Genomic DNA, 144,179 nt, shown 5'->3' with positions numbered 1-144,179 from the left:
AGAGCTTTTCTCTCTTTTTGATGAAGAAAAGGCACACATACTTGCTAAAGTTCCCTAAAGTTATTTTTTTTCCCTACAGTATATGTGCAAAATTGGATGTCAGGTAATTGAGAAACAGAAAGGCAGGGGAGCCAGCTGTTGGCAGAAGATGGGGGTGAAGGAATTCACAACAACTTAACTTGCTATTGACTTCTTAAGTGATCAGTTTGAATAGCCAGCGGGCATGGTAACTAAACCGACAACCAGATTCCAGCGGGTGGAGGTTACGACAACATTTGTCTTTCCAGCTGTGCTGTTCTCAGAGTGGTCACAGACGAGGTTCTCCCCCTTTTCGAAGTCAGCCATAACCACATACTGTCTGCTAAAAGTGTCACATAATTCAGACAGAAATATCATTTCTGGAGAAGTCTTAAAGTGTACTTTAAATATGAATTTAGATTTGTTTATTGTAACTAAAATATGCATCTATGGCCCTTGGCTATTGTGGAGAGAAACACACCATGTAAAATAATCCACGAAACAAAAATAGACATACGAAGCCGCTTTGCACTTTAAGCCATTTCATTTTCAAGCCCATAAATTGATTCAAGCTACAAGTTTCGCCTCTAAAATTTCAGCCGCCTCCTCCTCCTCCTCCTCCTCCTCCTCCTCCTCCTCCTCCTCCTCCTCCTCCTCCTCCTCCAAGTGGGGAAGCAAGGCATTGGATTGGGAATACTAGGGGTGACATGATAGCAATGTTCTGATATCTCAGAGGCTGCCACGAAGAAAAGGGCGTCAGCCTATTTTACAAAGCAGCAGAAGGCAAAACAAGAAACAATGGATGGAAACTAATCAAGGAAAGAAGCAACCTAGAACAATTAATTCCTGGCAGTTTTCCTGACAGCTAGAACAATTAATCAGTGGAATAACTTGCCTCCAGAGGTTGTGAATGCTCCAACACTGGAAGTTTTTAAGAAGAGATTGGACAACCATTTGTCTGAAATGGCATATGGTTTCCTGCCTGAGCAGAGAGTTGGACTAGAACACCTCCAAGATCCCTTCCAACTCTTCTTTTGTCTTCTCTCCTCTCCTCTCCTCCTCTCCTCTCCTCGTCCCTTCCCTTCCCTTCCCTTCCATAATATTGATTTTAATCACTAAGTGATGGCTTATTCTCAAAAGTTTGCTAATATTCACAGTTGAATACTGTCAGGAACTCTTCTTTTGTCTTCTCTCCTCTCCTCTCCTCCTCTCCTCTCCTCTCCTCGTCCCTTCCCTTCCCTTCCATAATATTGATTTTAATCACTAAGTGATGGCTTATTCTCAAAAGTTTGCTAATATTCACAGTTGAACCTAGGTATTCCATTTGTTTTACAGATGTATTTGTCACCCACTTGAAAATAGCTTTGGTGACTTACCAAAGTAAAACCACTAAAGCCACAAAGTGAGCAGCATAGTAAATTCCAGAAGTGCAGCTTAGCTACAACACCTGCATATGATGGCATATGCAAGAACCTATGAAGCAAAATGAAAGAAATGAAAGAAGAGGAGAACTTTGAAGACACACTGAGTTTTTCCTTATTTTGGGGTAACCTATATCTTGGGAAGGATCTATACCCGATCTAAGCCTTTCAGTCAATCAATGAAGGTACTCCATTCTCTGCTTTGTTTAAAATGTAAGCACTATTTACAGACATTATACAACAAGGAGAAGGAGGAGTTTAAGAGGGTCCAGTGTAAGTTCCAATTACTTCTACAGAACTTGTTCATTGATTGTCTATAAATGTATAGATTAATCAGTTTTAAAAATAAGCATAAAGTTGTTCAGAAATCTATGAATTTGTATGTGAAAATAGCTTTTTAAAATTTTAATTAAAAAAATACTTAAAAATCCTTCTGTTCAGGACAGTACAAAGCCCAGCCCAATCCCTCTTTTTTCTTTTTTTAAAAAGAATTTAATTCAGCCCTGGTTCTAATCACATTGAATGAAAGTATTTTTTTGCTTCCTTTTTATTTTAGGTTATTATACTCCAACTCCTAGAAATGTAAGCAAGAAGTCTGAATGTCAGGGTTCCAAATAGCATTCAAATTTAAATCAGAGTCCAAGGCAAAGGATTCCACAAAGTTCCAATTTATTAAAAGAGCCATGGTGGGACAGCTGGGAAAACCTGAATCTGAAAGCTTCCAGGTTTTCTCATCCAGTTGAAAGTTCAAGATCCTGCCCCAACACCCAGAAATTCATCACATGGGCCAATCTTCCACTGCCACCAAGGCAGAGTCCACCCATCCAGTTCTGGCCAGGTGCAGAGACAAAGGATGACCTTGAGTTTCTAAGAAGAATGTTATTATGGCTACATAACACCCAACACCATATAATCCCCCCTCCCATTTTCCCACAGTAGAAAATGAATATTAGAAAGTGTGGCAGGACTGAAGCCCAAAAAGAAAAGATGGCTTGCAGACCTGACAGGCAGCCTCCCCTCAGAAGAAAAGCATGTCCTGTAAAGAGAATAATGCAGGGGGTTAACATTTACTAACTAGCCACCTCTTCCCCCTCCCTAAGGGGGACCCTTTGGCTTATCGGGAAATTGACATAGGCTATCCCACTGCCCAACAATGTTGTCAGAAACAACTGGCAAGAGGTTCAATACTGAAATATTGCATAGTTATCTTAAAAGCATATAGAAATTGCAAAAACCCAGAAGTTATAACCATAGTCTTGAAGGTTCAGGAATAGAATATGGAGAGAGAACACTGTCAGGAAGACATGGATGAATGAGTACATCATGTGAAAGAATCAAATGCTACACTGTTAGGATAAAAATGTTATGTAAATTTGACTCCTGCTTGACGTACAGATTTAACAAGTCTGGGAGTGTGGCTGTGAAATGGCCTGGAGCCTGATTATATTTCTCTTTTTTTTTGACAATTAAGCAAGGATAGTTAATTTAAAAAGGAAGCTGTACAATGATATTCTGGCAAAGCATAAACAACCACAGGCAACCACATTGCCAACAGATAGACAAATTAATTTCATACAAGTGTAGAATTGAGTTTGAAACTCTTGAATACTCTTGTTTTTTTAATTGAAAATTTTGAAAAAAAAACTTTTACAAATGTTTACTTCCCTCCCCCTACCCTCCCCACCCACCCACTCCCAACCTCCCCCCCCCCCAATTTTCCAGAACCAATACAGGGTATAAATCTTTAACAAAAATATTCTAAAATAAACTTTAAAAAAAGTTAATATCATCTTTCATTTGAGCTTTAACTCCTCTTTGCTAGGCTAGCTCTAAACAGATTATATCATTCCTTGTTCCTTTAGTCATAAGCTATCTGGAATTTCTTAGTCCCATATTTATTTTGAGGATAGTCAATCCATCTTCTCCACTCCAATTTATATCTCTCATTGGAATGGTCCTTGAGATATGCTGATATTTTAGCCATCTCTGCTAAGTTTGTTACTTTTAATGTCCATTAAAAGGCAAATCTTCCTTCTTCCAGTATTGCACCACTCTTGAATACTCTTGAATGATGGATCTCATGCTGATCTCTAAATGATCTGGGAGATAATATAAAGGTAGTGCTTGATTTATAAATACAACAGGGACTGAAATTTCCATTGTAAGTCAGTGTGAATTGGACCTATTTTTATTACCATTTTAATGAGGTCAATAAATGAATTGATGATTGTTAAGTGAATCCAGCTATCCCCAATTGATGTTGCTTGTCAGAAACTGACTGGAAAGACTGAAAATCACAACCCTATGTCCGCAAGAGTGCTTCAACTGTCACAAATGCAAGTCAGTTTGCAAGAGTGTGAATTGAAATTACATGAGTTCAGGGCTGGTGCAATGATACAACTTTGAGAACAGGTTGAATGTCCCTTTTTCTGAAGTCATCATAACATTGTTAAATGAACATTTGTAAGTTGAGGGCTTACCTGCATTGGGTTATGACATTGGAAGAAGCCCATCATGGGATGTTCACAGGGTGTTTTCTCACAAATATCATAAGAGAATAACAGAGTAACAGAATAACAGAGCTGGAAAGAACCTCGGAGGTCTTCTAGTCCAATCCCCAAATTGACATATCATGTCAAGATCACTTTTTAAAATTTCTCAAAAGTTTCTTTCTTCGTAAACAAGACTGAACATTACTTTTGTAATGGCTTTTACTTTTTAAATAATGTTTAATGAATTTTGTTGTAAAGTTTTGGTTATTTTATTGTATTCTTAAAAACTTTATATGCTGCTCAGAGTCATGGAGGTGAGAAAAGTGGCTAATTTATCAAATTATATTTATAATATAATATAATAAATATATTACCAAGTTGTTCTTAAGAGATGTTTGAAAAATGCCCTTAATAATTTATCGGCATTTATGCCCTGATACAAGGCTCTGGTATGTATTAAATGGGAGGCTACTTTTGTTGTCACCAATGACAACAAAACATTGTAGACTCATACCATCTAGTGCAGATATATGTGACTATAGCACACTTAATTTGAACATAGGACAAAAGAAAGGAACCAGAGGTGGGTTGCGCCCGGTTCGGCCTGGTTTGGCTGAACCAGTAGTGGAATTCAGGCCTGGGTCGCAAAACTGGCATCGAACTAGGCCTGCCACGCCCCCGAACAGGTTCACTTGTTGCCGCCATTTTGGTTTTTAGTGACTGCACGTGCGCAGTTCACTGTAAATTGTTCTGTGCATGCATGCTCACCCGCATGTGCACATTGCGAACCGCAGTGATGTGCATTCAGGGAGGCAGGGGAGCAGGGGAGGCAGGCCTCACCACTGTCATCATGAAAAGAAAAAAAATGTAAAAGGAAAAATGCAAAAGCTGAGGTCAGGCTGAGCTAGTTGCTGCCAGAGTCACAGTGGATGACTCTGCTTAGTGCTTAACTGTTTAAAAAAGCCTCTAAAAAGCGCCCTCTACAGGAGAAGGCAGGAGAATGATGTGCCTCATCTAGTCTGACTTTAGGCATTTTATGATCACTCGAGCAGAGTTAAGCAAGGGTTAAAAGCTGAAAAATTGCTGTCATAGATGAGGCACATCATTCTCTTGCCTCCTCCCGTAGAGGGTGCTTTTTTAGAGGCTTTTTTAAACAGTTAAGCAGAGTCATCCACAGTGACTCTGGCAGCAACTAGCTCAGCCTGATCTCAGCTCTTGCCTTTTTCCTTTTACATTGTTTTTGTTTTCATGATGACAGGCAAGAGCAGAGTTGAAATCCTCTCTGAAACAGCTGGAAAAGATACGTGTGGGTCGGAGGGAGGGGGAGGAATTAAAACTTCATCCTCCTGGTGCGGGGCTTTGGGCAAAGGCTGGAGGAAAGTGCTCTCCCTCCCCAAGTGTAGTTTGATTGTAGGCAGAGCCACGTTGTCTTTTCAAAACTGTAATCAGTGAAGCTGGGCTGGATCCTTCCAAGGCTGAGGGAAAGTGCTCCAGTATAGCTCTTTGACTGGCTTCCTGCCTCCTCCTGTGGTCTTCCTGACTCCCTCCAATCCAACTTTGTGTGTGTGTGTGTGTGTGTGTGTGTGTGTGTTTGAGAGGGGGGAGGGAGGGACAGAGGGATGAAGGAGGGGAAGGGAGAAGAAAAAGAAAAAGAAAGAAGGAAACTTATTTTGCAAAGGAGAAAAACAAATGCTGTCGCTTTAAATTGGAACTGAGCATGCCTGGCTGTGGAATTCTGGGAGTTGAAGTCCACAAGTCTAAAAAAATTTGTGTCAGTGCCTCACCAGCCATAAATCTCACCGCACGTCACTGGCGGACCAGTACTAAAACCAATAGCAACCCACCCCTGAAAGGAACATTTACATACATCTTAAAATTAACGCATAAAATTGTTTATTTTAAATATTCAATATCACTTTAGTGGGAACGTCATAGATTGATTTCCCATAATATATTGTCTTGCACTTTATTGCACATTGTTTATAATATAATAATACAGGCAGTGGATATTGATCTAACACAAATGTTTACTAGAAAAAGCTGAGTAGTGCATAGAAGGATAAAAAAAATAAAAAAATCATTATAATTTTGGCAAAATTCTTAAACACTTAAAAAACCCACAGAAACACTTTGTCTGCATCCTTCTACTCTATTTTTTTTTTAAAAAAAATCAGAGTAAAGGCTTAGTGTAATTTAAAGAAGAACACTAATGCACTGGTAAGCTTGCTAGATATTCATAAAAGCATTTTGATATTGGTACTGAAATTTGGTATTTATCAACCAATTTATGCATCTTCATAATATTTTCATTGCTTAACTGACACTTGTCTTTAATTAAATGCCAAGTTTTAATTGATGGATCAACTACTCTGTTTTGCTTTTGTTATGACTTTGTTATTTTGCTTCTGATTTGCAATGCATTCCTTTTGAATTTGAAATCCTAGTTTCTTTTTGATATTTTGAAAAATTATATAGCAATTTGTTTTTGTTTTGTTTTTTAAAAAAAGAGAAAGCTATTTTAAATTTTTTACTAGTTGGTTGTCATTACTAATCTCACCAGGCCTTGGGAAATGTTTGCAATTGCCCTATTATGTACTTTGCAAATTGCTTCCCTTCTTTTTTTTCCCGTCTGCAATTAATCTGCCAGCTTCTGGTTCAAGACACTCTCTCATAGCGTGAATACAAAAAGATTAAACAAAATTACAACAATGCACTGTAGGAATAGTGGAGATTTTCATGCAGAGGACTGAAAATTGACTTGCCAATCACGAGGCAGACTTTGATTGACGCTCTTCTTAACCTACTGAAAAGAGGAGATTTCTTAGCTCATCCACTTGTGGCTAGCTGGAGCATTTATTTTTTATTTTTTATTTATTCATGGAATTGTGGAGTCAAAAGTGGCTATTTAACCACTGAGTCAATTTCTTGTACAGTACTCTTACCAGATGACTATTCAAACTCTGTTTAAATGTGGCCATGTTAGTAGTTTCTAGTATTTATTAAGGGAAGGTCATCTTTTCCTTCGGTGCTTTATTTCTTTGTAAATTGGTTCTTACCATTGAAACGAGATTTCCCCTGATTCCCAAACTGAGTTGAAATTTTCCTTCTTATAACTGAAATTGAGTCCTCCAGCCCTCTGCAATGATTAAAAAGTGTCCTGGCATTTTATACATGATGTCCTTTCATTCTTCCTTCTCAAGGAAGGGATCATATGTCCTTTCATTCTTCCTTCTCAAGGCTAAATTAAGTAATGTCTTCTAGCTGTGTTCACAGAGCTTAATTTTTTAGACTTTCTGTTCATCCTTGTTCCTCTCGCAGAACCTGTTCTGGGTCTGTTTTAAAATGTGGTATCCAGAACTACTTGACATGGAAACTGGCCAGTGAGAAACTATATTTCTATTGATAGAATATAGAGTAGAGTAGAACAGAGTAGAATAGAATAGAACAGAACAGAACAGAACAGAACAGTCTTTATTGGCCAAGTGTGATTGGACGCACAAGGAATTTGTGTCCGGTGCATAAGCTTTCAGTATATATACAAACAACAAAGTTATAAATCATAAGAAACAATAATAAATCATAAGATACAACCAACAAAGTGATAGTCATAAGATACCAATAAGAGTAGGTAAATAGGAAAGGTGAGAAGGATAACAATAATACAGTCCTACTACATGGTTTAGATATTCTGGGTAGTATGGAATTATATGCTTTCGGAATTATATATTTAGCAGAGTAAAGGCATGGGGAAAATTGTCTTTGTGTCTAGTTGTTTTGGCATGCAATGCTCCATAGTGGTGTCCTGAGGGGAGGACTTGAAACATCTTGAACATTATCTGCTGTTGTGTTTCCCCCCCAATAATTTGGCTAATACACCAATGCTTAGGCTGGGGGGTCAAATTTTATACCCCTCAGATAGGGTCCGCAACTTAGGAGTCCTCCTGGATCCACAGCTGACTTTTGACCACCAGCTGTCAGCTGTGACCAGGGGGGCATTTGCCCAGGTTCGCCTGGTCCGCCAGTTGTGGCCCTACCTAGATCGGGGGGCTCTCACAACAGTCACTCGAGCCCTTGTGATCTCTAGACTGGAATACTGCAATGGGCTCTACATGGGGTTGCCCCTGAAGTGCATCCGGCGACTACAGCTAGTCCAAAATGCAGCCGCGCGAGTGATAGTGGGCGCACCTCGGTTCGCCCACGTTACACCTGCCCTCCGCGAGCTGCACTGGCTACCTGTTGGTCTCCGGGTGCGCTTCAGGATACTGATGACCATCTTTAAAGCACTCCATGGTAGTGGATCTGGGTACTTGAGAGACCGCCTTCTGCCGATTACCTCCCTAAATCGACCAATCAGATCGCACAGACTGGGCCTCCTCCGAATTCCATCTGCCAGTCAATGTCGACTGGCGACCACACGGAGGAGGGCCTTTTCTGTTGCTGCCCCGACCCTATGGAACGAGCTCCCCATGGAGATCCGCACCCTCACCACGATCCAGACCTTCCGCGCAGCCCTCAAGATCTGGCTCTCCCAACAGGCCTGGGGATAGGCTTCCAATTACCCGCCCGAGTGTTTGATTGCTGAATGAAAGTTGTGTTTTATTATTTTTCTTTTGTTCACAAAGTGTTTTGTTTTGACCTTGCACTTCCCCTCCCCTGTGGTTGTAAGCCGCCCTGAGTCCCCTCAGGGAAAAGGGCGGCATATAAATCCCAATAAAACCAAACCAAACCAAAACCAATCTTATGGTTGTGAGACGTATATAGATATTTTCTCAGCACTCTTTCTGGCTCATGCTGTACATACAGGTCCTCAACTGTTGAAATTGTTTTTCTGCAGTCCTACTATCCATTGAAGTCTGTACCTGTCCTGTTTAGTTGTTGTACCAAACCAGACAGTTACTGAGGTGAGCCAAGGTGGCGCAGTGGTTAGGGTGCAGTACTGCAGGCCACTTCAGCTGACTATTATCTGCAATTCAGCTGTTCTAATCTCACCGGCTCAAGGTTGACTCAGCCTTCCATCCTTCCGAGGTGGGTGAAATGAGGACCCAGACTGTGGGGGCGATATGCTGACTCTGTAAACCGCTTAGAGAGGGCTGAAAGCCCTATGAAGCGGTATATAAGTCTAACTGCTATTGCTATTGCTAAATGACAGATTCAATAATTCCTCTGTAGAATTGTATCAGCAGCTCCTTCGGCAGTCTGAATCGGCACAGAAAGAACATTCTTTGTTGTGTGTTTTTCATGACAGTTCTAACGTTAGGTGTCCATTTCAAGTCCTGGAAGATTATAGAACCCAGAAATTTGATACAATGTTGCCTAATATTGTAAGAGGTAGTAGAGTAACAGGACTCCTATGCAGCTCAGTTGTGGTGATATCAGATCAAATTAGGTCTACTTTATATTGGTTATTCCTTTCTATCTCATGATCAGAGAGGAAGTGAAAGTCATCTTCCAGCATGCCACCATTGGCAGAAAATGTTTGGCAACAACAATGTGGCCGACTATGATTTTGGCTTTCACTCAAAAGGCAAATTCTACTATTAGAAAGCCAGCAACCAATGAGACAGCAAAAGGACAGCACTACTGCTTGCTCCTGCTAAGGATTTCCAGATATTTGCTGCTCAAAACCTCCTTCACGTGAAGCTGATCGAAGTTCCTATTGACTCAATTCTTTCTTCTGCAAAGTTGGTTTGTGAGTGCACGGCCATCTGTTTCTACTCAGAAGATGAGCAGAAATATGTAAGGGTTTGAAAATGAGGGATGAGATAATAAATTGTAATAGAAGTAAAACCGAAGCAGGCTTTTGACTGAAACATATCTGGATCTGGAGTTGAAATGTTTTGTTCAGGTTAGATTAGGAGAGAAAGGGTGGAGGTAGGGGTGGGTGGCGCTGGAGAACTTTAAATTGAAGCAATAACAAAGTTACTGCTTGCGTGCCTTTGCTTTCCCGCTTTCTGGCAGAGGCAAGTGACTAGAAAGCCAAAATCCTGCAAGGCAAGCTGTTACTGCATTTCTGGCCTAGCTCTAAAGACTAAAATGTTTTAAAAGGTTGGATAAAGCCTGACAAACACCTAAAAGCTTGGATGGTTATCACAGCCAAACCTTGGAATCTTTTGAAGTCAACAGTTTGGGATGGGGAGACAAATATATTAATGCTGGTATCTACTTTTCCTTATTTTATTTTCTTTAAATGTAGAGTAGGAGTCTATGTTTTAATGGGCCATAGTGGGCACTTACTTGGCACTGTTTTCAGTACTGCTCCTTAAGAAGGTTAACCCTTTGCTTCCTCTCTAAAATGCACTTTTAACTTCGAGGACAAACTTTTATAACCTTTACAAAACAGGAAGAATTTTATTTTGCAATGAATGGAGAGGCCAGCATAGCACCAATATTTAAAGAGGGACAAGATTTGACTTCAATACTAAACTAGAAGCTGGTGTCATTATTGAGTAACAACTTCAAGATATTCACAGTGATTCTAGTTGATAGAGTGAAAATAATTTTGTAAGAATTTAATTCATGGGGATTTAGGTTTTCACCAAAGAGACTGTTAAAAGGACAATATTAGAAATGTGTTGGACATTTTGGAATGCCTATGGAGATTCTCAGTCATCCAGATCATGGTTGTCCCAAAGGTGCTTTTCTCAAGAGGCAACTGGAGTTTTGGGAGTTTTTTTGAAGACATTTTGTTTCTTAACCAAAAAGTTTCTTCGGATGGTGGGGAATGGAAGAATTTATACTCCTTGCAGACAGCTGGTCATTTTCATTCTTTTAGCAGTCATTAAGGTCACCTGGAGGTTTATCTGTGTCATCAGGGTCACCTGAGTGGTGCAAATTTTGGAATCTTTGGAGCAATATAACGAAGAACAATTTTCTTAGATGTAGAGAAGGCCTTTGCCAATTGGGCTTTCTTGTTCAAAGTTTTGGAAGATATGAACTTTGGACAGAATTTTATAAAATGAGTAAGATTGATTTACACTTTACAGAAAGCACAAATAATTGTTAATGGGGATCTAAGAAAACGCTGTGAGATATTTAACAAAAGAGACAAGACTGCTCACTGACTCCCCTCTTGTTTATTTTGGTTCTTGAAATACAGACTAGAGATAATAAGACAGATGAGAGAATAGTGTAGCAACACTGAAGTGGCCACATTTTTCCCCATTTCAATCTGTTGTGAGTAATAGATGCATTCTTTAAGTTAACCCATAACCCAAAAATTGTTGGCTCTGCAATTCACCGTTTCATCCAATTGAAGGTTACTAATAGACTAGCAGGGGAGTTTATTCATATAGATCAGGGGTATCAGATTGGATTTCTTTGCGGGCCAGATCAGCATTGTAGTAGTCCTCTGTGGGCCGGCCAGGGTGGGGTGAAGATGGGATGGAGGGCAGATGGCATGGACGCCTCCTGCAGCACTTTGTTTTGGCTGGCAGAGTGCTTCAGGAGGCCATTGAGGCTGAAAAGAGGCAGATCTGTGCCCCGTTTTCCCTAGGAAAGGCATAGTTTTTGAAAAATACAAATAAGAAATTAACTATATTTGAAAAAGATCATGTGCTATCAATAATAGTGCCACCGATTCCTATCCACCACAGAGACAGAATTTCTCCAGGATGATTGAAAAAACGATGTCAGAGAAATTGATGTATAAAAGAATCAAATTGATAAATAAAATGGTTTTCTGAAACAATTTCTATGAACAACTATGGTCTTTACAGTCATGCATACATAAACAATACAGGTAGTCCTTTCTTAATAATTGGCCTTTATAGCCACCGTTATAAGTTATTGCTGGTCTGAAAAAGTAACTTTATGTTCAGTGATCAATCTCACCATTGTAGTGTCTATCTATTCCTGTAGTGTCTAGTTGTTCTTTTAGACTGGAACGCTGCCTTCCTAATGGAAGCAGTAAATCTAAGCACCGGTAGATATATTCTGACCTGTATATTCCTGTTTCTAAACTGGGAAGAACTTAAAGGATGATAACTCTCCAAAAGCTTTGGTCCAGTTAACAGAGACTCCCACCATTGAATTTCTAGTATTGACCTGAAAAAAGAGAAAGTATTAAATATTTGCAAAATAATTACCTTTATTATATTTAACCTTCTTGTATTTCAAGAAGAATTGGGTACTAAATTAAATTTAGGTTTTAACTGCTGGCACAGGAGAAGCACTGCTTTTAACCTTTTGGAACATTTTAACCTTCAGATTAAGACTTTGAATTGGATCTGGGAAAAAACAGAGAGCAATGCGGTTGCCTGGGGTTGGTGAGGGGAAAAAAAAACCTGAAGAGATCCATGTACCTCTTTAATTAATTTGCTGTTGAGCACTCAGCATTCTATATAGCTTCCCTTCAGTCTCCAGCCATTTGCTCTTGTTGATTCCTCCCTTGCTATAAAGCAGCCCAATAAATATGGTTCTATATTGCTAGATGATAAATAATTAGCCTGAATATTGTTCCTGCAAAACTGACTCATCCTTGATAATGTATTGTTTACATATAAAAATATTTATCATGTGAATCCAGGAGAAAGGGGCCTGGCTACCAGATGTGTTGACACTGCTAAATTGGTTACATATGCGCCCCTCCCCCTTCCAACTCTGATTTACTTAATGGCTTTGTTTTGCTTACTTTTCTCTCTCATCTTGCTTCTATTTTCTCTTTAATCTATGAGGAAAATGCCCCTGGGATTTTGTCATGACACTCTCTAAGTGGACTTGGGTTAATGTATCTATGATAGCATAGGAGACTCCAAAGGGTATTTATGCTTATATGTTTACATGAACTTGCAGCAAAAGATTTACTATATTTAGTTTCCAATAATAAAGGAGAGCAATTAGCTTCCTGTGAGTTCATCTCGGGATGAGGCAAGAATGGATGGAGTGGGTGAGGGAAACCGTGGTGGGATGCCGTTAAAATATAACTTTGGGTATCAGAGTTCATTGAAATCAGCTTGCCACAACTTTTGTCCTACAAATATGTGGGATTTAAATATATACGATTCCAGTTGTAAAACCAGGCAAGGAAAATCTGCCTTAAACTTTTACAAAGACTACTTGAAAACTTTCTTTAAATTTGCTATTTACAAGACACAAAATATTCAAAAAAATATTATGGATGAAGTTAAGGTTAAAAATGTTAGATTTTTATCCAAACTCAGTAATCATAACTATTAAATAATCTATTTGGAATATAGAATAAATTCTACAAAGGAAGAGAACTCATATGTACCTTTCCTGCCATAGAATATCTTCTGAACTTCTCAATCTTTCTCCTTCTAAATTACCAAGTGAGCTTCCAGCGAAATATTGCATAACCGTTTTAATCAGAGGTGGGTTCCTACCGGTTCGCACCGGTTCGTTAGAACAGGTTCATCAAATCTACCCAATCGGTTAGAAGACGTTCCAACAGTGGACCTGGAAGTAAGTTCTGGAATTCCTGCCCCAGCCCTATCGCTCGCTCGCTCTCCCGCACCCATCTGGAAGCCGCTCCATCTCTCGCTCCCCCCTTCCATCCGCACTATCATAGCCCTGCCCACAGCTCACTGATTGGCTGGCTCACCAATCGCCCCACCTGCCTAAACCCACTTACCTTTTTTCCTGCTTGGCTCTCTATTGCTGCCTGCCGACTTCGAGGAGATAAGTAAACTGCAATTAAGCGTGGGGTGGGGGTGGTGGTGGCAGGCCATCTGGAGTGGCCTGCAATGGCCCTGCACTATAAGCGAGTCTGGTGACCTTTTGCGGCCTTGCAAGGATCCTGGGCTGGCTGATAGCACAGGGCTGCATGGCCGTCAGCAAGCACAGGGGTGGGGGTGGGGACAGCGGCAGGAGCTTACAGGGTGCAGCCGGTCTCCTAGTACCTCCTGGTTTCATCTGCAGTTTTTTGGGGGGAGGGATTGTTATTTTTTGGTGTTTTCATGGCACTGTCATAGTTTGTCTGTGTGGGTGTGTAATGTCCTGCAGTTATCTACACATTAATAATGATCAAGTACTAATATTTCCTTATACATTTTAGTGACTTTTCCTTACATAATTGGTGTTTTCTTTCATACTTTTAGATTTCTAATTGCTTTTTCTGTTAGTTAGCAATTGATAAAACAAATCCCACGTGAAAAAGTATTTGAAGCCTTCTTGATTTTAATTGTCAATTTATTCATTCCTACACATTCTAATATTTATTCATTTTCATATCTTTGTTTTTCCACTGTTGTGCAAACACAATTCCAACAGCTGTTAACATGTGCAAAATTAAATATGTATTGTATTCTCTTTGAAATACAAGCAGTAAATAGTAAGCTACTTACCTTCTGTAAGTAGCTCTTTTATTGTTTTGTGTACTTATTTTAATCTTATTTAAGTAGTAAGTGCACAAAATAATAAATTTTATTTTTATATCTTCTTTTCGTAGATCATCCATTGGGGCAAAGAATTCAGTGACATCGCCTTGGCCATTCCCATCACATGACTTCCAAGCCACTCCCACCGGTCACATGACTGCCAAGCCATTCCCACTCAGTCACATGGCCGGCAAGCCACTCCCACAAAGCAGGCCACACCCAGAGAAGAGGTTCCAAAAATTTTTGAAACCCACCACTGGTTTTAATGTTATGTTTACTTTGTTATGTAATGTATTTCCTGCCTGAATCCTCATGGGCTCCAAGTTTTTTATAAATATTAACATCGCAATAAGCATACCATTTACTTTTAAAAACCTTCAATAAGATACATGTACATAAAACTTTATTATTTATCTATCATCTATCCCCAAAGACCTTTTGAAAAGCCAACTTGTACTAGCTTCTGGAAGATCACCCTCACCTCAAGGGTCAAGCTGCTCCACAGGAGGAGACCTGCTATTGAAAACATCCAGCTCTTGAACTCTTTCCATCAAACTTCTTGATAGGTGGTAATGCTTGGACAGTGTTCTTTAGACATCTGGGTTGGATGCATAGAAACTATTTGTCAAATGCAATCTCTGTTACCCAGGCTGTGAGCAATGTTCAACACTTTGAATTGCCCTCAAAAAAACATCAGCAGCCAGATCTTAATTAGGAGATGACAAGGGCAGATAATCCAAACCTAGCTGAATATTTATTATCAAAGAGAAAACTAGCAGAACATTTTCTGTTCTTAACAGTTAGAATATATTTCAAGTCTGATTTCTTTGCTTATTTCCACATTTCAGTAAAAGGTGTTTGCTTGGTTGTGAATTAACCTAGCTAAAAAACTGTTTAAAATGGATTTCACAGCCCAGTGCTAAATAAACTTCATGCACAAACAGGACTGCATTTTCAGAAGAAGCCTAGATGAGAAATATAGAGCTCTGTGTTATGAGGGTTTCAAAATGTCCTTCTGAGGTTGGACTGTTGCTCAATGTCCTAGTACCGATAGGGTTAATAGTACTCTTGCCTGACCAAACATCTGAGTGGCTGGTTGTGGTCACAGCCAAATTGCAGGTTGATTCTGGATTTAAATCATATTCAATCATTTAATGACACGGATTGACTTAAATTAAAAACTTTAATTTAACTAAATTAAAAATAGGCTCTTCTGGATCTTCAGTTTGCCCAGGAAAAAAAAATATATCTATCATTAAAGACAGGAAATATTTTAAAGTTTCTGTGAAGCAAATATCTGGTACTTACAGACTTAATTCAATAAGAAACTATTATTTAAACTTGAAGGCTGAAACACATTGCAAGAATTTGACTTAATTCTGCTGTGCTGAGCACACCAAAAATTAAGTATTTTCTTCTATTATTGTGCTTTCCTTCTTCTAGAAAACAAAGAGCCACAGGCTAAAAATGGGAAACCAATCTGAAAAAAAGATTTAAACTTGATATCTAATTTTGCTAATTTTGAAAAATTGTAGATGGTAAAAGAAGGTTGCATTCCATTTGGAACAAGGCATTATTCAGTGATACCTATTAACAGTCCATAATGTTTGAAAAAGTCAGTTTATTAAAGGCTAATGAGAGCACATTGATGAACATTTTTAAAATTGCAAAGGCATGCCTGAAAAGTGGGACTTTGGTCCCCTGATTTGAGATTATTTCTTTTTACAAATTTTAAAGACATGCACAGTATGTATATGGAGATCTTCAGTTATTTTAGAGTCAGAAGTTGGCCAAATTTATATAACGCACTGAGCCATAGTTACATAGATCATGTTGGATAAGTTATATACTAGCTGGAATTGTTGTTCTAAGCCATAAACCATGACATATAAATGTATCACATAACCTTTAAGCCAAAACGAATAAGAAATTATCCTCATAGCATGATATATGAAGTCAATCATCAATAACTTTAGATTTATACAAATAAAGATCTTTGTACTTTGAAAATCTTTTGTTACAATTTATTTATAGAAAGTATTCAAGTATACCCTCCAAACAGACAGATCCTCTGGGGCATTCCTTGGTTGGCCAGGGGTGGAGATATAAAGCTGATGATACCTCATTTATGTCGCTGGGTGAGGTCATTAATGAAATGATCATAGATCATCATGCAAAGCCTTGTAGGATTCCACAATTCCGCATGGGTTACAGGCTCCAGATATTAAAGGATCTGGTAAGAATTTCACCTGAATGCTCCTCATTTCAGGTGTGAAATTGTAAAAGCTCTTCAAGATAGCCACTAGTTTTACCATTCAAAGTCTCAGAAAGCATCTCTCCCCACTATCTTCTTTGAAATACTTGGTACTTCCAATAAGTTCCATCCAAATGACCAATTGTAAAAGAGGGCCATTAATTAGCATTTAAGGTATTGTGTGTTTCTCTCTACATTGTTGCCTTGTTCTGTTTGGTTTTGCAGAAAGGGGAGAGGGGAAAACACCAGGGAATGCAAAGTTCTTCTTCTAATACAGTGGTTGGCAACCTTAAACATTCAAAGAGTCACAAGGGTCCTAACTGAAATCCCCCTGTTCAATTCTGGAGTCGACCGGAAGTCCGGTTACCCCATCTAGGAGTTTCCTCCTAGCATAGTGTCCTTTTTCCTCTTCGTGTCCTAACCAAAAGCCCTATCAATTGTGGAATCAACTGGGGACAAGGGGCTGCAACAGAGAGATGAAAGAACCACATGTGGCTCCAGAGCCACGGGATGCTGAAGCCTGCTCTAATAACTAAAACCCTGGTGAAGTGGTGGTAAGATGTTTTGCTTTATGTATTTATTAATTTATTTACAATACTTGTATGGCCATCCATCTCAGAGCCAGAACACTGGGTCGCTCACAATCGCGATACAAAAAAGAAATCTCATAGGAAAAATATAAACAATAAAATAAATCTAACAACCAACTCGAATACCTTTCATGCATCTCATAACATTATTCTCCCATTCTAACTTCACCCTATTGCAACACTTGCGCAAAAAACTAGCTCTTCATAGCTTTTATGAAGGTTAAAGGTGTGGAGCTCAGACAAAACCCAGGGGAAAATGATGTTCCATAGAGTCGGGGCTACCACAGAAAAAGAAGGTTTCCCAATTCCTGGAAGATGGCAACATTTAAGAGAACATCTGATGAGTTAACTTTAGGAAGAAGTGGGGCACTGAGCAACCAAGAGGCAACCCAAAGCAAGGAAAACACCCACCTCATCATTTCTGCATTAATTCTGCAAACTTTTCTTTATAGGGTTTGATCCTGCCCTAGAACTGAGCCAACCATTTATTGGTTCAGCTGGAGAACAGCTAACAAGGTCCAATGTCATGAGAACGCTGGGTCATGGCTCCAGTCCCAGACTGGTGCAAACAGAGTATGCAGAAGAGGCCTCAGAAATGCTATGCATCATGATAAAATGTGTTCCATATTTTGAGCTTTTTCTACAACTGCCTATTGGAAGGAAGGAATTGTGGCACTTTTGTACAAATGTGTTCTGTGGTTGATGCTTTGAACAGAAGCATTTATCCTGACTATATATTTATTTTCAAAATGTTTTGAGAAGTGGAACCCATTTAGTTGAATGTGTGTGGGTCTATTTTTAAATTATAGGAATACAAGAAAGCAAACAAAATTGTGTGTGTGTGTTTGTGTGGAAGGAGGAAGTTACTACTTTCAGATGTTCCTCCACACTTCTCTAACTCAAACATTGCTTTGTTTGTTCACAGTGAAATTTTGCAGAAACCCTTTACTATAACATGGAACTTGTGGACCAGTATTTTGGGAGATAAAAATACACAATAGCTGAGAATATGCTTGTAGAACAGTTGAGCAGTAACCCTCTTTGAACTTGACTGCTTGTCGAGAAATAGTGGATGGGTTTTCGTCCATCATCTGGGAGATGTTTTTTGAGATAGATTGGAGGCTATTCCCAAGAAGAATATATTTTTCTGCCAGATGAAGCTGAAGAGTAAGTATGTTAAGCATGACATGAATAAGTATGTTACATAAGAATAAATCTGTTTTGGAGATTCAGTGAGCCAAAAAATGCTCATATCTGAGAGATGTATCTGGAAGTGTTATCCTGTGTCTTGCATTGAGTTTCATATCACATCAAGGGTGGCTCAGGATCTAACAAGAAACAGGTCAATGTTTGTTCATATAGGTCAAACCTTTAACATTCCTTTCTACAACTTTCTCACTTCCATAGAGTGTGGGAATAATGCCATGGTCTTATAAGAAATACAGTCAGCACTCAACAGAAATGGAGCTATGGAAACATCAGGCCTTTGGTTAGTTGCTTGGAGATACAACAGCTCTTCTAATAAGACAATACTCCAGCTAGTGGTTTCTGATTTGTACACTAGAGAGTTTGGCAGCTCCTTGCCACATCGTGACCTTCACTTTATCTGGAATATCTATGTATATTTATCTAAAAAGTATAAATATTCAGCATGATTAACTTAGTCACAGGCACTGTGCATTATGACTATTTACAGGAGAAACTTCTGCTGAAGCATTTCCCCATGTCTTTCCAATAACACTTCTCTGGTGTTGTATGTTCTCCTTATAAAATCCAGGTTGCTTGCGGTGCCACTGGGTGATGGAGCTGCCCCATGCACCCTGCACTGGCTTACCCCAGGGCCTCCTCTTTGGAAAGATGGTTTTTGAAAGAAGCAGAACAAGTGATGTTGGGAAGTTGCTTCTTGACTGCCCCAATTGGCATTATGCTTGTACCTTTCTAAGAAATTGTAATGTTGGAAGGTCCAAACTTTTGTTTAGAACAGGGAATCCAGAATTAAAGGATGAACCATAGGTTTATTGTCATTTTTTCTGAAGACTTTTGGTATGGGGAAAGCATCACTTTTGTCTTAGAAGTAGATTATATTTCATATTACTCTTATTACAAAACATTTCTGCCAATGTTCTATTGAAATCTGTAACTAAATTGTAGGCTAGTTTGATTTAAATCAAAATGACAGCTTGATTCTATAGTAGAGTTGTTTTAATCTTGCCACCTATGCATCCAGTTCTGAAAATGATTTCAAAGAAAAATCTGCTAGTCTTGAAAATATAGTTATAAACTAAAGATATTCTAATTAAGTGCCACTTACTAATATCTTCCTGATTTATGTGCAGTTTAATGTACATATAAACCTTATTATTTTCTATTGTTGGCTTTTTAAAATTAGCCCTTGTCTATGGTAAATGCTACACCCAGCATATAATTTTGTCCAGGAAACACAATAATTGGAACAAAGCATGAAGTTGAAAAAATAGATGGGGGAATGAGAGAGAAAATTCTATTCTCTCTCTCTCTCTCTCTCTCTCTCTCTCTCTCTCTCTCTCTCTCTCTCTCTCTCTGTGTGTGTGTGTGTGTGTGTGTGTGCTTGTGTGTGAGAGGGGCATGTATCTCTTACAAGTGCTGTATAATAACATCTTTATAAAAACAAATTCTACAAAGCAAAATAGGCATTTATTGTTGATGCACACACAAACAACTGCAGACAATTTGATCTAACCATTAATTTTCCCTTCAGCACGTTTAATTCTCAATCAGAAAAAGAAAAGATTTTGCTCCAATAGTTTACAATCATTTACATTCACAGGTTGAAAAGAAGATGGAATTTGCCGCCCCCTTCCACCTATATTGTTAAGTCTTTTAAAAATTATTAGATTTCCCTCCTCTTTTTTGAAAATACAATGGCCATCTGACTCCCCACTTTATTCTCTACTCTATTTTAAACTTTTGGTAAAGATTTGATTTGTGTTTCTGTTCTGATAATAAGGTCAAGAGAAGCTCTCAGAGCTTCTATTTTGTTTAGTGTTTTCTATTTATGACCAGGTTCTGAAAAAGTCGTACATAATCTCATACTTTGGGAATATCCATAAAACTCAATAATAAAGACATGGTTTGACTGAAATTCTTACTTAAGCTGGCCTATCACTCTATGGAAGGATAGCTTAATGGTGGAACATCTGACTTTTATACATAAAATCCTAATCTTTAAAAACTGGAGAGAACTCAATTTTTGAACATTATTTTTTTTAAATCTTTGGAAAAGACTTTAATGCTTGAAAAGGGCTAACAGCAACAGTTACAATGGCAACAAATACACTGTTGGGAGAGCTGAAAGACAGATCATCATGGAGAGAATCTATATGCCATATTTTTCGGAGAATAAGACACACTTGTTTCCACCATAAAAGAGGGTGAAAATTTGGTGCACCTTAAACCCCGAATGTAGCTCCATCCACCTGCCATCCCCCACCTTTAACCTCTGCTTCCCAGCAATTTGCCTCTTTGCAGCAAACAGCAAACAGCCAGTTTCAGCTTCAGCACAATCTGATTAGCACAAGCAGGCCTCCCAACCATCAGCTATTTCAGGCTGCGGGGATTGCCATGGCCTTTTGCCGCCTCCGCACTCCTAAAACAGCTGATCATCATCAGGAGGCCGCTGAAACTGAAATTAAAACTGAAACGGGCTGTTTGCTGTTTGCTGCAAGGAGGTAACTATAAATGATAACTATAAATCAATAACTATAAATCAATAACTATAAATGCCTATAGAATGTTCAAATTATTTGACTTTTTAAAAGACAGCTTTATAATTATTCTAGACAACTTAACAAAATGAAGAAGCCTTTTAAAATAAATATTTGATCTGAAGAGGTCCAGTGCTATTGTATCTTCTTTTAAATAGCAGAGAATAACATATACTTCCAGAAAGCCACATCAATTTTAACAGCATCTGTACTAGTATAGTCTCAAGTGTAACAGGGTCTTGTTGTAGTATTAAGATAAGTCAGCTGAATTATACCCTGACTTAGTCATGTTTGGGGTAGATCTATTTAAATAATTGGGAGGAGTTAGTGTGACTACATTTAAGAAAACTTTCTGGCATTAATATACTGCCATAATGTACATTTCTCCAATTCTTTGCTATTTCTATGGATCAGGCACACATGCATAGAAATACACCACAAACAGTGTATATTGTTTGTACTGTTTGCTGTTTGCTGCAAGGAGGCAAATAGCTGGGAGGCAGAGGCAGATTCTAGTTGCGTCTTATACTTTGGAGCATCTTATACTCTGAAGAATACGGTATGCGGTCTGTAAAAGATGAAAATGACTTGATAGCACAATCACTAAAAATTACAATAGGTAATCTTGATTGTATTCCTATGTGACTCCCAAAAAGATAACTTCTTGGAAGAAATGTCAGTACTGGACAAAAATTTTCTGCCAAGGAAGTCGTGTATCGAACAAGTTAGGTGTTCATATGCACTGACCAAAACTCTCCTTAATAACTCAGTATATTTTTCTGAAGTAACCTAATGATATTAGGTAATTTTATATTTTGGATTTGATCATTTGAGGTTAATAATATATAAGGAAATCTATATTAATTTTATGAAGCAGTAAACCAAGCTTGTTGCTTTTGAGATCCTATTGCTCAGTTTGATCATTAGATTTTTGGATTTAACAGGGGAGAATAATGTGTGCAGTCATTCTGATTTTCAAGAAAGAATATCTTGCACTGCTAATATTCCATGTGACTCATATGTGAATTTTGCTATTGAAAAAAAATTCTCTTAATCAAAAGTTAGAGAAAATTTGAACATTAAACCTCTACAAGGTTTCAGTATCTGTTGCTCTTATCCCATTATGGGGAGGATTTCGCTTCTGAGCAGAATAGTTCACCTCCCTCAGGACCATCACTGAATATTTTCAATGCTCCTTTAGATCTTCAAAGACCATTATTATTTTTAAATCACCCATGGCCAAAATAACCCAACAACCATTTATTGCCCATAAAATAAAGTTACATTAAAGTTTGTACCTTTCCTCCATAATTCAAGCAGATCCTCTTCATTCAAGTTTTATTTAGTCCTTTTTATGCTTTGCCATGTTTCTAAATATTAAAACAAAATAGTAAGAACTGTCATTTGACTTTATCCTGCAAAGATTCTTGGCAGTCAAGTTTCATTAAGACTGTAATTAAACTCACCACATGCTTTAATGAAAGGGCCTTTAACTAAAGTTTTATCATTAGCCATGTATTGTGTTTGGTTTGGACACTCATACAGAAATCTGGAACAGCACAAAGCAGGGACTTCTTTTGGCTTGGAGCTGAATTCGGAAGGTGGGTCCCACATATGATTGCCCAATTCATTTTCAAATTGATTTTAAACGCATAATATGTCATCCATCTTCTGATGTATTTGGACTCACCACATTTTGCATTTATATTATCGCTCCATTTTGGAACTGCTTCTCTAAGTTTGTTTTGACACATCTACTTTAGGGTTCACTTAAGGTTGAAGATTCCCAAATGCCATTCTGCACCCACACCCCAAGAAACAGCTGAGTTCTCATCAGTAGAAGCTTGGCAGTACAAATATTATGACTGATTATGCAAAATATGTCAATTATTGGAAACATAATTGACTTAATAATAATAATTCTGTTTGGGAATTAAGCAAGTGAACTGTTCGGAAGCTATCCTTTCCAGTTAAAATTAATATATTTGTGGCAGTTGCTTTTTGCAAGAAGCTAATTTTACAGGGAAATTCACTATAAAATGTAGCACAAATTGAGGATACGCTTGTTAAAAATGTATCTGACTTATTGTCACTAGTTTCTGTCTCTAATTATAATCTCTACCATTTTTTGTGGTTGCCCCTAATGACTTAGGGATATTGAGTTGAGCATTAACTGGCTGCTGGGTTGGGGGAAGGCATAAATTCCCTACTTCTGTTGTAGGAAAAGCTGCTTTCGTACTTAGATAAGCCACAAATGTAGGCCTTCAGATATGTTAGGCCAGTGTTTCTCAACCTTGGCAACTTGAAGATGTCCGGACTTCAACTCCCAGAATTCCCCAGCCAGCATTCACTGGCTGGGGAATTCTGGGAGTTGAAGTCCAGACATCTTCAAGTTGCCAAGGTTGAGAAACACTGTGTTAGGCCATACCTTCCATAACTGTCTCAAAGCAAGGCAAGGCTGGAAATTATGAGAATATCATAATTGATATCTGGCACCATGTGCTAATATTACAAAAGCATCAGATGAAATGATAAATGAGCTTCCAGTAAGTGAAACCATATATGCATGTTCTTTAAGATCATATGTGGTCTTTTAAACATATGGTTGTATATCAAGTACTTTGAATGATCCTTGAATGTTTTTATAGGTAGAACTCAATGTATAATTGGTCACTTAACCAAACAGTTACGATGGATATCCCCAGACACTTTCTTATGACATCTGAAAACATACCTTCTCACAGTCACATCGTCCCATTTTAGAAGCTTGGCACCTGGCTCATCTTTACAGCTATTTGCAGCATCCTGTGGTCATGTCACCATAATTTGCATTTTTTTAAAGCCAGTTTCCAGAATTTAGTTCTAGTTTCCTACAAAAAATTTCCATTGGGGAAAATGGAATCACTGCCATGTTCACTCAATGACTGCTGTATTTTTTTTTAAAAAACCCATCAAATTGAGTCCAATTACATGATGTCTCAACTTACAACCACATCAATTTATAACCAGAATTCCAGGCTCAAAATTGTCATAAGTTTCAGAGGTGCCTGAATAAAATATAGAGAATTAAAAAATAAATCTTGGTACAATATTTAACCTGCAAAGACACAGTCGATTCAATAGGAATTCCCGATGTATTAGAATATTTAAGGCAAATTTCAATTTCTTGCTCTGTCCAATGAATCATAACTATTGAATGAGGTATCACTAAAATGCTGATGATACCCAGTTATATGTCTCCATCCCATGTGAAGTGGAGACTTTTTTATTGTGCCTGGAGGCAGTAGGGCTCTGGATGGGGAATAGACTTGAACTGAATCCCAGTAAGACAGAGTCATTGTGGGTGGACCTTCTGTGTCCAGTTGTTTATTATCTTTGGTCCTCGATAGAGTTACACTATTATAAGCAGAATCGGGGGTGGATGTTGTAAAATGAAGGTGTTCAGTCTCATGAATTCATTATTTCCAAATATCAACAAAGTCCTTTCGGTATTACTCCAATTCCTCCAATTTATAACAATGGATTTTTCCCATAAATTTTCAATTTTGATCTGCAACTGTGTTCAATTTTGATCTGCAAGTCCTGATAATTTTTCCAATTGTTTCCCCTCAGTCCTAGCATCAGCTGATACAGCAACATCAGTAGACTTTATTCTCTTCCATAACTTTTCTTCAGGTCATGTTATGAACATGATACTTTTCGTTTGGATCACAAGATCCCACAAGATCTTAATCCTGCTCATTTTCCAAAACCTTTTCAGTTTGATGGTCCCAGTAGTTTTTGCTACATTGAAATCCATACTTAAAATGTTATCCTTATGAGCTAGAGTGTATGGGCACTGATTTAGACCAAGTAATTTCTTCTTTGCTTCAGTGAGGGCAAACTAGGCTTGACAAAAGCTGAAGGAGATTTTTTTCCAAGAATTCCAATTTTCCAAGAATCCTGAATGTTATGCAATTATGTGAGCACTGGTTCTGACTCTAGGGAAACAATGGGATATAAGAGCATCCAAGAAATGATGTCATTGATAGTGACCTTTCAACAGGCATAAGATACATGCCACACACATCAGTACATAAAGTGAGGGACCCCCCCCCCCACATCCCTATTGTTGTGCCAATTAGAATTAAGCCAGTAGTTTGTAGTGCAATCACAAAGGAGCAGGTTGCATTGAATCTGCTGTAGCCTCTGCCTGAGCAAATGAAGTTGGGATCATGTTTCAAAAGCCCAGCTGTCCTAAAGTTTCCATGCTGCTTTAATTCTGATAAGCAGGGACAGGGGTTCAATTTTGATTTTGTTTGTTTTAATTAAAAAAACTTCAGCATTGGAAAATGATGGAAATGGAACAAAAATGGAAGAATAGACCCTTGCAAATACACCATTTCTTGGCTGTTGTTGCTTTTTTGAATGATCAGGTCTCATAAAAGATATACCAATATGTGTAACCAAAAAGACTTTTTCTCAAAGTGCAGATGTGATCTATTCTGAACAGCACAGGTGCAGAAAGACACTGGGAACTAAACAGAAGCTCTAAGGGAACTCGATCCTTCGTTCCTGAAGGCAGGGAAGAAAAACTTGAATATTTTGCATTTCTCATTATCTAATGCAAAAAACAGGACAAAGACAGATCTATGGCTTCCTAGGGTAACACTTCTTGATGTCTGTTTAGAGCAGAGGTCTTCAGACTTGGGAACTTTAAGACTCCCAGAATTCTCCAGCCAGCTGGACCCCTGGTTTGTGACTTAGACATCCTAATTTCCCAAAACAGGGAAGCAATGGTGCCATTAAGGATGGAGTTTTGTCTCAGTTTTAGGTCTGTTGGATTTAAAAGTAGGTCAAAATTCAAGCACTTCTCTGAATCTGCTTCTTGCCTTAGGGGATAACTGGAAAAATACAGAGCATCCCAATTTTTTCCTTAAGAAAAAGAAAGGCCATATTTTTTTTTCAAAATAGTAGGTACAACTCGCTGCTTGCCAATGGAGATTCTCAGTCATCCAAGTCATAGTTGTGCCAAAGGTGCTTTTTTCGAGAAGCAACTGGAATTTCTTTGTTTTTCCCTGAAGACGTTTCACTTTTTATCCACTTCAGAGAATTGAAGAAGCTTCTTGATGCAAAGTGAAACGTCTTCAAGGAAAAACAAAGAAAATTCAGTTGTTTCTTGAAAAGAGCACATTTGGGACAAATAGCTGTTTCTCACCTTTGGTTAATGATTGTCTACGCTCTCTACCTTTCTGATAGTCATGTTGGTACAGTGGTTAGAAAGCAGTATTGCAGGCTAACCCTGCCTACAGCCAGGAGTTCAATCCTTACCAGCTCAAGGTGGACTCAGCCAGCCATCCTTCTGAGGACCCAGATTGTTGGGGGCAATAAGCTGACTCTGTAAACTGCAAAATCACTCCCAGAGCATACACAACTATATAGAGTTTTTGCATTATTCATCGATGCATATTTCCTGTGATTTGGCACTCAGGGACAAAGTAAAACAAAACGTTAGTGAACTTTTTATATTTTGTGATAAAGTGGCTAGATAAACAGCAAATGAAGTGTTCAAGAAACCAGAACTGTTAAATACAATGAACAGTCTACCATTATTTCTCCCAATCTTCATAGAATGAATAGAATTCTTAGATGATTTAGTAGATTAAAAAAACCTCTGTGTTAAAAGTGGGAACAGCTATTTTTTCAACATTCTCCTTCAAAGGAGCTTAAAGAAAAACAATCTCAATTAATAAGCTTTAGGGTTCTGATTGTTTTATTGACATTTACATTACCTACTTCTCTCAGCCTGAACTGATTTTTGTGGGCTATTATTAGCACTGACCTATGATTGAAGTAACCTAATTAAATATTTCCCACCATTTTAATCACAATATTTGTTCTTTGAGACTTTATCATATCATCATACCAATCATATCAGCATCATATCATATGTAAAATTTTATAAGTAAAGCAGATATATAGAGATATATAGATATAGATAGATAGATAAAAAGTAGATTATAGAGATATTTGAAAACACAACCAAGGAAATGATCAGAAAAAGAAATAAAAAATAACAGCAGAAAATAGAGATTTATAAGCTATATCCAATTGAATAAGGATCTTTGGAGTAACATTAAATTAATACTACATATAAAATGATCATATATCAATTTGGCATTGCAAGCCCATTACTAAAATCAGATTAGTACAGGTAATACAGGCAATAGAATAACTAATCAGAATGAACCATTAACAAGAGTTTCTATCCAATTTAAAGGGGCAATCAAAATTTATTATTTAAAATCATTTTAAAAGAACCCCATCTTTAGATATGACAAACCTCTATACAGATTATAATCTATAAATGATCTCTGCATTAAATTCAGTTCAATTAAGACTTGCTTTTTAAATATGAAGTTATTTTTGTCACTGATGCCAAAACTATCAGTTTAGTCTCCTATTTTCTAGAGAAAGAATTATGCATGATTTCTAATAGGATACATAAAGCACCTTCAAAGATGTTATCATATATAAAGTCAACTCCATATCCTGCTATAGGGATACAGAATTTTTTTCTTAATCACTGCACCCAGACAGCTGCTGGAGGGGGAGGAGAGTTCAAAAAGTCCAAAAGGCAACTGTGATGATATATATCACATGCATGTACAAAGAACAGAGCTTTGATCATGTGTTCAAGGCTACCATGTTGACATTTGGCCTATTTACTTCAACCTATGGATACCATAGGATGGTTTTCCCAGTTGCAATGTATGCCTGTGAAAGTTGGACCATAAGGAAGGCTGAGTGCCAAATAATTGAAACATTTGAACCATGGTGCTTAAGAAGACTCCTGCGAGTCCATTGGACTGCAAAATGATCAAACTGGTCAGTCCTGGAGGAGATCAACCCTGACTGCCCTTTAGAAGGCCAGATCCTGAAGATGAAACTCAAATACGTGGGCCACCTAACGAGAAGGAAGGACTCACTGGAGAAAAGCCTAATGCTGGGAACAATTGAGGGCAAAAGAAGAAGGGGACGATAGAGAATGAGGTAGGATGGAGTCATTGAAGCAGTCGGCAAGACCTTAAATGAAGTCTGGGGGATGGTAGAGGACAGGAAGGCCTGGAGGAATATTGTTCATGGTGTTGCGATAGCTCGGACACAACTTTACAACTAACAACAACATGGATACCATGGTTGAGAATGTGTTGTTTAAAAAAATTTAAGCACATATTAATTGCCATTTGGGGTGGTAATTATTGAAGGTCCCCTAGACCTCTTCAACCAAATAATTCAGGATGAAGAAAACTGAATGAAGTGTGCAGACCTTTAAAAGATTTTTTTTTTCCAGATTAGGTGAATGGTAACAACATAGTGTTTAATGTGTTCCTATATTTAAGAGATGTATGTGATGGTGAGATCAAAATTAAAGGAGAGTGACAGAAGTGAGGGAGGGGACAGATCCCAAAATAAGTGAAATAAATATTTTTTCTTTTACTTTCAGGAAGTCACTTTCAGACACCCTACAGACGTGTGGACTTCAATTCATTAAATGCTCAACAATGGAGTTAGATATTTCAAGGACATCAATGTTGAGAATTGTGGCCCAGTAATGCCCCAACCCTATTTATGAGAGAATTGAATGCCTAACAAAAATGGGATCTACCATATTTTTCACAGTATAAGACTCACCCTTTTCCCTCAAAAAAAGAGAGTGAAAATCTGAGTGTGTCTTATGCACGGAATACAGCATTTTTGGCCTCCTGAAACCCCACCCACTTTGCAAAAATGGCCATGTATAGCCTTTAGGAGGCTTCCAGATTGCTCCTGGGGGACTGAGAGGGCAAGAATGACCAAAAGACGGGCTGTTTGTTGCTTGTTTTTGGCCTACAAGCTCTCAAAGGCTATGCATTGCCCTTTTTAGACAAAAAATGGGCCCATTTTCACGAAAAAGGGGTCTTTTTGGGAGGGCTGCAGAGTGCAAAAACTTTTTTTTGATTTGCCTCTTCAAAATCTTGGTGTGTCATATACTCTGGTGCGTCTTATACTCAGAAAAATATGGTAAGTTACAGGAGAACCACATTCCCCCGAAAAACTACCTAACAATAAGAACAATACTAAAACTAATTACCTGGAGAAGTGGAAACTTGAATCTTTCAAGTAGAGGCTCAATTTACTGGAGATATTTTAATTTGGATTCCTCACTTGACCCAGGAATTGGACTCAATAGCCTCTGGTCCTGGAAGAAATTCTATGCTGAAGTCTGTTTTGCAATTTCTCAAATATTTTCTTTTCCTGGCAATGAGATTTCTGTTTTTATATCTACTTCTCAAGATCACTGAGAATGTCTTTCTAATTTTTTCTGATGATGTTTTGAGCTTTCTTTATGGCCTGAGGTCTCAGAGGACATGTTACCTCTGGAGTTCTTATTTTCTATTACAACCATTTTCATCCTTCAGAGGCCTCCCCATCTATCCATATGAAATGTGGATTTTCATTCCCTAAAAGGCAAGCAAAGGCCATGAATATGGTGGAATTCGGGAAGTTGGCCACATACCTGGAAGGCATACAGATCAAAGACAGCTGGGTTCTGTTCACTTTCTGTAATTATGTTTTGGACAAGGAAATTTTCTGATACTGTTAGACCTCAGTGGGGTCTCTTGTCAGGTGGATGACCTTTGGTAGCATGAAAGTTATAGTGTAATCTTTACATACATTCCATGAACTCAATACTTTGCACATGAGAAACATAAAATTTCTTTCCTGGATGCATATGTTTAGATAAAGAGAATCCATGCTTTTCGGTATATTCTCCCTCCCTCCCTCTCTCTCTCATCTCTCTCGTCTCTCGTCTCTCTCTCTCATCTGTCTGTCTGTCTGTCTGTCTGTCTATCTATCTATCTATCTATCTATCTATCTATCTATCTATCTATCATCTATCTATCTATCTATCTATCTATCTATCTATCTATCTATCATCTATCTATCTATCATCTATCTATCTATCATTTACCTACATACCTATCAATCTACCTATAGACCTACCAATTGACCAATTGACCGGTTAGTCTGTTGTCTGTCTGTCTGTCTGTCTGTCCGTCCGTCCGTCCGTCTGTCCGTCCGTCCGTCCGTCCGTCCGTCCATCCATCCATCCATCCATCCATCCATCCATCCATCCATCTATCTATCTATCTATCTATCTATCTATCTATCTATCTATCTATCCACCCTCTCTGTCTCTGTCTCTCTCTCCATCCATCTATCTATCCCCCCTCATTCTGTCTCTGTCTCTGTCTATACATACATACATACATACATACATACATACATACATACATACATACATACATACAACCTACCTACCTACCTACCTACCTACCTACCTACCTACCTACCTACCTACCTATCATCTAATGTTATATCTATCTTCCCTCTAAATGGTCCCAGCTGATGTGTTTTCCAAAGTTATATCTTAACTCTCATTCTGATCCCTCCCAGAAAAAGTGTTTTTCTTTTCTGTCCTTTAATCAGGGCTCTTGAAAAATTAATATCTCCTAATCTTCCTTTTAAATTAATGTGAAGTTGCCTTGTCTGCTAGGTTTCCAGAGGACTCATTATGGGTGTGGTCCAGATGTTGGAATATAACTTATAACCCCAACTATGTTGGCTGGGGATTATGTGAAGTGTAGTCTGCCATTTCTGGTCTGTGTCGAGTTCTGCAAAGCTGCTTTCTGCTGTTATGAAGACTTGACGGAGGGCGGAGGGAAGTTGTATCTCATTCAATTCTACCTAGGTGGCAAGAAATCTGTTATGTATTTTATGCTCAATAAAAAAAAAGCAAACCTCACAAGATTTCTATTTATTACACAAGGACTGCCATCTGTCCTCTATTTAATTAGGGCTGCACTAGTTGTATGATGGAGTATTAAATGTGATCTGGCTCAGCTTAAAAAAATTCTTTGTATTTACACAAAGCAGAGCAATGTTGCTGGAGAAATGTTAACAACATAGAGAAACTGGGAAGGCCTCAAACAAACAAAGACAACATCAATAATTAAAACCAAATAGTTTGATGCATGTAGCGGAGAGGAGAAGCAGTGTAGATAGCACAGAATTTTGACCCATTCTAAAACTTGGTGAACTTTAACAAGAATAGCAGGGGATATGGAAGTATCGGGAATGTTAACTCTTAATTCCCTTCTCACAATTCTGAGTTTTAGCCATGAGGTAAGAAAACTGTGTTCCAATTATGCTTCATACACACTTTAGTAATCCACCGGTTTTCTGGTCAAACTCTCTAGTAAACACTACCCCATATTTATCTTTAAAAAAACTTTTGAAGTTATAACTTCAGCATTCATGCATTGACTTTGTTTTTATCTTACTTTTCAGACTTTTATTTTGTCTCAAAGAAAAGAGGAGATAGTTTTTCAGAGTTGGAAAGCAGTGATGAGCAATATGCAGGCAATTAAATGCAGTTAGGTTGGACTGATATTCTCTTCTTGGCACTCTGGCCCAAATTGAAATTGTGGCTGTTGTTCGTTTGGCTGATGGAGGAAGCCAGAATTAATGATGTGCTGAAAAATCTGCTTTACAGTTCCTCAAATATTTCTTTTCCTAGGAAAGACACTTCTGTTTTTCTATCTTAGCCTTAGGATGTTTTAAAAAAAATATTCCCTTCAAATCTACCTTGGTGGTGTTTTGATTTTTTTTTCTTGGAAGGGTTAGAAGCTATAACTGCTGCTGATTTCTGTATTATCCCTTTCCTTCACACTGTAAATTTACTCGGCCCAAAGAGAATGATAAGAGGTCCTTCACAATTTCTCCTTTTATGGAGATTACAGTGTATGACCTGGGGAGGAGATCAGAATAGGTTGCTATTCAGCTCTCCAGGATCAAGTTTTATTTATTATTATTTATTAAGAAAATTTATATGGTTGCCTAACTTACTCTCAGTGATTCTGAGTTGCTTTAAGAGGATAAAACCCCACTACAAAAGCCAACAATGCATCACCCCCTGGTGACAACAAACAGATGGCCCACTTGATGGGCTCCATAACACTCTGGGGTTCAAGGTAGGATTCAATTTTTTTACTACCGGTTCTGTGGGTGTGGTTTTGTGGGTGTGGTGTGGCTTTGTGGGTGTGGCTTTGTGGGTGTGGCAGGGGAAGGTTACTGCAAAATCCCCATTCCTTCCCCACCCCACTAACCTGCTTTCCAGCTCTCTTCTCCTGTTCAGGGCAACAAAAGAAGATCAGCTGGGAGACAGTGGGACCGGCACAGCCTATTTGCCAATTCTCTGAACTACTCAAAATTTCCACTACCGGTCTCCAGAACCTGTCAGAACTGGCTGAATACCTCCTCTGTCTGGGTTCCCCATGCCCATTGGCAGAACCACGTTTATAGGAACTTGTGAAAGAGTGTCATAGAGGGGACCAATCTTGTCTTAGAAGGGTGATATTTCACAGGAAGGGAGCCACTACAGAGAAGGCCCTTCTTCTTGGCCCTACTAGATGGCCCCCTTAGGAAAAGGGACTTGTAGCATTCCTTGCCTCCCCGTTTTGGTTGGTTGGGTAGATACAAATGGGGAAAGATGGGGAAAGCCATGTATGTCTTTGGCAACTAACACCTTGAATTGTACCCAGAAGCAAATTGGCAGCCAATGTAGCTTTTGCAAGATAGCTGACCCGTGTGCAAAATATAGGCTAGCACAAAACCAACTGGACTGCTGCTTTCTGAACCAAAAAAACCCACATATTTTTCAAAGGCAGCTGCATGTAGAGCACATTGCAATGGACAAGATGAGAGGTGACCAGGACATGGGTAACTGTGAGCAGGGATTGTTGGTCCAGGAAAGGGTGTAACTGATGCACAACTCACCATTGTGCAATGATCTTCCTGCCCACAACTGCCACCTGCTTCTCGAGGAGATAACTATGAGTGGATGCTGAGGGAACTTTCTGGGAGGTAAGAGTGAAACAAATTCTTTATAGACTCCTCCTTTGTCCAACTGAAGGAGCCATGGGATGGAAATCAAAGTACTCTGTATTCTGTGTATGAGGTGCATGTTCCCGAGAGAATCTAACCTGAAGAAAGAAAAATGTAGCAGAAAAATATTTTGCAGAAATTGACATATAATCCTAGCTAGTTTTGTCTTACTGGGGTGGTGTGGGGAGGGGAATTCAAGATTATGTGGCCTATGCATATGTTCCAGGGAAGAAAGTCAGCAAGAAGTTACATTAGGTAAGCTATTTGTCAGATACATAGTCGGAAGAGAACTAAACAAAGAAGGGACACAGAAGAAACCTTTACCTCTCTTTCCATACCATAGTTCCTTATGGGAATCTAAAGAGATCAGGTGGACCCAGTTTGTATTTCCAAGTTCATATCCTTTGCCACACACTTTCAAGGATTCTTGATCTTAGGTCTTTGATTAAGCTATTAGTAACTGTTGAATAGGCCAATAGTTTTAGAGTGTTGAATATGCAAATAACTGGGGGGAAGGAGTGTTGAATACGCCAGCAACAGGCTATGCTGCGCCATGATTGGCTGGGACGCAGCATAGCCTGATTGGTTGGTCATTTGACAGTTAATGACAGTTACTGTCGGGAGAGTATAAATACCCTGTCCGTTTGCAGGGAAATTGAATCGCTGTCATCTTGTACTTAATAAAGATCTTGCTCTCTGTTCCATGGCTCCTGCGTCTTCCCTCACTACACAAAAGTAACAGAATCTGATGCTTTTCGGAGTTCAGCTACTTCTAAGGAGTCCTCAGAAATAAAGTAATAAATCCCAAGGATAGGAATTGAATCCAATTTCCTGCTTTTGTAGGAGTGCATTCTTCACAGATAACTGTCTAACCCCTTCTTTAACAGTAAAGGAAATCTACTACCTTTGATAATTAGGGCAGACAGTTCCACTGAAGAGCTGTGGATTGTATTTCGAGTAGAAAATCTGTATCTGCCGAATGAGAGACTCAGAGTAATGCAACCAAGGAAAAGCAATGGAGCAGTTTTCCTTGGTTACATTAACACCAGCCTGAAGATGGCGAGTGAGACCTCGCTGAAACATTGCCAAGACGATCTCAATCTTACATGGGAAAAGACCCGAATACAACAAGATCAGCATACTTACACCCGTGAAAATCTACGAAAACAAATATCTTACCTCTATGGGGAGGAAACCTTCCTGCTCACCAGGACCTACGAGAAACTTAAAGTCCGAAGAGCCACCATCTTATGTGACCTCACATTCCTATGCAACTGCCAAGACAAAAGCCTGATCCCCACATGCTTCCAACTAAAATTCTATTCTAAAACCTCAGCCACCGAAAGGATCCTGAAAAGAACTAGAATTGGAATTGGAATTTATTGCACTTATATGCCGCCCTTTTCCCTGGAGGGGACTCAGGGCGGCTCACAATCCAAGTCAGGGAAGGGGATACAGATAAGGGATAAAAAGACAAACAAAACAATACACAATTTAAAAGCCACAACAATCATACCATTCGAGGGTATACCATACCATTCGAGGGGGGGGGCAAAATCTCTTTAGCCCCAGGCCTGTCGGAACAGCCAGGTTTTAAGGGCTTTGCGGAAGGCCTGGAGGGTGGTGAGGGTTCGAATCTCCATGGGGAGCTCGTTCCAGAGGGTCGGAGCAGCCACAGAGAAGGCTCTCCTCATTAACCCTGAATTAACCCTAATCAGAAACGAACTCCACAGGAAAAGATTCCTACTAGACCAAACCAACTGGGACCTACTCACTCTTCACCTCAAACTCGGCAACAAAATCTACCCAGCACTCTGGGACAAATCCAAACAACTAGCCCTCTAGAGAGCCGAAACAGAAACCTCTTACGACAGACACACACACCAACAAACTCCACAGACTAGAAAAACAACAGAAGCCCAACCCCCCTCCACAGCAACTCATGAAACGAACAGTATACACCTTATCAGACAGAACCCTCACCACAGCTGAAACCAATGTCCTTCCAGAGGATTCAACTTTGCAGTCGCCCCTAAATGCATCCCCACTGAAGACATCATATGCGGAGTTGAAGCTACACTCACCAAAATCAACCCAGATGAAGCCAATAAAATCAGACTTGCAGTCACCAACGGCCTTTGCTCCAGTAATCTACCCAGAAGCAACTTACAGCAAGAAGAAGAAATAGCACTCACCAACCTGAGGAAAGACAACAACATAATCATTCTCCCAGCAGACAAAGGTAATGCCACAGTGGTGATGAACATGTCTGACTACCAAGCCAAACTATCCAACCTATTCCAAGACCCTGCTTACAAACCTCTAAACGCAGACCCCTCCATCTACCTGGATAAAACCACCAAATCCAAAATAAAAGCCTCTCCCATCAGTGAAGAGATCCAGCAAAGAATCATCCCAGAGAGAAATTTTCCAGATGCGCCAAACTCTATGACCTCCCCATGATACACAAAGAAGGAACACCACTCAGACCCATAGTCAGCTCAATAGGCTCACCTCTGCAGAATCTTGCCAAATTCCTCGCCAAACAACTCAAACCCTAAGCAGAATCCATCACCTCACATGTACAAAACTGACTCCACTTCACAGAAACAATAAAGAAATAAAACCTACAACCCAGCGACCTACTCGTGAGCTTCAATGTCATATCTCTCTTCACCCAAGTGCCTATAAAAGAAGCCTTGACAGCTATCCAGAACAAACACAACCCCACTAAACACATCCTGGACCTGACCAACCACTGGCTAACCAACACATACGTCATCCATAATGGACAAAGATACAAACAAATAGAAGGAACACCCATGGGATCACCCCTCTCACCCATCATCGCAAACCTATACATGGAACATTTTGAAACTAACGCCATAGATAAATCTGAACACAAACCCAAACTCTGGCTTAGATATGCTGATGACACTTTCATGATTTGGCCACACGGGAAAGAAAAACTGGACAACTTCCTCACACATCTAACAGCCTACACCCCAAAATACAATTCACTATGGAAATAGAAGCAAACAACCTACTTCCCTTTCTGGACGTCCTAATCTACAAAAAAACCCAATGGCTCCATAGGACACACCATCTACCGGGAAAAAATACACACCAACTGCTACTTAAATGCACAATCCCATCACCACCCTGCACAGATCAACTCTTTAGCCAAGACCCTCATCTCCAGAACAAAACGCTTAGCCATCAAAGATCATCTGAAAACTGAATTACACACTCTCACAAATGTATTAATCTCCAACGGATTCCAAAGAAAAACAATTACTAACCTAATCCAAAAGGAGACTCCCCCCCAAAACCGAGACACAGAACAGGACAACGACATTGCCCTCCTCCCTTACATCGAAGGCACCACAGATAAAATCAGCAAAATTCTCCACAAACACAATATCAAGGCAGCCTTCAACACTGACCAAAAAATAGCCAACATCTTAAGAAACCCCAAAGACAAAATCCAGCTAGAAAACAAAGGTGTCTACGAAATACCATGCAAAATCTGCCCTGCAACATACATAGGGTAAACGAACAGGAGAATAAATGCACGCATCACAGAACACAAGAACTCAGTAAGAAAAAAAGAAAAAAAAACTTCCTCCCTTGTCCAGCTCCTTAAAGCTACAGGACATGAAATTAATTTTGAAGGAACCAGGTTAATCTCCAAAACATTTCAACAAGAAAATAATTATGGAAGCTATTGAAATAGAGAAACACCCCCACAACATGAATAAACATGACAATACCTCCTGCCTACCAGACATCTGGAAACCAGGCCTAGTCAATAAATGAGTCCCACCCATCACCCAGGCTGTTAAAACACAAAACAACAATGGACACACAGCCAGCACCAATCAGCACCAATCTACCAATCATGATACAACCACACAGCCAATCAATCCACTTACTGAAACAAAGCCAGCACTCCACACGCCCCCACCAAGATTTATAGAAAGACAGCAGCTCCGACCATGCTTTAAGCCGAAAACACGAGCCTGAAGATGGCGAGTGAGACCTCGCCAAAACGTTGCCAAGACAATCTCAGTACACACACACACACACACACACACACACAAACATTATATATACAAATGATATATAATTTGTGTTGATAAATAAATAAAGGGAGACTAGTATAGATCTACTGTATTTCAAGCTATTTAGCTCTCATCAGCTAGCCATAGCCTTACTGGGATTTGAACCTGGGCTGTATGCTCCTTCCCATATTTGGGCATCCCAGGTGCTTTGACATAACACACACACGGCAAATATCATTCACTAATCATGAAATCTCCAGAACTGTAAAGCCTACAAACTTGAAATTTGCCATGTACATTCCTCTTGGCTTCTAGGTGCTCCCTAAGAAATGATTTTTTGAAATGACCATCAGATCATTAGTATTTCTTATACAGTAATTAATACGCTTTGATGCTAAGGAGTTCTACTCCCTCTCTCCCGCTGAAAAGAACTCTGTTTCAACTGCCAGTTGCCTCACATTCCATTACTTTAGTTCAAACTGGCAAACGTTTACTCCTTCACTCAGGAGTGGTTTGGGGCTCCTTATAGTACTAAACATCAGTACCTCACCAAAATGTCTACACCTTACACTATGGAACTTCTTCCAGTGGGAGCGATATTCCCTTATATGTTTCAATCACCAACCACCACTAAGCCAACAGATTGTGAACCAAATTTCTCCTGCATAGCCCGATCACATAGTTTTGTCATGAAACACGGGTATCCAGCTAGTCTCTTATAATTGTGTTGATAGTGTATTTTATGTCAGAAGTGTAGACTTCATTAGGATGGGACTGTAGCTTTATACAGTAGCAACAGAAGGTCTTGGGTTCAGTCTCGAGGTTTTTTTTCTGAATTCCAGAAGCAACGCCTCCCCAACCTCCCCATCTCCACAAACCCCTGTAAATCCCCTTGAACATAACTGATTGTGAGTTGCTTTCGTTCCTTTTAAGTTGCTAAAACCATAGCTGCTTAAGTTTCCCAAGCTTTCAGTTCTCTAAGTACTTTTGTACACTTAATTCTGGGAGACTGGAAGGCTCAAGAGATTTGTAATGGGATATAGCACACTTCCTCTCTGAAGTTGCTGCCTTCTATTTGACCCCATGTTGGTAATGATAAAAACTATTATCAATAATGACTGTATAGCCATTTTTACACGGGACTACATGCTCGGTGGTCTTAGTCTTATTCCCTATAGACAGGTAGCCTACTTCATATCATATCATAAAATAGACACAACTATTGAAATTGACTGGTAGTCTCAACAGATGTTGAGGGATACAAAGGCATAGAATCTAATTTTTCTTCTTTGCCATCCTTCCAGTGAGGAATAAACTGCCACTAGCTTTATTTATCGAGAAGCATAGAGAAGCTGCTGTCCTCCACTGAAAATCATTCTTTGATATAAATGGCAACTCCGTTGTTGTGCTGAAATCTACATATAGTAGAGGGTTCTCAAAATAATAATGAAAAACCCAGGGGTGAAATCCAGAAGGTTCTGACAGGTTCTGGAGAACTGGTAGTGGAAATTTTGAGTAGTTCGGAGAACCAGCAAATGCCACCTCTGGCTGGCCCCAGAGTGGGATGGGAATGGAGATTTTGCAGTATCCTTCCCTTGCCATGGCCACCAAGCCACGCCCACCAAGCCACACCATGCCCACCAAGCCACGCCCACAGAATTAGTAGTAAAACCTTTTAAATTTCACTACTGAAAAATACCCACCACCACTCTGTGGAAAAAAAAACTCCTTTTATGGGGTGGGGAAGAAAGAAGACTTTAATTTTATATTTAAGCTGTTTAAGAGTTTATTTGGTGGTATCTGAACTTGTTATATCCATCTTGATGATACCTCCTAGTTGCTGTACTTCTCAACTGAAGAAGCCAAATGGGAAGAATTTGTTACCTTACCTTGACTCACATTATTGAAAAAGACTTGGTAGAACAACAAGAACAAGAAATTTAATGATTTTACAAATATATACCTGTAGAAGATCAACTCATTAAAAAAAAACAACAGAAGAAATTCTGCAACCTGTTTGGTGAATATAATATGTGAGCGGCAAGAAGAAAGATCAGAATTCTATTAGAATTTTACCAAATTATTTGGGAAAGAGATCTTGAGATTATATTTCCTAAATAATCTATGGAAAGATGAATGGGTCATTTTTCCTTAAAATGGGAATTGTCCTTTTTTTAAAAAAATGTATAAAGTAGAAGAGATATCTTGTCTAATATTATTTATCTTTCAAAACATCTTTAAAAAATGTATAAAGTAGGAGATATATCTTTTCTAATATTATTTATCTTTCAAAATAGATAAAGTACTCTGCCATCTGATTGTTCCACTATATATTAGGAAAGATAGACAGATAATTGGCAAACAAAGATAAAATTGATTGAAGTTTGACAAGATGGATCAGTAAATGCAATCTCCAAATTGACCCAATCAAGTTTGATGGTATTTGTTCAGAGTTTGTTTCTTTTTTCTCTCTAGGTAGGAAACACAGACAGGGAAACTCTCCTACCAAAATGAGCACTAGTAAAAAAAAATGAAAAGCAGGAAATGCCACAATTGAAATGGAAGTTAATGAAGAGAACTGCAAAAGAACTAAACCCACCCAGCCTCTGTCTGAGAAACCATTGGCAAAACTATCACATACTGTATATACTCGAGTATAAGCCTAGTTTTTCAGCCCACTTTTTGGGCTGAAAAAGCCGCCTCGGCTTATACTCGAGTCAGTGAAAAATTTGCCCGAAATGGAGGAGAAAAAGGGGCGGGGCCATGCCGCTGGGTGACACTCGTGAATGGCCCAGTGCCCCTGTGAGTTTCCCCTCCCTCTGTGTCAGTTTGCCGCGCAGCGCGCACCGCACCATCCCCCCTCCTCACGTTCTAATGTAATGCAGGGCTGTCTTACGATTCCCCTTCCTCCCCCTCCTGCCGCTCTGCAACGATGTCCCACCTCCTCCTTGTTATGGCAAGCAGCCACATAGCGATGTCCCACCTCCTCTGGTACAGTGATCCAATGATAGGAATCACTGTGCCGTGTGTCATAGGAGGCGGGACATCGCTCCCGCGGCTGCACGGGACATCATCATCACAGCGGGACATCAGCATCATGAGGTGAGTGAAGTATTTCATTGAATACACCGCTAGTTTACTGTTTTTCTTTGAAATAAATATTCAAAAACATTATTGGTATCTATTTTTATTTTTGAAATTTACCGGTAGCTGCTGCATTTCCCACCCTAGGCTTATACTCGAGTCAATAACTTTTCCAGTTTTTTGTGGTAAAATTAGGTGCCTCGGCTTATATTCGGGTCGGCCTATACTCGAGTATATACGGTATTCCATTTTTGATCAAACATTCTAATGTCACGGCAAGAGATGTCAAACAAGTCAAAATCAAATCAGTACAAAAAAACTGAATAAGTAGACAGCAAAAATCGTATTTTCTAACTGGAACAGTTAGAAAATAATAAAGTGTTCTTTGTCTTAGTGATTGTGTTTCACCTTGAGCGTCTTTTCAAGATAACTGTCAGATATGAGTCATACTTAATAAGCGTGCCAAAGATCTTGTCTCAGTGGAGAAATAAGGCACCGTGAAAGATTTAACATCTTACCTTCTACTGCATGAGCTCTTTCTTACAAACATCTGGTTCGTTTATTATTTCATAGCCTCTGAACCTAGTGCATGACATACTAAAATGTAACATTTTGCCCCTTTTCCTACTCATGGGATTCAAATTTAACAAGAATCCATTTATAATGTAATACAAAAGACTGAAGTTAAATTCCTTGGAAATAGGTTTGTAGAGAGGATGAATAAAACTAAGAGACAAATCCTCTAAGTAGTTTGTGGGGAAATAAATCTGCATTTTTATCATCTGAGGAGCATCAGTTTGTCTGCAAATGTAGGGTTTCTTTTTTTTTTTTCAAAGAATTTTTTTTTATTCTCTTGCATATAATTTTAAGTAAACATTCACATAATTGTTATTCTTCTTTTCATTTATCATTCTTATACATTTATTATTTCACTTAATAAGTTATAATGTACATCTTGGGTTGCTTTATTTACCATCCCTTCCTTCTTTTGTAACACCGCCTTGTTTCCCCTTTCTTTTCTCCCTTCCTCCCTTCTCTACTTCCTTCCTCCTCTCCTTCCCCTTCCTTCTTCCCTTGCCTTTCTCCCGTTCCCGCTCTTCCTCTTTCCCTTTCTACCCTCTCTTGTCCTCTTTCTCTCCCTTCCATCCTCTTCTCCTTACCTCTTTCTTCTTTCCTCCATCTTCCTTTCATTCCCTCCTCCTTTCTCCCTTTCTTTTTCTATTATTGTTGGTGTATATTTCAAAAGTCAGTTTACGTTTCCTTGGGATGGTATTTCCGCCAACCCAAATATAATTTAGTATCATTTCTTATTCTCTTACCTTGCTGGTCTACCTTAGTTATGTTTCCCCCTTTTATATCTCATTTTTGAATATATACTTATATATTTAATATTTTCTTTTCTGTTTTCCCTTTCTTTCCCACTTTTCCATTTAATAGTGCATCATCTGGGTACTTTATTTTCTCCCTACTTTCTTTTCTAGCTTGCTTTCTCTAACCAATCATAAAATCTTCCCCACGTCTTGAAGTACTCCAATTCCTCTTTATCCTTTATTTTTATTGTCAACCTATTCATCTCTGCACAATCTATATCTTTTTTATTGTCTCTTCATCTGTTGGTAGCTTATTCAATTTTTAATTTTGGGCGAATACGATTCTTGCTTCTGTAGTTACATGTATAATCAAATAAGTATCCTCTTTCTTGAATTTCTCTGGGATAATATAGTATTTCTGGTCTGAATTCTATTTCTTCTTGTAACATTTTCTTTAACCATGCTCTTATTTTAGTCCAATATTTCTTTGCTTCTGCACATGTCCACCACATATGATACTATGAACCTATTGCTTGTTGACATTTCCAACATTTCCCTGACTTGTCTTTAAATATCTTTGCTAATTTTCCCAGTGACTTGTGTCATCTGTAAAACATTTTGTATAAGTTTTCTTTGTAAACTGTTGACATGGTTAATTTATAATTCATTTCCTATAGTTGTTGCCACTTTTCCAGTTCAATCATATGGCCAACATTCTTTGCCCAAGTTAACATTGTATCTTTAACCACTTCTTCTTCTAATATAGTTCTTAATAGGTAGCTATATAGTTCCTTGATTATTCTTTCTTCGGTTCTCATAAGTATCTTATCCAACTCCGAACTTCCTAGATTAAAACCATACTCCCTTTTATCTTTTTCATATCTTGATTGTATTTGCAGTTGTGAAAACCAACCTATGTCAATCCCTTGTTTTTCTAATTCTTGCGAGTGTAGGGTTTCTAACACTAAATTAGGACAGTACAGTAAGCAATCTATGTTTAAATCTTCAAAATCATGTGACAAAGCTATATCTTATCATTGGTATCCATTACAATGGGTGGAGAACCAATAGAAAATTGTCAGGATTTTGGCCTGCCTCTTGTTTGAAACTAATGAACTCAAAAACACAACATGATAGGCTTTTAGCCAGCTCATTAAACTCTAACTTTTGGCCAAAGAAGAGTACAGAAAGAATCCCATCCGCAAGAACCAATGAAGTCTTATTTCACCAAGGATAGATAAGGATGGAGGAGATAATACTCTTAAGATTAGGCTGATTTACTAATCAATCAGGGGAACCAGAAGGCCTGTTCTTGATAAACTCAGTTGACTTTGGAGGAAAGTTGTATTTGGTTTATTTGTATGTATTTGTATTTGGTTTATTTGTATGCCGCCCTTCTCCAGGAGGGACTCAGGGCGGCGAACAACTCAAAGTTCAGTCAATGATTGATCCCATAGTTTCCCAGTTAAGAAGATAGAGGAACACCTGACTCAATCCAGTTTACTCAGTCCCAATATGGTGTGGATCAGAGCTCATCTATCTGTGGCTCTCTCTGTTTTATGAATGTCAGTTTCCAATACCCTTTTTCAAAATGCTACTAATTGAAGTTCAACAGAAGCTGGAAAGCCATGGATTCTTTGGTCTAGACATTTTGAGGCCATTTGATTAGCAATTTTTTAATGGATTTCATTTATTGAAGTTATTGTGGGGTGGGACACATTGGAACAGCTCCTGTGCTATACCGACACGCACACATGGACACAATTACTTTTCTCTGCTTCATTTCTCACACCCAGTTGAGCCATGTTTATCCTGCTCTTTCTTACAGACAGCACTAATGTGATCATCAGTGAGCTGCTTTATATACTATTTCATATCATCCGTATAGGAAGGAAGCAAAGGCGGATGTCCAAGCAGTGTCCTATTGGACATTTTTCAAGGTTCTCTATCTGTGCAAAGACTTTCCAGGATATTAAAGTGTAGCACCTTCGTAGACGGAAGAAAGAGTTCCATTGTTGGGTGGGAATATGTTCTTTTCATCCCTATGTTTCTCAGTGCAAACTGACATTTGATTGATGCACAGTGAATCTTGCCGAGGTGGTGCAGTAGTTAGGGTGCAGCACTGCAGGCCACTTCAGCTGACTGTTATCTGCAGTTCAGCGGTTCTAATCTCATCGGCTCAAGGTTGACTCAGCCTTCCATCCTTCTGAGGTGGGTGAAATGAGGACCCAGACTGTGGGGGCAATATGCTGACTCTGTAAACCGCTTAGAGAGGGCTGAAAGCCCTATGAAGCGGTATATAAGTCTAACTGCAATTGCTTCTAAGGGAACCAAGAAACTCCTTCTTTTGCACTTGAGCACATTATTTGTTTCTCATGTGTAGTTGAAAGGTTCTATACTTTAGAATCTCAGTGTTTCATAATGTAACCAGACTATTGCATTGTGGAAAGATTGATATTTGAATAGGTCTATACATTTAATTGTATATATTCATAATGGGAATGCTTCTCCAAAGTATTGCATTGAGAAGAAAAATGCTATTGATCATTTCAAATCCTTTTAAAACTAGCAAATACTTATATCTTCATCTGCAGAACTTTATGGAAGTATTTTAATATCAAGATGTATTACTATTAGTCTTCTCATCCTTCTTATTAACTATCTCCTTTCTACTTATGACTATAAACTTGTCGCTTGTATCTTTATGATTCATATTGTTTTATTTAGTTTCCTAGTATGATTTTGATTGCTTATTTAGTATCCTATGCCTATCGCTTATGATTCATGATGAATGTATTTATGATTACTGCGATCATGATTATCACTTTTTTACATCCACTGAGAGCTTATGCACCAAAAACAAATTCCTTGTGTGCCCAAAGAGCCTACATGCCCAGAATCATAGCTGATTCACATGCGACAGCTGAATTATATCAATGTGTTACCCAGTTTGACTTCTTCTACAGCAAGGCATCAAACTGGCAGCCCACAGGCCAGATGTGTCACACACAGCTCATGCCACCCCAACTCTGCAAATGGGAAAAAATGTCATGAAACATCACATGATGGCAACATGCCATGTTCTAGAGATTCTTAACCTTAGCAACTTTAAGATGTGTGGGCTTTAATTCTCAGTATTCCATACATGCTGCCTCCCCTGGACTCCGGAGGCCTTCCAGGAGGCCCATTTCCCCCCTTCTGAGCCTCCGTGCGGATCCTGCATTTACCTCACATCCAAAATGGGCCACATGGAGACTCTTGGGAGGGATGGAATGGGCAGGGCCATCCAGGGGTGGGATGTGGAGGTTCTCCAAACTGGCCATAACGTTAGCTGCTTATGACCATTATTCACATCTATTACCATTGCAGCACCACATGATATACATCTGGATGCTTGATAATTGGTTCATCTTTGTGACGCTTGCAGTGTTCCATGGTCATGTGATGCCCTTTTGACAAGCAAGGTAAATGGAAAGGCAGATTCACTTAATAATAATGTTGCTAATTTAACAACTACCGTGATTCATTAACAAGAAAAATGGGGCAAAACTCACTTAACAAATTTCTCATTTAGCAACACAAATTTTGAGCTCAATTGTGATTGTAAGTTGAAGAGTACCTATTTGGTGAAAAAAAAGGCAGCCTTATTTATGTCCATCTGTCAGGTGAAGTGTAGAAAGTAGATATAGACGAATACAATTTGTTGGTGGTAATAACACAGCCAGGTTTTGTGATTTGATTTTTTTTTTAAGTTACATGGAAGCTATCAAATTTTTCTACACAATTTCAGTTTAATTTTTTTTAAGGAATCATTTATCACTTTATATTTTGAGGATAATTGAACAAAGAAGAAATCATTCTTTAGTCTCAGAAGTGTAGTTATTTTTAAACTTTTATTATTTAAATATACTGTACATGTTCAACCTATTTTTAAAAAACAACAATAACCACAAAACACACATACCGTGCACATCCTTAAAAAAAAATTACGATCAGATTGTCTCAGGTTTATGATGGATTCAGAAAAACACTCTGCATCTACCCATAAACTCTCTAGCACAAATCCCTTTAAAATGAGTCATATCAGTGCTTGGATTTGTTTCAAACAATATTTCACATTGAGAAGTTCCTTGTACATGCGCTCAATATTGGGACAATATTACTCTGGAAAATTGCAGCAAAGATCTGCACATTAACTTTGCAGGATTTTTAAATTTCTTATTTTAAAAAAGCTCAGCCATCAGTGAAATAGCTATGAACGTCTGCTTGAGAGGTCTTCAAAAACCTATCTAAGGCCAGGTCTGAATACATTTAGTCATTTCTTGTTAGTTTCCCCCCCCCCACCCTAAAAATTACCTTATTTTCATCCTTTTCAATTATTTTACCTGTTCAAAAGAAGGATGGCTCCCAAGCTCTAAAAATCTGCTTCTGTTAATGTATTGTATTTTCAGCACATGTAATTCTCATTTTAGAGGCAAATGATTTAACAGAGAGAGAGGGGGGGAAAATCTTATCCTTTCAGGAAAATAGATCAATAGCTCAATTTATTAGGGAATTTGTTACATTCTGCACAGTAAAAGCAAATTTAAACCAGGAAAAAAATTGATTCTTTTTCCTTCTCTAATAAACATCAAAGACATTTGGAAAGAAAAGTATAGACATTTTTTACAAGGAGAGCAACATTGTTAACCTCCCACTTTGTATATCTTTACATCTGTTCACCTTAACTTTTATGTTTTATTAATAAATATTTTTATACCCAATCTGTATTTTTCCACAAGAAGCTTTCTACAAATTTTTGAAGTCCTGTAATTATGAATGTTTACACGTCTTCCCTTCCCCAAGACCCCAAACCAATGCTTGTTTGTACCACATCGACTCTTCTGGAGAGTGGTCATCCAATCCTCTATTTGTCAACCAAACATTTATTTTTTGTTGTGGGTGGTCCACCATGCCTTGTCAGTTGCAATTATCACTTTGAAAACAAAACAAAACAACAAAGGTAACACAAGGAAAGCTTTTTTCCCTAATAGTGCAAGCCTTTCATTATGCAGCCAACATAAGTGACCATCATGATTTCCAAATCGAACAGTTGGTAGTTTTGCAGAGAGTAAAGCATTTTTTTTTGTTCAACCACAAGACAAAAATATTTTAGCCCAGCCTTTCCCAGTCTGGTGCAACTCTGTTTTCTGGGAGCTGCACTTCACTATATCAGGCAAGAAAAGGGGACTTGTGCCAAATACTGTTTTGCCCACGTGACTCAAAGCAGAAGTCAGTCGGCAACGTCTAGTGAAAGCAGGGGGGCAGCTGCGCAAGACAATTATTCCACCATCTCATGTTTCGGGGGGGGGGGGCGCTTGCATAAGGGAACACCCAGGAAAAGCATTTTGTATTTAAGGCTAAGCAACTGCAGTCTGAATATTTTGCAAGGCCAAATACATCCTATGATAGGTGTCAGGTCTAAGTAAGGATGACTGGCATAGGGAACTCTCCCCCTCCTCCCCACAATGATCTCTAGGTAGATTGACTTCAATTTTGAGACTTCCCAGCCACAAACAGGCTGGTGGAGAATCCTGGGAGTTGAAATCCACCTTTCCAGAATGCACTTAGATTGAGGAAAGCTGGCAAAGGGGCTGCACAGAATAATTTAAATATAATCCTTCAAATAATATTGAATCACAGATAAAAGGCGAGGTTGAGATGAGAATATGATACAGTACAGGCACTGCCATGCACATATGCAAGGAAGTTAAGTTGGACTGTGTTTTATCTTTATTACATTATATCTTGTATTTGTTACTGATGAATTTTCCTTGTTCTACAGGTGGTAGACTATTTGTAGACTTACTGACCATTTGAAATTCTGATGCATCTAACGGGGGATACTTATTGGATATGAAATTCTGACAGTTGTCCCTTCACCCCACCCACCTCAGTCATGTGACCTCACTATGGGCATTTGCCAACCAGGCCTGTTTGCAGTCGCATCACTGCATTTTACAATGTTTTTGCAGAAACTAGCATTTGTTTCCATTTTTTGGCAAAACCACGGCCATGGCAACTGTAGCGTTCACTTAACAACCACAGATTTGCTTAATGTGAATAGGTATTCTTCCGTAAGAAAGGTAATAAAATCAGGTCAGTCTCATTTTATGACCATCACGAGTTACATTCATGAAGGGCAGGCTCCATTATAGTCAAGGATTACCTGAACAAACTTTTTACCAATCTATATTACACTCTGGAATAGTTTCCCTACTGGACAGTTTTAGTTGATTTTTTTAGTGAATTGGGAGAATGGAAAAAGAGTACAATAAAAATCACCAACATGATCAACACTGCACAATTATGCATTATTTCGAAAAGGACCCTATTTGTAAAGCATCTGTACCAAACTACTATTTCCAAACATTTAAAACCCATTCTTTTTGTGAGAAAAAATACTAAATAAAAATAACCTGCAGTATCAATATACTTAGCCCCTTAAAGTATTTTGAGTATTAATATTCATTAAACAACAAACTACATTTGCTCTTCACTATAGACACTGCAAAGAAGACATAAGCATTTCTTCATTTATTTAGTGGGATACACTGTGAAGAGGGTGCTACGTGCTGGTTGGATGTACAGTTTCTACTTAACTTGTTCTAACAAAATGAATCTTGTTATGGTTATATTGATCCATAGTTCTCTAATGTTAAAGAGAAAAAAAATAAAACAAAAAAATAAAACTCATATAATTCTTTTTTCAGACTGAAAGAAGTTGATATGATGTTTAACTGAAGACTGCATTATTCAGTGTAAGCTAAGAAAAAGAACCCCCCATTAAAATTATGCCCAATATTACACTTTGGAGCAGGGGTGTCAAACTTGATTTCATTGAGGGCCACCTCAGGGTTGTGTTTGGCCTCAGGGTGACAGGGTGGGCGTGGCCAGCTTGACGTCACTCGTGTCAGAGGTGCTGGTGGTGGCCCAAGCACTTTGCCAGCAAAAACAGGCTCCTGAGCTCTGTTTTCAGCTGCAACTGTCTCCTGCAACCCTCCTTCCAGAGAAAATGGAGCTCCATTTTCACTGGCAGAGGCACTGCAGGCCAGTCCTTTGCTGTTTCTAGGCCAGGCCTGCAGGGCAGATCTAATCCCCGGGCCTTGAGTTTGACACCCCTGCTTTAGAGCCATTGCTTATATTTGGATAGACGAAGAAAGATGTTGCTTGTAGATCGGCTCTTAAGAGTTATATACACATAAGAAAAATAGTGGCTGCAATCCTCAAATAATTTATACCAGATCCATTCTCATCAATATAGTTAGACTAGGCTAAAATGGCCAGGAATGGCTGTATGATCATCAAAGTCCATTTCGGACCTTAAATATTCACCCCAAGATGACAAGGCATTTCTTTCCCTCTGGGACTCACACTGACAAGGGATCACATTGTGGAGCCTTTTCTAGATCGTGCACCCTTAATCCACAGGAGTTGGAACTAGGATTACCTATTTGAATATATAATACACACAATCTTAGCCTCTAAACATTAAAGTAGGAATGACCAATTTCTTAGCTTAGCAATGTTTAATTTTTTCCCTAGTGGCCAAGGGATGTAGTGGGTGGGCCAAGACTGGAATGATGTCACAGAAGAATTGGAGCAAGAGTTGGGCTTCTCTTTTGTTTTCGAAATCTCTTCTCCCACTTTTATTGGTGGCCCATGGCTGAGAGTCAATGTAGCAGGATAGTGGTGGGTTCCGTCAAGCACTACTGCTGGTTCTCTTGTGGGCATGTGCATGCTAGGGACGTGCAGTCACTAGAGGCAAGGGAGGCGGGGCCTCACCAGTCTCCTCAGGGAAAGGAAAGGATTTTAAATAATTTTCTTAAAATAATTAAAGCCAGGGTAGTTGCTACCAGATTTCAAGTCACAGTGGCTTGCTGTCTGCTCTCAGTATTAACTAGGAGGAGGCCAGAGAACTAGGGGCCTCTTTTGCATAAGGATTTTTTCCCCTTTTAAGAGTTAAGTAAGGTTAACAAGCGAAGAATTTCTTATGCAAATGAGGCACGTATTCTCTCGCCTCATGTAGAGGCTTTTTAGAGTTTTCTGGGAGTGACTAGCTCAGTCTGACTTCAGAGCTCTGGCTTTTCAAGAGGAAAGGGCGGGGCAGGGAAAAGCAGAGTTGAAATCGTCTCTGAAACAGCTGGAAAAGGTGCGTGTGTGGGGAGGGGGGAGGAATTCAAAAAGTTTGATCGGAAGGCAACAGGGAAAGGTGGGGGTATGGCAGAGGAGCTGCTTTCAAGCCTTTGGAAAATATATCCAATTCAACTTCTGTGTTTGTGTTTGAGAGTGAGTGAATGAGAGAAGGATCGAAGTTCTCTGTGTGCGTGTGTCTGTTTGAGAGAGGGGGAGGGAGGGAGAGAGGGAGGAAGGAGGGGGAGGGAGAAGAAAAAGAACGGGAAAACTTATTTTGCAAGGGGGAAAAATGCTGTCGCTTTAAATTGGAACTGAGCATGCCTGGCTGTGGAATTCTGGGAGTTGAAGTTCACAAGTCTAAAAACAGCCTCACCGGGGCTAAAGCTGAGCGCACGTCACTGGTGCATGCACAATGTAATAAAAATTGTTCTGCCCATGCACAGAAGCTAAAAACAAGATAGCTGCCCAGAGAACTGGTTTGGGGGCATGGCAGGCCTGGGTCGCTGCCAGTTCCAGTGACCCAGGCCGCCAAACTGCTACCGGTTTAGCCAAACCGGTAGGAATCCACCATTGGGTGGTGGTAAGTACAAGGCAATTGTTTGGTATTTTCTCCCTAAGAAGCTTCAGAAATTGTACAGAAGGAACATGGAGCATAGGAATATGTGATTCGTGGATTAGCCACCCCTGTATTAAAAATTAACAGCAAGTAATGACCAAAATAAAAAAGGGAACAGCCACTTATTTGGTCAATATAATCCCAATATTTTTCTACCCGCCTTTCTACCAGGTTTTCAGCACCATCAATTGAGATGCTACTTCTCAAACTTTTTAACCAAGGCTCCCAGGGATACAACTGACAATCAGCACACCTACGTAAAGGTGAACGCTCACATCTGATGTTCAGCCAATTCTTTATCTTCAATTAAAGGGTTATTCTCATTTGTAATGCTAAGATTTTAGTAGAACCAAATACAGACATCTTAAACTGACATGCTCGAGAACACTGGGCAGCTTTCAACACTACACAGGAGATAGCACATGGTTCTAGTCATTGCATGAAAGTGTACATTTTCTGCAGAGATAAAAGGAGTTTAGTCTTAATCTTCAGGGGTTTGTGGAATAGGCTTTTGCACTGGGTTTGATAGTGTTAAATACAATGCAATTTCCTTTCCCTTCTGCAACTCCTATGCAATATTTGAAACTATCCTGAATTGAATTTTATTTAGATCAAGATGTGATTTTCAACACCATGTATTTCAGGGCTGTTTTCTGAAACAGACTACAGTCAAAGGAATGGCTTTTTCTATTTACTTTTTCGGGTGTGATGATGTAAATGAATAGCTGCTCAGATGTTATCAGTTCAATATACTTAATTCAATGACTTTCTGAAAAGAAATTGCATTAGTATAAATACCTTTTCTCATCCTCAGCAATGTTAAGATTCGAATTCTGGGAATTAAAGTCCACACATTTTAAAGCAGCTGATTTTTTTTTAAAAAAGCCACTGGTATAACATGTGGACACCTATAGTTATGACTGTTTTTTTTAAAGAAAAGATAATTATTCTGATTCAATTTCAATACTTTTGGGGTCAGGCATTAAATGACATTTGAATATCTAAATAAATTCTGCCCACTTCAAAACAGTAGCAAAACTCTGTAGATGATCTTATATAGGAAGTTTTGGATCTGTAAGGAGAGCAGTAATCAAAGATGTTGATAAAATGCACACAGATCCGGTTGCCATTTCCATTCGTTTCTGATCCTATCAATTTTAAGTGCAAATCTTAAAAGACAAGTTTCAAGAGGAGGGGGGGAAAGGGGGGGACACAACTGAACACAATCTACAATCCCATGTTTTTCTTTTGTGTTGTTCTTCCTGTATTTATGGAAATTTGGGCAAGGTTTCAAGGTTTGACTTTGTCAATCTTGCAAAGAATATAGACAGCAGGAAAAGAACCATTATGCGAGAGGAAGCAACTAAGAAAATCCTTCAAACAATCAAAAAAAAAGAGAAGAAAGATATTTAACATCCTATTAAATAAATAACTTAGGGAGAAATACAAAGGCATGGCGTTAGCATACAAAGAGATGGGGAATCATACTATTTATTTTGTTAGAACAACTTTAATATGCTTATATTTCTTAATCCTATTCATCTTTTCCATATGAGACCGTTCCAAAATCTTTTCTTCTTTCTGCATATGACCCATGCGCTTACAGTCAATGCTTAACTGTTCATTGGATCATTAAGCTTGAATGAAGTTCTTTTGATTTGAGTTAGTATTCCATAAATAACTTTCCCCAACATCACCCCATACATCGTCTCATATCCTTTCAGTTCTACCGGCAAGATAAAAAAATAATAATCATAATTCTCTTGCGTTGGAAAAAGCTCTGATCCCATTTGATCCAGCTTGTGTTTTGATTATAGCATATGACACATAGCTAATTAGAGGTACTTCATAATGCAACAGAGAGTAGAAAACCTTTTCCCCTTTTCCGTCAAACAGACATCTGCTCTGTTTTTGCCTTTGCCTTTTGAGAGGAGTACAAGGTATTCCTGACAAAATCTTTGGTTCAGCTGCAATCAGTAGAAGAAGTCCTTCATCTGTGGGTCAACTAACATGGGAAGAAAATGAGCAGTAGTGTTTTTCCGCCTGGTTCTCTGTCCTTTCCTTGTCCCGCCTTTCCCATTCAAAGCCACAAACATTTGCTTTCCATTATTTTTCCAGGAGAATGAGGCATACGTATTGTATCCATTTTCTTCTATCCTCTCCTTTAGCTTGCAATCGTTGTTAAACTCTTTCTGTATGAAAAGAAAAAAACAAAACACAGAGAGACAAAAATACAGAAATATCAGAAGGTGAGGAGATGAAGACCACTAAGTACAATCGAAAGAAGGAGATAATTTTGGGGTATGTTTAGAACTGATTTTTATACATATGGTGACTATTCTTTCTGTAGGGTTGTGTCCCTCCATGCACCATCAAGGCTTGAACCACGGGATAGATGCCAAAAGCACAGAGAGCTAGTGATGGTCATCAAAGTACCCAAGCAAACATTTATTTTATGGCCCAACATGCTTCAGACCTAAAGGTCAAATATCCTGTTTGCCAGAGTGGTCATTGCCCAAAAATGGTAAGTTTCTTTTGCCTCTGAAAAGGGATCTTCAGACCCAACTGTCAAAGCTCACAATAAATATTTCTTCTCCCTTGTTTGTATCATTCTTGCTTGATAAACATATGTGACAAACAAGCAGGGCACATGTTAGAATAAGATAATTTGCCTAGCCACTGAGTTTCAAGTATTAGTGGTATAGCATACATTCTCACTGTGCTGCTGAAACAGCAGCAGCATCAATGTGTCAAAGAAGTTCAAAGTAAAATGTGTGCAAACTCATGGCGCATCTGCCTGGAATGTACAGGCGGCATTTCATAGATCTAGCATTTCTAAGTGACATGCAGAGAGAGAGAGAGAGAGAGAGAGAGAGAGAGAGAGAGAGAGAGAGACAGAGACAGAGACAGAGACAGAGACAGAGATAGAGAGACAGAGACAGAGAGACAGAGACAGAGACAGAGAGACAGAGACAGAGACAGAGAGAGAGAGAGAGAGAGAGAGACAGAGACACAGAGAGACACAGAGAGACAGAGACAGAGACAGAGAGAGAGACAGAGAGAGAGAGACAGATAGAGAGAGACAGATAGACAGAGAGAGACAGAGACATACATCAAAGGTGAATCCCAAAGTGTGGTCCTTGAATAACAAATAAGGATATGCTTTTATTTCTATAATGAAGAAACACCACTAATCTCTTTCTCCCTCTCCACATATTTTATGCTCTCTTTTTAGCATGCACAATAAACATACTAAGCCATGGAGATTCTTAAGCCACCTTTAAAAGTATACAAGTTAAAACTCTTCAAAAACAGTGTGATTACTCTTCTCTAATCAATTACTCAACTTGAAGCTCACTTTTATCATAGGATTTGATATCCATTTAGACTCTACATTCATTAAAATTGTGCTTTATACATTTTCAAATAATTGGGAATTTGGAAATTAGGAATAGAAGTGGCTATTGATTATGGAAGGAACATTTTGACATATTCTATTACAAGATGGAAGAACTGAGAAGGAAAAAAAGAAGGGTTTTAAAGTCATTCAGATAACTCTCTACTAGCAATTCTCCACTATAAGTGAAATAGCATATAGAATTAGTGAAGTGATTGACTTGTGAGGTGACTCAGTAAAGGATAAATCAAATACAAATTTAATTTCTCTAAAACATTAAACACTTTTAAATTATGCTAAAGAGTACAGTCCTGAAATGCCCAAGGTGGCGCAGTGGTTAGGGTGCAGTACTGCAGGCCACTTCAGCTGACTGTTATCTGCAGTTCAGCGGTTCTAATCTCACCGGCTCAAGGTTGACTCAGCCTTCCATCCTTCTGAGGTGGGTAAAATGAGGACCCGGACTATGGGGGGCGATAAGCTGACTCTGTAAACCGCTTAGAGAGGGCTGAAAGCCCTATGAAGCGGTATATAAGTCTAACTACTATTGCTATTGCTATTTGATTTCCTATATTTCAGAATCTGATTCACACTATCTCTCCCAGTTATGCATTATTATATGGATGATGGAGATTTGGTCAATTTCAAGTAAAATTTCATTCCTTGTAATACTAATTAAAATCTCCCCTAGCCTGGCTCTGAAATATATTTCAGAACTTTTGGGAATTGATTCAATTATCTAGGAAACAAGTTCTACCATGTATGCATGGATTTAAAACAGATTTAATTTCATTATTCCAAAGTAGGTTTTTTTTTTTTTTGCTATTATTGTTTTCATCTCTAGAAATAGCATCTCTATCTTCCTTGTCAGGAGAAAATATGACAAATATTAGAAATATTGTATTTTTATCATAAATACTATTGTATTTATCATGAATACTAGTGCCTAAACTCTTTAAAAAAAAAAAAGCTGTGCTGAAAAATAATTAAATAAAAAATTATTGAGGCAATTTTGTGTATCCATCAGCTTGTAAAAGCCAAAGACCTCTATCATAACTCTCTGTAACTACCCTAGAAAGTCTTAGTAGGAATCTTAACTTTCGCAGAAATCTTACTGACATAATTATGGATTTTATACAGAATATTGCGTAAACCAGAGCCCTAAGTAGGAAAGTAGTTTACAAATTAACACAGTATTTTGATTTAAATGCTAGACAATCATAGCCGATGAGATCAGAGTGGATCTAAGCATACATGATGACCTCTGAAAAAACCCGAATATTTTTAGCAGAATTTCCTTGTTTGGTTGTGGGAAAAGAATAATTAAATCTCTGGTAAATTTATACAAACACTAGGGGAATGCGGTGCCATTTCAAGGATGATATTTTTGATTGCTATATATGGGAGCTTGGACAGTTATGAGACACAATCTTCCTTCTAGAACTTCAGTGTAGTCAACTAAAAAGTGGCAACTGTGGAACAGAAAAATGGCTGCTGCCAGGTTCGGTTTAAAGTTGACAACCAGATTAATCTATTACATGTATTGTTTTACTTATAAAATTATGTTGCGCTGTTTATCACTCCCAGAAAGAATTGCTGAAGTGGTTTAACTAGTACATCAAACTAAAGAAATTACTTTCAAAGAAAAACCGAACCTCCTTTAGAAATTGTAGAAATTCTGTAACCAAGTTGCTGAATAAATGAATCCCTATTTTTGTGATGGCGCATTGACCAGAGTCTTTTCAAATGGCTCAAAACTGAATCACTACAATGCTAAAAATTATTTTAAATGAACATGAAACATTATTTTTCTTTGAATGTAAATTAAAATTAAATCAAAGGAAATAAATTACCTATTATTTATTAGAAGATTTATATATGTGACATAGCTACCCATCCAAATGAAAATTGTTTTTCTTAGAATATTCAATCACTACAAATAAATTCAGATTTAACTGTAGAGAGCCACCTCCTTCATGCCTTTTAAAATTGCCAAAATCTAATGGATAGTCAAATCTTAAGAAACTTGGAAATCTCACCGCCAATATTTTATATGATGAAGTTTTTTGGGGTGAGGTTAAGAAAAGTCAAGATGGTAGACACAACCACATGATCGAAGCCTCATCCCTTTTTAATATATATCTCATGCATACAAAACAACTTCAACATGTAATTTTATTGTTCGCTTATCCTCTGCGATGTCCATCTAATTTGATGTCATGTGAGAATTCAGAAATCTTGCAAGACTTCATGCAAGATCACCAAAGTTTCTATAATATTGAATGATCTTGAGAGATTTCATTTTTATAAAAAATAATTTTGGAGTTCCTCAGACTCACCAGGTGGATGTTGTTGACTAATGCAGCAACAAATCAATTTCACGTGCACAGAATTCCACCACTGGTGTGCGTGTGTGTATGTGTAAAAAACAAACAGAAGAAGCTAGATACGAGAAAGTGAAATGTACTTACAGATCCATAGACTTTGCCATTTTTATTCATGGCAAGATAATAATTGCTGTTAATGGATTTAACAGCCACCACTCCAATTTCCACAGATGTTATTTCCAATATGCCTACAATACAAGAACAGATAAAAGAAATCAGATAAGCACAGATCATGATCTTTGGAGCTAACAAAGAAAAGATTGCGGAAAACCAAGATAAACTTTTTTTTGTACAATATGATCAAAAACTAATCAAATCCTTTTAACCTCCAAAACATCCAGGCAATGAGCCCCAGAAACTATTATGGCATGGATTTACATGAACATTGTTTTAATTATCATCTTTCCTTTCCTCTCTCTGCCTTTCAAACTCTTTAACTAGTGAAACAGCTCAACTCTTCTTAGCACAGATTTTCACTGAAATTTATCAAGAGAGACATCTAAACCACAATATTGAATTAAATTTATAGCATATGTCAATAGAATAGCAAATTCATTGTGATAGGCAGAAAACAGTGGTAAGCCCTTTATTCCTTATAGGATATTTAGATAAAATTAAACATCTTGGCTGCACCTTATGTTTTTTGCAAGTATAATTTAGAATATGGCTGAGTTAAATCTGATTGTCTTGTCCTCTTAAATACCATAAAACTCCTTATTGCGTTTTCAGTAAAATGTGTTTACCTCTTTTTTCTATAGTTTCCTCTCTGTGGACCATGGATGTCTTTGGCTCTTTCTCTATTCCCCCTGTCTCACTAAACTAGGTAAGTAATATTATTTTTATTTTATTATAATATTAACAACTTAAGTTCAAATCTTGGCCAGGTGATATATTTCAAATTGTTTATATACCCATACCCGCTACTTCTTCTAACATGACAGCATGCTGTATATTTTGATTTATCATATAGTTTGTGCAATTTTGTTTTGTTATATTAGCCGGACATTGACTGCAATAAATGTTTAACTGAAAAGGCAGATTGAGTCTGCTTCCCCGTCTACTGAATGCATCATTATAAGCAGATATCCTGAAAATTATTGTCCTAAGAGTACATAATATATTTGGTGGTTGAGGTTTATACATACTGTTTCACTGGCATCTGCCAGTCATATTCAAAAAGTAGGTGAGGAGAGCTCAGAGAAATGGACTTTTGAATAATTTTAATGGAATGTAAATCACATCAATTATATTCAGTTAAATGAATTACTCTCTATTCATACTGAAAACTACAATTCAATGCCAACTTTGGGAGATTCTTCAGGCCCCTCCCAAATTTACTGGGGGCCAAGTATAGCAGATTAACCTGTCCAATCTAAGTACCTACAGGTATATCATTTATTTAGCTCATAAAGGCTGTATCTGTCAATCATGGTGGAAATCAAGAGATTCAGGCAGGTCAAATGAATATAAGGATTTATTGCAAGCTTAAGGTTTCTACAAGAATCTGAACTATTAACAGTCAAGGGAAATTAGTGGGAGTTAATAAGAAATTCAAGGTGGGATGGACTTAGATCTCTTGTGGGCACAGAGGAACTCATGACTGATGATGTGTTTGACTCCCTTCCTCAGGCTCAGCCTGATCATCTCCTACAAACTATTTGAATTGTTGTGTGAAATAGCTTAATATCTCAAACCAGGGTTTTAGCAATGTAGGGTTAATCTACATTGGTGATACAAGTAAAAAATAAGCATATTGTGAGTACATCTGGATGAATCTTTGTACAGTTGTATAAATGGAGCTGAGGCAAATGTTTAAGTGGCACAAGTAGGGCCATGAAAAATATATTAAACAAACAAACAAACAAACAAATAAATAAGTCATTGTCGCTCTGACCCCTACAACATGCTTAACTGGATCACTGGAAGGTTTATTGACATAGTTAAATTTAGCTTTAAAGAGATCCAGTCTTAGGTAGGGCGGAAATAATTTTCCTCTTAGTCTTTCTTGAAAACTGTTCCTTTGGGGGTAACTATCATTGAACTCTATTGAGATTGAAATGAAGTGATGAGCAATGTTGGTTTGGTTTTTCACCCTTTCAATGGCCATACAGGGGAATGAAAAACAAGTACAACATACAACTACAACTGAGTCCAACAATTCCATTACTAAGCAAGGCGGTTGCTGAGTGAATTTTACCTCCATTTTATGATCTTTCTTCATACAGTTGTTAAGAAAATCACTGCAGTTGTTAAGTTTGTAACACCCAGTTGTTAAGCGAATCTGACTTCCCCATTGATTTGGCATGTCACTAAAGCTGAACATGTGACATGACCCTGAGAGACTGCAACTGTCATAAATACCTGCCAGTTGCCAAGCACCTGAATTTTGATCACCTGACCACAGGGATGCTGCAACGGTCGTAAACGTGAAAAAAATCATAAATCACTTTTTTCAGTGCCATTATAACTTCAAATGGTCACTAAACAAATGATTGTAAGTTATGGACTACTTGTGGAAATGGAAGGTAAATGAGACCACACAGAGATCTTTCAGATGTGCTGCAGATTAAAATTGCTCCACCTTGGATTTTGTTTTCTTAAATATTTTTAGTTCTGGTGCAGGAACAGAAGGTAAATGTAGGAGAAAGAGATATTAGATATGAGAAAGACAAGCAGTTGGAGAAAAAAATGCCAAAAATGACCATTGGTACTCAACCTCTTCTCTTTCCAACTATACATGCATAATGGGAAATGTAGTGATGGAAGAGACTATAGAGTATGTAATGACAACACGTGTCTTTCATTTAGTAATACATAATACAACATTTTGAGGTTCAGGATTGTCTATATCTAATTTCAGAATATACAAGTCAAAAGTGCTTTGACTTGTGCTTTGTCTGTTGTATAAATCTGGAAATGTGTTGGAGCTATTATTATTGTACAGCAGGGGTGCTTAGATCTGGTCCACAGGCCATCCTGGAAACAGCGAAGGACTGGCCCGTAGTGTCTCTGCCCCTTACATGAGTGACATCAAGCTGGCCATGGCCAACCTGGCCATGCCCACACCAGCCCCCGAGGTCAAGCACAACCCTGATGCGGCCCTCAATGGAATCTTGTTTGATACCCCTCTTGTACAGTATTAATTGTGTGCAATTCAGTCATAGTAATTAGTATAGAAATTAATTCTAATATCACTTACTTCTTCAGTTACATTCATTCAGGGTCCAGTAATATATTACCCCAATATTGTAATACAATGAGAAGCAAAGGAAATAAACAAAAATCAAACAGATTTTTGTTTTCAGTAACATTTTGTGTAGCTTTCATAATGACAACAGATGTGGGATGCAGTTCTCTTCTCAATAATAAATCATCCATTTTGTCAGACATAAGCAATTAATGCAATCCACATGAATGAGGCCAGGCAAAACAATTTTCTTTTCCCTTCTGACACAAGATTGTGAAATCTTTATCATGCCTAGCATCTGATTAGTCTACCATATTTAATAGGCTACAATATAAGCAATAAAACGCTCCTAAATAATGATCTCTCTGCTCCAAAATTTTACTGGTCATCTAATGTGACATTGTCAGTCCAAAGCAACATTTGAGCTCCTTGTTTTCTGTCCTGTTGGAACCAGCTCTGAGTCTGGGACAATTCCCCCCCCCTTTAAAAATATAATCAGAAATGATATAGTAGTACAAGCTTCTCCTATAACAGTTTCTATACTATCTTCCAACTTGATAATGGCAACAGATGTATCTGGCCGCATTTTTTTCAATTCCCATAGTTGCCTTTCAGATGGAAAGAACTGAAAGGTATTCATGCACATGTGATCTTTTGATGTTCTGTAGTAACTGATACTCAATGACAGATTGTCCCTGGATGTGAAAGTCCCATGATCCACTTAAAGATGCATTGTTCATGAAATTTTCTTCTTTAAGTCTACTTAAACTAATGATCATTTCCACATCTGGTGACAGTGAACTCCAGTAAGAAATCATGGGCAATATTTTATTTTGTCCAATAATTGTTGACCATTAAATTCTTGGAAAAAGGGCAAAATATGGAAGGGAGAACAAAATAAATAGAATCTGCTCTAAGTTTTCCAGTTGGAATCAATTGGAACTATTTTTTCCCCAGAAAGGATCTCATGCAAAATCAACTGTAAAGCTAATACTTTCTTCTCCTGGAAATGCCACATTTATGCTGATACTTCAAGGTTCATGGCTTGTAGAGTGCATCCTATGTTAAAGTCTTACAGACTGCCTGGTGTCATTTGATTTCTGACTCATAATGATTGTAGTAACTGTAATTCCAGCATTAAAACAAGGAGGGGAAAATAGTCCTGTCCACCTTAATCTATCTTTGTTTAGCAAGAGGGATAAAATGGCCAGTTTGATGATTTCCACTGAGAACCTCTGTTGCAATCCAAGCAATACAGCTTTCTTTTCATCAAAGAGTATTTATGTCTCACTGCAGCTTGAACTGGCTCATTTTCCCTTTTTTGTGATCAATATTCTGCAGCTTGTCAGACAGCAATAGGGAACATAGACAATTATTTCATAAGGACATGTTTGTTTGCTGTGGCCTCTGTAGTAATGCCAGACTGAATTAATTCCTTGTTGCATTAACATTTTCATGGAATTGTATTAGTTTATGCGCCAATGGTCTAATTTTTTTTATCTTATTTTGCTTATAAGGATTGCAACACTTTATAATATACTGCAATTCTATTGACTAGTAAGTATCAGTTTGCAGCCCTAGTCATCTGTTCAACTTTTGAGCTGGATTAACATGTTCAACTATGAAACTGGCAACTATCGCAGTTCAAAATGATCCAGAAACTTATTTTGTTTTGACCCAATATTTAACCAATGTAGAGCTTCCTAATACATTGAATCAGAATAAAATAATATCTAGTTGGATTATTTCATATATTCATATATTTATATTTAGGAAGTTCCGATCAGAATTCATGTTATGACCCTGGTGCCACCCAGTGAAAGAAAATTTGGATTTTCCTCCCCTTTATTTGTCTAACTCAAGCTAGACAGAATAATGAGAATTTTGATTGAACTTGGCTGAATTCTCAATTTTGTTATGTAAAAGATGAATTGGAATTGATTTTCATATCCTCAGGTGATCTCAACCCCTAAAATCCAATTCTTGGGATCTGGTTTCCATTTGTTAATTTGTTATCCTATAAATCTGTTATCCTGCAAAGGCAGCAAAGTGGCAAAAACAAAAGCAAAAAAAAAAGTGGAAAAACTGGCGTTGGGTTGTTGTTCAGAGTTGCAAATTATACACATTCCATTGCTAGACTACATCTGATTTCTAGATGAAGTGGTAAGAAAGCAGTAAATCAGGAAAACTTATTGACACCATGTTTTTTGAGACCATCTGTGGACAATTTTTAACAGATACAAAGCTGGTTGTCACATTAAGCATGTATGTTGGTGCATAAAAAAACCACACACAGACACATGCATACATACATACATATGTATATATCCCCATGTAATGACATGGTTCTATTTTGTAAACAAGCACAGTGGGTAGATTGGTGAAAATCCGATGTGTTTCTTCCTATATTGAAATATTTATCAAAACCTAGAAAAACACAGGGAATATTTAAAATATGTTCCGTCTCTTCAAGGGCAATAGCATAATCTAATATTCTACTATCTTAATCTAAAAACCTCGTTTAGTGTAATTTTCCTTATGAATATTTCCAGATGTACAATGGAACAAACAGAGAAATTTGAAAGAATCTTGAACTTGCTTAATTCGAATGACGAGATGTCTGAAATATTTTTTGCTGCTTCTAGAAGGCTCTCAACCAGAATGACATGTGGGACGACTATGAGACTAGGTACTCCTGGTGTCAAATCTTTTCACAGTTTTGAAGCAGAAAAGAACACTTCCTGCTAATCTAAAACCTTGACAGTTTTTTGTGCATAAAATGAGTTTCCCCATTGTACCCTGTCCTGAATTTCTTGGGATTTATCATAATTGTGATAAACAAGCAAAATATTCTGGTGAACAGCTAAAAAGTGGAAATGGGAGCATATATTTCCCTAGTCCATTATGTGTCAATTTTACAAATGTGGACCAAACATAATCTTTACTGTTCACTCATGAATTAGATGTTTTGAATACTTACTTGATAGTTTGGTATCTTCTTGTTTGACTAAGTACATAAATCAGCAAGGAGGAAAAACTTAATATAAGTTTTGACATGAACTAGCCTGGTTGCATTAAGATAGTGTTTTCCCTTTATTTTGTGAAGGAATGTTTCTATGGCTCAAGACGTATAAGAAGATTGAGTTAATTACAAAAAAACCCCCACCTTTAATGCCTCAAAGTATTTATTTCTGAAAGATGTTACCAGATGACTTTACTGTTAACATCAAATTCAAAAGTGCTTTTTCATCTGAACTTTGCTTTTCCCTTGAAGATGTTTCACTTCTCATTGAAGTAGCTTCATCAGCTCTAACTGAAAAGTGGAAGATGAAAAAATATACTGGTATATTCAGTGGTCAGTTGCCAATTTTTTTTACTATGGTTTGGAGACGCCACCTCATGTGCTCAGGTGCAACACTTCTGTGTATGCGCATAAGCGTCTGGGCGGGTGAGTGGAGCCTCCCACCGTAGCTACTACTGGTTCGCCTGATCTGGGCCTAACCAGGAACAACCTACTTCTGGCTATATTCCTTGCAGTCATCTGCTCGTTAGCATTCTTTCTGAAAAAGCCCTTTTGGAACAACTATGATCTGAATGACTGGGAATCTTGATAGACAGTTAACAGCAAAGGGAAAAAAAGCAAGAAAATACCCTTGATGTTTCTAAGTAGTAGTTCATGAACAATTTAAGCTTGTACTATCTTAAGCTTGTACATTTTGAAGTCCACATATTAATTGTTTTAAGGCAAATACGTTATTTTCTCTCTCCTTTTTTAACATTAAAAATGGCAACAATTATGGCTAATTCTACTTGCCCACATCCACTATAAAAGTAGGTTTCTCAGTATTGGAACCATTTCCAACTTATGTTAGTTAGAAATGTTTTAAATATCAAAATGAGATATGTTCTGTAGACATTGCAAGTGCTTACTTTATAGATATATCACTCTGACCCATATTTTACAGAACAAGCAAATATCCTAGCTAAACTCAACTGTTCCTTTGTACTTAGAGCAAATTCTTTTTATGGAAAATGGCAAGATAACTGAAGAATGTTTGCCGCATATATTATCTGTGATTTTATACATTGTTTCCACATTTCTTTATATTCGTATTAAACAAGGTGAAAGAAACCAAACAGACTTATAGAAAATCACAAGCTATGGTAGAAGTCTGGTTAGTTCTTATTAAGACAAAATAGTCTTAATAAGTTAGATACTACTAGTTAGTACTTAATAAGTTAGATAGTACTTACTACTAATAATAGTTAGATAATATTAGTTCTTAGGATCAGCCACTTAGCACTGTTGATTGTAATACTATTCATTATCTTCCAGTCCCTAAATTTATCTTTAAAAAAAAAATTAAACACTTGGAATGAACAGAAGATTATTGAGTTTTGCGCATTTCACTAAATGTGCCTGGAATCTCATTGACAGATATATATAAATGCCCAAATATCATATTAAATGAATATGAATAAACTTGGGGAAGGAATGCTTTGCTTTGATTGCAGAATTGTTTGCTTAGAAAATATTCACAGATTGTTGACTTCTGATGAGGATCTGTATGAGAGCTAGCTGTAGGCTTCAGATTTCCAAATATGCCCATGGAAATAACTGTAATAGCAAGACCAAGAGCACTTAGACTTATATACCGCTTCATAGTGCTTTTACAGCCCTCTCTAAACTGTTTACAGAGTCAGCATATTGCCCCCAACAATCTGGGTCCTCATTTTACCCACCTCGGAAGGATGGAAGGCTGAGTCAACCTTGAGCAGGTGAGATTTAAATTGCTGAACTGCAGCTAGCAGTCGGCTGAAGTAGCCTGCAGTACTGCACTCTAGCCACTGCGCCACCTTGGCATATAGAATATTCTGTATGCACATTCTCAGCCTCTGTGACCCAACAAATGTTCAACTTCAAATAATATTGGCGGCCTTTACACGATGTGCACTAACTAACTCCGTATAATGTTTCTAACTGGGCATTAATTTAATCATAAGCATCAAATAATCTACCTTTGAAGTGGAATATATACTTTCCAACATGTCTAAAGTCTACATAGTGTAGCAGATAGTGCTTTTGTGCACTGAAATTTGAAACTTCTGCTTGCTTATGGAACCTAGCCATAACAGGTATGGATTTCCAAACAATTTCTCCCAATCTGATACTCAGAGGAAGGGCTCTGTATCTGTAGGGTTGGGTTTTTTTTGCCTTTTCTGTTTTATTTATTTTATTTATATAACATATAAAAATTTGAATTCCATCAAATAGTGTATTGTTTGGGTACAATTGTTTGTCCTTAACAGTAAGCATTAGTCCAGTGTTTCTCAACCTTGGCAACTTGAAGATGTCTGGACTTCAACTCCCAGAATTCCCCAGCCGGCTGGGGAATTCTGGGAGTTGAAGTCTGGACATCTTCAAGTTGCCAAGGTTGAGAAACACTGCATTAGTCTATCCATTTCTGCACATTTTAATATTTTCTTAATTATATTCTAATCTGTCGGGATCTCATCCATTGTTGTGCTGTAGCTGTAGTTTTTGTTTGTTGAAAGCTCTTGATAGTCTTCCTTGGCTTCCCCTACTTGGAATGTGTGAATCTGTGTAAATCTGATTCTTTTTACTTTTTGGCTTGAAGGACAAAATTTTGCTTCAGAAGGAATATGTTCAGATTTTGACATGTGTTTTCTGGTTTGTTTAGGGAGAAAGAATTTAAAACACACAGACACACAACCCTTACCTTTGAAAATAAATGGGATGGCCAGCCCCTTGACATTTTTTGTAATAAAAATGCCCTATAGTGTTTTTTTAAGCATGTATACTAGCTTGACCTGAGTTATATGCTAAAATATGTACTTTTTAAACTTTTGTTATAGAGTTCACATTTCACAATATCATACAAAAGTTGTATCAAAGTGAAGACAAATTTCCATGAATAGAAGAGATAGAATTTATGTGAGTTGCACCTGAGCTCCCTTGGTTGGGCTGCTATGTTGGGGGAACAAGCTTTGGTAGATCAATAGGCATTACACAGATTGCAGGATTGCCAAACTTCCGGCCTGCAGGCCAGATGTGTCACTTCCTGGCCAAGCCTTTACCCGGTTTAATGAAGGGGGAAAAAAAGTCATGATACATCATGTGATGATGCCATGATGATGCAAGTTTGACACCCCTGCCCCTCAGTCATGTGTACTTGGATTAAAAAAAGGAGTGAAAGAAGCATGGAGGAAGGCAGAATTTTTTGTTATAAACAGGAATTCAATGAAGGTCTGACTCTGCTTTAAGAAAACAGAATATGTCCTCATCTGGAGCATAATGGGGCCAGGTAAGAGTTTCTATCAACGAGAAAAATCCACAAGCTCTGCAGAGCTTCATGTTTTCTTAATTTCAACCACAGATGACATGGTGGCCGTTCTCAGTTCTGGAATTGATTCTAGAGCAGGATATCTGGAAACAGTATCATACTCGCCTGTTTGCCCATTTGAGTTTGCAAGGATGCTTCTCATTCTCTTGGAGATTTAGATTGAAGCTTGCAGGTGATAATCTCCTGAAAACATTGTAATTTCTCGTCTATCTCATTTATTTGCTAAGGCTGAAAATTCAGATCTGTTAGGTGTTATCCTTTTAATTGTCAATAACTTTGCTATAGTATCTTTTAACATAAACTGTTACGTTTTCAGAATGAGGCATGAGAAACAGAAGACATAATCAAACTTAACTGAAGAATATATTTTCTTCTTTGGTAGTAAAAAAGCAGGGCATATTAAGGCTTAAAATGAAATGAGCATTGTGCGAGTCCTTCACAGTTACTCTCATGGGTGGGTTTCTTTGAATACATGAGTGAATATTTTCTAAGGGATTTGTCCAGTAACATTAGTTCATCCCAACTGGAATTTATAGGAAAATGACAGAATGTTATCTTCAGTTGGAACAGTGTTACAAGTTGAGAAGAACGTATTTTTGAACCAATTTTCCATTCTTTTTTTTTGGGGGGGGGGGGTGTTTGTTTTTTGTGGTTTGCTTTATTTTGTTTTCCTTTACTTGGTAATGAAAATATTAATGTGGTATATAACCAATGAAATCTGATTTTGTTAAAAATAATAGTGTATGCCAGTGTCATCACCTGAAGAATTATATTCATCTCATGAATATTAGGACATGTCTGTACAGAAATCACTTTGAAGTCTGTTTCAAACTGATTGATGTTTCCTTTTAAAATATCTGGAAATTACAGTTTGCTTATAATGCTGTGAATTGTCTGTTAAAGTCCTCTAACTCCTAGTTCTAACACAGAACTAGTTTCTCTGGTTTAGTCACCCTTTTTAAAGTTTTTTTTTTTTGACACCAGTCTAGTCAAAAATATGAGAAAGTGCCACCTAGTGTACAATGCTGTATATGCTCAAACCAGTAATGCTTTAATGTGCTTTTCTCTCAATGTTTCTCAATCAAGGAGCAACTTCAATTGGACTAGAAAGCAAGATATAGCAATGTATCTTCTGTGCCCTATTACTGTAAGTTCTACTATCTTTTGTTTAGTATTTGTAAAACAATGTAGCACTGTCCTTGGTAAGATGGAAGAGAGCAATGGACCATTAAGGAAAGACGAAATAGCAATTCAAGTCCTGAAAAAGTAGAACACATGAGAAAGAAACTCAAAATAACACCTATCTTGATTTTGCTTGGTATAAAATATGGCAGATCGAAACTTGGACAATTTTCAAGATCCTGTTATTCTACCCTACAACAATAAAGAACATTCCTGGAATTCTATTTCTTGATATTACCTAATTCAACCCATAATAGTAAAACACAGACCAGAAGAGAAGCTACTTCCAAGTCAGAATCAATAATAGAGTGTTAGCTAAACTAATAACCTGACTGAGGTTACTTATGTTTCAGCTGCAACTTTTATCCCTTGTTCCTTGGCTAAGCATAATTCAGCAAATTTGACATAGGTTTATATATGTAGTAAAAGGATCTCCCATCTACGGTATATACATCCATGGCTACCACTAATGTTTCTAACTCTGAATTGTTTTCCTCCCTTCTCATCTTAATCCTGAAAGAATTGTAAACATAAGCAAGCTTAGCCCACCATTTATATTCTGGTCATTATACTGCTCATAAATTCCTGAAATCCTCCTTATAAGTCGTTCATTTGGTGGTTAATGTAGCTAAATAGTAATTCAGTTAGAGTCCGACCAGAAACTTTCTTTTCCTCCCTTCTTTCAAAGCAACTGGGTGACAAGCACCACTGATAAAGCAGCTGTTGCATTAAGTCAAAAGACAGGCGAAGATTTGAGAAGATACAGGTTTCCCTGTAGCAGAGCTACTTCAGGGAGGCCTTGTTATCAGCTCTCTTAGATCACTACATACAGTACTTCGTCAAAACTCCTGTTATCTCTCCAGATGGTCACCTACCATTAAATATCTTAGGAACTCTGAAACATTGAGAATTGGAGACTCTTTAGTTGGTTAATTTTGCATTAACAATGCTTTGACTGTTTCTCACCAAAATGTTGGATGCTGCAAAAATCATTCTATACCTCTGAGTGATCATTAAGATCTTGCATATGTTAACTGCAAATAGAATTGCATTTGCACAACAATGGAAAGATGATGAGATCCCATCTGAAGGGAATGTGATAAAAAAATTAGACTGCTCAGTAATGGATAGATTAACACTTACTATTAAGGAGAAAGAAGAAACGGAATACTTTTTGATATGGGACATATTTTATCAATGGCTAAATAATAGAAGTTGGAAAGAAGGAGATACCACTGGAGGAGAAGGTAAAGAGGAGAGTTGTTAAAGAAGATGATGTTAAATGTTAAATATCAATGTTACAATATTATAATGTTATTATATTATTAATATGATGGTGAGGAATGTACAATATGATTAATTAAGCACAATTGTACCCAGAACACACACTGTTTGATGAAAATTGGATATTATATAAATAAAACAAATAAAACTTGAAAAAACAACAGATCCTGCATGGATTAAACCATAATAAATAAATAAATAAATATTGTGTATTTTTTTTAAAGACTTCTGCAGGATGGAACAATCTTTGTCATTTGTGGATTGCTGTTGCTAGAAAAGACCAGAATGTATACTCTTTCCCCAATTTTAATGCCTTACAAAGACTAACACACTTTTGCTACTTTTTAAAAAAAAAATCAGTTTTGATGCTAAAAGATTCTTATACCAAAAGAATAATTAAAATTGCTACCAGTCACCAAAATGATGAATATCAGATTCTGGAAATCTTTTATTAGTTCGGGTTACTGTTATCATATGCTACGTGTCTAACTGAACATGTGAGACACACTAGGCAACTTTGAATTTTTCTACAACCTCAGCTGGAATATTCAATTATAAGATATAGAAATGATGATTGAGTGCAATACTCCATATAGCCATGTAAATATATTTTTCATTATTAGTTTACCATACAATATTTGCATATAATTCTGGGTAATGCTCTAAATCTAAATAGGAATGTGCAAACATGAAGAATATCATTCATAAATTTAATAGATCAGTAAACAAGAAGCTGTCTCTAACTCCACAGCATTATAGTGTGAGAGAAGGTACATTGATAAAATTGCACCTTGATAAAAATGTCATTTGATTTTCAGTTCTGATGTGTTATCTGTATCTTGATATCCTTATAGCAACTTTGAATGGTACTTTTTTTGACCTCCCTGTGTAACCTCATTCAAAGCAACTCAAGGCTATCTCTCTTGTCTACCTATGTTAACAGTTGTCCTTAATTCAAGCCTGCCTCATTTTATGCATTTTTAACAAGACCCTCCATCAGCAAAAAGATTACAATTCACTGAAGGCTAAGATGATGACTAGCATTTGCTGCAATGAAGTATTTTTTTTAACTAAGATATGTATGTTGTTTATTTAGACAAAATGCTACTCCACACGTAATAAATCATGTATGGTATAAATATAACTTTTATATGAACCATGAAAATAAAAATAATTGTATAATAAAATTTGCTTTATTGAGATATTCACTTTATTGCCATGGTCTGAGACCAAACCTGCAATATCTCCCAGGTATGCCTACATTGCACAGATCTGGAACATGCCTTTTACAGTGTTTTTATCTTTGAATACTCAATATTCTCCTCGTTGCCTGGATTATGCTGCCTGTCTCTCTGGAGAGAGCACTTTAACATTCTCTCCATTGTAATAACAATAGGTACCATTTCCTTAAACATTCTTTCAACACTTCATTAAAAAAAAAACAACCACCAGAAAGTAAAGTCTTAGCTTTTCTGAGAACTCTGGAGGATGAACATGGGAAGCCCCCAATAGTTCTTCAGCTCTTAATACACACAAATTGATCCTGAAATTGTGTGACTCTAATGACATGGAGTCAGGTAAGGACCTGCCATTCCATTTCTGTAGAGTTGAATGCAAGGATTGGTGAATGTATTTTCAAATTTGGCCAACAGTTCAAAGCCCTCTTGTGGAGGACATAGCTCAGTGATGGCTAACCTTTTCCGGACCAAGTGCCCAAAGTGTGCGCGTGCCCGAACCCCCAAAATTCAATGCACACATGACCCACATGCATGCACCCCATCCCTGCGCATGTGCACATGCCCCACACCCCACACATGCGCACATTCCCCCTGCATGTGTACATGCCTCATGCATGTGTCCCCCTATGCACGCACCCACATCCACATGCGCCCTCCCTCCGTGCATGTGTGGCAGAGACCCGAAGACCAAGTGGCCAATGGGAAGTGAGCGCACATGTGCAGCAGAGCTAAGCTGGGGTGACATACTGCGTGCCCACAGAGAGGGTGCTGCATGCCATCTCTAGCATGCCTGCCATAGGTTCACCATCATGGACATAGCTCCTTAAAATGTAAAGAAAAACTTCTTCATAAAATAATAAGAGGCAATAACCCATAGATATAATAGAAACAACTACACCAGATTTCAGCGAACAGAAGAAACAGGATAAAGATAGAGAAACCCTGGGAGAAGACAAAACCCTAATGCACACCAGGGATGTCAAAGGGTCTGCCCCTTCTCGCCATCTAGCTCCCTTTGCTTGATGGAGACATCTGAAACTGGCACGCTAAAGATGACTAATGAGTTCAGACAGACGCAACACAGAAGAGGTATTCTCATGTTTTGATTAAGCCTGTTATTTCTGTTCCCTCTGTTAAATGTACACTTTCCCCATATAGTCATTAGGTTTTTGGCACAGATCCCAAGAATTTAACACAGCCTAATTATCGCCTATTAAAGTTTTCTGTCTTTTCTGACCTCTGTGGCTGAAATGAAAATGCATCCATAATAATGAAGAGCCATGAAAGCAGTTATTATTGGTAATGTAAATTTAATAAGTTTGAGCTAATCAGCCATTTTCTTTCATTGCTTTGGATTAAGGTAAAGGTTTCCCTCACACGTATGTGGTAGTCGTTCCCAACTCTAAGGGGCGGTGCTCATCTCCATTTCAAAGCTGAAGAGCCAGCACTGTCCGAAAACGTTCTCCATGGTCCTGTGACCGGCATGACTAATTGCCAAAAGTGCATGGAATGCTGTTACCTTCCCACCAAAGGTGGTCCCTATTTTTCTACTTGCATTTTTACACGCTTTCAAACTGCTAGGTGGGCAGAAGCTGTGACAAGTAACAGGAGCTCACTCCGTTATGCGGTGCTAGGGATTCGAACCACTGAACTGCCAACCGTTCTGATCAACAAACTCAGTGTCTTAGCCACTCAGCCACTGCGTCCCTTGCTTTGGATTAGGCCATTCATTTTGTAGATTTAAATCAGCCCTGCAAGGTAGACCAGCCAAGGAAACTAAAATCCTGTAGGTCAATAGTATTTTTATTGTAAAGATATAGTAATAGAATCTTGCAAGTCTGGGTGCATTTCTCCTTTCCCTTGCTTTGTCTTCCTCAAAACAAGGGAATGTCTTGTCTGAGATGTTTTCAAAGGTTACATTTCTGCCTCAGATTCAGGTTTCTTTTATCTAAACATTGTCTTTGTAGTGGCCCTTTACCCCCCTGTAAGCCCTTCCTCTTCACTTCCTTTTCCAATTTCTAATATGAAGTGGTGCATTGGATAATCCTAAGGCATCATTACACTTTGATGTGATGTTTCATGATCCTATTCAATTAAAATTCTGCTTCAAACCAAGAGGAAGAGAATGGATCAGCCCAGCTCAGATTCCTTACATCTCAAAAAATCACATTTGCTCATTGTAACTGATCTTCAAAAAAGAAAAGGTCCATGGAATGATTTTTTTCTTATAATCTAGCTCAAAATATAACTTATCTCAGTACTAAACAATAGTGTGGTCACCTTTCTTTGACATTTGCCAGACTTTCTTCATAACTATTGCCTTTCTAAACATAATTTAAATTAAAAATAAATCAGATGTATCATGCTAGGAAGCACAGTGCCAATCTCTCACATTACTATTATTTCCAAAAATGCTTCTGTGCTCAGCAGGCGTCCCCTCCAAAAAAGATCTTGATTTTTATCTACTTCACCATAAAAAACAGACAAAATTAATCTTTGTCTGGATAATTATAGACCTACTGGAGACTGTCACCAGGAAGCCCGCGTGAAAGCAAAATCTATGATGGCGTCCACAAAAATGATTTCTAAATTCCAATTATATTCACCAATTCCAAAAGTTTGCCTGCCCCTGGGATAGTTTACATGCCAACATCTGCCTTTCTCTGCACACCCCAAAAACACATTTCAAGAATGATTTATTTTTTTAACACAGTAGTCATGAAGATCTTTAAGAATGATAGTTTCTTTTAAAAGTTGGCAGTTGCCAATCTTAGTAGCTGCCAACGCAGTCAGTCTTTATAAAACACCAGCCAAATGGCATGAACCCTTCATATGTTTGTCCTTTGAGGTATAAGGTCATTGAAATTGTTGGTCGTAGTTGTTACTACTACTACTACTACTACTACTACTACTACTACTACTACTACTACAGGCATATAGTAAAGGAGAGCAGCCAGGTCATATCCAGGTATTTTTTGAAAGAAACTGAAATGACTATAATTCAGAATTCCACAGATCATGGCAAACCATCAGAATATTCAAGTCTTGTTTATGACAAGAAGGAAACGTTCTGGAATCGAGAAGATACAAGTACAATGAGATTTTCCAAATTCATTTACTTTTGGCAGGAAAACGACTACAGGGTCTCCATAAACCATACAGGACCAACAACTAATTCTTGTTTCTTTTTTTCCCCACTGCCCAACATGTGGCTTATGTTACCAGGCATACAAGTTCCAACCTTTCATCTGAAGCCATGCTAAGGTGAAAGCTTGTCAGGCCCATTCTTTAATTAGGCCTGACTTAAAATTTACCTAAGTTAGACCAACGCAGATAGAAAGTCAGGTTCTGTTAGGCGTGCCACCTTTCACTTTTCCACACATCTGGGAAATATTCAGTTCAAGATCATAACCTTGAGGTTTGGCATTAACTGCCTAGAGAGAACAAAACACTAAGATATCGCCAACAACTTGCCTTTGACTGTGAAAATTGGAAGCATATTCCGGATGTAAACACCGGTGTGCCATTAATATTGCTGGTAATCATTAAAGTCTGTGATTTTTATTATAGGAGAATAAAGCAAAGTTGACATTCTTATTCATGTCTGGTTAAAGCAAGGTTTATTTGAAAGTGCACGTATGCATACAAAAGGGTGGGGACTGAAATATGACATTTTCAAACGGCGGGAGGAAACAACTGCTAGAATTTGGAAAACAAGGTCATTAAAATGTAATCCTGAATATGAGAAAAGTGAAATGATATAAGAAATGAGTGTTTACAGGATGGGGGGGGGGGAGTCAGAACAAATACAAGAGATCACATTGCAATGGAAAGCATTTTCCCAGATCCTCATTTTTAAAATTATTTTATGGGCTTTACAGATTGTTCCAGTTAAAATGGACTCTGAGCTGTGCACAAGCCCCACTTCACAGGAAAATAATAATAATAATAATCACACAAATCAAAACAAAGCAGAACACATGAAACGGAGCAATGGGGCAACAGCACACCAGCACTCCCATGTTAGTTCCTTGAGTTTAGCTCCACAAATGTGGCCTGCCCTCCTTATAACGATCTGTAAAAAAGTATCTCTGGATACTGTAAGACAAATGCCACCTCTGCTAGTGAAAAAAATAAGTGACAGTGAGAAGCACAATGAAGGCTGGAAATATCACAGAATACAGATCAATGCCTCTTTGAGGATCTGATGCTAGGTAGCCCAATGAGGAGTAAATCAGATCATATCTCAATTATATATGAAACAGCAGCAATCAGGGCCACCAAAATAGCAATAGCAATAGCACTTAGACTTAGATATTGCTTCACAGTGGTTTACAGCCCACTCTAAGCAGTTTACAGAGTCAGCATCTGCCCCCAACAATCTGGGTCCTCATTTTACCCACCTCAGAAGGATGGAAGGCTGAGTCAACCTTGAGCCCGATGATATTCGAACTGCCAAATTGCAGGCAGCCGGCAGTCAGCAGAAGTAGCCTGCAGTACTGCATTCTAACCACTGCACCACCGTGACTATTTCATGAAAATAGCTTCATGTTGACACCCCAAACATGTATTTATTGAAAGTTATCAATCAACAACTTTCTAAGTGAGGAAGTTCTCAGGTTGGGTGCCAATGCTGAAAAGACTCTGCTACAAGCCCTTGCAGCTTTTAAAAGAATGGCGGGCTTTTGCCTTATTTTAAGAGCGAAGAGAGAATGACTGGCCCACAATCACCCTGCTGGCTTCATGCCTCAGGAAAGGTTTTAATTTATGATCTCAGTTTCTAGTCCAGATCCTTTAATCATCATAGGTAGTCCTCAACATATGACCGTTCATTTAAAGATGGTTCAAAGTTATGACCTCCTCAGAAAAAGCAATTTACAATCTGCCCTTGTACTTATATCAATTGCACTGTCTCCATAGTCATGGGAGAGCAGTTGGGCACTTGGCAACCAGCTTGCATTTATGACCAGTTGCAACAGCCCGCAGTCATGTGATTACAATTTGGCGACTTTTGCAGCCAGTTTCCCAAAAAAAGCATTACAGGTAATCCTTGACTTACGTCCACAATTGACTCTAAAATTTCTGTTGTTAAGTGAGACACTTGGGAAGTGAGTTTTGTCTCATTTTACAACCTTTCCTGTCATGGTTCTTAAGCGAATCATGGCAGTTGATAAGTGAGAAATTTGTTTGTTAAGTGAATCTGGCTTCCCTACTGACTTTGCTTGTCAGAAGGTCACAAAAGGAAATCACGTGTCTCTGGGACACAGCAACGGTAACATAAAAACCAGTTGCCCAGCATCTGAATTTTGATCACGTCATCAAGGGGTTACTGCGGAGATCCTGACTGTGGAAAACAGCCATAAGTCACTTTTTTCAGTGGCGTTGTAATTTTGAACAGTCACTAAATGAAGTGTTGTAAGTCAAAGACTACCTGCAATTGGGGAAGCTGTATTTGCTTAACAACCATGTGATTTGCTTAACAACACATGATGGTTCACTTTACGATTGCCCCTACTTATGATAGAAATTCCAGGCCTTATTGTGGTTATAAGTTGAGGACTACTCAAACACCAATCTGGCTCTCATTTTTCTGCTTCAGAAAGGGAGAAGAATGGTCCTCTTCTTTCTCAGTGAACAGGTTTTATGAGAGGAAATGGTCCTTCAGGTGTTTGAGCACTCAGTCAAAAGGACAGTTCTGCATTGGAGGAAGATTTTGCCTACTGGAAAATCTCTGTTCTAAGATGAGCTAGAAGCACAATTTCTGTTCTAAGGTGAGCTAAAAGGTAAAGGGTTCCCCTCGCACATATGTGCTAGCCATTCCAGACTCTAGGAAGCGGTGCTCATCTCTGTTTCAAAGCCGAAGAGCCAGCGCTGTCCGAAGACGTCTCTGTGGTTACGTGGCCAGCATGACTGAACGCCGAAGGCGCACGGGACACTGTTACCTTCCCACCAAAGTGGTTCCTATTTTTCTACTTGCATTTTTACATGCTTTCTAACTGCTAGGTTGGCAGGAACTGGGACAAGTCACAGGAGCTCACTTGGTTATGCAGCAGCAGGGATTCAAACTGCGAACTGCCAACCTTTCTGATCAACAAGCTCAGTGTCTTAGCCACTGAGCCACCACGCCCTAGAGTAGGTAGAAGGTACAATTTACATTTCTCACAATGCTTCATTGTACTTAAAACTCTTCTGAGATATCGCAGGGAATCAAAAAGAAGTTTCATATCCTTGGTGAGCTAGATTAATTGTTTAGCTGTTGGTCCCAAAACGGCACATGCTAACATTGCCATTTAAAAGCTATCGAGCTGTAGTTTGTGTTAGGCTTGGACATGAAGAGGAAATCAATGCAGCAGTGCTAACAAGAGTCAAACATTCCCAAGAGCATAGTACAGAGGGCAGGTTTAACTCAGATCAGAGGTCCACATATGGTTGACACATTGTTATAATCTATGTGGCCACGAAACTGACTTGTGGGTTGTTGTTTTTTTGAGACTTAGGTATCCTGGTCTTGAAAATGGAATGATTTGGAATGGAGAAATTTTTGATTTTTAACTGACTCTTCCAGCCCCAAGAACACATGGATTTTAGACTATTTTCCACATAAAAATATTTCTTTTGGAACTTCAGCCCTTCTCCATTAAAAGAGGGCAACCTAGGCCCCATTGTGAAAAACAAGAGATATTTGGAAGCTACAATTTAAAAATCAGTTATTTATGAACTGCCTATGTGTAGAATTGTAGCCAAGGAAGACAGCAATGTTGTATTTAATGGATGTGCATTTCTGAAACAGAAGATTTTTCTGCCTCCTCATTCTCCCATAAACAAACCTCAGACAAATACTTTTATTAGAATGGCAAATGGCTTTCCAGAACAGACAACATGTAACATCAGAAGAAGAAGAAGAAAAGACAAAGGGACACAAATTCATGTAACTTGTATATCATTTACAAAATAATTTAAAGCCTCAGAAGACCACGAAGTATATGGAATATTCCAACCACTTTTAAAGTTAATTTGATTTTAGGGGCTTGAGAATTGAATTCTGGTGGTAACAGTTACCCTAGCATTTGTGAATGCCATACTGCTGATCTCTAGAATACACAATTTAGGGGAGGGAAAGACTTTAGAAATATGTTTCATTGTAGTGTAGAAAATTGTGATCAGGTGAGGTGTTCTGGATATTGATGAATGAGGTAAATATAATTAAATCAGGGTTTCTCAACCCTGGCAACTTTAAGACACACTCACAATATTCCCCAGCCAGCATAAAGCATGGCTGGCTGAGAATTCTGGGAATTGAAATCGCATGCCTTAATGTTGCCAAGGTTGAGAGAATCTGCTTTAAAGAAGGAATTAAATGGTTGACCTACCAATTTAAAATCCCTTTTCTTTATTTTAGATTTTTCTAACCTGCCTTTCTTTTTTTTACAAAGAACACAAGACAGAAAATGTATCTAATATTTATTCCTCCTCTTATTTTCCTCACAACAGTGTGGAAAGTGAGTTGGGCTGAGGAAGAAACTGGTCCAAAGTCACCCAGTTGGCTTCCATGCCTAAGGCAGGATTAGAATTCACAGCCTCCTAGTTTCTAGCCTAGACCAAACTAGCTCTTTCACACAGCTTACTTTTTAAAATAGTTACTTGGTCTCAAGGAGTTCTAGTTTCAAATATGGCTTCATAAAAGTCATGCCAGCTTCTAGGAGCAGAACACCTTAGATAATCATTTTCACTCTCTAAATTAAATTTTTGAAGCCTTCATGCCGGCACAGCTAACTGCAAACTCTCAAGCATGAAATGTTATTTGTTTGTGGTGGGGAGGATTATTTTACGCATGTCTCAGGAAAGTCACCATATTAACGAGTGAAAACAGCATAAAAAACAGGAGTACCAGAATTTCTGTGCTCTAGGAAATTGCATGTGTCTATCAGGCACAATTCTACTTATTGTTGTCCCTTCTTCTGAGATAAACTGAGCCATAACAATAATACTTAGACTTATATACTGCTTCACAGTGCTTTTACAGCCCTCTATAAATGGTTTACAGAGTCAGTGTATTGCCCCCAACAATCTGGGTGCTCATTTTACCCACCTCGGAAGGATGGAAGGCCTTCAGCTTTGCAGGCAGCCGGCAGGCAGCAGAAGTAGCCTGCAGTACTACATTCTAACCACTGCGCCACCTCAGCTCTTACCTAGCCCATAGCCAACTGCATAAAGTTTATTTCCATTTTCCCAATTCTACTGTTTTGCTCTGGAACACTTGCAAGAAGGCCAAGATAGAAAACAGGCAAGTTCTACCAGGACATGCTACTTCAATATAGCCTCACTGAGCACTGAATACATGGCATGACTTGAACTGGCAGATCCAATGACTAGCCTTTGCCCAAATTCTTTGTTATCTTCATGCTGTATAAGTCATCCTCCTCCTTCTATGAGAAGGTAGGAAGAGAAAATATACTTCAGGTTGACAAACGCATCTGCATGAAGTGTTTAGTTTCTTAAGTCTTTGATGTACTTAGCATTTCAGGAAAGCACTTTCTCTTGTCTTTCTCCCTCACTGAAGTTCAAAGAAGTTTGAGGAGGCTAGTTGTAACCAACACTTCCTTATTGCTTTGAACTGTTGCAATAGAAAGTGTCAGAAATACCTTCACATCAAAGCCAAAGCAGTCTAGTATATTAATTTTAGCAGGGTAACGATTAGACTATTTTGTTTCAAGCAGTCATTCCTCCATCCCTCAGGGTGGGATGCGATGGATAATTATAAAAATATAATGTGCAGCTCTATGAGGATGTGTAAATCAATAATACATGTCCTTCTCCACTAACTTTTGAATGTGGGAGATGTTTTAAAACATTATAGCTGGCAATGATAAGAACAAAGGAAATTAAGAATCTATGCAGCTTCTACTGATTTAAAATATTAGGGGAGAACTAAAAGGCTAGATACTACCATTATTAAAACAGTAGCATATCTCTAGTGTTCAGGATTGATCAGAGATCGAGCTATAAAGTCTAGTAAATAATATGAAAAACTACTGTAAAAAAAAGCTCTAAATAGCTCTAGGCAATATTCTTTGTTTCAATGAGAGTGGTCTCTTTTACAATAAAGCAGCAGTATGAATTTACAGGGTGAATTTAAGGATTACTGATATAATGTCATATTTATGAGCAATTTTATTACTTGAAAGATCTAGGAAGTTTTATTTGATACTACACAATCATTTGCCACTTGGTTCCAAATATTTCAAATGTATTATCTTTATATATACTGCTAAGAAAAAATTGCAATGAAGATAAAAAGCCACCCGATTTAAATGCCATATCATTTATCACTTTTTACAAGCAAGAAGGGAACAGAAAATGATCTATTAAGTTTTTTGAAAATAATATAATTTTCTCTACCAAACTCCAGGTGAAGAAATCCATTATGCTATATCAAAATGATATGTTTTAAACCAGTATTTTAGCAGTTCTATGAAACTAAAATGGAAGACTAAACACTAAGAGGCATAAAGTTCAGTTGGGGATATGCTAGATTTGGGAAGGAACTGTTAATGAATAGGCCATGGTACATGGAGTACATGGGCCATACAAAATGGAGGAAGAAAGATAATGTTACTTAAGTAGCTACTGGAAGAACGAGACAAGGTGGAGGACTAGAATCTAAGTATTTGGGACTACATTCATTTTAGAGAGCCAAATAAGCTTCATCTAAATCAGTGTTTCTCAACCTTGGCAACTTGAAGATATCTGGACTTCAACTCCCAGAATTCCCCAGCCAGCGAATGCTGGCTGGGGAATTCTGTGAGTTGAAGTCCGAACATCTTCAAGTTGCCAAGGTTGAGAAACACTGATTTAAATGTTTCAGAAAGTTAATCCAAGCAAGGAATATAGCCATTAATGGAACCATTGAGGGGGACGGTTTATTTATTTCCTCCTTCAGCTTCTATGGCTGTCCAAGCCGTGGTGACTCCAGACAGCTTACAAACAAAAACAATCATAACAAACAATACATATGAGGTCAAACAAAACAAACTGACAATTAAAGATGCTCTCTAGAAATGAACTTATTCAAGATTCTGGCCCAACATTCAAGGGTAGAGAGAAGCCTTTAGAGTCTTTTTGAAGGCCAGTAGGATCAATTCAGATTGAGGCCAAAATTACAATGGCACTGAAAAAGGGACTTATGACCAGTTTTCACAGTTACAATCTTTATAGCATCCTCATGATCATGTGATAAAAATTCAGATGCTTGGTAACTGGTTCATATTTATGACTGTTGCTGTATCCCTGGGTCATGTGATCATCTTATACAAATTTTTGGCAAGCAAAGTCAATGGGGAAGCCAATTCACTTAGCAACCAAGTTACTAACTTATCAACTGCAGTGATTCATTTAACAACCATGGCACGAAAGGTTGTAAAATGGGGCAAAACCCACTTCACCAATGTCTCATTTAACCAATGAATTTTCGGGCTCATATTTGGTCATAAGCTGAGGACTACCTGTAGTTGCTTTTACTGAATACGATTATACACTGAAACACATGAGAAAAGCAGTAGTAAAATCCCAAAAAGGTCCAACTGAGATTTTTTTTTTTAAAAAAATTAAAACTCATAAAATGTCATGAAAATGAAGCATTGTCCAAATGGAATCACATCCATGCGCACACAATACTTCTAATTTGGAAAGCTTGCTCTAAGTCCTGTTTAAAAACAAAAAAAGGAAAAAATCCCTTGAAAGGAAAGAGGTTCAGCTGCTGCTTCCTATTCTAAGCCCTGTCAATGGCAAAGTGGTCTGAAAGACTAAATATAAGCCAGAAGCTCAACTCAGCTCTAGTCATAACAAATCTTCCAACTTGCAATGAATAATTTTAGCTCCCAAGGGAAGGTTTCAGAAAAGCAGCAGTGACCAAAAATAAATACATACATAAATAAAAATAATAATCAAAAAAACTTCAGCTCCAAGTCCTGTACTTAGCTCTTTAAGCCTTGGGTTGGCTTAATTTGAACAATATCTGATTTGTAACTCTACAAGAAAATTATACATAGATGACCACAGGCCAAAGAGTCAGATCTAAAGCAAGAACTGTGATCACAAGTGTGCCACACACCATAAGCCAAATGATCACGTGCTGACAGATGAAAGTGCCTCTGCTCTCAAGTGCTTTGGAGCGTTTGACACCTTCTTTATCTGTCAAGGTTATGTGGCCTGCCAGGTACTACATCAACTCCAAAGGGTAACTCAAATGCAATGGACTTCTGGTGTCAAGAGATAAAATGAAGAAATGTATGATAATATGAGTCACAGTGCGTGCAGCCACAATGCACAGTACAAGGTTATAAGGGACAATTTCTTCTTCAGAAGAAGAGTTCCAGACAAAATAGCTGTTCTGACCGAACAAACTCCTTGTCCCAACAAAAACCCCTTTTATTAATTTACTGTGAATTCTGCTCATTCACATCCAGCAAAGTCTTTCAAGGGAAGATATACAGTCACAGTCAGACCTGACACTCTGATATCTGGAAAACTTGGCAAGGAGTCTCGGAGAGTCACGAACCAATTAAGCGAACTAATTGTCTCCTGCAAACTCCACTCCCTATTTCCTCTGGGAGGGGCCATTCATCGTCCACCTGTGGCTTACTCCCAAGCTGACCCCTGTTCTTTAGCTGTTCCCTTCGTCTGGCAACTCTGCACATGCGCACACTGGGAACAGGCTCCAGCTGTTTTTCTGCCTACTGATGCCTGATTCTGAAGGCAGCTGATAACTGGCATATATGGCTCTGGCCCCTTCTCTGCCTCCAACACAGAGCCCTGATCAGAGCCTTCCCCAGACTCCAGGAATGGCCCATGTTCCTCCCCAACCTCCTCACTGTCTGAATCTGCTCCGCAGGCCATAACAACAGCTCCGCAGGCTGCAACACTAGCTTCTACAGCGTTACCCAACTCAGTAGGGATCCAGAAGATGGGATTGGTTTTCCCCCCCAGAAGACGTATCTTCTTGACATCTAATGGCTTCGTCTATTTCTAAACATTTACCTACATGGAGACAGAAACCTTATCTTCATCACACATTGAACTAGGTTGGACTAGAAGACCTCCAAGATCCTTTCCATCTCTGTCAGACTGTGTTCTCTATGCACTATAAATCTGAAAGCTAAAGAATGCATGCTTTTTTTTACAGTCCATACATATTCTTATTACATTTGCTTTTCTCGGTTTCTAATTCTCTAGTCTTAAGAATGAATTTTTATCTACTTCCACAACAATTTGTGAGTACTTTTTAAATGTGTGTTTGTGTTCCTCTATCTAAATGTCTATGTATGCCTTTATGATTTCACCCTAACAGGTACATTTTTGTAAGTATTTTGGCTTAATGTTTTTACTTTACAATGCATACTTTGTATACATGTTTTGACTACAAAACTGCATCACAACATTTGGAACAAATTTCAAAGGATATCCAAGTTTCGCTTTATGGTTTGGTTTGAAATTAGGAAAGTTCACACTAAAATGTAAAGCAAATTTCTCATCTCTTTTGGGCCGAGCTTATTTGAACTTATAACCCCTCAATCAACTTCTGAAATAAAAAATGGTGCAAAAAAAATGTCTGCTCTGTGAAGTGTCTTGGATGCTAGTTCAAATTTTGTAGTCTTATAAGTGCTCATTATATGCAGGTGCCAGATTCAGTCTCAGTCCTGAATAATTACAAGTTAGAGGAATTGGAAAGCGCTCCTGCTTATTAAAGTGTACTATATTATTTGAAATCCTGATCACCATAAAAGGATGGTACTTTTGTCTCCATATTATTTTGTGAATATATGAAATCTGGTAGAACAGATGTTCAATACTTTTCAGTTTCTAGGTTGTCAAGAAAGTACTGAATATTGTTGATAGGTTGCCAACTATCAAAGGAAGTGTAATTTCTAATGTAAGCAAATCTAATTCTATTCCTAAAGAACAGGAGCAGGCAACCCTCTGCTTTCCAGGTGTTTTATTTTATGCAACAAGTCCCATAATCCCTTGCCACTGGCCAATTTGAATAGAAGAGCAGCGTATAAATTGAATGAACAAGTAATGCCTGAACATTTGCAAACAATAGTTGCCTATTCCATTACACATGAAAAATAATGCAATTCTTGTGCCTGCATTAAAATAGTCATAGGTGCCATAGTTTTGGTTCAGTAATGGTTTTGCTCATGTACAGATGAAAAGGAGATGATTACATATATAGTAAAAGAAAGAAAATAGATATGCTTCTCTAAAAAAACATTCAGACTACTGTGTTTGTGTAATATCTTGAAATAATTTTCTTTCTCTCAACAGTTGGCACATAATTAAATAAAGCATGATGTATGGTGTTCATGAAAACACCCAGAATATTGAGATATGTTACCAGGAAAAGTCATCTTCATTGTTTCTTATCTTCTGAAGACCAGCAGACATATTTTTTTAGTCATTCAAGTTATGGTATATTTTAAATGTGATTAATAGGTTTATTCTGGTTTTACTTTGTCTTGCTGCTGTGTATGATTAGCTTTATTGATGACTGCTCTTAAGTAAACAATTTTGTGAAGATATCACCTACAGATAATATATAATGCTACACACACACACACACACACACACACACATGCTGATCTTGTTGAATTCGGGTGTTTTCCCGTGTAAGATTGAGATTGTCTTGGCAACGTTTCAGCGAGGTCTCACTCAAGATCTTCAGGCTGGGTTTTGGGCCCAGCCTGAAGATGGTGAGTGAGATCTTGCTGAAATGTTGCCAAGACAATCTCAATCTTACACAGGAAAAGAGCCGAATACAACAAGACCAGCATACCTACACCCATGAAAATCTACAAACACACACACACAAACGCGCGCACACACACAGACATTTTCAAAAACCATAAATTGTTATTATACAACATAAACTCTCTTGAGTTTGAAAGCATGAAATAACAAAGAAGCCATACTATTGTTGGCAGATTTGCAATTCAGACCTACAACTCATAGCATTTATCTTCATGGAATTACTTTAAATACTGGAAAGATTGAGACCCAGATAGAGAGCCAACTTGGTCTAGTGTTAAGGAACAGGACTAGAAACTAGGTGGCTGTGAGTTCTAGCTCTGCTTTAGGCATGAAAGCTGTTTGGGTGATTTTGGACTAGTCATTCTCTCTCAGCCCACAATGTCAGGCTTAGGCAACAAGCTGAGTCAGTCAATTCCAGTTGCAACCAAATGGATCAATACTTCATTAATCTGAAAAAAAGTAGACTCTGCACTTGCAGGAAAAGACTAGAAAGTGGGGGGGGGGCAGTCCCAGATAACCTATTCAGTTAATCTTCAGACACAATTCATTAAATATTGAGAAAGAACTAGAAACTGTGGATGAAGGGGTTAAAGAAGGGTCATTTCACTCACCTGACCTTAAATTATCAGTAAAACCTTAATAGCTAATAGGATCCGAGAGGGCTTTTATTGAGATAAAAGAAACAAACCTTGACAACATTGACAATGGTAAGTTCAGGGTCATGTCAAACATGAGACAAAATGCTTAGCATTTTGAATCTAAGAGTTACATTTATAGGCCCATATTATTTTGTGAACCAGCAAACCAGGATGTATAAACCACAACATTTGAACCTCATACAGCCCCTAACTCAATTTCTGTAGCCTTCAATGCATTCTAAGATTATTCTACTAGATTTCCATGTTCAACACATCTATTTTTGGCCACACAGTGGCATAATGTTTTTTTCCCAATTTTTTTTAGTGAAATAATATCCCAAATTCAAATAAAAGCTATTTTGCACTCTATCACTCTTAAGTTCTGCAAAAACAAAACAAGGCAAAAACAAATAACTGGGCCAAATATTTTAAACCTTGCCAAACCTGCATTCTTCCACATCTCTTGAGTTTCTCACTGGCCCCACTATATATTTTTAAACAAAGCGACAAAAAAGGCAAAAAAGGATTCCTAAACTAAAAAACAACAACCTCCATGATTTTGGTTTTTCTGCCTACAAAAGGCATAAATGACCCATAAGCTGTGCCCCTTGTTCCAGGAAGGGGTACAGGTGACACACAATACAAAGTTGTGGCAAAGGATCTTCTAGCTATGCTTGCTGCCTGTTCCTTGAACAGGATTTATGAGTCCACGATGGCCTCCAAATTTTCACAGGGTCTGTTAGGGGTAGCACAATCTAGTTCAGCACCAGATATGATACAGTCCTAGAGTCAGTGGGCTCCATAATCCAATGTTATTTAGTTTTGCATCATCCCCTCCTAAGGTCAGAGTTGGCTCAACTTGGCTGGCCTTTCACAAAGCATTAACAATTTGGTTTTCCCATCTAGCCAGGGGTGCTGACTGAATTGGTGAGCTTGTTTCATAGTTGATTTGAATGTGTGAGATGTTAAATGTTCTTTCTCAGCTATGATATGATACCAGCAAAGTACCACTGCATCTGTTTGTTTCGTCTGCCTCTGCCTCCACCACCTGCTAAGAGACTAAGAAACTAAAACATTTTCTTGACCTATATGGTTGGATGGTCATCCATGACTCACATGCTAGTTTAAACCTGAAGGGGTCGCATCCTGGACAAACCTAGAGGTTCTGAAAGCCAAAACAGCTTCATCCTAAGTGAATTCATGAATAAGTGAATACATAAAAATCAGATTATAACAATTAAAGACAGCTGCAGATGCTTTCATGGATAAAAGGAATATAGGGGGGAAATTTGTTTGCTTCATTTCTCAAAATGCTTATCACCCTGTTGTGTGTGTGTGTGTGAGAGAGAGAGTGTGTGTGTGTGTGAGAGAGAGAGAGAGACAGAGAGAGAGGGGGGGGGGAGGCAGACAGGAGAAGACAAGACAAAATCAAGTGTAAATTTGAAGAAAACGGTCTGAATTTTACAGATTCATACATTCCTAGTTCTTAAATGCAAAATCGTGGCTTTTGTGAATTTAGAAAACTGCATTTTCCTTAAGTCATCAGTTCCCCTTTTCACAAAAATTTGTAATGTATGTTCCTTTTCCTGAATGTATGTACTCTGCTTTAATAAAATAAAATAATGTTGTAATTCTGAGTATTAAGTTATTGCCTGAGATATATATTAATTCTTTACCCTGCGAATCAATTAGTGTGGTTGATTCTGAAGAACATAAGGCACACCAGAATATGTGCAAGTAACATTCTTCAATGCCTCTCCCATTATACTTTGAGGTTGATGTGAAATATATTGTTATTACTATTTTTTTTAATGTGAATTTTGGTACATTCACGTTTTGGCCTTTATATGACTCCCTTCCCCCTGTTTAAACATTTACTGCCACTATCACTGAGCAAACTGTTCAGACAAGGTTACACAGCATTTTTTGCTTCAATTTTAAAACCCAATGAATATCATACCAGGGCATTCAATTAAGCCAATTTTCCACTTAGCTAACTAGACTGATTAAAGTTGCACTGCCCCGTTCATACTAAACCTCTATTAAAGTTTATTGCTTCCTCTGCCCCTGCAACATTAATTAGTTTATGTTTTGAAAGCTTTTATAAATGTAAAGTGTAAATGCTTGATATAATTAGCCTGATGAGTGGCTATGCCTTGCCAGAAAGTCATACATTCTTAAAAGCTTATTAGATAAGTATTACATGATGTTTAAATATCAATATATTTAAATGTGACATTCAGAAGGGGTGCAAAGCTATCTTTAAATACATTAAGTACTGTATTATAATTTTAAAATTTCTTGCACAACTAAATGCTGTGATTCTTTGAATTTTTGTATTGCTAATATTTTTATTAATCTACTAAAGGGCCAGTATTTAATACAGAATCTAAAAATTCAAGATTTCCTTTCATCACACAGCTATTTTGCCCTTCTAGATCCTTTCTTATAATATGAACCAAACAGTACAATAGTGGGAAGGAAGAAATATAGTTTTTGTTTCATTTTTATTACATACTTAGATTTCCAATTCATATATTTAAGAGGATATCTATCTATCTATCTATCTATCTATCTATCTATCTATCTATCTATCTATCTATCTATCTATCTATCTATCTATCTATCTATCTATCTATTTATCTATCAGTGGTGGGTTCTGGATCCCGTTCCAATCGATATGGTTGGAATGAGCCTAGCGTCACCCAAATAGATGTGTGCGATGCGTGCATGTATTGTACCTGCCTGCAATGCCTCCAAAAGCCTCTGCAATAGTCCAGCTGCTCGGCGAAGCATCGCGCAGGTGCCACATGCGATGTGCATGGAAGCATCAAAGGCTTAAAGGACAGGTAAGGAGCTCGGGCGGGCGGGTGGGCCCTCTGGAGCTGGAGCATCGTACTGGAATGGTACCCGATGATCCAGGCATGCTCCAGTACGCCCGTACCAGCGCGTACCGCCTGCAACCCACCACTGATATGATATGATATGATATGATATGATATGATTGATATATATATATATATATATATCACACACACACACACACACACACATCCATAACCCTCTTTGCTAAGAACATTTAGGAATAGCAGAATCAAGCCCTCAAGTTATTTGGACATTTTATAGTCTTCTTAAGTTCACTCTGTTCCCCAAACCCCTTAGCTAACGGCATCATTAATTACATCAGTATGAAGTGGATTACATCAGTATGAAGTGGATATCTAGCAACTTCTTAATTCCAGTCCCTGGAATTACAGAGTCTCCTCGACTTACAACCATCCATTTAGCGACCATTCAAAGTTACGTCACTGAGAAAAGTGCACTATGACTGCATTTTCACACTTACAATTGTTGAACCATCTGCATGTTTACATGATCCAAATTCAGATACTTAGCAACTTGCATGTATTTATGATGCAAGCAGTGTCTGGGGTCATGTGATCCCCATTTACAACCTTCCCAACTGGCTTTCAACAACCAAAGTCACTAAGAGGAGCTAGCCACTAAATTTGGCATAAACTGAAACTTCAGAGCAAACCTAGGTAATCTGTTTTGCTGAAACATTTTCAAAGCATTTTGAATGGTATAAAAATATTTCTGAGAGCACTAACAACATGTCTCAGGCAGTGGGGAAGTGACGTAAATGTTTTTTAAAAGACATTTTTCAATTCATTAGACAATAGCTTTAATAAATTAGACAATGTCAATAATTAGTAATATTTAAATAAAATATACTAGTATTTAAGAAACATGAAAACATTAAAAGGGTATCCTTTTTTCTAAACTCACCAAATTGAGGCCTAAGCATTTTTTTTATGATTCTGCAAACATGGAATAAAAGGATGAATATGATGTTCACTTGATACAAATAGTTTTTTTATAAGATGCAAAGCAAGTAAAATTCAATTCTGAATTTGTAAAAGATAAACAATGGAAATTGTAATGCTTTATCTTAGTTGTGTTATATGCAGTAGTATCCATTCAAAAGACTCCAATCCAATAACTAGCTCACTTTTTAATCTGCTGTTAAGAAGATCACTTTCAGATACTACTTACATCATAGTTAAATTCTATTCCACTTAAACTCACTACCTTGGTTGGGTCTCCATATTTTGTATCAATTCACATGAAACTCTTTGTGTAAATATTGTGTATTTTCCAGTTTGAATATGTTGAACTTTGGTCCATGTTGGAGATGCATAGTTGAGACAAGGACAAAAATAGTCTTATGATACAATTTTTATAATTGTAAGTTTAACACATGGATAAATTACCATAATGTGTCACTTGAGGGCTTCACACAGATGCACACATGCATCTTGAACCAAGAAAACTAAGAAGAAATGTTTTGGAATTCTTTCTCCTGATATAATATGCAGATCTACTCAAGTTCCCCCACTCGCCTGGATCGTGGCGCATCAGAGTTTAAAAAGCATAATTGTTGTACTTAAAACTTTCCTCATTTAATAAAAAGGGGGAAATACAAATGTAACAAAAACATAAATTCAACTTATATTATAAAATGAGATTTACTCCCCTCACTCAGCTCAGTTCCTAATGGGCTGAAACTGCCATTCCCTTTTGAGACTGACCTTCGAAGTGCTTTTCATTTCATCAATAGCCAAGACTGTTTGCTACTTTGACATTAAACCATTTCTACAAATAGTAGAAGATATAAACTGCACTTTACATGCCAAAGTTAAAGACTAATCACTTTGATTAGTTGAATTACCAACTCTCGTCTTACACATCACATTAAAATGTTGTATACAGTACATGATTTTTGGCGTGGGACCACGTTGCACAGCACAGTCATGTTAGATTTTGAATGTAGAATACACAAACAAATATAAAACAAACACTAATCAGTGAAAAGATTTGTACCTTCCTTTTAGATAACATACTTCTAGCATTTGCTGTACTTTCTAAGCATATTTTGACATTGGGAGGTGTTGCAGAGTCTTCTTAATATACTGTAATTATCACTGCTAGCTATATTTTTAGTTTTACTGTTTGTGTGTGTGTGTGTGTTTGTATGTGTATATATATGTGTGTGTGTATGTGTGTGTGTGTGTATGTGTGTGTATGTGTGTATGTGTGTATGTATGTATGTATATATGTATGTTGCATTTGTGCTGATAAATACTGGTAGAAGTCAAAATGCGTTTTTCAAAACAGATCATGCCAAACAAATCTTGTTGCATTTTTTGACAAAGTGATTAAATCAGTGGACCAGGGAAATGGTGTGGACATAATATATTAGGACTTTGGAAAGGCACTTGACGAAGTAGACCACAATCTTCTTCTTGTAAGAACAATGTGGAATATATAGCATCATCACCAGAAGGATTTATAACTGACTGAAAAACTGCATTGAAAATGTAGTCCTCAATGGAACTACATGTACATGTAGAGAAAAATGCAGTGAGAACTCCAAGGTTATGTTTAGTACTCTTTAACATATTCCTATGTAATTTCTTTAAATTTAGATCATAAATTTGCAGATGACACCAAGCTAGGATATAGCCAACACTTTAGAAGATAAGCTCAAGATCCAGAAGGATCTAGATAGATTTGAACATTGGGTCCCATCCAACAAAATCCAACTCAGTGGTGAGAAAAGTTTTACACTCAGGCAAGAAAAAACAAATGCACAGGTACAGACTATGGCTCAAAAGCAGCAACTGTGAGAACGCTCAAGAGGTCTTAGTGGTCAACCACTTAAGTATTAGCCAGTAGATTCTACAGCTGCCAAAGAAGCCAATGCAGTCCTTGTCTGCATTAACAGAGGAATAGTATCAAGATCATATAGGTACTACTTAAATAAGGCAACACTTGGAATATTGCATCCAATTTTGGTCACTGTGATATAAAATAAATATTGAGACTCTGGAAAGAGTGCTGAAAAGAACAACACACATGATTAGAGGGCTGGAGGTTAAAACATATGATGAACAGTTGCTGGAACTAAGTATGTCTAATATTATTCTTTATGACAGCTTTTAATATAATGTCTGCCCTATTGTATGGCCTATGCAATTGGTTCTTTTAAATAGAGAAATTATCCTGGCCCTTGAAACATAAAATAAAGGTCCAAAAGCAGGAAGCCATATTGGGGATTGAACACTGTGGTTCTTCTTGCTATGCAGCTTTTCTTGATATTGTTATTTCATTGGGGATTATGCAGTGATTTTATTTTCAGCTCATTATATTTTGTACTTAAGCACAAAGTCAAGAAATGGTTTCCAAGCAGGAACAAAAGTAATGGGATGGGTTTTAAAAAAAAATCAAAGGAGAGATGCTATTCTACGGCTTCAGACCAGTTCACCCGAACCAACAGCTCTGACTTCAAGCCAAGAGCAAACTAATTCTCTGTTTCTGTGAAAGGGAGCTTCAAGACAATCATATTCCATTGCTGGAATGGCCTGGGAATAGCCCAGACCTTACCCAATTGAAAATCTATGGTGCCGACTAAAGAAACCTTTTAGTCAGAAGCGACCCAGCAATAAAACCCAGTTAGTAGAAGCAATCATTCAATCTTGGTTTCACATTATAACAGCTGCAGAACTAAAAGACTTGGTTCACTCCATGGGAAGACGTTGTAAGACTGCAATTCATGTTAAAGGTTACCCAACTAAGTATTAACTGACATAGTGATAATCTCATTTTTTCTATGGTGATAATTTTTGTATATCTCATTTTTTTCTAAGTGTTTCACTTTTCGTCTTTATATTGTAATGGCTATTTAATAGCAAATCCTTTATAAAAGTTATCGCATTACATTCTTGATTAAATTATTTTTCCATTGATATAAAATTTTATGGTACTACTCCCAAAAAAAGTGGTGTTATTAACTACTTTTAGAAAATACACTTTTCCCAAAAGGTTTCCACAGTTTGGGCCACTACTGTATTTTCCCATTGTTCAAGCATTACATCAATGGTGGGGTACGGCTGGTATGTCCCGGTTCGGGCCTGCTGGGAGCACCAGGAACCATACACGCACAGAGCATATGGTGCCTGCGTGACACTCTGCCAGCGGACGGTAAGTACACATGCATGTACCTGTTGCAATGGGATCCAGAACTCACCACTGCATTACATCCATTATATCCAAAGTTTCTTGCCCACTGAATCATGCAATGCTTTACATATTCACTTTCCAAATTCAAATTCAATAACAATGTATAAACCTTAGCAATAATATGTTCACCACTACGACAGGTAATCTTCAATTTTATAATCATTTGTTTTAGTGAATGATGGATAATCTTTTATTGCCTTAACTGCCCTCTGAATGGAAAAACAGAATAGTAAGAATAAGATTTTTTTTCAAGAGCCAAGATAGCCTTTACATTGTTTAGTACAGAGCATCAGATATTTTGACTTCTGTAAAAAGCAGGTTATAGAGTTACTTGGCTTTACAGAAACAGAGGACCATGAACTCTCATGGGAAAGCAGACACTTCTCTGTACTGCATTCCACAAATGATGTTTTTCTTTTGGGTTTTCACAGAATCTATGTGAGTCTATGCTTTAAGAACCATTAGTGAAGAGATTAGGTTGGATTAGTGGCTGACTTGGATGCAGGCCTACGTAAGAAGAACATTAGATTCATGCTGGATTAGACCAAAGTGTTTTCCATCCTATTTCCTCTGAAGGCTGCTGGAAGAGTTTTGGAACCTGTAATCTTAACACGTCTGGGGACACTAGTTTTTGGCAAGATCTATTAGACAAAGATCTGGTAAATGGGGGAGCTTACATTGAGGGATCTCTATAATGGGTAATTGCAAAAGCCTGGAGAATGAGGTTTTATTAATTCAATGGCAGGGCAACTTCCCAAACAGATTGCCGACTAAAGAAAAAAAAGCTAATTTCTTACAGTATAATAATGGTCACTCGGTTGCTTCCATAGCCTTCTGAGAGTGTCAGCTGAAGCAGATAGGCCTGGAAACCTTCAGGCATAATTAACTTCTGTAGCCTGTTTATGCAGTTCACCTATAATCCACTGTTATACTCTATAGAAGGGTGTAATGGCTCCTCCAATTCAAGATTGCAACATTGCATGGATTAGTCAATGATTAAAGCCAGACACAAAGATGGAATTATGTCCATGTGGTGTACATTATCTGTATACATTGCTTGGTAATGGTGAACATTCTACTCATGACATATTTTAAAAGCCAGTTTGCTGAGAATATTCCCTGTTGATATATCTGTCAGGAAAAGTGATGAACAGATAAAATTGCACAGACTGGCCCCAGGAAATATTATATTAGAAAGATCTGTCACAATAGGAAAACACATCTATCAACTTTTCCCCCCTCTTTACTTCTGTAATAGAAATTTAGGTGGCTATAGATGAATAGGTGAAATGCCACGGCAGTTTTCATTCACTGACAAACCTATTTCTCTCAGCAGAACCAGATTGACTGAAAGGTCCCTCTGTAAAGTCTTTCCCCCATGTGCCTTCAAAACACATTCTGGATTGGGGGAGAACCTCAGAACCAGTTTTTGTAAGCGATGGGAAAAGGGATGAAAAAGTCAATTTGCATGTCTGGAAGCTTGTTCATATGAGATTCAGTTTCACCTTAATCGCTTGGTGAGTGGCCTGATTCCTTTTGTTTCATAGACTGTAAGAATTACACAACATGGTAACGTGAAGATGTAGTTTTGCTATGGTGTATTATTGGTTTATTTACTTGCCATAATTTCAACTTTAATCCAAATTAGATTACATGTAATATATTTCAAATTATCCACAAAACCCTATAATGCAAACAAGATACTAAGCAAGGGAATATTATGGATCTTTCATATATCCCCAAGGTGCTTCCCCCCCCCCCAGGCAACTGGACTTTGGGAGTCCAAAATAATAAAAAAAGCACTTTTGGGACAACCATGACCTGGATGACTGGGATTCTCCATAGACTAAAAGTGCAACTCTCTGCCTAGCATCAGTAACTCAACACAAATATCAAAGATACAAATATATAATGTATATTTTAATTGGATTGAATTAAGAGTGCAGAACAGATTGGTAACAGAACATTCCAGATCTTGCTGAATTCCAATATTTTTACTACTTTACTCCTACTGCTACTACTAGAGGCAAGATGGTATTTTAGGAATGGCAGGAAAGACACAGTACCATTAGATAAAGTGAGTAATTGCCTCAGCAGCTATAAGGGTTAACAATGGCAGCAAAGTTTCTTAGTCACTCCTCATTATCTTCTTAGATGTAATCATTGGTTTTCAAACTAATAAATATTCAGAAGACTGTTAAATAAACAGCTGGCTGTGATCTTCTCCATTATTAGCAAATTGCTAGTCACAGACAACTGTTAGAAAGAAAATCAGAAAGTATACATGAGTTTAAGTTCAGTTGCTGAAATTCCTGTAACCCCCATCTCTTTCATCCCGATAAATCTTTTTAATGAGAACTCTGAGTATTATATTTAGAAAAGAATAACTTTTGGCAGCTGCCAAAGACCCTTCCTTCTTTCTAGAGACAAAACTTTTCTTAGCCTGAATTTTTTGCCTTTAACCATAAATTTCTGTCTGTTAAGGAAACAGAGGAGGAGGGGAACGAAGTTAATTGTCAGTAAAATAGCTCAGGTGGTGAGGTAAAGGTAAAGGTTCTGCTCGCACATATGTGCATGCCAGTTGTCCGTTTCAAAATTGAAGAACCAGTGCTGTCCAAAGAGGTCTCTGTGGCCGGCATGACTAAATGCCGAAGGCACACAGAATGATGATACCTTCCCACCAAAAGTGGTACCTATTTTTCTGCTTTCATTTTTACATTCTTTTGAACTGCTAGGTTGGCAGAAGCTCGGACAGGTTATAGGAGCTCGATTATGTGGCGCTAGGGATTCGAACCACCGAACTGCCAACCTTTCTGATCTACAAGCTCAGTCTTAGCCACAGAGCCACCATGTCTCTTATTGGTGGTATATCTGCAAATTAAAAATGCCAATTTAATAGTGGCCATTTTGTCAGGGCATTGTAATGCTATATGGAAATGACTTTGGAAGTTAGGAGAAAAGCTGGTTAGACAATGGTTAGATGAGCAGCAACAGAGTGTCCAGAAGGAATATTGCTGTTAGTTGTGAAGTCATGTCTGACCCATCGTGACCCCATGGACAACATTCCTTGAGGACTCCATCCATCATTCTCTGTTGTCCCCTTCTTCTTTTGCCCTCAATCGTTTCCAGCATTAGGCTCTTCTCTAGTGAGTCCTTCCTTCTCATTAGGTGGCCAAAGTATTTGAGTTTCATTTTTAGGATCTGGCCTTCTAAAGAGTAGTCAGGGTTGATCTCCTCTAGGATTGACCAGTTTGATTGCCTTGCAGTCCAAGCGACTTGCAGGAGTCTTCTCCAGCACCATAGTTCAAAGGCCTCAATTCTTTAGCGTTCAGCTTTTCTTATGGTCCAACTTTCACAGCCATACATTGCAACTGGGAAAACCATAGCCTTGACTATACACACTTTTGTTGGCAGGGGGATGTTTCTCCTTTTTAGTATGGTGTCTAGCTTTGCTATAGCTTTCCTCCCCAGGAGCAGGAATATGGGCATGGAAAACTGCATCATTCATCAATGGTGAGGGAGGCAGAGATGTACTTTCAGACTTGCAAGATTTTATTAATGTAACTTTACAATAAAGTTAGAACTATTACTTCTGGGAGTTTCTTGTCTAGACTATTTGCAAGGCTGACAGCATCAAGCTAAAATAGATGCTCAAAGACATGTGTGACTTGCTTAGAATATTCTGCACTGACTGTTAGAATCCTTTAATTAATTTTTATTATGGCTAGAACTTTAAAAGCCCACTTATCTCTAGATATCCAGAAGAACTGAATTCCCAGGAGAGTTTGGAATTTTGATACAAGATATCACAAGAGGTGGTGAACCTGTGAGCAATTAATTTCCCTGGGGCTTTGATGGATGTCACATTGCTGAATTTGATGTGTGTAAATATTTGAAGTATACAAGTGTGTACAGGCACGTGTATAGATGTTTGATGTGCATAGATCAGGAGTGTCAAACTCATGTCATCACAGTGTCATCACGTGACGTATCACAATTTTTTCCCCCTTCACTAAACCGGGCGTAGATTGTAATCCAACCTGATTTTACACCCTTTTTTGTGCTCATTAAGTAAATCACCATGGCCGTTAAGTGAATCTGTGACCATTAAGCAAAACCATGGCTTGCTATAGGAAATTTTTACTGATGAGAAGAAATAGATGCTTGTTTTCAGCAAAAACATTATAAATCATGGCCATGGATGCCACAAATGGCTGTAAATGCAGCCCAATTGCTGAGTGCCCAGGCTGGTGGGGTTGATCTGGCCATCAGAACTGCACAAATGGTTCGTAAGTACCCTCTGGGGGCAGGATCTATCATAACCCCAAACAGTTTCTAAGTGACTGGTCATAAGTCAGGGACTACCTTTAATAGTCAGCTAGTGATAAATCCATCCATTGTCATCATCTATTAGTTTGGAAATGAACTTCCCTAGGAAATGGGGAATTGGAGCTTTTAAAGAAGGGTTGAGAATATGCAGCATTTCTCTCAGTCAGTGTAATTGCATTATTGAATTATCTGCATCTTCTGCACACTACCCTGAAAGTACAGGTGGTCCTCAATTTACAACAGTTCAATTAGGGATTATTCAAAGTTACAACAGCATTAAAAAATGATTTTTTTCACATGACCCTTGCAGCATCCCCATGATCACATGATCAAAATTCAGAGGTGTGGCAACTGTGTCATATGTATGATGGTTGCAGTGTCCCAGGTGATTACATGCAGTGTCATGTGATCATCTTTCGCGACCTTCTGACAAGCAAAGCCAATGGGGAAGCCAGATTCACTTAACAACCATGTTACTAACTTAATAACTTCAGTGATTCACTTGACAACTGTGGAAGAAAGGTCGTAAGATGAGGAAATATTCATTTAACAAGTGTTTCACTTACCAACCTAAATTTTGGGCTCAATTGTGGTCATACGTCGTGGGCTACCTGTAGTCTACAAATTCTTAAGTTGCTTACAAATGAATAAATATTTGGGGAGGTTTTTCATCCTAAATCTATGACGTATTTTTTTCTTCCATTCTTGGAGACAGTTCCTGCAATTTTCTTAACAAGAGTTTTTTTCAGAAGTGTTTTGCCATTGCCTCTTTTCTAGGGTTGAAATAAAGTAACTGGCCCATGGTGGGACTAGAACTTAAATTCTCCAGGTTTCTAGTCTAGCACCTTAACTACCACCATGGAGTCTTATGATAGATGACAGATTAGATAGATAGATGATGAATGATATATATATATATATATATATATATATATATAGATAGATAGATAGATAGATAGATAGATAGATAGATAGACAGACAGACAGACAGACAGAGTTAGGTAGATAGATAGATAGAGTTAGAGAGAGAGAGAGAGAGGGAGAGAGAGAGATGATAGAATGTTAAATAATAAAGTATATGAAGAAATATAAAGGCTGACAATAACTGAGTCAATTGGCTGAGTTGGGCATCTATACAAGTTGAATAAATAAAGCCAATCATGCATGATCAGTATATTTTAGATTTCTTTTTAGATGGCCTTTTAAAACTGAATTTTGTTTTTATTTTTGTTTTTTAAAGCACTCTATGTAATTTTATTGTTGATTGAAGATTACATTTATTGTTCCCTGGTAAATTGTTCTGGGCTTCATTGGAAGGAATAATAATAATGATGCAAAGTGTACAGATGAACTACTCATATAGAAATCAAAACATTCTGAAGAGCCACTAAATTATCTTGCAACATACTTAAATACCATATACATTTATTTTTACTGTTTGTCGTCATTTTCTCCCCTTCGCCTTTTTTTGAGCTTTCTTCAAAGCTAAAGAAACATGGTTGCAATTCTTGAATTTTGAATTGGAACAAAATTATATTTCTAAACTCAGGGTCAGCCCCCTTAGGAGCATCTCTCAGACTATCTGGGAAGGAAAAGAGATAAAAGGGATGATTTTATAAACTCACTTTTGTAATCCTTATAGAATATATGCAGACAAATAATGCTTGATTCATTCAATACATCTTTTCCTGCCATAAATTCTTCATAGTTTTAATGCTGCCTGTTGCATTTGGAAGGAGATCTCTCTCACACACACATTTCTCTCCTGTGTCATCATCACTGTGGGATGTGCTAAAACTATTCTCAGGGGTGGGCTGCTGGGGGTTCTCATGAGTTCAGGCGATCCTCTAGCTAGGATTTCAGTGAACTCCCAAATACCACATTTGGCCTGCTCCTGCCACCACCCTGCCCCTCACAGGACTCTCCACGGGGCAGATTCATCATGCCAGATAAGTGCAGGGCCTGCATGGAGGCTCGGGCAGAGGGGGAAATGGACCTACTGGAGCAGTGGTGGGTTTCAAAAATTGTTTGAACCTACTCTGTGGGTGTGGCCTCCTTTGTGGGAGTGGCTTGCCACCTATGTGACCAGATGGGAGTGGCTTGCCACCCATGTGACCAGATATGAAGATGCCGACGACACTTATCAGAACCACCTTAAATTACCTCACACACAGCACTGGCATGCATAAGAATATGATGTAAACCTGTTTTTTAAAAGGCATCTTTGGTTTGCATTAAAACAACTTCAACACACGCAATGTTCTGATTGCACCACAAACGCAGCAGTCATCCTTACCTTTCACAGAGGCACTGAGTTTTATAAATATGAGCATGATAGTGTAGAATAATCATATCCAAGGACCAGTGGTGGGTTTCAAAAAAGTTTGGAACCTCTTCTGTAGGTGTGGCCTGCTTTCCGGGTCCACTGGTGGAACCTCTTCTAACCGGTTCGGTAGATTTGACGAACCAATCCTACCGAATAGGTGCGCACTGGTAGGAACCCACCTCTTTACTGGAGGTTCCGGAAGTCTGGAAACGGGCCTGTTTCCAACCTCCAAAGGGCCTCCAGAGCCCAGGAGGAGCAGTTTTCACCCTCCCAGAGGCTCAAGGAAAGCCTCCAAAGCCTGGGGAAGGTAAAAATGACCCCTACCACCATTGTGCAGGAGACTGACTAGGCCACGCCCACCATGGCCACTCCCACCCAACAACAGGGCAGTGAACCCGTTGCTGCAATTTTTGAGGCCCACCCTGACTATTCTTCCTATTTTGCTGATATTTTGCACATATAGAATATAATTGACTGTTAAAGCAATTGTCCTAATAGATGGAAATAATGAAGCCAAAGGAATGGAATAGAGCTAAATTCTTCAATAGGAACCTTAATGTGTGTTGTGCTTTTCATGCGTAACTTAAAACTTCATCTAGATATTACAATATGCCTATTATGTAACAGGGTTCAACCATCAGACAAGGCCAAAATATAAATCCAGACATGGTTTTTGGCTTTAAGTGTGGTGTGAAATTAGCCATTTATACAATAAGAACGGTATGTGATGGAAATAAAGCATGCACAAGAATAACTGGAATGTTTACAATAGTTTCAACACTGAACAGGGAGCAAGAGAAACATGTGTGGTGTCCCCTTGTTTGTTTAATTTTTTTATGGATAAATGCATATGGAATGCTTATAGTATTGTTAGAGAAATGTAGGTTAGGGACATTGATGTAGGAAGTCTTTTACACAGATTCACAGAATCCTAGGGTTGAAAGAGACTTTGGAGGTTTTCTAGTTCAATTCCTGCTGTGGATAGGAATCCTCAAATTAACCCAGACATATGAGATTAAGTTTCTGGCTGAGAATAAAATGAATCTTTTTTTTCATATTTTGTCTGTGGAAGTACATAGGCTCATCTTAACCATATGTGTATAAGAATACTATAAGAAGATTAAAGATCCTAGAAGCTAGTCCAAGGACCTGAGGTAGGCAGATGTGTTTGCTTGATAATGTTAATGGTATTGTCCCAGGATGTAAGCTGTCCCAAGTAAAGTTGCCTTTTACAATTGACTGATGGTGATTTTGTCAATGCTGATCTCATTTGAGTGGTGCTTGAGATGTTCTGGAATTGCACCCAGGATGCCTATTGTAATGATTTTTTTAATTATTTACAGATGGCTAGATCTGTAAAGGCTATCAGCAGCAGGTAGGTTACATATGAAGCAATACAAACAAAATGTATAAAGCTAAAAGGTCCACAAACTAATGAAAAATACAGAATAAAGTTAATTTAACCAAACCAAAGTATAACAAAAATGGATTTTTTTTATAACAAGATGGAGTCACAGCCCAAATGCCCTGTGAAAGAGCAGTATTTTGACCACCTTCTGGAAAGCAGTTAGGATAAGCACCAATCACATGTCTACTGGAAGATCATTCCAAAGAAGTGGCATAGCTATTGAAAAACAACCATTTCACTTAAGAAGGGCACTGCAACCGTAATAATTTTCCCCGAGTAGATCAAAATGGCTGGCTGATTCCCATGAAAATTAAGTAATTTTGAAAGATTTTTGTTCTTTCTAATGATTATTCCTGCCTAGATACCTCATACAATTCCAAGCATTATCCATGCATTTTCATATGTATGCATCTCAAGTACCCCAGAATATTTATAACATCATGCAGTATAACTATGAGACTATAATTATGATTTGGAAAAGCCACATAAAGTACTTTCCAATCAGGATTTGAATTCACAGTTCCCCTGCCTGCTAACAATATTTGGCCCACCAATAGTATTTTGGTTTGACTTTAATTGTATAAATATAAATCCATTAAGAGAAGAACAAGTAGACCATTTCTTTTGACCAGAAATTTTCCATGAAGAGATTCATTCCCCACCCCCATATTATTTTTATTTATAAATCTGCAGTGGCTTATTAATAAAGGGCAGTGGGTATTTCAAAAATAATCAAACTTTACATGAGAACTAAGAAAATCATTTACCAAGACTTTTCCACTTAAAAATACTGCAAAAATGCACACTCTTCATCTCTTACATTTTGTCACTGTTCTCTAACTTGTCTAGGTTACTTAAGTCTGACAGTACTAGATTTGCACTGGCATTAAAACATGGAAATGAGGATGAGAAAAATTTGGGGGAAAGGAATCTTATAAATTAATAAGAAGCCCTTTTGCCTCTTCCTCCTCCTCCTCGAATTGGGCAGAAAGCAAAGAAAGATTTTTTTAAAGCTTGGCATTGGCGTGCACACTACCAGATATTGACCATTCCTACGTATTTTTGGCAAATATAGAGTGAATTATTATTCTGAATAATAATTACTCCAAAGCTGTGGATTCAAATTCCCCTTTGTCCTTCATCCCATGTGGGGCTGAAATAGCTTTTCCCAATTTGCTGCCCTTTGGACACAAATTACCATCGGTATCAATATGCATGACCAACAACTATGTTGGAAGGAATCTGGAAGGAATCAGATTTGGAAAAGTTCTCTTACGGTCTATAGCTTCACCTCTTGTAGCTAGCAAATTTACTCATATTGTAATATACCATGCTTTCTGTCAAATTGGCAAAAATTATCAGTATTCTTTTCCCCCCCCTCACTCTTTCCGATGAAAGTATGTGGGATAGATGCAAAACTCACAGCATGAACACTTTAATTCTTATGGTTTGCCAAGTTTAAAGTACAAAGGAAGAATAAAAAAAAGACAAAGAATTTGGCTTGCAAGTTTAAAATCAAGGGCCAAGCCCACCCTCTCAGTTCAAAGCTGGAATACTACTTTGGATTTGTTAACCTGTGTATGCCACACAATGCAGGATTCCCCCCCCCCTTTTCTACCCCTGGGGTCCGATTTATACCTGTTTTATCCATTACTGGAGAAAAACAGGAAATGCCGAAAAGAATCATCAAACTACTTACTACAACGTTGATACTAGTGTCAGTGTTATAGCCTAAGGAATTGCAATGCAGTGTCCATAACCAAATAAGTAGAAAGCTATGCAATGTCTGTATACATGGAAAATCCCCCCCAACCCTTTATTTTGGAGTCATTTTTGAGTCTCGGCATGCAAAGATTAATTCCTTCCAAATGTTTGATTTTAAAGTAACCCGAGCAATTGTATCTTAGAAAGTGCAGTATGGAATGAATGTGCCTCCCTTACTCGTGAAACACCCGCATGAAATCTGCTGGTCTGAGATATCATGGATGCTAATTTAAAGAGCTTTTAAAAAGAAAGAGGCAGTCTGTCAGTTTGCTAGTCCCGATAGATCTGGCTGATCTCCAGCCTCAGAGTCATTTAATGATAGAGACTGATCATTCTAATGGTGGGTTTTTACATATGGATTTCTGATCCAGCCAATTCTGGACTTTGGTTCAAACAATAAAAATCCAATGAGAATTTATCAATTGGATAAATGTGAGAGCAAAAAAGGTGGCACTTTATAAAGTGGACAATACTTTTTTAAGTGTTTAACCACCTGGCAAACTAAAGTAAGTGCAAATACCCAAGATTTTTTTTTGAATAAGATAGACACAAACATAATTCATCATAGTTTCTGTCCATCAATCGCAGAATTTGCTAGAAGTGAAATCCAGCATTCAGTATTCACATTTGTTCCCAATTATAAACAGAGAGAGCTATTCCTTGTGGCTTCTTCAGAGTCTGCGGTTGATCATCATAGAAAACAGGATACAAATGGTCCTTGGATTATGACCGCAATTGAGTCTGAAACACTTGATCTAGCTCAGTGATGGCTAACCTTTTCCGGACCGAGTTCCCAAAGTTCACCTGGACCCCCAAAATGTAATGCATGTGCAGCCCCCATGCATGCACCCCCTGCATGTGCATGCGACCCCTCACACCTGTGCCTAGCCTTGCACATGCGTGCATCCCCTGTGCACGTTCCCTGACCACCACCCCACGCATGCGTTGCAGAGACCCGAAGAGCAGTTGGCTGGCAGGAGGTGCATGTGCATGCCCGGTGGAGCGGAACTGGGGTGTTTACTTGCATGCCCACGGAAAGGGCATTGCATGCCACCTGTGGCACGCTTGCCATAGGTTCGCCATCACGGATCTAGCTGAATACGCTAAGATTGAAATATCCAGACTCATGGACCTCACCAACACCTGACTCAATACCTACTTTCATTGTGATGACAAATATACCAACAAGTCAAAGGTTTTACCATCACCTATGGTAGTGATGTCTAACCTTTTTGTCATCACATGCTGAAAGTGTGCAAGCATGTGACAGTGCAAGCACAGGCGTGCCCGCACCCATAATGCAATGTGCACCCTGGCCCTCTGCGCATGTGCATGTGACACCCCTGTGCTCTCCCTCCACCCGTGCAACCCCCATTGTGCAGGCCTCCCTGCAGCCTCCTGGGACCAGAAATGGACCGCACCCCCACACCCCATTTTGGGCTTAGCAGGCCTTCCTCCACCCCCGCACATGTGTGTGTGACTCCCCTCAGCCTCCTGCATGCATGCATACCTCCCACATTCATCCCCTGCATACGTGGCAGAGACCCACGTATTAGTAGGGAAAACAATGGCAAATTAGGAATACAAATCAATTGAAAAACAATGCACACTAACCAAGTCCTGCATTACCAAAGTAACAATATACCAATTTTCCAAAGGAGCTATGTAAGAACATTATTCAGAGGAATAGAAATGTATTACAACAAACCAGAATGCCAGAAAATGGAAATTGACTGCCTAAACATCTCACAACAAAATGGATACCCATGCAACTTGATCAAGAAACACCTGTTCATTCAATCCACTATAGCACAATCAGTACAAGCTATGATAAGAGTTAACACTATTATACATCAAAGGCATCTCAGAAACAATCACGAGACAATTATAATTACAAGACATTAGAGACTCAACCATAGTTTCAACTGGGAAATTCTGAATATTGTAGACCAAGCAAATTTTAAAAAGTGGTAGAGTTCTAGGATTCCTGTAAACTTGGAATTCAGATACATCAACCATGAATGGACAGATGGAGATTAACTATATTTATATACCATTTAAAAGAGACAATCAAAAAAACCTAAAAAGAAAACAAAAAGATCAGAATATGTCCTCTCCAACAACCAACATTCAGATAAGCAGGGATTAATACTAGATAATCAAGCAGAAAACAATACCTACTCAAGGACCTACCAAGAGAAAAATCACATCCCCAACACTGGCAGGGAAAGCTAATGTATATAAACAGGGAGCAAACTCACACTCACTAGCACTGATGATGTAACCTCCTTGTGTAACGAAATGTCTACAAGCAAACATCAAAGTTAGGGAATATCAAGAACTCCACAGTTGAATCTTGAGCTACTGTACATACATGTTTGTTTATTGGAACAAATGTAACCACTCGAGCTATTATGGATTCCAAAGAGTTTTGAAATGATTTTTATTTCAGCTGCCAAGTAGATACAGACAACCTAAGGGCAGGTATTGCCTGATGCTGCCAGCAGCTAACTATGTCTTTCAAATGTATCATTTAGTGATAAAGGGCTGTACATATACAGTACTTGAAAACCAGATTTGCAGATGCTCTGTGAATCTGCATTCTGGCAATCCAGCCTGCCAAGCTAGTTTCTCTTTAGTCAAAGTGTTGACTTCTGCAAGAAGGGTGTGGCACAAGCAGTCTTTTTTATAGTCTGGAGAAGAGCCTAATGACCATCAGCTGAGCGCAATTACCTCCTGTAATTATGTAATTGCTCCTGACGCCGAGTAGCTCTTCAATGGCGTGCATCCAGGAACAATAGCAATAGCAGTGGACTTATATACCGCTTCATAGGGCTTTCAGCCCTCTCTAAGCGGTTTACAGAGAGTCAGCATATTGCCCCCAACAATCTGGGTCCTCATTTTACCCACCTCGGAAGGATGGAAGGATGAGTCAACCCTGAGCCGGTGAGATTTGAACCGCTGAACTGCTGATCTAGCAGTAGCCTGCAGTGCTGCATTTAACCACTGCGCCACCTTGGCTCTTGACTCACTGTTGGTTTCTGGATCACTCTCCCTTGTCTCCTCCCCACTGATCCAAGGCTCAGGCGCCACACCTGGTGGCCAACCAGTCGCTCTGCGCCCTGCTCGGAGTCGGAACCCTGTCCAGGGTCCTCCACATCCTCCAGGGCTGACTCATAGGGCCCCTCACTGTTGGAGTCTGGTGGCAGCTCCAACGGCTCCTGTTGGGCCACAACACATCTCTGAGTACTTATTTCAATGGTATTTGGATTATTATTTTTTCTTCCCCTGAAGACTGGTACCAAAAGACCCTCTCTTCATCCACCCCACACAATTGTGACTTGAATATAGTATAAAATATATGAAAGCTGCAGATATCGGGTATAGTGTTGATGTGGTGGTAGATAGAATTCTTCTTCTTCTTCTTCTTCTTCTTCTTCTTCTTCTTCTTCTTCTTCTTCTTCTTCTTCTTCTTCTTCCTCCTCCTCCTCCTCCTCCTCCTCCTCTTCTCCTCCTCCTCTTCCTCCTCCTCCTCCTCCTCCTTCCCCTTCCCCTCCTTCTCCTTCTTTGCCAATGTCCATCCATTGCAAGATGAAGGCCTCTTCTATATGTTTCCGACCAAAATGGACTGAATTTTCTTTTGCTAATTGGGCCCGCAATACTTCCTGATTTTGTTGATTCATCTTGTTTTAGGTCTCTTATAGATAGAATTAAAGTGGTGCAAGTTTATATTAACTGAGCTTACAATGTCTTTCTTACCACTACAGGATATTATTGTTCCTTATCAGTTATTCCCCTCAATCTGCTATTTTATTGCTATGTTCTGGGAAATATTTGTACAGAGGTATGAGAATGGCATTAGGCTGTATCTGTTTGTAAAGTTAATGGGCAATGCCTTTATTTTATATACTGTATCATCTGTCAATCAAATTATTTATATCATTTTTGTAACTCTTAGGTTTTTTTTCTTGCTGCTAGTTATTTTAAGTTGTTATTTGAAACAATTTTGGGGTTGATTTAATGGAAGCTGAATCAAATGACGAGGCCAAAAGGTTAGGAATACATCTGGTCTTTCCATTTAACATTTCGGCCCATCCATTTTACACTGTGCAGACAATCATTCTGCGGGAAAGAAGAGAACAATAACGGAGTGAAATGGAAAAAAAAAAACCATAAATGTATATATTTTCCCCTGCTGCAATAATGACAAATTCTTTTTTTTTTTTTTTTACATCTGTGACATCTGAGAGACCACAGACATAAAAACATCACAGATTTTGTTTAAGGACTGAAGCCAAAAAAGGAGGTGAAGAAAGAAGGCTGGGCTTGTTTGGGGCTAACACGGTTTTGAGGCTTCACCCAAATAGGCATGGCTTTCATTACGGCTAAATGAATTAGGCTGCTTCCTTGACAGAGAAGATATTAACAAGCCACCAAAGCCCCCCCCCCCCCCGCTGTGGGATTCTGACACTTTTAGTGGTTTCTGACATACGATTTGTGAACAGCAGCTCTTTTTTTCTTAGCACACCACAGAAAACAAATTATCATTTGTACATGAAATGTGAATGCTTCCCCTCCCCCCCCCCCACACCTTCACTTATTTCCCCCACAAGATAAACTCATATAGGGAAAGAGTATTTGCTGGAGTAGGAAGGTGTTGTGTTCCACCATACATGGCCAGCAGCTGGCGCTGTGTGAAATGCCTCTGATTGGTCTAGACGCGCCTGCCGGCCAGCGGGAAAAATACAAATCTCCCATTGGTTCCCCGTCTGACAGCTACACGTATAAATAGGTTTGTTGCTCCTATTCTGTCAGTAGTTGTTTTCGTTAATAAACGTTTACTTGCATTGCTGCCTCCTCCGTTATTGACGCCTCAGAACATAAAACTGGCGACGAGGACTGGCGAATTAGATGTTCTTTAAGTCTTTCAAATATTACTATCACCTCACATAATACACAAATATTAGTACCAGCGCACATCATATATGGAGGAAAACCTGGTGTGATATGAGTCTATCAATGTTCCCCATGTCATATAATGTCCCTCATGTCATTTGTTTTAGTATCTTTTAGAGACAGCACGTCAGTTATCCTCTACCTCTGCTTGAGTCTTTGCTAGTTTTATACCAGACCATATTTACAAATGTGATGTAGAAACAATAAGTATGGAATTCAATTCACTATATGGCCAGTACCTAAAGAATTTTTGTTCTGAGGGTGGGAAATGTTTGTCAAGTTTGAAACTCTTCCTGACCAGGCTTGGAATCCAGTGAAATATTGGAATCAGGCCCTACCAGGGGTGGGCTGCTATGGGTTTTCCTGGGTTCGGGAGAACCCATAGCTAATGTTATGGCTGGTTCAGAAACCCTCCAAACCGCACACCTGGCTTGCCCCTCCCACATGCCCCTCCCAGGTGTCTCCATGTAGCCCATTTTGGATGCGAGGGAAATGCAGGGCCTACACAGAGGCTCAGAGAGGGGGGAAATGTACCTCCCAGATGCTCCGGAGGTACTCCAGAGCCTGGGGGAAGCAGTTTTTGCCCTCCCAGATGCTCGAGGAAAGCTTCTGGAGCCTGGGAAAGACAAAAATGGTCCCCATGCCATGGTGCAGGAGCCATGCCACCCAGCAACCGGGCAGAGAACCCATTGCTAAAATTTTTGAAGCCCACCCCTGGGCCCTACCCTTAGTTTATCTGCCTCAAGCTACAGAGGCTGACTGGAAATTGTTTCCCCATCTTTCTCCTTTACTTAAGCAAACTGCTCTAATTACCCCAGCCAGAACAAGTCATCCAACACAACTAAGGGCTGGTATCCAGTTGCCTAAGAGGTTGGTTAAGGAGCAGAGAGACCAACTCACTCAAAGGCATGGAAGTTCATTGAATGACTAGCTACTCTCTTTCAGCCTCACCTATTAAAATGATTGTTTGTTTGTTTTTTGTGGGGAAAATAGGAGAAGGAACAATCTATACACTGCAGTGATTTCCTGAAAGGTGAGATATATATTAATAAGTGAAGAAATCCAATGCATTTGAAGGTTATAAAATGCTGCTAAAGGACAAACAATAAATGGGGGTAGCAGGAAGCATAAATGTTTCCTTGCTGTTATCATTTTAGAGCTACCTGTTTAGATTGAAGTATCAGCAGAAATTCCACATCCCAGGGTTTTGCATACACATGCAAATTGCCTTTGTGGGAAAGGAATGGCTGCGGAGGGGGAAAATCCCATTTGTTTTAAATTGTGTAAACTGGATGTCAGAAGTAAAACAAAATGGCATCATAGAGAGGCACTAGGCCAATTATAGCATTAGATGTAACTTAGCAAAATATAACAAATCGTCTTCTCAAGCTCCATAACTCTCCCCAATAATCCTCCCAGAAAAGGAGAGAAGAGTTTATTCATGCATCCAGTCACATTTAGTTCATTAGCCTGATCAGCCCTCCACATCCCTTAATAGTCTACAGATTGTAGTTAATAGCAAGTGCGGTAAACAGCCAAGACCCTTAAGCACATCTGATGAATTCTGTTGCACAACTGGAGCTGCACAAAATAATATTTGTTTGGTGGGGCGGGCGGGAAGCACTTCCTTTAAAGCTGAAATGATACTGCATCCCTTTGTGAAATATATGTGCTAACATTGCTGTGTCTCACTCTTCATGTTAAAATAAACAATGGGGCGTAATCAATCCAGACATGAAAATTGTGGAGGGGGAAGTCCACCCCTGCTTGATGACACCTCCATGTGACCTCACATATGTGATTGTGCTTCCTATACAGAACAGATGCAAAAAAACCTATGGTTTTCCAGATGCTATTGAACTTCAATGCACATCAGCCCAGGGCAGCAAAGGACGATGGTGGTTGGAATCACAGAACCTCAGCAGTTTAAATATACAATATCTCTCTCTCTCTCTCTCTCTCTCTCTCTCTCTCTCTCTCTCTCTCTCTCTCTCTCTCTCTCTCTCTGTCTCTGTCTCTCTCTCTGTCTCTCTCTCTCTCTCTGTCTCTCTCTCTCTCATCTATCTATCTATCATCAGTTATCTATCTATATCTTCATCTAATTTATTGATTACCCATATTATCTCAAAGTAACTCAAGCTATAGGCTAAGGAAGAGACCTACATTGAGCAGAGAATGTGTGTGTGTTTGTGTTTGTGTACACACATACACATATATACATGTGAATGGAAAAGTGATCCTGACATACAAGTCTTAGTTTTGATGTGTTTCAGAGTCCACCACATTTCCTTTTCTTCTATCTACTATTCTGTGTTGCATAGTGTTTATGTGGACTTAGTCATTTTATATATCTACTTTTTCAACTACTCACCTGAAATATATATATATTCTGGAAGAGATGTATGAATATTTGTTTTATTATTTCCATTATACAATTTCTATCCTGCATTGTCTTTATTAAAATTAGTTGCAAAGTATTTTTCTTGTTTTTGAGCCATGGTAAGCCATGGAAAAATACCAGTGATGTTTTAATTCATGGCAGCATTGGATGAAATTTGTAGACAAAATCAAGCCTTCTCGGGGAATCAAGCTTGCCAAATTTCTATGAATAGGATCATGGATTTTTTTGCTTGTGTATGAACTGTTTCCTTCTAGGAAGTTCTAGAAGGGGATATGCTTATTCTCTTATAACTGTTCTTTTTGTACATTCCTTGTAAATAAGGCATATACTATGGAGTTGCCTCTACTGAAGAAATCTGCAAATCTCATTAATGCCATCAAACTGCAACTGCCTATCCTTGGTCCTTAGGAAGGACTCAATAAGTGGTTAAAATGCCAAATCCAGTCTAAAGTAAACATCTGGTTGTGTGATGAAATGTAATAGCAATATTTTGACTTCCTCATTATCATGTACTGTAGAATTGCATATCATGATGTCCGCTAACCTGTTCTTTAGTATTTTTTCTTCTGCAAGCTAGACTAGCAACTTGAAAAAGCATCTCAAAAAGAGCAATGTGAAACATTTAAAAAAAACTAGATGGATCTATCTGTGAATCTAACAAGCTGAACTTAGAAGTCTTAGATAGAGTAGATAGTAAATATAGCTTATATAAGAAATTTTGTAAGCATGGATACAATTTTTATAAACTCTTTTTAAGCTTTTAAAACTATTTTTAAACAATTTCTTTTTAAACTGCTCCTTGTGAACTACTGAATTCAGCAATAATCAAGTATTATCAAACAATATTATAATCCACCAACTATGGCTGGAGAGCTCAAATTACTCACCATGACAAAAAAGAGCTGTCTATCATAAAGCTATGCTTTCCTTCTTCTCTCTCCTTTTCCCACTATATTTTTCTTACATTGCTATGAAAAAGTATAATTTTGAAAATCTAAATCCATAACTAAATTTCAGCATGCCTCAAATTTAGCGCTGGACTTCTCAGAGAGACTCCTTCACGATGGACATCCATCATAGAGGCCTGAATTGGGCTTCTTCAGAACTGATGCCACACTACAATATTTTGTAGTACAAAACCTTGTTCAGATACTACTAGTCGATTGAATATTACAAATAGCGGAAATGCAAGAGAATGAAAGCTGAATATGATGACTTGTATCAGATGTATGCCATATCACTAAGAATAAAACTGGTAGAGTTAGATGTCTGTTGTGTTTTCTCTTAAAAGTATGCTTAGATGTGATTTTTCTCTCATTTGGGGGGGAAAAAAATCTGAATTCTACTAAGTCCTTATCCAAAACTTAACTGAATAACAAAGTACAAATCTCTAAAATAAAGAAACAGTAGTTAGAACATACATTCAAGTTCCAGAGATCTTTCCTTCTGGACAACAAATAAATATATATCTTCTTTTATAATATTATATGTAGACTGTTATATCTTTCTTGTAAGATAGGACAGCTCTCCAAATAGTATGTAAGTCGAAGAAGAGGCTATTTCCATTTGTCTTCTACTTCTTTTGCAAAAAATCTGCCACTGCAGTTCCCTTTATGAACCTTACACCATTGCAAAACACTTCCTGCTCCATAAGCTGAATCAGCTGTGGACTCTGTTGGCAAATATGAATGTGGCAGAAGTGAGAAGTAAAGCCAGCGTGGTAAATTTTGTTCAAAATCTGGATGCTACTCTCTGTGCTGTTCGGTGTGTGGTCTGAGGCATAAAGCCATAGATTTTTTTCTCCCCTGGTCGAAATGGATTTCGCATATTCCCGTTTAGTCTGCAGGCTAAACCAGGGTCATGAAGAAGTGACTGAATAGGGAAGGAAGGAAGGGTCCATCAATCCCTTCCTCATTTTTGAATGTTGTTATCAACAGATCTTTATCAACATGCATATATTCATGGAATAACCCAGCATCTTGACAGTTGGAAAGAACCTGAGCTGATAACTATATCACAGGGAATACATCAAAATGTAACTTTGTTTTATTTCTGCATGAAATAACATGGATTTATGTAATGCATAACAAAAGATGCAGAGCTAAAGATAAAGAGAGCCAACAATTATGCTTAATCCATCAACGTGCATTGTGGTCTGCTGGGAATGTCATAAATATCCTCTATCTTTTATATATATAAATCTCTACTAATGCCTGTATGGTAAGAGTTGTTCAGGATCAAAATCTGAACTTTTTGGAAAGAACAGAGTAAGTCAGAGTCAAGCTGAAAAATTTGTGTAACTCCCTTCAAAATGGATAAAAGTTTGGTAAACAAATGGATAAAAGTTTGGTAAACAAATGGATAAAAGTTTGGTAAACAAATGGATAAAAGTTTGGTAAACAAATGGATAAAAGTTTGGTAAAAGATTGTTATTATTCCTTCATATTTCAATAGATGGCAGCATTTCAAAGAAAGGGATGCTTCCTTTAGAATTTAAAGCTCTAAAGCAGTGTTTCACATCCTTGGCAACATTAAGATATGTAGACTTCTACTCCCAGAATTCCCCAGGCAGCAAGGCTGCCTAGGAATTCTGGGAGAAGAAGTCCACACATCTTAAAATTGCCAACGATAAGAAACATTACTCTAAATGAGAAAACTGATTGTGTTTCAGCTCAAGCCATTACTTGATGCAGCAATATTTTAGAGCTGGTTAGTGGAAGATTATGTGGATTTATAAGTTATAGATGACCTCAAAGATCTCCCATAATATAATGAAATGATTGCAAAACAAGCATTTTTTGGTTTGGTCCATGCAAAATGGTCTTTTGCTCCTTTGTTGTTTTATTGGATTAATTTACTTCAAAATATTCTTTTTATTGTAGCAAGAAGTCTGTGGAATGACCAAAAGTAATGACCAAAAGTAAGCAAATATAGTAGCATCCCTAGTTGTTTATTTAGCCTTCCCTTTATTACTTTTGCTTTATTTTGAACACTTTCTATGGTCACAGAATGAACAATTCTGGTGTATCTCTGTTTGGCACATAATTGATCTTCCAAAAAGTTTTATGACGTTCAGTTCTTAAACTAATGAGGTTATTTGGTTGGCGAGGCTATTCCAAGCAAATGATTTCATTTTTATTTGATTTCTAACTTAGATTTATTATTGAACCTTATTTAACCTTACTACAGGGCCTCTGTGCTGAGTGAAATTTCCCTACTATATTTTATTGTATTCCTTAAGGTAATTATCCAATCAAGATTACATCTCCACCCTTTGCTCTCAGAGGTCTCTCATTTTTCCATTCCTCTCTGCTGAACAATATTTAGTGCGTTCCTGGGATATTTTGCCGCAAAAACAAATTGCAGGACTAAGGGAAAAATCAAAACCAGATCTATTATTTTTCTTATTAATAAAGTGGATCAGTGTGATGGAGTGTTTTGTATTTCAGACTGGAATTGATGATATGTAGTCCAAATGTTCATTTGGACAAGATACTTTCTTCAGTCACTACATTTAAGTTTAATTTAACTCACAGGTTTACGGTATTGCAACAGCAAAATTGGCATAGAGATCCTTAATGCTTGTAGCTCCTTGTAGAAGGAGGGATAGAATTGTATATTATACATTAAGAAATGCTTAGTGAAAAAATGCTGGAAAGGAGGAAGGAGAAAAATGATCAAATAAAGGAAACATTGAAAACAAAAGCTATTAGAAAAGTATTTGTGAGGCTGGTAGTAAAAAAATGAGTTAGGGATTTGCTATTGTTCTGCGTATATGGTACAGTTGGAATTTGGGCAAGATCTGATTCAGGTTAGGTTCAAATCTCAACTTTGCCATTAAATTTATTTTCTCAGCTGAAGGGGGAAAATATTATGGTCCTTGCTGGAGGAAAAATGGGTTCTAAATAAGCAAGCAAGCAACCAAGCCAGCAAGCAAATAATAACTGATATTTATTTGGGCACCTAGAAAAAGGAGAGAAGCATATTTTAAACAATATAATAAAATAAAATAATAAAATATATTTGGAAAAGGCGCAAGAAAGCTTGTGATAGTATGGAAAAATTTATTATGATGAACATAGGCAACTGTGTTCCAACATTCCATCCTAAATTTCAAGTATTTTTATAGGTTATTAAATATGAAATGACCCTGCCTCAAAACCTAACAGGTAACCAGGAACATATATCTATTACCTTTTTACCAAAATTCTTGATTGCAATTGATAGTATATCATTCTGAAAGATAAACTTCTAATTCAGAAAATATCTAAGAAGCCTAAATGTAGATAATCACAGCTTCTAAGATTGTCTCATTGGTCAGTGATTGCGTGATGTGACTCTTCACCCTGGAACTCAAACAAGATTTTCTGTAAATAAATATTTAGAATTGAGGCAGCATTTCCCAATCATTGAAATGATGCTTTCGAAAAAGTAAACATTGGCAGACTTGAACTACACTATTTCAGGCATGGACCAAGAACGGCAACTCACACATCTATCATATACTCTGTCACAAACTCAAGATGTTTATGATTTTGTACTTATATTGATTTCTTTAAGCTTTAAGCAAACCAGTATTCTCTCAGTCTTACCACCACCACCACCCCGCCCCATATCAGCAGTAAGAGAATAAGGTGGATATTATAATTAAGTAATATAATTTAGACTGTATATACACTTTGAACATTTAAATGATTGGACACCAATGCATTGTTTATAAATTCTTATAAATAAATATTCTGATATCCCTGGATATATTTCACTAAAGATAACAATCCCCACAAATCAAACTTGATTTCCAACTATTTCATAGATATTTGAACAATACAGTAGTGGTTCGTCATTACCTTTTTCTAACCTTTTTAAAAACTTCTCAATGTAATGTATAGAATTAAGATTTCCTGATCTGTCATCAAAATATTAGGCATCCTCAACCCTGACAAGGTTGGCTTAGGATTGCAACCTATCTAGGGTCAATGCAGAAACTTGCACTCCAGATTTATGTTCTTCAATTCTTCGTTACAAACACTGAAGAAGCAGAATAGAAAAAACTGTTGCTGCTTTTGAACTTTACTGTTGAAGGAAACTCCCAAGAATCTTCTATGGATAACTAAGAAAACAAAACTGGGATGCCTGAATAATCACTTGAGGCACAAATGACCAAACTCAAATTACCAGCTCTCTGGAGAAATGCTGTTTGGTGGAAGAAAAGAGACAAGGACAACCAATAAAAAGATGAATAGATTCAGTTATACTGGTGACAGGTATACTATGGAGAGACTTGGAAGGACACACTAGGAACAGAGTTTTGTTAAGAAAAATCTATCAATGTAGTCATTAAGAGTCAACATCGAATAGAATAGAATAGAATAGAATAGAATAGAATAGAATAGAATAGAATAGAATAGAATAGAATAGAATAGAATAGAATAGAAAGAACAGAACAGAACAGAACAGAACAGAATTCATTATTGGCCAAGTGTGATTGGACACCCAAGGAATTTCTTTGGTGCATGTGTTCTCAGTGTACATAAAAATACAAGGCACATTCATCAAGAATCATAAGGTACAATACTTAATGATAGTCATAGGGTAAGAGCCGAGGTGGCGCAGTGGGTAGAGTGCAGTACTGCAGGCCACTTCAGCTGACTGTTATCTGCGGTTCAGCGGTTCAAATCTCACCGGCTCAAGGTTGACTCAGCCTTCCATCCTTCCGAGGTGGGTGAAATGAGGACCCGGATTGTTGTTGGGGGCGATATGCTGACTCTGTAAACCGCTTAGAGAGGGCTGAAAGCCCTATGAAGCGGTATATAAGTCTGTTATTGCTACACATAAGCAATCAGGAAACAATCAATATCAATATAAATCATAAGGATACAAACAACAAAGTTACAGACTACTGAAATTCCTTAAGTATTTGCTTAAAGTTATGTGTTTGGGCCTAAAAGTAAGGTTCCAAATTATAACTAAGAAAAAAAAATATTGCAAACAAAGAAGACAACCAATTAGATAAATCTTATTAATTTTTTTCTTTCATAATGTGTATATGAACCTTTACATATGAAAAAAGGTTGTTCTTAAAGAGAGGAATTTAATTATTTTGGACATGGTACAGAATGTAGCATTGAAACATTGGGGGGTGGTTAAATATAGAAGGGAAGAAAAAAAGAATGGAATTATTGTAATGACATTAATTTTAAATTATTCAGGCAGTTAATTACCAGGTACTATGTCCATAAAACAATTCTTTAGAAAAAATTACAAAGATACGAGAATGTTACAATCCTAAATCAAATTTTGAGACACACACTTGCAATGCGGAGAGAGAAGAAGCAGGAGAAGTCTTTGTCTGAATCTGCAAGACTCCCCAACCTGATATACTTTTATGTTGGGAATGAACTCCCAGAATTTCCCAGCCAGCATATGTCTTTTACCCATTCTATCTACTCCTTGAGGGAAACGGTGGCTCAGTGGCTAAGACGCTGAGCTTGTTGATCAGAAAGGTCGGCAGTTTGGTGGTTCAAATCCCTAGCGCTGCGTAACACAGTGACCTCCCGTTACTTGTCCCAGCTTCTGCCAACCTAGCAGTTCAAAAGCATGTAAAAATGCAAGTAGAAAAATAGGGACCACCTTTGGTAGAAAGGTAACAGCATTCCATGCGCCTTCTTATAGAGCCGAGGTGGCGCAGTGGTTAGGGTGCAGTACTGCAGGCCACTTCAGCTGACTGTTATCTGTAGTTCAGCGGTTCTAATCTCACCGGCTCAAGGTTGACTCAGCCTTCCATCCTTCTGAGGTGGGTGAAATGAGGACCCGGATTGTTGGGGGCAATATGCTGACTCTGTAAACCGCTTAGAGAGGGCTGAAAGCCCTATGAAGCGGTATATAAGTCTAACTGCTATTGCTATTGCTATTGCTATTCTGTGTTTAGTCACGCCGGCCACATGACCACAGAGACAACTTTGGTCAGCCCTGGCTCTTCGACTTTAAATTGGAAATGAGCATCACCCCCTAGAGTCGGGAACAACGAGCACATATGTGCGAGGAGAACCTTTACCTTACCTACTACTTTCTCTGGGAAGAATTTCTTGGGAGATATTAAAGAATCCTTGCTGTTCTCTGAGATTGGTTTGTTTTCTTGCAGACATTTTATTACCCAAACTAGGTAACATAATCACTGCAGAAACATTTCCTGAAGAACAAAAAAATGTCTGGAGAAGCTGTGCTAAACAGCTTTATCCCAACTATCTGCCCCTACAACTGCCTCTAGATTGGCTCTGTTGTGCCACACATGTATTATATTTAATTAAGACCACAGTTTTCTCTATTAATACAAATTCTGGATTTGTACAGTGTGTTCTTCTCTATTAAGCTAACAATAGGGATGGGATTTGCACAACATGCTGAATCATAAAGTAGCTAATCACATTTTAGTGTAATGAAGAGTGAGAAACCAGACACAATTTCAACACATAGCTTTAGGAACATGTTGGCTCAGATAAGAGAGGTTCAACATGTGGTTTTGGGTTAAACCTCTTAAAAACAATGCAAAACCTATGATCAAAAATCATACTGGGATAGAAAAAAGAGTTAGTTTGTATACTGTACATTCCTACTTTACCAAGTCTGTTTGAGGTTTTTGGGTCTGGATAGGATTAGGATTAATACAAAACATTAACTCCACCCTGGTATTGCAACTCAATGGAATAAATTTTAATGAGCCACTATTTGAGCTTTAGTAGGTTGATAGATTCACTTACTAAATATGCGTATTGATAAAAGATTTATTGAGAAAGAAGCCTATTTTCACTGTTACTTTTTTCAATGTGATTCCTTCCAGATGAGTTGGACTGAAAGTCCCGGCAGGCTATGTTTCCCAACACAGCTGGTAGGCACCCAGTCAAGAAAAGCTGTTCTTGATTATCAAATGTTTAAATGAAGTATTTCCTCCTATTTTGGTGAGAGATTAATTACCCACATGCATATGCAATGACATATTCATACTTGTAAATAGTCAGAAACTTTTAAGTCAATTAAAAATCCATTTGATCAATTGTGTCACTAATTGTTTAAATATTTAAATCCTAATATTAACTTTAAGAGACTAACTGTCCTCCCCAAATGAAACCAAACCTGTGACAATAACAAGTATTCTGGGGAAGTTCATCACAGATGAGCAGCGGTGGTGCAGTGGTTAGAACGCAGTACTGCATTCTGCTGACTGCCGGCTGCCTGCAGTTTGGCAGATTGAATCTCACCAGATTCAAGGTTGACTCAGCCTTCCATCCTTTCATGGTCGGTAAAATGAGGACTCAGATTGTTGGGGGCAATATGCTGACTCTGTAAACTGCTTAGAGAGGGATGTAAAAGCACTGTGAAATGGTATATACATCTATATTAATAAATATATTAATGTTTAGTTCTTACCTAAAGATTGTGCATTGTCTACAGTACACAAGTTGCAACTTATCTGTAATAGCTTGAATATCATCCATGATTTGGATTTAAATTGTTGTAACATGAGGCTTTATAGTAAACTTTCAGGCAATGTACCTTCCCATAATAAACAGCCTAAGGAAACATTTGAGGGTGTAGGATGCCCGGTTTTCCAGCAATCCCAACCAGGCCACACTAGAATTTATATTATCTAGTTCCAGACTGGATAGGACTATGTCAAACATAGTTACTTTGGCATCTTACAGGGTTCTGTGCGTGACAGGATAAACCGTAGTTTTCTCTTTCAACTTGCCTTTATTTTTAAATGCAACACAATTCAGAATGCACAGAACTAGATGTAACCTTCTGATATTAATGAAAAGATACAGTATTTTATCTCAGTGTTTTGAATATCTGAGTTTATCAAAAAGCTCAAGCAATTTTTTTACTTGTTGAATTATTTATTTATTTTTGTTTCATTTTTTCTTTCCTTACTTAAAGTCCAGCCTCTTCATTTTGAGTCACTTTGAAACATGTGCTGGTTTTCCTTCTTTTCAAATATCATTTCTCTGTATCATATAATATATGTGGATATATGCATAATTATGCATTTATTTATTTATTTATTTATTTATTTATTTATTTATTTATTTATTTATTCTGTCATGGTTAAAGGTAAAGATAAAGGTTCCCCTTGCACATATGTGCTAGTCGTTCCTGACTCTGGGGGGCGGTGCTCATCTCCGTTTCAAAGCTGAAGAGCCAGTGCTGTCCGAAGACATCTCTGTGGTCATATGGCCAACATGACTAAAAACCGAAGGCACACGGAACGCTGTTACCTTCCCACCAAAGGTTTTTCTACTTGCATTTTTACATGCTTTCGAACTGCTAGGTTGGCAGTCTGTTATGGTTACATAGTATATATTGGAAATGATGATCCTTTGAGAACTGTATGCAATTAAATGTCACTTTAATGTATGCCACTTAGTATACATTCAAAGTGACAATAAAGTTATATTATTCTATTATAATTTAAATATATATTTAACACATGAGTGTGTCAAATTAGCACTGAAAAGGTGTCTTAAGATATATACATTTCAGTCTAAGAATTATCTCTAGCTATTTCGCAGAGATCAACTCTTTCTTAATGCACATTAACTAATATTATTATTTAGCATTCCATGAAATGTCAAGTAGAAAATAGCAATTACTATCCGCAAGAATAAGCTGTGACCAAGTATATGCTAGCTAGACACAAAAAGCTAGTGGGGTGACTTGCGTCAGTCACTTTCTCAGCCTAACCCACCACATAGAATGGTTGTAGTGGGGAAAATAGGGAGGAGGAAGGAATATTAGATACCGTGTTTCCCCAAAAATAAGACAGGGTCTTATTTTCTTTTGACACCAGAAATAAGCGCTTGGCCTTATTTTCAGGGAGGACTTATTATTTTTGAGGTGCAGGAGGCGGCGAGCATGGTCACTTGATGACTGCTGCTGTGTTGCAATATTTTCAGGGAGGTCTTATTTTCAGGGGAGGGCTTATTTTAGTGCATGCGCTCAAAAGCTCAGTTGGGCTTATTATCTGGGGAGGTCTTATTTTCGGGGAAACAGGGTATGTTTGCCATTTTAGTCCTTTATAAAAAAATAATAAAGGTGGAATAATAAACTCCAGAAACAGAGGAGGAATTTTAGGGAACAATAAAGCAGGTGTTCTTGTCTGTGATGCTATTTGTAGACAAAGCATAAATTCTACAGACAGATCTGTTTAAGCAATATTTCCCAATGGGAATTGTTGATGGCTTCATTTTCAGAACATATACATACATTCCACACAATCTTTGAAATACTACTACTCCCAATTTTTCCTCATTGCTTTTACTGACAGTTCTCTGGAATGCTTGTAATTTTTATGTACCAACAGGTACAATTTGTTCCAAAGACTAGTTGTACTGGTAGAATACTACTAGAAAGTTTTTGTGGATTTATTCATCTAAACAGGAAAAATTAAGCAATATAGTTTTCTCTCAGCATTGGGAAATTGGACACATTCATAGACTGTATAGATTGCCTCTTTGTGAGAAGCAATGCCATACAAAGCAGCAAAGATTGAGAAATAGTAAGAGAAGAAACCAAAGGAAGGAGATAAGAGAAAAGGAAGGCAGATTTAATTAAATCTAGTTTACATCAACATCCTTTCCTGTATATCCCCATACTGTTCTCTTTGTAAACCATCCTTGTTTTATCCCATCTACACGGATTTTTATACATTGTTCTTTGTCATTTATTGTCTTTGTCATTTATTGTCATTTATTGATTGCCATTTATGTCATTTATTGTCTTTGTCAATAGGCATATGCCCCTATTTGTTGAAATGCGATTCTAAATTTGAAATGCTAATAGGAAAGCATGTTGTTGTTAGTTGCGAAGTTGTGTCCGACCCATCGTGACCCCATAGACAACCATTCCTCCAGGACTTCCTGTCCTCTACCATCTTCTGGAGTCCATTTAAGCTCATGCCTACTGCTTTGGTGACTCCATTTAGCCATCCTCATTCAAAGGAATGATTTGCCTAAAGCACTGTCAAAGCAAAACAACCCTGCAAAGTTCAGTAAAACCTTAAAATCTAGGCTCTGCAGCTGGGAAATGTAACCTGGTCTCAGCATTAAGCAGGCTTAGCCGCTATCATGAGAACGCCCCGAGAGAAAATATGAAAACACCTTCTACACTTCCACCACTAAAGGTGTCTTATCAGGCACCACCAGAACAGTTCCTGGCTGCTAGCCACTTCCTGGCCATATGCCAGGTCATTGTTTCATGAATTTATTCCCAGCTTGTTTCCTCCACTGATTGCAACACAATCATGGCCAATTATAGTATTGGGAAAATCCTATCTATCTGCCACTTAAATTGCTTTTGCAAATATGTAGCATTTTTACATCAGCACACATGAACATTGTCAAAAGAGCACAAAAGTTGCACAACCATCAGCCAGTGAATTTATCATATTTCAATTCCCATTGGCATAATTAGATCTATTTCAATGTGTTCACGTGTATTAGAAACGTGTACACCTGACTTGTAAAACCAGCAGCAGCTAAATATGTCCAGTGAGTTCTCAAGGACCTGGTAAGAACTACAGACTAAAATTTTAATATAATATGTGCTAAAGTACCAGGTAGTCTTCGACTTACAACCGCAATTGGGCCAAAACTTTCTGTTGCTACCTGAGACAGTGGTTAAATGAGCAATGCCCATTTTATAGAATAGACCTTTCTTGCTACGGTTAAGTGAATTGCTCTTGATAAGTTAGTAGCACAATTGTAAAGTGAATCTGGCTTCCCCATTGATGTTTGGGGTCAGCAGATGATCATATGACCCCAAACATTGCAACCATCATAAATATGAACCAGTTGCCAAACTGGGTTTTAAGTGTGAAAACCGGCCACTTTTTTTCAGTGCTATTGTAGCGTCAAAGGTCAAGGACCACACGTATGCCATTGGTAGCAGCAGTAGATGATGAATTCTATGTGATTTCTACCTTGGTCATGTAACTGTAATAATCTCCCTATATTTAATCAGTTTTTGAATTAGATTATTTTATAAAATCCTACTTTTCCCAACTATAGTCTAGATAGCAGTTGAAGAGTATAAAACAAAACTTGACAAATGAATAGTTTAACTCAGTGATGGAGAACCTTTTTCTTACAGCGTGCCAAAATTGCGCACACATGCACTATTGTGCAAGCACACATGCCTGCACCAATTAAATCCTCCCTACCCACCTGCACATGTGGCTCCTCCACAGGCAACCCCACATCCCCGAGAGGCTCTCTGGAAGCCAGAAACAAATCATTTTGAACTTCCGGTTGGCCCATTGGGGCTGTTTTACACCCTCCCCAGGCTTCAGGGAAGCCTCCGGAAGCTGGGGAGGACAAAACAAACTTCCGGTTCGCTCGTTGTGGCCATTTTTCATCCTCCCCAGCCTCCAGAGATTTTCCTGAAGTGTGGGGGAGGGCATAAAACAGCCTCCACCGGCCCTCTGGAAGGGCAAAAAATCAGTTGGCCGGCGTGCACATGCACGCCAGAGCTGACGGCTGGTGTTCCAGCAAATATGGCTCCATGTGCCACCTGTGGCATGAGTGCCATAGGTTCGCCATCACAGGTTTAACTCAATGCATTATTTACTCAGGTGTGTCTCAGATTAATTTCAGGTGGATCTAATCTCATGCTAATAGGCATATGGTTGGAACAAAGTCATGTATAGGGCATTTGTATGATCTCATTAAATGGAGTAATGGGATGGGATGGGATGGACAATCATGCTGAAGAATGGAAGGAGAAATGACAGAAGAGCAAAGAACTGAAATGTATTAATTGACTAGACAGGAGGCTGCTATTTTCCACTAATATATGCTTGCAAAGCAAACATAGTTGTTGAATGCATTCAGCCTTGGCCGGAATCCAAGGCTCTGAGACACGTACATATTAGGCTTAGAGGTGTAAAATTTCTGGAAATCTGCTGTGTATTGGGGTCAATTAAACATAACCTTTTTCCTCTGTTGTGGACACCACTGGAGAATAAAATGCAGACATTGTGGGAATCCCCATTCTATATGCAGTACATACACGCTTATCAAATTATATTTCATTTATAAAGCTAAGACGAAGTTCCTAATCCATTTAAAATAAGTGGTGGGAGGAGGCTATTGATGCCTGGAGGCTGTATTCCCTTGAGGACACTTGGCTGCTAGTGAAAAGAATAGAAAAAAAAGTACATTTCTCTCCCCCCCTCTCTCTGCCTTTCTTTCCTCTCTGTCCCCGTCTCTCTTCTCTCTTTCCCTCCCCCTCCCTCTCTTCGTCTCTAACCCCCTTTCCCCCCTCTGTCTCTTCTCTCATTCATCTCTTTTTCTCATGCTGCCAATTGTATCCGGGATAGGGAAAGTCAAAAAAGCAAAATGGTAGCTGCAGCTCTTTGTAAATACTGTTTATTTTGAAGCACTTACAACAGGGAAGGGTCCTGAATCACAAAATGGTTGTCATCTTGCCTATTTTGAACCTGACCTTTCATAATGCTATTGAATAATGCTACTTGAACACTTCTCTTTGTTTGCTGGTTGGACAAATTGCTCTGGCTAAAAAAAAACTAGAGACGGATATGAACCACATTTGAAAATTCTTCATTGGGTTAGAGCAGAGAAATTGGGTGGACAATTTCACTGAATTTCTCTAGGGAAAGAAGACCTTTTCACTGTTACTAAGAAGCAACAGATGGTAGTGACAATGCTAGGAAAAGCCAGGGAAGAAATTTCCTTGGTATTTTAAGAGAAGTATAGGAAGCTAGAGGGTCTGCTAGAGAAATGTTTATGCAATGAAATTGTAGACATTCACAACTGGATGTCTACGCTATAATGAAATAAGTACAAGAACTCCATATCATAAGAATCTATCTAAGGTTCTCAACTCTTTTGCAAGGAATTTTAACAAAAGAAAAAGAACTGCAAATGCAGTTGTCCACTTGGCACTCATCTGAAATGACTGCTACAGGGTTTTTAAAATTAAGCTGAGGGTTAATGAATTAGTTAATCACTTTACCTCCCCAATAACATCTATAGTACATGTATTATTTGCACTGTATGCTAGTATGAACAAATGCCCATTTTGTAAATTATATCACAGCGTCAATTGAAGTGTTATATATTTTTTTTCAGTGCTATAGGCATTTCAATGCATAATTACTTCCCTCTCCTTCTGGAATAACTAGTCACATGTAAACCATCTTTTTAAGCTCCTTCAGGTACAGCAGAGTCTGATGGTTACATGAGACATTAAAGGGGAATTAAAAAGAGTTTACTGCAATGCAGCCAGCTTTTTATCAGTAAAGTTTTGCCTCTTGATCAGAGGTCTTAGGATTTTTTTTTAGAAAAACCTACTAGGTTCAATGGCCTGAATTTGTTATAAAAACCCCTGAAATACAAATAGCCTTTGACTTACAACAGTTCATTTAACAACCATTTTTGAAGTTACAATGGCTCTGGAAAAAGTGACTGGGTCTCAGACTGTCGCAGTATTGGCACATGATCCAAATTTGGGTCCTTGGCAACCTGCATGTATTTATGATGGGTGCAAGCTCCTGGGGTCACATGTTTTGCCATTTGCCATTTTCCCAGCCAGCTTCCAACAAGTAAAGTCAGTGGGGGAAGCTGGATTCATTTAACAACCATGTGATTCATTTAACAACCACAGTCTTTCACTTAACCATGGCAAAAAAAGATTGTAAAATTGGATGCAAAATTGGGTGCAATTCAATCATTTAGTGGCAGAAATTATCAGCTATGGTCATAATTGAGGATTATCTGTAGAACCTCAATCATATTGCGATTGGATGGAAACATTGATGGTCACTTCTATAGCATTACATAAAATACCTCTGCTCATCTAATTTAATAAGTAAGAAACTGCAATATTTTAGTGTTACTATGAAAAGATACACTCTAAATAATTTAAGATGTTGCATTCTAACAGACCTAAATCACTTTGGCACTAATGAATAAGAAAAAAAAAACAAATGTAGAAAAGTTTATCAATTCAGGAAAGTAAAATCCCTAATGATATTTTTGCTACATTAGTTTTGAAAATCATAGGCCGGATAAACAGTCCTTCAAAAAAAACAAAACTTAAAGTAGAATCAACCTAATTTTACAGATCTTTCTTTGTACAACTTTCTCTTCCCTTATCCTCTTCATCTTTTTCCACTTTGGACTCTCAAAAAATAAAATCCTCCCCCTCCCTTTCCTAATTTGGAATGTTACCAGACCTTCACTTCCCCATCCAGATAAGGAGCAGAAACCTGTGGGCACAGGACACCAAAGTTGAAGATCAGAAATCAATGACATAAGGGGAATTATTTGCAAGCATTTGTTGGATGTGTGGGTCATGACCTACGAATGCATGAGGGAGACCATTACTCTCTTCCAGATAGGTTTTTTATAAATGTTACCTAAACGTACATCTTATTTCCCCTCTGAATCTAATTCAATCAATTTGTGCACATAAAGCTGTTATTGCAGCCAATTCTTTACATACAGCTATGCCTCTATCCATGTGTTATAAGAACCATGAATGAGAGAGATCATTTCTGAATGATGACCAAATAAAGAAAAGACAATGCTTTCTTTCTGACACCACATCTCTTAGCAGGCAATAACAGAATTTGCAGCACATGTCTGGAGCAGCAAAAGGCACTGTCCAGTCCAGTGGTCCACCTTACAAGAGAAACTACTCTGCATCTTCAGTGATTTATAGCTACAATTAGAACAGGCTGTTCAAAGGAAGAATGCCGGTGACCCAATTGAAAAGTGAAAAATGTCCATAAAGCCACTCTTTAAATAAGTGACACATGACACATTATAAATGTTCCCACATTTCCTCAATCACATCTCAGTAAAAATCAGGACCATGTGGAATGAACTAAGCTATTCCATCATAGAAGAAGGATCTGGTTTATGAGAAATGGTTTATATTCTCTACTCACCTATTCTTTAAATTCCATTTAATATGGATAAGAGTTCTTCAAAAAAAACTTGAGATAAGACTTAGAAATGAAATGAACAAATAATTGCGGACTAACTACAACTGTTCGTGCTCTAGTAACAACCATTCTGACCTTATCAGATTGAAAAATGAGTCATAAAAGGTTAGTTGCAACTTTGAACAAAGAACAGAAAGATGGACAATATTTTTGCCACTAAATTAGAATCAAATTACTGAGATTTATGCATCAAATTCTTGGGTAAACAATTCAGAACATGAACCTATCTAGGCATGCTGAAGTTTAGAAGTTAATACTAGGTATAGACTGAGACTGTACAATCATTTATGCTTCTCACCATATCTACAAAAGGAACCCTAGCTATTTTGGGGTAATACTTTTGCAGATTGCTTATCACAAAAAACCCTGCAGCTTTCATATTGTCACAAATGCTGTAAAAATGGTGTAAAAATGCATCAAAGGAGAACAGACAGGAGACAAACAAGGATATCAACGGACTGTATCAAATGACACCTTTAACAAATGCAGTATTGATTGAAGCATTTATTTGAACTCCATGAAATCTAACCCAATGTTAATTCTCGTATTTCTAGGTAGCAGCTGACAGCAATTCATTAAATTGATTGCTTCAAAGGTATGACTACTTATAGATAGTCCCTCAGCAAATACACTTGAGGAAAACCTAAAGGTTGTTTTAGATTACTCATATAAAATATTTATTTGTAAGCTTAAAGAACATATTAGGGCAGGCTCGTATATATATATGGACCCTACATTTCTCACTCACCGATATTGACATCTAAACAGGTGACTTAAAGCCAGAAAGAAAGTTTTGTATTTGAATAAGACATGGATGTCCTAATAAAAGCAATAGCTCTTAGACTTATAAACTGCTTCATAGTGCTTTACTGTACTCTTGGGGCAGTTTATAATGTCAGCATATCATCCCCAACAATCTGGGTCCTCATTTTACTGACCTCTGTAGGATGGAAGGGTGAGTCAACCTTGAGCCTATCAGGACTGAATGGGCTCAAGGCAGACTTAGCCTGAAATACTGCATTTTAATTATTGCGCCACATAGTTTACTTTGGTTCATTAACTATTGAGATATGAAGATCATTATTAGGTTTAGGTAATTAATATGCTTGAGATAGCCATATTTAAGTTTATAGGGGCCATAAACTTAAATATGTTGAAATACTGTAGGAAAACTGAGCTCCTTTGGCTGTTGTGTCATATTCTTTTTAGGTTGCCAAGGTAATTTTTACCAAATGTTTTCATAGCCATCTTTAGCAGTTGGCTATAAATCAAATTTATGAAGACAAAGGCTCCTTACAATTATATATTTTAATAGATTTATAATAATTGTAGTGATGTGCGTGGAGCATCTATTCTATGGGAATGTAATAGAAAATAACAGGAGAGTGTCATGTAGATAGGACAGACTGCAATCCTTTCTGGATCCATAAATCCCAAATATCCATGGTCAAAAATTGATGGTTATAAATCCAGGAACAATCCAGACTTAAATGAGAATGCATTTAGTATAACAAAAATCTTACATCTTCTATACTGAGGAAACTAAATTCTAAGAGCTATTTCTAAGTTGATGGGTAGTATCCAAATTTAGTTTTAATAGACACTTATAGTGACTCTTTCATCATCAATAACTTATTCCATTGATTGTATTTATTTACTTATTCCATTGATTTCAGTTGGCATTCCTTAAATAAGAATTAGCCATCATCCAAAGCAACAGATTGCCTTTACATATGAATAAACATGACTGTATATAAGTAATGTAATCTGAAGGCATAGTGTAATAATAAGATGCTGTTTTGAAGAGATATTGAGATAAACAGTGGTTTTATTGCCCTTGGGTTACATTTAAATTTATCCATTGGACAGTATTAACTTTAAGTGATATACTTCTGGGTCATTGAAGTGTATAATATTGGCAGTGAGCCCAAGGAATAGAACACAACTCTCAGATAGAAAACTCAGTTGGGCTTCTTACATCAGCATTTTAAGCAAGCAAATTACAGATCAATTTGTAATTCAATTCTTTAAATGCCCAAAAACCAGTATCTAATACAATCAAAATCAGCCTTGCTAATTACAGCTCTCTTTAGATGTTTCTTAAAGATAATACAATAAGTAAAGCAAAGAATCAAGAAAAAATGTCTCACAATAGGATTCCATTGAACAGACATATCTTAGCTATTTATTTGATGGATTTCAACCCAGAAACTGGAGATTCTATGAAATCTTATTATTTCTTTCATAACAATTATCACAACTGTACCTAAAAAGCTATTAAAAATTTCCAGTGAAATCAGCATGGCCAAGAACTTCCTTGAAAATTATTTTTATTATTGAATAAAATATTAGATTGTGCAGCAACAGGGAAGCATTTGTCTGAAGCAATAGTAAAGGCAGAATATAAAACAACATGCTATAACATATCATGCTAATTTATGATTACTTGAATTAATCAAACTGTGTGGGGGGGAGAGGTTGTTCAACACACTGAATAATCACCACATTGGCTGGGTTCACCTTTTGCTCCATGCTACAAACTAGCCAACCACACTTCAGCTCAGTGGGTACTATCCAAATTTTCTGGAAATGAATGTGTCATGGTAACAAGAAGAGGCACTTCAACAAAGAAGTTGAAGAAGAAAGAATGGAATTCTGGGGGGGAAAAATGGAGGAAGCTCTGAATGATAACCATTCTACCTCTGGCTAAGAAGTTGCTTTCAGATGTAAAGAAATTAAACTCACAAATTTGACCTCAATTTAAACAAATTAAAATACAAATTAAATATGACTAAATTAAATCTATCTATCCATTGATTGATCCATCCATCTGTCCATCCATCCCTCCCTCCCTCCATCCATCCCTCCATCCATCTATTTTTATCTGAAATTATTTGAACCACTAAAGTACCAAGCAAACGTTTGGCTTAAAGATGGATAATGTATATGCTATAGAAAAAGAATGGAGAAGAAACAGATTATTAGGGACTTCACTCTCTCCCCCAATATGGTAGCTGTTAAGACTTTTCACTTACATATAATCTATATTAATCTCTTTTGTTGAGCATGTTTTGTTAGCCAAACATTGCAGTCTTAATAATTGTGTTGGAACCAAGTTGTTAATTAATTTACAGTAGCAGTTAGAGGGGGCTACAGGGGCAAAAGATTTTGCAAAGAGAGGGATACTGAACCCCTTGCAGTGTCTCTCACCTGAAAGATCAGGATATAATCCCAAAGGATGCCCAAGGTCTCAACATTCTCCTTTTGTAGATCCACACCAGGAAAACAGTTGGCAATTCTTTATAAATTGATTTGAAAGTACAGCCAGTAAGTTTATTTCAGAACAAACATGAGTAGAAAAATACTGAAAATTTTCCAGAATCTGGATATCTATGTTCCTTCTCCTCCTTCTCCTTCTAGGCAGTCTTCAGATATTCCTTGAACAGACCCCTAAGGTGAAGCTGCAGTGCTTATTCTTGACTATTTACTTTGCATATGTTAGCAGTGTTTTAAGACAGCTGCTTTATTCCCTAGAAATCCATTTCTCAAGAGCCGTTTCACAAGAAGACTTCTGCAGCTGCACCACTGAGGTAAGAAGGAGAGCCAAGTGGTCAAGTTTCAGGGTAAAGCTTTAGCAGTAAAGAAAATAAAACAAAACTCAAGCCATCCTACACATTTCAAGTGACAGATATACTCCAGCAATGCTAAATTATGCGAGCTGTCCCAGACTTTTGACAGAACCACCATAATTCATCCCACTTTCCCATTATCCTAAAGGTAGGGAAAAGGCTGAGGTAATAGCTCTGTGCAATCATGTTGGAAAACATCTGCCAAAGTAAACCTTTATCCAGGGCTTCATGTAAAGTATATATTAAACCTGTTCTGAAAATGAATCTTGTTGAAGCTACTTTAATCAGCACGGTCTGGGTTATATTTCCCATTGATCCTAAGACTTCTCTCTCTCTCTCTTTCTCTGTAAGCTTAAACTAGTCTTCTTCCCTCTTGTATCATGCTGGCTGGGAGTAATGAGGACTGTACCAATGAAGGAGAATATTTGTACTTAGGGTTGAAATGAGTAACAGTTCTCTCTGAGCTTGGTTGTTTTCTTTCAGATCACTCCATAGGTGCTTTTTCAGGAGGCAACTGGACTTTTCTTTGAAGACTTTCTTTTGCTTCTATGAAGACGTTTTGCTGGACAACCATGACCTGGATGACTGAGAATCTCTACAGACTGTTATCTATGCAATTTGGGATGAACACCCTTTGAATAGTGTGGGAGTAGGAATGGATTTCAAGAGGGGAAAAATGCAGACTACAGGAACCAGGAGGACTACTCAGGTGACTCTGAGGACACAGGTAAACCTCCAAGTGCTTCAACAATCCTCTAAAAGGATGCAAATGACCAGCTGCAAGGAATATAAATCCTTCCATTCAGCACTATCCTGTCAGAGCTGAAGAAGCTTCTTGGATGAGAAATGAAACATTTTCAAAGAAAAAAGCAAGGAAGTCCAGTTGCCTCCTGAAAAATTACCTTTGGGACAACCATGACCTGGATGACTGAGAAGCTCTACAGACTTTTCTTACAGATGTTTCATTATCTAAACTAGGTAACATCATCAATGCTAGTGATATTCAGTGCTAGCATTAGTATGATCAGGACTAGCATTGATGATGTTACCTAGTTTGGGTAATGAAACATCTGCAAGAAAGCAACCAAGCTCAGAGAGCACCCTCATTGAGATCTGTGGTCCAATACCATAGTTATCATAAGCCTGAGCAGCAGAAGCCCAATGGAACTGGGCCAAGATACTAAATAGAAACAATACGTCTACTAATCTTGCATTGAGTATTATCTCTCTCCCCCCCTCAAACTTCAATTTTATTAGCACTTATATAGTCATTGCCTTTAAAGCTAACAGTCTCTTAACTTACAGGGCTTACAACTCTATGATGCGGTCCAGACTAATATAATCATTGATACAAAGTCATCCAGTGAGTTCAGTAGCTGAATAGTGTTTCAGGTTGCACATCTTATTCACCACACACACTGCACCTCTGACAACTTGTTGTACTTGAGATTGATTTATCAACAGGGAAACACAATTTAAACAGACACTAGACTGTACGGTTTCTTGTCATCAAAATTAACTTGCTTTTGGGTAAATATGCTCAAATACATTAATCCATAGCTGTTCTGACCTAGGCTTGCCAAGAGCATGAAGCAAATGCCTTGTCCTGACAAAAACCCCTTTTATTAATGTACTATGAATTCTGCTCAGTCACATTTCAAGGGAGGATTTACAGTCACAGACCTTATCTGACTTGGAGAGCTGACAGGTCGATATCTGCAAAACTTGGCAAGGAGTCTCGAAGAGTCACGAACCAATTAAGTGAACTAATTGTCTCCTGCAAACTCCACTCCCCTTTTGCTCCTCTTTTATTTTCTCTGGGAAAGCCATTCATCGCCCACCATCGCCTTAGTCCCAAGCCGACCCCTGTTTTTTAGCTGTTCCCTTCGTCTGGCAACTCTGCACATGAACAGGCTCCAGCTGTTCACCTGCCTCACTGATATCTGATTCTGAAGGCAGTTGATAACTGACAGATGGCCCCATCTCTCCCTCCTACACAGAGCCCACATCAGAGCCTTCCCGAGAATCCAGGACTGGCCCATTTTCCTCCCCAATCTCCTCATTGGTCTGAATCTGCTGCCAGCTCTGCTGGCCACTGGTGGACCACAACAATAGCATTATTTCAAGATACTTAGCTGCCTAGAGCAAGAATATAGAAGTAACTTTTTAATTTGAAAAGTCTTAAGCAATTAAAAAGGGATTTTCTATAACAATTTGCCTACAAGTGGTCTTTGGCTTATGAATATTTGTTCAGCAACCGAAGTTATGAAGGCACGAAATGATTGATGATTATGACTGGTCCTTGGAGTTATAGCTGTCACAGCACCTCTATGGTCACATGATTCCAATCTTAGTGGTTGGCATCCAGTTTGCACTTGCCACCAGTTGAAGCACCCTGAGATCACCTAATTGCCATTTGCAATCTTTCCTGATGACTTCCCCAGTCAATGCAGAAGCAATAGCAATAGCAGTGGACTTATATACCGCTTCATAGGCCTTTCAGGCCTCTCTAAGCGGTTTACAGAGAGTCAGCATATTGCCCCCAACAATCTGGGTCCTCATTTTACCCACCTCGGAAGGATGGAAGGCTGAGTCAACCCTGAGCCGGTGAGATTTGAACCGCTGACCTGCTGATCTAGCAGTAGCCTGCAGTGCTGCATTTAACCACTGCGCCACCTTGGCTGTAGGAAAGATTGCCAGTTGCTCTGGTAAGTCTTTCCCAGCCCCTTGATGTTCACAGTGCACTAGCCAATCATGCACCCTCACCCTTTCTGTGCCTCCCTTGTCTTTCATATCTTTATTCAAGAGCATATATTGATCATTTTTTCACTTTCTGTGTAAACTTTACTCCCATGAAATGATAAACTTCATAGTGTTCTTGGGGACATATTGGGATCCAGATCCTAACAATGAGTTATGGTGTGGAGAGTCAGTTGCAAGGTGCTGAGTTAGCATTGGGGACAATAGGCTATCTAGTCTACCCTCAGTCACAGATAATTGGTAGGTTGACTTTGGTCATCTGTCCCAGCACAGCCCATAAAATGAAGAGAAAATCCCAAGTAAATCTCCTTAGCAATAGACTTACCACTTCAAAGTGCTTTTACAGCTCTCTCTAAGTAGTTTACAGAGTTAGCATACTGCCCTTAACAATCTGGGTCCTCATTTTACTGACCTTGGAAGGATGGAAGTCTGAGTTAACCTTGAGCCGCTGAGACCCGAACTGCCAAACTTCTGGCAGCAGTACTCCATTCTAACCACTGTGCCACAGCGGCTCCTTAAATTCTTGGAGGAAAGGCAGGATTATAATTACCACTAATAATTATTATAATAGATCCTGAAACAACAGTAACACTGTGCCTTATCATAGTATTATTAACTGCAGTTAATAACAGTTCTCCAATGATGTTTTTAAAGATGAATGAGCACTTCTCACCCTAATTTATTTCACTGACAAGTGTGTAGTTAATTTCACATTTCTAAGAATTTGTTGCTTAAGGCAGCTACCTCATTCAGGGTTGTTCTGGAAACCTTTAATTCATTGCATCTTGCTAGATAAAGGGCAAACTGCAGTTGTATCTTTAGCATCTTCAACAAATGCTAAGATTTCTATCTTGCACTCTGATATACCTTTGGAAAATAATTTCAAGATGGCCTTGAAGTTGATTGCGTGGACATACTGTCTATGGAATCTTAAGCGCATGTTGTGGACCTTCTTACAAAAATCCTTTCACCAGTAGGCAAACAAGTGAGGTTGCTCTGTGTTATCTTAAGTATAATCTTTATTGTCATTGTACTTAAATACAATGAAATTGGTCCTGGAAATCTTCCCAGGACTCTCTAATGACTGGTTTATTTCAGTATTCAAGACAGGAAAGAATATTTCCAAGCAAACCTTAGCTTATACCCATTTTTTAAAAAAAAATTCTAAGAAAGTACACAGATCTATTCTGGAATCTGATGTACTATATTCTTGGAATCAAAGATGCAGTATGCCAGCTTCCTGTTTAATCACTTTAATTAAAAGAACCGTCTCTAAATTAAAGTCATGTGGGGCAAGAAAAGGTGGCAGACAAAATATCTATCCGCATGTTGGTTCCCTGGGTAGGTCATAGTGTGCATCATATTATCTTGTGGTGCATCAAAAAGTTTGACACTGTATAAATTCAATAATAGGGCTGTGCTGTGTTTTGGTTTGAAGGGGAAAAGATGTCCTGGAGTTTGTCTGGGTAGACACATGGCACCTGTCATCAATTCCTTAAGCCCGAGGTGCTTTTTTTGGAATTATGCTGCAGCTAAATCATTTTAAGAAAGCATATAACAATTTGAAGGGCTGCAAATAGGTGCTGTATGAACATACACCCCCCCATATGTGTATCTTCCCCCTTTCAAATCTAAAGTACTGCAGAGCCCTAAGAATCAATCCGTTTTTGGAGACGAAGTGGGCCTATGATTGCTTCCTATTACAGTCTTTTCATAATGTCTTTGGCATAGACCGATTCTCCAGAAGAATAAGCATCCCCTTGTGCCCATGTTAAATGACTAAAGCCAACAGTAGATGACACAGAATGCCCAGTGGAGCATATAGAGCTGCAGAGCATAAAGAAATTAAACATTAGATTTTTTTAAGCAAGGGGGGGATATTATACTTCGGTCTAGTAATAAATGTCATTCAAATTTTGCATCATGCCTGCTGTTTCAAGTTAGTGTGGAATGGAATAGAAGGAGCAGGCTGTGTTTAGCTTTGAAATAAAGAGAGTACCAGAGTAACAAAATAACAGAGTTGGAAGGGACCTTGGAGGTCTTCTAATCTAAACTCCTGCTCAAGCAGTAGAACCTATACCATTTCAGACAAGTAGCTATTCAATATTCTTAAAAATCTCCACTGAAGGAACACCACAACGGAGACTGAGGTGGGGATATGATAGTATTCTTCAAATGCCTGTGAGAATGCTGCACTGAAGAACATCAACCTTGATGTCCTTGAATACAGGACACGGAACAATGGATCTGAGTTTCCAGAAGCCACTTTTAATTGAATGAAAACCTCCTAACAGTAAATACAACTTGACAGTGGAACCAGCTTCCCAGGGAAGTGTTTATGGTCTCCTTCACTGGATATGTTCAGATAAATGTCAGTCACCTGTTGGGGCTGCTTTAATTTGAATAGCAATAGCACTTAGACTTCATAGTGCTTTGCAACCCACTCTAAGCTGTTTATAGCATCTTGCCCCCAACAATCTGGGTCTCATTCTATCCACCTTGGAAGGATGGAAAGCTGAGTCAACCTTGAGTCGATGAGATTTAAACTGCCGAACTGCAGCTAGCAGTCAGCTGAAGTAGCCTGCAGTACTGCACTCTAACCACTGCGCCACCTCGGGATCCTTAAACTGAGCAGGTAGTTGGGCTTGCTGGCCTGAATGGCCCTTTCCAAAACTGTGTTTTGAAGATTCTCCTTTCATCTTGGGAAAAAAGTTTGTCACTAAGAGTTGACACCAATTTGATGGCAAATCAACAGTCAATCAATCAAAATGATTCTGTCTCCATTTCATTTGCACTTCTTGTTTGGGTTCCACTGATGTGGTCTGTCCAGCTAGAATTGCCACAGAGTGTAATTGCCATGGTGCTTTCTTTAGGTGATTCTATTGGAAGGAGTTTAAAAGCAAAGCTACTAATGCAGGGCTTTGGAATGTGAAAAAACACAGCATTTGCATCTCAGGATCTTTCTTCACAGACGAGTTGAAGTTCTATCCACAACTGCAGCATAAAATATGCTGTTCCAATGCTGCTTCCTATCCACCTCTACTCCATTCCCAATCACTGCCAGTCCTCTTTCCTTCCAAGGTAAGAAGTAACAGAGCCTATGAGATTTTATATACTCCTGGATGCAGACTTTGGACAGTGTCATAATAGGAGTGGAGAATGTAATTTTAATATAGATAAAGTAAAGTAGCAACAGTTGGTAAGAGTTGTTGTTAGTTGCGAAGTCATGTCCAACTCATCCTGACTCCATGGACAACACTGTGCATGGGATTTTCATGGCAAAGATACTGGAGTGGGTTGCCATTTCCTTCTCCAGTGGATCACATTTTATCAGAACTCTCTGCTATGACCTTTCTGTCTTGGGTGGACCTGCACGGCATAGCTCATAGCTTCATTGAACTACGCAAACCCCTTCGCCATGACAAGACAGTAATCCATGAAGGGATTGGTGACAGTACCAACAGTAATTGAACTCACAGGCTGGAGAAGAGGTGGAGATGGCAGAAGAAAATGTTGTTTGGGGAAGATTAGTGCCAAGGTTGCATGCAAATGGGGAAATATCCTCTGTCTTGAAATAAATAGGATGCCAGGGCCAACCCAAGGAATCTGTCATCCTTCTCATTCTGGGTACAGAAGACTCCTGGATGGCCACTGACTCATTTTGACAGAGTAAAAGCAGAGCTCTGTTAGTCAATGGCTATAAAAACAGAAGTATAGTAGCACCTTCACCAACTAGCACATTTATCAAAAATCTTGCATCATCTGTAGCTCATTTCACCTTAGATTGATGTAGGGTTTAAACTGGGTTGAGAAGGGAAGGTTGGTTATGCTGATGCAAGTGACATGTGAGAGAGCTTCCAAGTAGCTTATCCATTAACAAGTGTAATGCGTTAACAACTTTTTGTATATGTTTTTAATAAAATTAAAAAGTGCTACCAGACTCCTAACCCATGAGACCAAATAGTGGCATCTAAGACCTCTGAGCCAGCACGCCTGACCAGGGAAAAGTTTTAAGGCCACAGACAACTTTTGACATCTAATAAAGGAGAAATCCCAATAGTGTCAATCATAGGCCAAGGGTGCCAGCTCTCTCAGAGTCTTTTTCTGAGGCTGCCAACACCAAAGCCAGCCCCGCCCTGCGCTGCTGTCCCCAGTTTACCTCGCTGGGTTACTGGAACGATAAAAAAAGGAAAACCCCAAGTTTGTCAGTTTTCTCAATTCTTGAGAAAAGACAGGATCTGGATAGGAATAAGCAGGAATCCAATGCATCAGAAGGGGAAACACCAGCCGCCCTTCCCAACATCCAGAGGCAATAAAGAAGCTTATTCAAACATTTGTCTAGCAGAGGCTATCTTTCCCAACATGCTATTTATTTATTTAATTTCAGCAGCATGGAGTCACTTAAAAGTATAACGAAACAGGCTGTGATTTACAGCAGTTGTTTCTGCTGAGATTGTGCAGGCAAGTGGAGGGAAGTTTCTCCAGGGCCAAGACAATTCTACTTGACTTTAAATCTGAATAGATATGAATAAGAAGAGATGTATGAGTGAGATCCCTTACAGCATTAGAGGTTTAAAAGGTTATCTTCGAGTTGCAGCCTGAGACCCTTAAAAAGGGACAGTGGAGTTAAAACCTGCCAGAATACACAAAACTCCAGGTCAAATGCTTCCAAGCCACAGAGTGTCCTGTTTAGCCCAGGCAAAAACTGATGCCAAATGCCTCTAAGGGAGCACCTTGCTCGCAAAACATACCTTCTAAAAAAAATGAATTGAAACACTCCAGGGGGAAAAAAAAGAGGTTTGTGCTGTCCAGCTACTAACATGGCTCAGCAGCGAAGATACCGAGCTTGTCGATCAGAAAGGTCTGCAGTTCAGGCGGTTCGAATCCCTAGTACAGGTCTCCTGCCTGAACTGGGGGTTGGACTAGATGACCTCTAAAGTCCCTTCCAACTCTGTTACTGTTTACTGTAAAGGGCCATTTAAGCCAGCTGTTTAAACAGACAGAAAATTAGGCGGAGACCAAGCATCTTCCCATTTTTCTTCAAGTGGTTACCTTAAATCGAAAACCGGCCACCTACGTCTCCCCAAAGATTCGGTTATTCGAAGAACAGCGCCGCGCTCCCTAATCGTCAGCTTCTGCACCTTGAACCTACTGAAGATCTGGCTACCTCCTCTCTGCTTTGTGATTTGTGGAAGGAAACTTTTGGGTCAATTTTGCAGACGAAGCGGGCATTCCACAGCTTCGAAGCGGGCATTGCCGCCTGTTCCCGGGCTCGGGGAAGGCACTAAGCAGGAGCGCACGCGGCGGGCAGGTACCAGACGGAGCGGCGAGAAAGAGGTTTATTCCCCCCTCTCTTTCTATCTCTCTCTCTTTTTCTCCTACATCCTCACCTTACGGTCCCGCTAAACAGGGAGAAACGATGGAATGGGGATGGTGGTTTCCAAGTAATTAAAACCCCGATGCCCTCCAGGTTGTGCATCCTAGCCAGCAACGAGGTGATCAAAACTGCCCAGGGAGGTGGCAAACTCCAAGTGGACGGAGACTGACGACCAGTCAGATGCGAGCTAGGGCAAGCCAAGTTTAGTCAAACAATCGAGAATACAACCTGTCGGATGATCCCTTCTGTTCAACAGCCCAAATTTACTTCTCCCACTGTGAAGTTCCTGCCCGTGAATCCACCGAGACGATTCAAGAAAATCCGAGATTAAAGGGGATCAGCCCGAAAGAAAGGAGAAAAAGTCTAGATTTGGGGAAGAATAAGCAAGGAGGGGGGGGGAGAAGAAGAATAAGGGGAGAGGGGAACCCATAGCCCTTAACAGGAGCAACTACCTTTATTCAGACCAATAGACGCGCCAGCCTTCAATCAATCAGATGAAACAATAATGAAAATACCCGAGAGAGACGCACAAGATGCAGAGCTTTTTAGCATGTGCAGAGGGCCTGCCCCCATCCCCCTTCTACCCCAAGCAGGTCCTTCAGGTGCCCCGCGGGTGGGGTGGGGGTGGGGAGCAGGGTCCCGCCGCCCTCAAGAACAGAACTGCCCCACCAAGAAGGCAGACAGTTCCGAGATCCTCGGAGTGGACCTCAGGCAGAAGTTCACCGCCTTACTCAAAGGAGTAATTTAATGACTGGGTTTAACTCAGGAGGATTGAAACGGGATGCCTGAGAAGAAGGAGACCTCAGGGTCAAGGCGCCGCACTTACTGTAGGGGCAGTTGTCCCTCTTGGTGCCGCTCACGTTCCCGTTCTTCTCAATCCGGAGGAAGAACTTGTTGAAGCAATAGAGTTTCCTCTGGCGCACGTCTCCTCGGAGGTGATCGTAGCTCCGCACGCGTCTCCCCGCGCTGGCGGCCGAAGAGGAGGAGGAAGACGACGAGGGGGAGGAAGAAGAAGAGGTGGACGAGGCGTTGGCGGCCTTGAGGAGCAGCACGCCGCGCCCGTGCTCATGGCTGGAGGCGGTCAGCGAAGACATCAGGCAGAGCAGCAGCAAGAAGCTGCAGCCGCCGCGGCCGGCGGAGGAAGAAGAGGAGGAGGAGGAGGAAGGCAGGTGGGCAGAGGCGGAGGCACCCTGTATCAGTCTCCATCTGCACATTGTACTGAAGCTCTGGGCGCTGGGAGAGGCCTCATGGAAAGAAACATGCTGGGAGGGTGAGCTCCCGGGCGAGGCGAGCGGACAGCCGGCGGGGAGCCCCTTCGCTCAGAGCCTCCGGCGCGCTGATCTGGCCTGAAGGGAGGGCGCCGACATCCATGCCTCAGGGGGCCAGCTCTCCGGGGGGGAAACGGCCGCCTTCCCCCTTGCCCTTTGCCTCGGGGGCGCCTGACGTCTGCCCTTGGGAGTTTTGGCCCTTCGCCTCAGGGGGGGTGAGGTGGGGGTAGAGGGGCGGCGATTGGCCGCTGAGGGAAGCCGACTCTCGGCGAAAAGCGGAGCGAAGAAGACCCACCGTGTGGTGATAAGTAAGTTCGCGGGTGGGGCTGGGTGGGCGTGGGGGGGGGAGGTGAGAGGCGGGAGCCAAAGGAAACCAGTCGCGCGCACGAGGCGGAGGCCCCGATCCGGACGCGCCAAAGCCGGGGCTTAACGAGGCTCGGTCCTCGGGGGTCCCTGCACCATCTTCCCAGGGGAGGCAGCCGAAACTCTGAAAAAGAGAGAGAGAGAGAGGAAAATGACAGGCGAGTCAGCAACCAGAGGCAAAGAATGGCTCTCGAATTCGAGCCCTTTTAAAAAAAAATCCCAAATGAAACGGTTTAAAAGCAAATCCGAATCCACGCTCTCCACCCCTCATCCCCCCCCCCCCGGACTGACTTCTGCACCTTCTCCTCACCCCAGAAGTCTTCGCTCGGGCGCGGGTTCTCCTCAGCGAAAAGTTAAGCGGGGCAGGAGTCGCCTTTGCCGGGTTTTTTTCACCCCCAGTTCTCCGTACACTTTTCCTTCCCTCTCCGCAATCCTCTCGAGGGCGAGACGCGAACCTACGGCGACGAACGCCGCTAGCTCTATTTCTCCCTTGAGGAAATAGGGACGGCGGGAACCAGGCTCGGACGCGTCTGCTCGCCTTGCTCTCTGTCGCTCGCTCGCTCTCTCTCTCTCTCCTTGGTTTGCCGGCAGGTTGGGAGGCTGTATCCTAAACGCTAAAGATGACAAAGCTGAGAGGTGAGACGTGCCTCTGGTGGTCAAGTTTTATTTGCGGGGAGGTGGAGGGGGGGAGACTGTCAAGCGGCGGCGCTGGGACATCTGAAACCCTTTCGCAAGTTGCAGTGAGCAAGCGCCTGCTGGGGGAGGGAGAGAGAGAGAGACCCACACACAGAGAGGAAAAACGACTCCCCAAGATCTGTCCCCTTTCTCTCCCTCTGTCTCTCTCTCTTGCGCGCTCCCTCGCTCTCTTCCTTCTTTCTTTGTAGGAGCCACCGCAGCCGCCGTCTTCTGCTAATTGCTCCTCAAACCGTTCTGGCCACCAGCAGGGCTGGGAGACTCATGCCTTCCTAATTTCCCTGTCTTCCAGGCTCAGCCAATCCCCTCTAGGGAGCCCTCCTCCTTAAAAAAAAAAACTTGTTTTCTAGAAAAGGATTTTTATTTTCATTTTTTTTTTTGGCAGGCAGCAGTTGAGAGCCACCTGGTGCATGTTGCTTGCTGACTCCCCCTCCTGCCTTCTCCCCTTAAAGAAAGGAAGAAGAAAAAGGGGGAGGGGGAAGTTAAGAACGGAGAAAGAACAATATAGTGCAGGACTGAGGGGGGGGTGCGAGCCTGCTGGAGGGGGGGGGCTGTTGTCCGTTTTAGGATAGGAGAGAAAATGGGGAGAGAATAGAAAAAGGAAAGATGGGGAGGGAGGCAGCTCACTTTGCCTCCAAGGAGTTCTTTTGCCTGCCTTGGCCTCCCTTCTCCCCTTTGCTTTCATTAATCACGATTTCTGGCTTCTGTGGCTAAAATTAAAAGCAAAAACACAGAGGGGGAAATCACACTTTTCCCTCTTTCTTTAGAGCTTTCAAGATTTATCACCCTCCAACTCTGCAGAATAAGGTCCCTGCCATGGCCAAATTTCTAATTGCTAACATGGCTCCACTTACTGAATCTCGCCTGCGACTTCAAAAGAGGGGGGGGGGGTTAGAGAGTTAGGAGAAGGGAGCTTTATTGGCGTGGCAAAGTTTTGGCCCATAAAAATCTGAATGTTTTTTTTTAATTTTTCTTTTTTCCCCCCATTAATGTGGTTTCCTTTACCAGAAAGGGACACATTTTTTGTTTTGATTTTTCTTCCTTCATTCTGCCTTTTGACTTATTGTTGTTTTTGGTTTGCACATCTAACATCTATTGTTTTTGAAGGGTGGGTAGTGATTTATCTTCCACAAAAGGTGCTGCTGTTAATTCACCCTTCCTAGCAAGTTTGTCATGTTCCTCATGACAGATATACTATGTTTTTCCTGTGATGGCCCCAACTGCTGCCAGCACTTAGTACTCTTCCAGGATGGAGGCTGCCAGATTTGTATACCTACCACTTGGTTAAAGGAAAAGACTAGAGACAGTGAGACTGTCCTTTTCCAATGGATTTAATCATCTTTAAATCACCTTGCAGTAGGTAATTAGGGCCTTTTAACACTTGTACACCTTCTGAGCAGCTGTGTTTTTCTCTGTTTGCCTTCATCTCATCTTCATTCCACAAGAAAAAACTGGTTTAAGCCAATTGTAGGTGTGTTTGTCAGAGTTCGTTGCAGCAATCAAATCCAGAAAGCACACACAGCTCACTGATTCAGCAGGATTCGTTAACTTCTTTATATACATGATAACAAATAAGGCATATATACAATACCAAAAGTGTTTCTTCCAACGTGTTAGAGAGGGGAGATCAGTTTCCAGTTTCAGTTCAGAGCTCAGACCATTCTTAGCTTTAGCACAGACTCAGAGCTATAGTATTAAGCCACACCCAGACTCCTAGCTGTCTCCAGCAAATACTGTTTCAGTTTCCAAACAGTCCACATTGGCTGACCTTGTTGCTTAGTCCAGTCTATGAATATACTCTGACAGTGTTAAGGTAGTGTTTCCTCTTTATTCTGATCAGTGGTGGGTTTCAAAAATTGTTCGAACCCACTCTGTGGGTGTGGCCTCCTTTGTGGGAGTGGCTTGCCACCCATGTGACCGGATGGGAGTGGCTTGCTGCCCATGTGACCGGATATGAAGATGCCGATGACACTTGTCAGACCACCTTAAATTACCTCACATACAGCACTGGCATGCATAAGAATACATAATAAACTTGTTTTTTAAAAGGCATCTTTGGTTTGCATTAAAACAACTTCAACACATGCAATGTTCTGATTGCACCACAAATGCAGTAGTCATCCTTAACTTTCACAGAGGCACTGAGTTTTATAAATATGAGCATGATAGTGTAGAATAATCATATCTAAGGACCAGTGGTGGGTTTCAAAAAATTTTGGAGCCTTTTCTGTAGGTGTGGCCTGCTTCCAGGTCCATTGGTGGAACCTCTTCTAACCGGTTCAGTAGATTTGATGAACCAGTTCTACTGAATAGGTGCGAACTGGTAGGAACCCATCTCTGATTCTGATGCCATTTAAGCCCAGCCTCAAGCTGTGTAAAATCTCTTGAGTTCTTGGAAGGTGCCCACAGAGACTTGAGGTAGAGGAGGTAGGATAGGAAATGGAAATGAGTGCAACACATTTTATGCCAGATAGTTTTCTCTAGTTTAAGGATGGGTGCAAACACTCTAAATCAACCGGGGCTGGGTGGGGGGGAGGCTTTTGGTTGCAGCAGCAGGCCATAAAAATGTGGGTTGGCATTCATCAGCCTAAAATAAATATTGCAAAATGTAAAATGTGGACTTCTTTTTCATGTTCTATGGAAATGCTACAGAGGAAAGAAATAGCTTGTAAATAAAACAAAATTAAAAAACACACAATTGGATTCTATCGTATATAAACAGAGGGCTTCTTGGAATAAAATGCAAGTTAAAGAAAATGCTGATCAATGGAATGCAATGGAAAAACAGCCAGGGCATAATATTGTCTGCATTTGGAATCAATCTTTCCTTGACTAGCACAACATACACACAGAACAAATAGTTCTCAGATTGGATTGATTCATTAGCTTGGGCTTTTGAGTATATTGGTAATGCAGTAGAAAATTAGAAATGATTTTCTCCAATTACAATGTGGACTTGATTACCGAAGACTCATTTCTGAAATTTATGGACTTCAATTCAAAAGGAAACATTTATACGGCCCTCAGAACGAAGAAAAAAGAAAAAAAGAACACTGCTTTGGAATCCATGGGCTTTATTACATTGTTTACGCGCCTTTGAAATAGTTGGTCTTCATATTTGAAGCGTGTGCTGCATCCTTTGTAAAGTATCAAGGTTGCATCTGATTTGAAGGATTTTTTGACATGCAGAAAATGCATTTGTTGTATATACGCATGTGTTAATGTATCACCATTTGTTATGTATAATATAAGCAATTTATCTATGTGTTCATTTATCAACAACTTCATCTTTATGTCAGCTTTAAGACCAGTTCAGTGTCTAATGAGATTTAAGTTACCTATCTAGAGATTTCATCCTGAAGATGAAACTCCAATATTTTGGCCACCTAATGAAAAGGAAGGACTCGCTGGAGAAGAGCCTAATACTGGGAAAGACTGAGGGCAAAAAAAGAAGGGGATGACAGAGAATAAGATGCCTGGATGGAGTCACTGAAGCAGTTGGCAAGAGCTTAAATGAACTGAGTAGCTTTTGCCTTTCCTTTCTCCATTTCTTTTCTAATCATGAGGTCAATAAATAATTCTGCGCCTTCAGTTGCCTAGTAAAGGTATTATTAGTGTGGATTTGGAATTAGGCAATTAATTAGGCAGAAATTTGTGAGACACCAATGGTATTTACAAAAGATCTATTTCTACCAATAACAGCATTTTCTCAATGTGATGTACTTCCCCCCAAATATTGGAATTGCAATTCCCAAAATTCCCAGGCAGAATGTCCAAAGCAATTGATGGGGAGACATTAGGTTGGCTGGGTCCTACAATATGCTTTCACCACCTTTTAGTCCAAGGGAAAAATTGTCGTTGAAGACAAAGAAGCTTTACGATAGATAACCTAACCACATGAAGTTCTTCATTGCAGTGTTCATCCACTCTATGAAGAAACTTGGATCTGACAATGGAAGAGCATACAGTATTTCCAAAGTTCTTCAGAAACAGTCATTCTTTCAGTGCAAACAACTCCAAGCAAAAAGCTTCCATTTCCTCTGGGCTGGCCTAGAAAAATGTCTGCCCAAAGACTTGAAAAGTTGCTTCAAGTCAAGTCCTAATAACATTAGCCTAGGTAGATTCATGAGTCTCATGAATCATGAGAAGACAACATCTTAATGATATTCTGTTGCATGCAGTCTACTGCAAACGAGTACATCTACTTGTGGCCTTCATTTAAATGACAGAATAGGTAAGTAGAAAATTTCATAAAGAAGCAGGTCCACGTATTCCCAACACTTAATTTGCAAGCATTACATTTTATTTGAGTTCCTTCTCCAAACCACTGTGCCATTCCTGACTAAGCAAAGTGCTGTCACCTATTGCTTTAGATACTTTCTTTAAATGTGTATTTGCATGGGGGGAGAGAGAGTTGTAATATTTTTCTTTTTAAAAGGAGCGACTGATTTTATTCTTTGCGTAAAAGAATATAAACTGAACCAAATGATCAGTTTGAACTGTTGCCCCAGACAAAGCATTTTCCTTTAAAACAAGGTAAATGCTGTCATATAAAATTCAGTTCGAGCAGGTGAAGAAACATTCATAGGCCTCTTTTTTCTCTCTCTACTGAGCAATGACAAGATGGGCACTTACAAAACAGAGGCCCAATGAAAAGCTGACGTAGCTTTTTAGATTCTATCTCATTCCTTTTTTCTGCTCTCTGTATAGTCTTTTCTTTTAAAGCACAGTTGAATCCCTAAGTACCGTACTATTTTGTATTGTTAGGTTCCCTCTTAGGTTAGTCTGAAAAAGCCTGAGAAAAGTTCCAGAGGAAAGATGCACTATTTAACGGAATTCAATCTGTCCCAATAGATCTGAATCACTAACATAAATGTATGAATGTAGATTATATCTCTGTAATGAGGCCTGAATCATTCTCAGTTACTTCAAAGGACTGAAATTCAACCTTCCTTTTTAGCAGCAACAATCAGGCCTTAATGGGTTCCTTTATTAATTGTTCCCCTGCTAGATTTGAAAGAAACCTATCTTCAGACCAAGGCCTAGGCTAGAAGAATACATCCACACTGTGTGTCTTTCTCTTCCCCCCCCCTTTCCCCTTATCCTTTTAAAATCTGCATGTCGTGCGTTTTACAAAACATTTTAAAGGCTTGCTTATTGCAATAAGCTGATAATATATAATATGGCTATTTTAGATCCTCAACTTTTCTATTATTTGAGAGGAAATAATACAAAGCCTAATGAATCTACCTAATAAGTTGTTCCCACCATAACAGCTATATTTGCAAATGCCTGAAAAGTGTGTGTGTGAGAGAGAGAGAGGGGGGGGAGGGAGGGAGGGAGGGAGGGAGAGAGAGAGAGAGAGAGAGAGAGAGAGAGAGAGAGAGAGAGAGAGGCATGTGATGTTCAAATGATAATCCTCACATTTGTACCATACTGATTTCACTGAGAGTATTACCATCTTTGCACTTCCAATGACGTTTGAGGTTCAGTGAATTTATATCTGTCTCAAGGAATTTTAGCGATTGGAAACACCATGGTCATTTTATTCAATAATTGTATCTATTGACTGTTAACATTTACAAAATTTTAAATAAGAGTTTTATCTCTATGTTAAAGCATAGATCATTTAAGCACAATTTACAGTATTACTCAGCTGCCTTTCCTCAATCAATCAGAGTAAGAGGTGGAAGGGACCTTCGAGGTCTTCTAGCCCAACCCCTGCTCAAGCAGAAGACCCTATACCATTTCAGACAGGCGGCTGTCCAATCTTTTCTTATAAACCTGCAGTGATGAAGCACACACAACTTCTGACAGCAAGCTGTTCCACTGGTTAATTCTCCTCACTGTTAGGAAGTTTCTCCTTAATTCCAGGTTGCTTCTCTCCTCAATTAGTTTCCATCCATTGTTTCTTGTCTTGCCTTCTGGTGCTTTGGAAAATAGGCTCTCCCCCCTCCTTTGCTGCTATAAATCATGACCTCTCCTCCTCAAAGCACTGTAATCCATTCTGATTTGAAATCAGCCCTTTTGGCACTTCTATGAGTACTTTGGATTCATTTGTGCTTAATACCTTTGTTTGGGTAGCATCTGTATTGTTTATGTGTGTGTCTATTTTACACTTGTCATTTTTATGTGTGCTACAAGCATATTGTAGTTCTTAAACAGACTTAATGGAGTATAAATATCCTAAGGTAAATTGTCCTAATATAATATTTATAGTATAATTTCAAGGATAACACAATGCTA

At 38.7% G+C, this 144,179-nt stretch overlaps 1 protein-coding gene across 1 annotated transcript; it reads right to left on the bottom strand.

Moving 5' to 3' along the window:
* Nucleotides 1–50,018: 50,018 nt before the first annotated feature.
* On the bottom strand, nucleotides 50,019–138,104 carry FGF10 (fibroblast growth factor 10). Its single transcript, XM_032212750.1, has 4 exons — nucleotides 137,551–138,104; nucleotides 136,436–137,364; nucleotides 55,937–56,040; nucleotides 50,019–52,263 (listed from the first exon to the last, which is right to left on the bottom strand). The coding sequence occupies exons 2-4, from the start codon at nucleotides 136,821–136,823 to the stop codon at nucleotides 52,045–52,047; spliced, it is 711 nt and encodes a 236-aa protein (XP_032068641.1). The 5' UTR covers nucleotides 136,824–137,364; nucleotides 137,551–138,104; the 3' UTR covers nucleotides 50,019–52,044.
* Between the last annotated feature and the right edge of the window lie 6,075 nt (nucleotides 138,105–144,179).

This window comes from Thamnophis elegans, chromosome 3 (genome assembly GCF_009769535.1).
Source record: "Thamnophis elegans isolate rThaEle1 chromosome 3, rThaEle1.pri, whole genome shotgun sequence".
Classification (NCBI taxonomy): Eukaryota; Metazoa; Chordata; class Lepidosauria; order Squamata; family Colubridae; genus Thamnophis; species Thamnophis elegans.
This window is presented reverse-complemented; position numbering and strand designations above follow the sequence as displayed.

Coding starts and splice junctions, on each gene's coding strand:
- FGF10 (XM_032212750.1), bottom strand. CDS start 136,823: ATGTGCAGATGGAGACTGATACAGGGTGCCTCCGCCTCTGCCCACCTG. Junction 56,041..136,435: donor GAGGGACAACTGCCCCTACA/GTAAGTGCGGCG, acceptor CTTGTATTGTAG/GCATATTGGAAATAACATCT. Junction 52,264..55,936: donor ATGGCAAAGTCTATGGATCT/GTAAGTACATTT, acceptor CTTTTCATACAG/AAAGAGTTTAACAACGATTG.